At 41.5% G+C, this 103,045-nt stretch overlaps 2 protein-coding genes and 1 pseudogene across 8 annotated transcripts; 2 read left to right on the forward strand and 1 right to left on the reverse strand.

The window, feature by feature from the left end:
• The first annotated feature begins 11,296 nt into the window (after positions 1–11,296).
• Positions 11,297–56,429, forward strand: LOC100629186 (zinc finger protein 709). Of its 4 annotated transcripts, XM_070274036.1 has the most exons (6): positions 11,320–11,479; positions 11,584–11,687; positions 51,833–51,959; positions 52,165–52,225; positions 52,358–52,421; positions 52,863–56,429. In XM_070274036.1, the coding sequence occupies exons 2-6, from the start codon at positions 11,685–11,687 to the stop codon at positions 52,887–52,889; spliced, it is 282 nt and encodes a 93-aa protein (XP_070130137.1). In that variant the 5' UTR covers positions 11,320–11,479; positions 11,584–11,684; the 3' UTR covers positions 52,890–56,429. The 4 variants fall into 4 exon arrangements, with proteins under 4 accessions (XP_023502254.1, XP_070130136.1, XP_023502256.1 ...); XM_023646486.2 differs by lacking the exon at positions 52,358–52,421 and having other exon boundaries at positions 11,297–11,479; XM_070274035.1 differs by lacking the exon at positions 11,584–11,687 and having other exon boundaries at positions 11,297–11,479; positions 52,863–55,586.
• On the forward strand, positions 54,924–93,900 carry LOC100629226 (zinc finger protein 709-like). 4 transcript variants are annotated; one of them, XM_070274032.1, is made up of 6 exons: positions 54,924–55,062; positions 70,686–71,020; positions 71,990–72,092; positions 90,819–90,945; positions 91,140–91,212; positions 91,605–93,900. In XM_070274032.1, exons 4-6 carry the CDS (start codon positions 90,912–90,914, stop codon positions 93,220–93,222), a joined length of 1,725 nt encoding a protein of 574 aa, XP_070130133.1. In that variant the 5' UTR covers positions 54,924–55,062; positions 70,686–71,020; positions 71,990–72,092; positions 90,819–90,911; the 3' UTR covers positions 93,223–93,900. The 4 variants fall into 4 exon arrangements, with proteins under 4 accessions (XP_070130133.1, XP_070130132.1, XP_023502250.2 ...); XM_023646483.2 differs by lacking the exons at positions 54,924–55,062; positions 70,686–71,020; positions 71,990–72,092 and adding exons at positions 72,354–72,479; positions 72,583–72,661; XM_070274031.1 differs by lacking the exon at positions 54,924–55,062 and having other exon boundaries at positions 70,686–72,092.
• LOC138925239 (single-stranded DNA-binding protein, mitochondrial pseudogene) lies at positions 63,752–66,413 on the reverse strand (annotated as a pseudogene).
• Positions 93,901–103,045: the final 9,145 nt, after the last annotated feature.

A 103,045-nucleotide genomic window follows, 5' to 3' on the forward strand; every position in this document is an offset into this window, starting at 1 on the left:
AAGCTTTACCATTTAACCATCTCTTTTCCCACAAACATAGAAACACCATGACTGCAAGGACTTATTTGTTTCATGACCCTATATCCAAATCCTATCATGCCTTATTTCTGCTAAATAGGGTACATTGACTCTACAGTGCATGGCATACCAGGGATATTCAAATATTACCATCAAGAGCACAGTCTCTGAGAAACAAAGGCTGGATTGGCACAGTGGTCCTGTCTCTGTCCCTTGCTAGCTGTGTATTGTCTCACAATTTACCTAAACTCAAAGACCTCAGTTGAGTCATACAGGAGAGTAAATATATTATGTAGTATACTAAGAAGTGAATTTATATAATTTCACTGAGGTACTTCATGGTCAAAAGTGTTTAATACCCCATGGGAAATACATCACTATTTGATAATAAGTAAGAAAGGCAAAGCTGTTCCAGAGGACCAGGAGCTGGCTGCATCCACTGCAAGGCCAAGTCTTACCCTGCTGAAAAGAAAAGGGTCACATACCTCTTTCATCAAAAGTATAGTTGCCAAGACAAAACTAAAGTATTTTGTAACCATACTAGTAAAATGGTAAAAGATAAAACTCCAAATCATAAAAATGACTAATATTCCCTTCTTCTTACTAAAATGACTGACTGGAACTTCTTACAAAGTAAGTTTAGCTCCATTACATTTTTATTGCCTTCTGGAAAACAGTGATTACCGATGAGAGGGTAAAGTTTATATCCTCACAGCATTTAATAAAGAACAATGTCCTGCTTCCTTGAATAGCAATCAAATCATCTAAACAAATCATCTAAAACAAGCCAAATCATCTAAGGACTCTCGAGCACCCTGTTGCTGATATGCTTCACACCCCTCTATGGTCTGTGGCCATTCTTATTAGAATTCATTACACTCACGTCATTGACTACAGGTGCAAGCATGCAGGTCACTGGCAAGAGGGCATGATTTAAGTTTTTGGTATTAAGAATGAATGAAATAAGTCCTATGCACCCCGATGTTCATTGCAGCATTATTTACAATAGCCAAGACATGGAAGCAACCTAAGTGCCCATCAACAGACAAATGGATAAAGAAGTTGTGGTACATATACACAATGGAATACTACTCAGCTGCAAAACAGAACAAAATCATCCCATTTGCAATAACATGGATGGACCTTGAGGGAATTATGTTAAGTGAAATAAGCCAGATAGAGAGGGATAATCTCTGTATGACTCCACTCATATGAGGAATTTAAAAATGTGGACAAAGAGAACAGATTAGTGGCTACCAGGGGAAAGGTGGGGTGGGGGGTGGGCACAAAGGGTGAAGGGGTGCACCTACAACACGAATGACAAACATTAATGTACAACTGAAATCACACAAGATTGTAACCTATCATTAACTCAATAAAAAAAAAGAATGAATGAAATAGTCTCATGACATAAATTATATGTATAAAAGAATAAAAAGTAAAATTCCCCTGAGGAAAATATATCTGAACTTGCATGCACATGATAATTCTGACTCATAATGTAAAATGATTAAATAAAGAAAACTGCAAAGTTTATCTGAAAATCCATAATTATAATGGGCTATTTTAATATATCCTCTGAGGAAATAAAAAAACAGTATTAGCATATGAGGGCTTAAAAAACAGTCAATAAAGTATTTCTATGAAACAACTACAGAATTGTTACTTTCACACACAAAAAAAATGCCCCTACTTTTAAACACACACAATCAATGATAATTAAAAACATATTGAAAGATCATGTTCAGCTACAAGTTACATTTAACACTCAGTCATCCCGACAGGAGGAAGGAGATTCTTCTCCCATGGAAGAAACAGGTCAAGGCAGCCACTGCAGAATGCAGCAGAGACACAAACTCCCATGTCCTTCTTTAAGAATTCACCACTGTGGGGGATGGCCCCATGGCCGAGTGGTTGAGTTCGTGTGCTCCACTTTGGTGGCTCAGGGTTTCGCCGGTTCGGATCCTGGGCATGGACATGGCACTGCTCGTCAAGCCATGCTGAGGCAGTGTCCCATGTGCCACAACTAGAAGGACTCACAACTAAAAATACACAACTATGTACTGGGGGGCTTTGGGAAAAAAGAGGAAAAATAAAATCTTTTAAAAATAAAACAAAATAATACACCACTGTGGATGTCATGGTGAATCAGGAAAACACAGTCAGTAGCAGGTCAACAGCATAAGGTGTTTCCTATACACCTTAGACCTTAAATGGATATAATCTAGGGAAGAGGGGAATCAGAGAATATGCCTAGTTATGCAAGTTTGAATTAATTTTCTGGTGGATAGAAGCGGCCTTACAGAAAAATCCAAACCCTGATGGATCTTTGACGTAAAGACACCTGTGGAGGTCTACGCCCTGAATGAAATGGAATTCAGAGTTGGTGGTGGTTTTGAGTATACTTGGACTGGAAGGGCAAAGAATCCAGAAAATTGGCTGGAAGATGGTGTCCTCAAAGCTCCTGTGTATCTGCCTCTCTCCCTGGATGGTGGCTCCAAAATGTCACTAATGTCTTCTTCTCTTCTGCCTTCCAAATATCATGCAAGTGAGGCTACTGGTGAATTCTAACTGGGAAATATACAGGGGATGGATTCTGGAAAATCTAATTCCTAACATTGCTCACAGGAAGGATATCTCCAATTCTAGCTTTTTTGTCCTATCACAGGTCTGTCTTATTAATCAAAGTCTATTCACCAAATACCAGTCAGAAGAAAGAACAATGAGCAAAGGCCTAAATGTGAAAATAATAATTCACATGAAACTATACCGTTTGATAATCTTGCCATATATAAATATTTATTCCAACTGTTAAATGTATGAAAAATGGAATAAAGCTCCTATACCCACCACCATAAAAAAGGAGCTTTTTCAGTAAAAAAAACCTCCACAATATATAATTGAGGAGGGATATCCAGGAACTGCCACAGAAGGCCATGAGGAAAATCCCAACAAATATCAAACTGTCACTTTCCAGTGGTCCCTCAACACAGAATAAAACATTATTTAAAAAAATTAAACCCAATTGCATGTGAGAAATACATGTCAATTCATGCATGCATCCAATAGGCTTCAAAATGGAAAGAGAAAATATTAACGGATTTAAGGAAAAATCACTATTAACTTTATGTACTACAGTAGAAAGATGACCTGTAGAATTCTCTCACCTCGATATTCATTTCTGAAAGGAATTAGTAGAAATCCACAGTCTAATGATGTACCTTAAGAAAGACGCTTAGTGAAAACAGTATCTTTACAACTTTGGTAAGAACTCTTTCATATTGAAAAGTTTTCTGGAACATTATGCATGTATTAATTCCCACCAAGCTTTCCCATATTACTTACATTTATACTTCTTTTTGTTGGGAGTTTTCACATTGTAGAATGTGGGCCAATTGAAATCTTTCTCATGCTGTTTATATTCAAGAGGTTTCATTCAGTGAAACCTTATATGGTTTCTCTCCAGCATGCATTCTCATTTGTCTCTGAAACTTTGTATGACAAATGAAGGCTTTCCCACATTCCTTACATTCATAGGCTTTCTCTCCAGTATGAGTTCTTTCATACACTTGAAGATAATTAGAACAAAGGCTTAGCCACATATTTTACATTCATAGGGCTTCTGTCTCGGGTGAGTTCTTTCATGTATTGAAAATAAACTGGGACAAATGAAAGCTTTCCCACATTCTTTACTTTCCTAGGGTTTCTCTCCAGTATGAGTTCTTTTGTGTTTTCAAAGAGAACTGGTACAACTGAATGCTGTAGTACATGTTTTACATTCATAGGGTTTCTCTCCAGTGTGATTTCTTACATGTACTTGGAAGGAACTGTAATAACTGAAGGCTTTACCACATTGCTTACACTCATAGAGTTTCTCTCCTTTGTGACTCCCTTCACGTCTTTGAAAATTGTGATGATATCTAAAGGCTTTTCCACATTGTTTACATTGATAAGGTTTCTCTATAGTGTGAGTTTTTTCATGTATTCTAAGTGAAGTTGCGAGACTAAAAGCTTTCCCACATTCTTTACATTTATGGGATTTCTCTCCTTGTGAGTTCTTTTGTGTATTTGGAAGGAAGTGACATAACTGAAGGTTTTACCACATTCTTTCTTTCTCTCCAGTGGGAATCCTTTGATATACTTGAAATGAACTGGGAGAAATGAATGATTTCTCACATTCCTTACATTTATAAGGTCCATCTCCAACGTGAGAGATCACGTGTCCCCGAAGTCTTGAGAGAGCAGTAAAGGCTTTCTGACATTCTTTACATTCATAGGGTTTCTCTCCAGTGTGATTTCTCTCATGAATTTGGAAACCTAGATGAGAAATGAAAGCTTTACCACATTGCTTACATTCATAGGGTTTCCCTCATAGTGTTTCTTATGTGAATCCTAACATGTGTTTGTAAGGAATTACAACACCTGCAGGCTTTCCTATGTTCCTTACATTCATATGGTTTATCTCCAGTGTGGGTTCTTTCACGTGTTTAAAGTGAACCAGAAGAACTGAAGTCTTTCTCATATCCTTACATTATAAGAAGCATCTCCAGTGTGCATTCTCATGTCTTTGTAGAGTTTTGAGCCACATAAAGGCTTTCCTACATTCCTTACATTTATATGTTTTCTCTCCATTGTGATTTCTTTCATGTTTTTCAAAAATGTGCAAATGAATAAGGGCTTTCCTACATACCTTACATTTATATGGCTTCTCTCCATATTTTTGATTCTCAGACGATTTGTGTCCAGTGTGACATCTGTTGTGCCCCTTAAGGGATGAATGATGCATCGAGACTTTTCCACATGCACTGCATTCACGTGGTTTCACTCCAGTAGTTTTCTTGTTCAGATGGAGAAGTGGAATAAGGCTGAAGTTTTCTCCACAATCACTACCCTCTTTGCTTTCGTAGAGTCTCTGGACCATATCACTTCTATAAACAACAAAAAGCACATTATTAATGATTTTATATTTATTTTGATTTATAGAAACAGTGTAGGTTTTTCTGCCTTATCTGAATCATTTGAAATTGAATATATGGAATGCACTGCAAGAGGACTTCACTCCTGGGGCCTGCCCCGTGGCCGAGTGGTTAAGTTCGTGTCCTCCGCATTGGTGGCCCAGGGTTTCACCAGTTCAGATCCTGGGCATGGACACAGCACCGCTCATCAGGCCATGCTGAGGCGGCGTCCCACATGCCACAACTAGAAGGACCCACAACTAAGAATAACAACTAGGTACTGCGGGGCTTGGGGGAGAAGGAAAAATAAAAACTAAATAAAATCTTAGAATTCTAATTAGATTTCTGTTTTTTCTTGATTCACTTTTGGTAGTTTGTGTATTTCTAGGAATTTGTCCATTTCATCCAAGTTATCTAATTTGTTTGCATGCAATTGTTAATTGAATTTCCTTATAATCTTTTTTATTTCCATAATCTCAGTAGTAATATCCCCTCTCTCATTCTGATTCTAGGAATTGAGTTGACTCATTTTCTTCAGGTCAATCTAGCTAAATTGTTAATCTTGAGCTTTTTCATAGAACCCATTTTCAGTGATTTTCTTTGTAGATTTTCTATCCTCTGTTTTCTTAATTTCTGCTCTAATTTTTATTATTTTCTTTTCTCCTTAATTTTGGCTTGGTATCTCATCATTTCAAATGAGTTAGTTAAAAGATGGTTATTGATTTGAGAACTTCTTTGTTAGTTTAGGCATTTATGGGTATAATTTTTATCTGTATAGTGTTTCAATATAGTGCATAAACTTTCGCATATTGGGTCCTTGTTTTCATTCATTAAAAGTGATTTCTAATTTCCTTATTGATTTCTTTCACCTATTGGTTATTTAGGAGTGTCTTGTTTAATTTCCTTATATTTGTGAGTTTCCCCAAGTTTTCCCAACATACTGATTTCTAATTTCATTCCATTGTGGTCAGAGACCTCATTTTGTATTTTAAATTGTAAAATTTTTTAGCATTTTAAACTTACGAGATTTTTTTTTATGGCAAAGATTTGATCTACCCTAGAGAAAGGTCGATGTCTGGTTGAGAAGAATATGTATTGTGTTGTGTAAGAAGTTGCACACCAGATGCCACAAGCCTTGTTCATATGCCCCAGTAATGATTCCACATTTGGAAAACAGCTTTAATTAACATCCCAACCACTTTTTTTTTAAGATTTTATTTTTCCTTTTTCTCCCAAAGCCCCGCAGTACATAGTTGTGCATTTTTAGTTGTGGGTCCTTCTAGTTGTGGCATGTGGGACACCGCCTCAGCATGGCCTGATGAGCGGTGCCATGTCCATGCCCAGGATTCAAACTGGCGAAACCCTGGGCCACCGCAGCAGAGCACGCGTTGTTAACCACTTGGCCATGGGGCCGGCCCCCCATCTTTAAATTTGTAATATTCTAAACCCACTCTCCATAGTTTTGTAAGAAACAAACATGCAAATTAAAGAAGGTAATAAAAAATGCCTCCAAATATCTCGTCTTTTTTCTTTTTCTTTTTTGAGGAAGATTAGCTCTGAGCAAACATCTGCTGCCAATTGTCCTCTTTTTGCTGAGGAAGACTGGCCCTGAGCTAACATCTGTGCCCATCTTTCTCTACTTTGTATGTAGGACACCTACCATAGCATGGCTTGCCAAGCGGTGCCATGTCCACACCCGGGATCAGAACCGGCAAACCCCGGGCTGCTAAAGCAGAACGTGTGCACTTAACTGCTGCACCACTGGGCCAGCCCAACCCAACTCTTTGATGATAGAACTCATCTCTGCAGCTCCTCCATGGATAAGGTGTTACTTCTGGATTACAGTCTTTTTTGGGGAACAGATCAAGAAGCACCCACTTGGCCTTTCCCACGAGGATATGCCTCACTGTTAGGAAACAAACATATATATTTTGCACATTAATAAGTACATCTAGTTTCATTATATATCCTGAACCTAATGAACTAGTCTATTTATAACTTTGTTAGGCATTTATAATTTATAATTTTTGTAAGATTTGTGCATGGCCTTTGAAAATCTTTATTGGTACATTCATATTTGTTTTTGATTCCTAAGAGCTATTTAAGCTGTTAATGATATTATCTTTTCCTCTATATTATTATTGAAAACATTTTCCCTGATGATGTTTCTATGTTTTTTATTATTATCATGATATATTTACATATTTTCATTTATCGAATCTATTAAAGTTTTCTTCACATTTTCCCTGGGATATCATAACTTCCACTGCCTAAGTATGCAGAAGTACTTTCTTTTTTTTTTCTTCTCCTCAAAGTCCCCAGTACATAGTTGTATATCCTAGTTGTGGGTCCTTCCAGTTGTGCTATGTGGGATGCCACCTCAGCGTGGCCTAATGAGTGATGCCCTGTCCATGCCCAGGATCCGAACCAGTGAACCCTGGGCCACCAAAGCAGAGTACATGAACTTAACCACTCGGCCGTGGGGCCAGCCCCCAGAAATACTTTCTGATGTTTACTTTCAGTGTTTTCATTTTATCTTTTTAATTGTTTAACACTTTACTCTGTAGGGAATTTATTTTGATGTAGTAGGCAGGAGAGTTACAGATTACTACAATTCATCATCTATTTTGTTACATCCTGGTGTCTGTTTATAGACCATCAAGGGTTCATCTGACTAGTCCGGTTTCTCAACAATGTTACTACTGACATTTTCGACAAGATAATATACTCTTTGTCAAGGGGATGATTCCGTGCATCACAGGATGCCTAGATGTCTGTAGCAGTGCTCCCCACCTCCCACAGTCATGACAGCCAGAAATGCCTCCAGATATTGCCAAATGTTCCCTGAGAGGGAAAATCACCCCGTGATAGAACTTACCTCTGCAGTTTCAACTGGTCAGTTCTTATGATAGCAACAGACCATTAAATTATCACTTCTCACTAATTTTTGTAACGGGTTCATCTGCTGAAACTTGTTCTTCATCATTATTTACTTGCAATAATATCCTGAATAGCCTTTGGACTCATTTTCAGAGATTTACTTTAGAATTACTGTATGAAGGCAGAAACAAAGATCCTGATGCAAATTCGAGTGGAAATATCTCCAAGGATGTGGCTGTGTGTGGAGAAAGCTGCATCTTTGACTTCAGGAGTCTTCCATAAGCCAAAGTCGATTATACATCCATGGAGTTGATGCCTCTGTCACCTCATCAAGAAACACTCAGGGGCCAGCCCTATTGCTGAGTGGTTAAGTTTGCACACTCTGCTTCGGCAGCCCAGGGTTTCCCTGGTTCAGATCCTGGGTGCGGACATGGCACCGCTCATCAGGCCATGCTGAGGTGGCATCCCACACAGCACAACTAGAAGGACCCACAACTAAAATATACAACTATGTACTGGGGGGATTTGGGGAGAAAAAGCAGAAAGAAAAAAAAGATTGGCAACAGTTGTTAGCTCAGGTGCCAATCTTTAAAAAGAAAAATTAAACAAATAAAAAAAAGGAAACAGACTTGTTTGCATATAGATCTAAATATAGCGTTTGCCCTAAACCTCCAGATTTCATCTATATTTTGCAGGACATGTGATTTAAATTCAATAATATGTGTATGTATAATGTATATATTTACACAATGTTCAAAAAATTGACTCCTTCATCCTTGTAGTAATTTTCCAGCTATTTTTTCTTTTGCTTGTCAAATAAATAATGCTATCATCTCCAATAACAATATTTGCTTCTTCCATCTTATTTGTCATATTGATCATTGTGTTTTCTGACATGAAGTTATAGATGAAAGTGAAGGGGAGAAAGACGGTTCCTCTACCCGCTCTGGGTCCTTCTGGCTGAACAATGAATTAAATTCACATGAGACAGAATAATAGGAGAAAATCAAACAAAGCTGTATAACATGTATACATGGGGAGGCTCAGGCAAACTGAGCAACTTGCCAAAATGGCTGAAGTCACCAGTTTAAATATCATCTTCAGCTAAAGACAAAGGAGGATGTTGGGGGTGGAGGGGGGGAGTCAGTTACAGGAGGTTATCAGACAAGTACAGTAAACAAGAGTAAGATTATTTTGCAGATTTAAGTCCTTGCCTTCCACATTAATTAAGAGTTTCTAGAGATAAGGTCATCCGCCCTTCTTCCTGGTACAGAGAGGGAGACACCTTTACAGATGGATATTTCCCTTACAAATGTAAATGTCTCTTAACAAAGGGTAAGTAAATTCTACTTTTCAGAGTTTCTTTCCTGTCTGCAGTTTTTAAAAGTAACCAGCCCAAAATAATCCTCAGGCCAAAGAGACATATCTTGGTGTGGTCAGTTCCAGTCCCCCACAAAAGCAATGATAAATACTAGGAGGGAAAAGAAGCATCTTTGGTTGTTGTCTGGATTGGCTCCTCCTTTCGATGGGCTGCCTCTCCCACAGCAGGTCCTCTTTGTGCTCTGTTCCCAAACATCTTCTATGCCTACTAGGCTGGCCTAGCAGTCACTATGCCTGACAGTGACCAGGGGATGTTAGCACCAAAAAGTGAGTATAAATACTGTGGCACCATCTCCAGGTTTCAACCAAGAGCAAGAACAATCTATTCCATAGTGGAGATTTTAGTAGGGCTAGTGTGGAAGAACAAAGTTGTATCTGATTGCCACAGAGGATCTGTCCTGGTTAATGAACTATCATTACTAATTTCATAATGAGAGATGAAGTGTGCTCAGTGGCTAAGCTTGGTCTGAGTCGGGCAGCCTGGTGATGAATCGAGCCCCCTCCTGACTGCCTGTGTAAAGTCAGACACGTCACTCAGCTCCCCTAAGTCTCAGTTTCCTCTCTTATCAAATAGGATCATGCTGGTGCTTCCCTGTTAGAAGTCTGTGCGGATGAAAAGGAATGAGCCAGTCCACCTAAGGTGCTGAGCGCAGTGCCCCACACTCAGTAAGCCTCCCTAAAGTGCCTTTATTGTGAGTGTCAGCCTTCCTGTTAGTATTCTCACCGTCATTGTCATCATCATCTTTATAAGCACTTAGAAAGCAGAATTTCTCTCAGCGGAATCTACAACATTTCACAACGCAGGTGACTCAACCGTTCCTTGACATGTATGGTTGAAAGAGGCAAGTGATTCCTACATTGTCAGAGTGAATGTTCCTCTTTAGCATCATAGACTCACCAATCAGTGAGATGATTATTTAGACGAAACTCGGTTTTCTGATAAATCTCATTATAGGTGGATTAAATAGTGTAACCATAAGTAAGGGACGGATCATGACCACAAAGAGTGGCTTGACCACCAGTGAGAAAGACTCCCTTCTTATATTTTCCATGTACTAAAAATATTTTAATGGCAGAAACATTTCCTAAAGTTAACCACTCTGAATACCCAGAAGTCAGTTTTCTTCTGAAATGATGACTTGATTTGGCTGCCAATGCCCTTATTCTGAATCTGACTGAAGTGTTGATAGGATGCCCATCTAATATATCCCTGGTGTCGTAACTGAACACAAGGGGTCATGTCTTGGTGAGTGCAGAGCTGAAAACATGACCAAGGCAGGAGTAGGTGAAGAAAGTTTTAGTACTCGCACAAGCAATGGAGAACACTGGGGATCTCTGCCAAAGTAGCGTCTCCCCAAACAAGGGTTTGAAGGGTCCTTTCATTGTGAGATCACAGTACAGTTCATGAATATTCAGTTGAGGAAAAGGCAGGAGACCAGAGTTTATTGCTTAACAGTCATGTTCCTTTAAGGCTCATGGGTAGATGCACACATGCTATTACATACATCGCATGATCTAGAAATGGCTGCTTGGTCCCTCCCAGAGGAGAAGAATTTAAAATGTTAATGAGATTATAATGGGGACACTTCTCTTCTGTTCACTGAAGAGCAGTTTGAGGCGGCTAGAAATGGCTTCAGCCAGCTTGCTTGTGGGAACCTTCTGTGGTTAGGCTCTTCCTGTAACTTTCCATCTGCAAACAGGCAACAGATAATGTTGGTTTTTATCAGATCCTCGGTACCCCTTTCTTTGCCTAGTTCCCTGGTCACAATATCTGTGCCTGTGTACCTATTTGGCCAAACTATGTCATGATCCAGTTATCAACAAAGATCAATACAGAGTGAAACTAATTATTGCAGATGGTGAGGTGGCTTTCAATTGCGTGCATCTGTAAAGAGGGATCACAGTTCAACAAGTCACCTCCTACCACTAGGTTTCAACACAAACATCCCCGCAGAGGACGAGTTCTGACTGGCTTTCGGCTCAGACACCTAAACTCAGGGGCTGTCACTCAGACACAAAGTCGCGAGTGTTTCGAACTGTCCAATCAGAGACGGCGCCGGGGCAGGTGGGTGGGGCGAAGCTCCCCGACCCCCCGGAAGTTGCTGCTGCTCCGGCTGCGCTGGGGACCGCGTCTCCCCGCCATTAAAGGCTCCACGTGACTCTGTCGCCTGTCTTGTCGAGTTGCGACCTGTACCGACGTTGAGAGTCGTAGGAAGGACTCCGGGGACCCAGGAAACCTAGAAATGGTGAGAGTTTGGGGCCCGGAGTCAGGATTTGGGGGAGGCGTGTCTGGCCCAAAGTGGACGTCTCTTCCCGCTCCTTCCATGCTTGGAATCCATTGTCCCTGCAGGGAATGGTCCCTGGTGGCCCTGCCTCAGCCTCTGTCCCGCTGTGACCTGCCCTGGCCGTGGGGGTCGTAGGAAGGACTCAGGGGACCCAGGAGCCCTAGAAATGGTGAGTGTGCGGCCCCAGGGGTAGGACGCGGGAGGAGGGGCTGGTGGGAAGCGGCGGGGCGGGCCTGGCCTCCTGCGGTCCCCTCCGGGCTCTGCAGCCCCGAGTCCGCAGTGGCGCCGCTCGGCCCCCGGGCCCCTCCGGCCGCAGCGTGGGGGCGGGGCCGGCAGCCGGGCCCCGGGCGTCCTGTGGTCCCTGCGCGCGGCGACTTGGGCGGGAGCATCTCTGGGCCGCTGTGTGCCCGCAGCCCCGCGTGTCCCAGATGGTGCGGGGCCCGCGGGATGGTCCGCAGGACAGTCGGGCCTCGGTCTCCGGGGTCCGTGCGCGGAGGGGCTGCGGTCTGTGGGGTCCCCAGTCCTTTCTGTCTCCCCAGGAGGCCTCCGTTTTCTCCTGAGTTTTCCAAATGTCTGGGGAGAAGGGTTTCAAATCCACAACCGTGTCTGCCCAGTCTCCGTCTTTCTAGGACTGCCAACAGTTGCCTAAATGTCCAATCTCTCACCCAATTCCCAAATTCCAAATTCCTGCCTTTGATTAACAGCATTATTATCAAGTCTTTGTTCTCCTTGGTGGCTTTGAAACAGATCCAATATTTTAATTGTTTATCATTTTCTCACGGCCAGTGATGGCTGTTCTTAAAAGATTTGTTTTGTGTGCGTGGATATTTTACCTGGCTGAAAAGCAGCCTATAACCACCTGGAACTATGTTGTGTGAAATCCCTGTGCCTGTCCCTCAGGATCTTTCCTGGGCGCAGACATGCTATGGGAAGTCCTTTGGGTGGAGGCTCCTCTTGAGAAATTTTTGGATGATGTGTCCAGACAGCGCTGTCCCTGAGTCAGTCACCTTTAAAAGATGTATTCATTTTATTTTAGTGTCAGTTTTTCAATGAATAAAACCTTATTTAATCAATAGAACTTAAAACACAAAATATTCCCAAAGGAAGAAGAAAGAGGTGAATTTGAGAAAAAATAAAATATTCCGGTTTTACATTGCATGTACTTAATTCTTCTTTCCTTTTTTCCCTTCCATTGCGGGTAGTAATATTCTGAGGTCTGTTTTTTTTTTTTTTTTATTTTGTGTGAGTTCAAATGGATTTCCAGTGTTTAGATTTGCAGAGTTTAAGTGTTCAAGTCTGATTAACAGTTTATAAATAGTTTTCTTGTCATGGAGGTAGGGGTATATTAACATCATTTTTTCCAGAATGCAATACATTTTTATGAAGTTTCTTGTTGAGCCAGCAATGTGCCATACAATTTTCTTTCCTCATTTCCACATAAAGACTGGTTTGAGTGTTTTAGCTGGATTGTTCAAACACTGGGTTTGTGTCATTTAAAATATCAGTGGTGCTCCAAATAACTCCAGTGTGGGCAGAGGCCTGAGGCCAGTGAATCTAAGGCCCCTCTTGAAACTGCAAAGGAAAGGACTTGAAGGCCCACTTGTGCTTCCTGGGGAGCCTCCCCTGCAGGTGTCTTGCTGCTCACACCCCCATGGAAGGAGCCTTTATCCTGAGAGGAGCTGCAGAGCCCTGGAAAGCTGGGGGTGCACGTGCTCATGGGGTGGGGAGTGATGCCCTTTCTGAGGTTGTAGCTGTGGTTCCCTTGGGCCTGTTTCTAGGCATAATTCCAGTTTTGCATCCACAGTGTAGGTGCACTCAGAGAGTAATTTGTTTACACTGAGAAAGTCTGTGAGAGTCAGGAGCTCTGTGTCCCGGATTAGGGCCCGTTAATCTGGGGTCCATTTGGGTCAGAACCTTAAACTGAATGCAGCTGAGTTTCCTCACTGTGAGAATGGAGCCTGAGAGAGGGAGCATGTGCACTGTTCCCTGGGGAGAGGAGGGTGTGTGGGGCTCCCAGAGCTCCTTCCTGTGGCTGCTCAGGTGCCCTCCCCCCTCCTTCTCCAGGGACTGACCCCCTCCAGGGCTCTGTCTCCACCAGGAGAGTCAGGAACACGGGACCTTCTGAGTGTGGCTTTCCTTCTGTCCTGTGGGAAGCAGGCTGCTCATCTGAGCTGATTCCAGTGTTTGTGTTTCTTTCCTTTGGATTCCTTTATTGATGGAATAATGCAGCCCTTTGGCTCTAGTTTCCCGTAGTGCTTGGGTCCTTAAGTTGATTGAGAGAGACAATGTGAAGAAAGCAAGAAATTTTTTTCATTTTTAGATAGGTTTTTCGCTGTGCATCTCTCTACAGAACATAGAAATTTAAAAGTCTAAAGCAATTGAATTTCTATTTTAATTGATGTCAGGGAGACTGAAAGCTTATGTAAACCTTTGGAAATCCAATGCATTTAAGGGGTTAAACACAAACCCTGATTGCATTATAATATGCCACTTGTTACTGAAAATACTCTCAGATTGAGATATAGCGGAAGGACAAACTAGGATGCTGCATGTCCTTTTAGTCAGAAAGAGGAGATTTGAAAATTTTATTTTGTATGGTTTACATTTTTGTAACTTGTAGTGTTTAAAGGAATTAAATCTTAGAATGGTTTCCTACATACCAGAGTTAAAATTAAAAAATATAAAATTCCTTGTTTGATTGAACTAACTGAACAAGACTTCTGGCCAACATATCCTGGTCCCCTCCTGCACTAGTGCTCAAGTCACCCCCAAATACACAGTCTTGATCATTTCTGAGCCTCCTGTTCATGTTTCTTTATATAAATCAATGAGACTGCATATTTTTCTTACCCACTTTGTCCTCATAATGAGCAGTCAGACTCCACATTTTTGGGTGACGGCTCACAGCTTAAGCCCCACCCCACCCTACTCCCCTTGTGCCCCAACCTGGACAAGCTGAGGAGGAAGCCTGGGTGCTCTCTCCTCTAGAGCAGGCAGGAGATTTCCACCACCCCAGCCCCTGCCTGTGTGCAGAGCTCTTGCCCCGGCCCCACCCCCAGGCCCAGTGAAGCCCCAGGCCAGGCTCCATTCCTCGCTTTCTGAGCCCTCTCAGAGCTGCTTGAGAGCCCGGCCCTGCCCTCCCCTCAGACCTCTATTATGTGAGTCCTAAGCCTTTTCCTACCCTGTGTGTGTCCCTGGCGTCAGTCTCATCACGGAACCACCCCTCTGCAGGGACCATAACAGTTGGCACCCTAAGCAGCATGTCCAGACATGACCTCACCCGTGGGTCTGTCTTCTCTTGCTCTGACTTGCTCCCCCTCTCTGCTGCCTGGTGGCGGCATGCTCTGTGGACTGCTGCTTGCTGGGGAGCTTGTGCTGTGAGCTGTGCTGCCCCGTGTTGCATTGTTGACCCTACCTAGCCTCAGTTCTATGTACAGATGAACAGGGTTGGCAGTTTCAAGAATGTATAGGCATTTCAGAGCAGGACTGCGGGATTGGGGCCTCCTTAAATGAGTCCTGGTTCAATGTCTTTGTCAGGCTTTATCTGTGTGTTAGAGTGAAGCTGTGACAGAAGCTGGGTTGGCCTCACATAACCCAGGGAAGGGGGTGGTGGACAGGGACTATACCCTGTGCAAGAGGTGGGTCCATCAGATGGTCACTCCTGAAAGAGCAGTCAAGAGAAGAGATGGGGAAAGGCAGGCAGTGGGTGGCAGGGTGAGTCCACGCTCCTAACACCAGAGGGCTCCCCAGGCCCCTTCAGTACCTCTGCTGCTGTCCCTGCCTCTACTGCTACAAAGACCCTGACCTTCAGGGTTAGAGGGGACAACACCCATGGCACCCCTCTGTCACAAGGGATTAGTTCAAACCTGACTTAAGCCCAGGGTTTAACCCTATAAAGCAGCCAGTTGTTATGGGGGAGGCTCCCAGCCCTGGTGGCACTGTTTTGAGGCTCTGGGGTGGGAAAAAATTTGTAAATACCAGGGAAGAGAAGTACTCCCTCCCCTGAAGTGTATCCCATGATGAAAACAAAACAGGAAAGATCAAGAGGAAGGACACAATAGATAAAATACTGAGACAAAGGTCCTTAATTTGACCCACTTGGACTTCCAGAATAAACTGAAACAGTTTACCTAACAAATCACAAAGGTACACGGCTTTACTTGTGGGCCTCTACAACACAGGGTCTGAATTAATTTTGCTCTCTGGTGTAATGCACTAATTCAGGAAACTTCCAGCAGTTAATCAATACCAGGTGTCAAATTACAGTTATACCTGGGATCCCACTAAATTTAAGGAAGCTGCCCCTGATGATCTTAGGGGTGTTGAGGAATATAATATAGAGGAAAAATAGGACAAATGTTTCATCTTTAGCCCTCAGAACTGCAGTCTTGCCTAGATTCTCCATGGTTATAACACCCGTTGTCCTAAAATATCCCATAGTGACCTGGGAAGCTCTGATCCAATGAGCAAGAGTTAAAATTAAGTCAAGTCTTTGACACTTACAAACTGGCTTGACAAATTGGGACACCAGGGACCTTATTCCACAAAGAAAGGAGTTAATATGGCCCATCATAAATTACCCAGGGCCTTGAAGGATTACAGTGTGTACAGAAAACCTAGTTAATGAAGGATTGATTATTCCCAGTGCTTCTTTTAACAGCCTGATTTGTCCTGTTATTAAACCTGGAAAGAAGGACTGACACCTCAGAGTGGTTTACCTCAACTTGAGGCTGTGTTTGCACCACACAGACCTCTATAGCACCTCCCCATATTATGGAAATTACTGACCACAGCCAATCAGCAATTGATAAGTATCCTGCTCTCACAGGTTTGGCTAAGTCTGTTCTGTCCAGTCCTGTGTCCACAGCCTCTCAGCTGCACTTGGCCTTCCCCTCTGAAGGGACATGATGCCCCTTTACTGGGTTATTCTCATGGATCTTCCACAGCTGTGCCCTCCCACAGTCACTGCAGGTGGGGTCTGAACTCATCCTGGTTTCTCCAAGAACACAGGTAGGATGTTAATTAATGACATCTCCTCTGAGGACATTTAGGATATAGAAATATTGAAAAAAGGAGCTCACAAAAAGTGGAGTTGACTTTACTACTCATATAATATGAGGCCCTGACAATTTTGTTAAATTTCTGAAAGTTATTTGATAATCTGAGATCTGCTCCTTCTCTGAGACCATGAAGAAATAGCTTTTCTTCCTCTTAGCACCCACAATATTTATTAGGTTCTTTTGTTGTTCCAGAGGTAACATATTTCTTTCTTTCTTTTTTTTAAAAGACTTTATTTTTCCTTTTTTTCCCCAAAGCCCCCCCTCCCCCCCCCCGCCCCAGTACATAGTTGTGGGTCCTTCTAGTTGTGGCATGTGGGACGCCGCCTCAGCATGGCTTGATGAGCAGTGCCATGTACACACCCAGGATCTGAACTGTTGAAACCCTGGGCCGCTGAAGCGGAGTCCACTTGGCCATGGGGTTGGCCCCATAACATGTTTCTTGTATACAAATCTTACTTGAGCTTATTTTTGCTGCTAATTTACTTGCAAATTTGCCGCCTTGAATGGGCACTCCAACTGCAAAAGTCTGGAGACTTTCTTCAAATTGTCATATAACCATAACCCCTGTTAGTGCCCTCAGAGACTCCTTCACTATAGAGGCCTCAGTGACCTTTTCTCACTCCTCCTGGGGTACCCATAATGGCCTTAAGTTGTCCGTAGGCTTCTGGTGCAAGAACCTGCCCTAGGCCCCATACCAGGTGCCATTAGAGCTGCAATGACCTCTACTTAGAATGCTACCCTGACAGTAGATGGCCCTGAGCATGGGACCTTCTATCCAGCAGTCCATTTTGACTTGGGACCTGGAAATAGCACTCCAGGAACTCAGCATGACTACTGAGATCCCCAGGAGACATGATGGAGCCAAACCTGGGCCCTCTGGGATATCCTACCTGCTTGAGGGGGTGGTCTTCCCTGACCTCAGTCTCTTGCCAGGCATCATGGTTTAGAAGGAGGTCACTCCTTTCTGACACCCCCTGGCTCCCTGGGGAGCTCCTTAGGACTCCTTGAGTGAAAAGCAATGCAAGCTCACAAAATTTAGGGACAACAGCACCACATTTGTACATGATGGTGCCTAGGCAGAGTTGTTGACTTTCATGTCTTTATTGGGACATCTGTGATGAAGGACCAGACCCAAGGGTCATCACAACTGACTGTACATTAAGCAGTTATCTTAGCACGGGACAACTGGCTCCAGCTGCAGACATTATAGACTATGGATGATTCCCTGAGAGTTGCCCTTTTGTGGAAAAAGAACTCCAGGGGTCTCTTGCTTCACAGTTACCTTCAATATAAGTCAAAGTAACACTTGCCTCTACACATATGAAGGTCACACACAAACTCTCACCAGGACACTCTTTATCCACTTGGGAGTTGCCGACACTACTGATAGTAACGAAGGCACTCATTTCACTTCTCGGAATATACTGGGCTCTTAACAAGGCGTTCAGTGGAAGTTTCTCCTCTCTTCCATGTCTCAGGGTGCTAGCCTCATAGAGCACCATCATGGCTTATTGAAATAAGTTCAAATTAATTGAATGAGAGGTGGTCTGTTTCTGTCATGAGTCAGTCATCAGTGGTAAATATTAATGTCTCTGTGTTTATTTTATTCCTATTAGACTGTATGTTCTTTTAAGAGCAGTTAATAGGTTTACAGAAAACTTGCTCAGAAAGCACAGAGATCTCCTACATAAACCTTCTGCCTCCACAGTTTGTGGTTTATTGTATATTTTATATTGCTGTTGTACATTTGTTACATTTGATGAGCCAATGAGCAAAATGTTTGAACAGACAAAGGGGCTTGCTCTTATAGAGGACAGGAGGAAGCTGGGAGGGGCTGTTCACAACAGAAGTCCATGGAAGGAGAATGAGAGATCAGGATGGTGACAGTGGCTGAGTGTGGTGGATTCTCATTGGCTGGGCTGTTGCTGGGCAAGGAGAAATTCTTCCTTCCTCCTACTGGGGTCTGTGAAGTAAATTTCTTCCTGTTGTGGAATGGGAGGGACACTCCTTCCTGTTTGGGCTCTGCAAGGTTTGGTGAGTAGTAGTTCATGAGCTCCCTGACTCCATTTAAAATGAGATTTCCTGTATTTGTTTTCACATTTGCAACCCTAGGTGACTGTGAGGTGTGGCAGCGGCAGAACACAGAATCCATGTCATGAGGCACAGGCCCCTGGAACACAGTACTCCCCACTGTCACAGGAACATCATCTCTGCACCAACAAGCACAGTTCCACAATAGTCTCAATACCACCAATAATGTCAAAGAGATGCCCTCCCTTGTCTGAGCTCTGTGAGTCCCTCAGGTGCCCGGCTGTACCTAAATCACTCTCCCTGAGATCTCTGGCACATTCCACCCGATGGTGTCAGTGGCTCATGTGCTGACCACGCCCAGTTCCCCCACCTCAGAACCCCCCTCCAGAGTGAGTTTGGAGCCCACCCACCAAGGCCAGTGCTTACTTTCTCTGGATCAGGACTCACCCTGCAGAGTTCCAGCCGCAAGGCCTGTGGGGAATGGTGATCTCAGGCAGACCCTCCACAGTCCCAGGGCCCCCTCCCTAATCATGGCTCCCAGAATGCAGTGGGCACCACGGCAAGGGAAGTGGTGAGAAACTGCAAGGATTCCCACCTTTTGTGAAGTGCGCAGGCACAGGTGACACCCCGTCTTTTGTTGCAGGCCAGGCCCGCTGTTTCTTGAAGGGAAGAGGCAGAAGTGAACCAAGCTAGGTCCCAATGTGTTCTTGCAATAACTTCCAGTGTTTTCCTAGGTTCCCAAGGTGATGGCTCTGTGGCTGGAGTCCTGGTGTCTGAGGTCCTGAGGCCTCCACCTGCAATCAGTGAACATTCCAGAGCAGGGCAGTGATGAGGACCTCACTGAGGACAGTCTTGAGTGGACCTGCTCGAGGTGTGCATGCAGGTGAAACCTCACGGGGTGATCCCAGATTGTGGAGACCCCTGTGGAGGACACGGTGGCTGGGTGAGGACACAGACCTTTGTTGTCCGCACTGAGCTTCCACTGGGAAAGCAAAGTGAGGAAGGAGCACGTGGTGAGGGGCGTGTTTCTGGAAGTGATCATAGCAGGGTGAGGGGCTGGGACTCGGTGATCACTGCAGCCATCGTGGGCCCTGACTCTCCCTCTTCAGGGCCTGGGCTGTGTGTCTCTGGGCCATTATCTCTGAGGGTCTGTGACTTCAAGTGCCAGTGTGTGGGTGTGTGCACATGTGTGTCCAGTGAGAAAGCCTGTGGATTTTGTCTGTCTTTGTGGGGGGCTGTGTGTGTATGTCCTTAAAACCTGGAATACTGTTATGTCATTTGGTGCCTGACTGCCCTGGTAGCACCTCCGTCGCCATGTTGAATTGAACTGACGTGAGCAGACAAATCCTCGTCTTCTTTCTGATTGTATTAATCATGTGTTTTATTTTCTGTCACTTAAGATGTTTTGATATCTTGGGGGCCTCTCAGACATAGGGAGACCCTGCCCCTCTAGGGGCATCTCATTCCACGTTGGCGGTGGACAGCTTGACTGGAGCAGGCCTCTCATGTGCATGCTGCCTGATCCAGTGCCCTGTCCCTACAGACCTCCTATCTGCCTCTCACACACCAGACAGTATTCCCTGCCCTAAACCCACGCAGGGCCAGGAACCAGATGACAGGACTGTCCCTAGGCCCCAGAGGCTGCTGGGATTGTTCAAAGCAGCCAGTCCTGAGCTGCTCACTCTGCCCTGACTCACATTTCCTGTGGGACCCAAATGAACGCTGTGGCCTAGGTTTGTGTCCCACTCCTGATTCTGCCTCCTGAGCAAACCTGATGCAGCCCCTGGGACCCTGCCTGGCATGGCGTGCCCCCTTGTCTTGGTAAATGTAAGTAATAATAATCTTTAAATGACATTGGCCTGTCCATGTTGTCACTTACTCACATCTATAAATTAAAATCTCAAATTAGCTGCTGATTCTCAGGAGAAAGTGTTCAGTGAAGATGGTGGCGCCACCGTGGGAGGACGGAGTGAGGTCTGTGGGAATGTGAGTCCACAGCAGAGCTGATGTTTCCCAAGGAGCCTGCAGCAGGGGACATGGGGGCTGAGCGAGGAGATGCTCACCTTGGTCCCCTCACTGAGCTCACAATAGAAAAGCAAAGGGACAAAGGGACAGTTCATGATGAGGGAGTTTCTGGACGCTTTTATAGCAGTGAGTGGGGCTGGAACATCATGACTGCAGCCATTTTGGACCCTGACTGCCATCCAGTCTCCCATTTTGTGTTTTTTGTAGCGTGTCCTGTTTGTACTGTGTAGTGTCAGGAAGGGTGAAATCCCTTCCCCATCTGGAGGGGCTGAGACCCCCTCTTTGGGGATTGGTTTGGGAGCCAGGAGACACCCCTCTACCAGGAGGGTTGGGAATGAGAACAACACAGTTTGTGAAGATCTGGGCCTGTGATGAGGTTTGTTTAAAGCTTCCATATGAGTGTGTGTGTGTGTGTGTGTGTGTGTGTGTGTGTGTGTGTCTGTCCATCTGTCTGTCTCTCTGTGAGCCCCGATATGCAAGAAGTATTGGTGTGATAGGTCTTGTGGTAGGGTGCTTTGGTGAACAAAGCAGAGCAATTATCCTGTTCACATTAAAGCTGGCATTTTTAGGAGATAAGATAGAAGATATATACGTAAAATTATACCAAGCGCCTGATGGTGACTGGCCCTAAAGAGTAAAGAAAACTGGGAAGGAGTGTAGAGGGCCTGGGCTCTGTGTGTCTGTGGAAGAAACATCTGTGTGTCTCTGAGTCATCAACTCTGAGGGAGTGTTGCGTTTGCCCATTAAAACCAGAAGTCATTTTTCTCCTACCTTGAAATAAAATGGTCTCGATTCCAGAGGTTACACCTCTTAGCAATGGCCTGGAACATAGAACTGATGGTGTTATCTCTCCAGGCCAATGCCAGGCTAAAGGAAAGAAAGAAAATGAGGGTTTTATAAGTAAGAATTTAGCCAGTCAGAATCCTCGATCAGACATCTTGGAAGGAAGCAGTCTTTTCTTTTCTTTTCCATGTCAGCTGCTTTTCTTCCTTTTCAGTTTGTTTCGGAGGTCACCAGGATATATATGCACAGGACCAGAAGACAGCTGGAACCTGCTTGAGCTGGGAGGGCCATGTCCAAGGTTCGAGCCCCCCAAGCTTTGTTGTCTTCTGGGTAGTGATGACATCTTGGTACAGTTTCTTCCAAGGAGATTTAAGAGCAGTCTTTATTCTTAGCAATTCATTTTTACAATCTTAATGTTACTAGAAAGTTAGACTTGTCAGAAAGTCCTTTCCTTGTATCTCCTTGAAGATGAAGCATTTTTGCTGGGACACTTTTGTAAAAGCATCAGAGTAAAACAATAACTCTCTGCAAATGATAAAGACTTAAAAATGCCCATTTTTAAAGATCCGATGAGTGTTTATTATAATGGAATTAACAAGGAAAATTGGTTATTTTTGTAACATACATTTTAAGATAATAACTGGAATTTTGACTGATAACATAATAGCAGGACATATCAGATTTCCAGAACTCTCAGACAATTTCTGGAACACTTAGAACATTTACCTATGCAGACACAATATAAAGAGGCTTAGTGTTACTTCTTATTTGCCAATGCTTCCCATCTAATTACACATTATCAAATAAGCCTAATTAGTTTAACATGTCCCTTTTTATAAAGAGGGAGAACAAATCTATTCCAGGGGATTTCTAGGAAAACTCACAGTTATTTCAAAGTTGGAAAGACTTCATTTAGAATTGGATTTTGGAGAATTTTGTCAAAATATCAAAAAGTTTGAGATACTTGCCTAAATAAGATCACAGAGCATTATGAATCAACACTTAATTATCTGTTTGACCAAAGTGACAATAAAGATTTCCAAGTTTACATAGTTGTGAGGAAAATTTAGCTCTTTTAATATGGAGAGTACTGAGTTCAAGTAATCAAAGACCTGATGAAGACAACATGGGGCATAGGTGATTATTTTGGCAAAACACAAGATCTTTGTTTTTTTTTTCTCTAGGCAGATTACTTTAAAAAGGGAAAGAAACAAACTTTTTATAATCTCTGATTAGCAAGAGCACACCAATCATTCAAGAAAACTTTGTCCTTTAAATAGAGAGAAAACCAGATACTAATTTTGCAGCAGCAACTTTTGATGTTAAAACTCATTTGCCTAATTAAATTTATTCCAATCTTAGGCACCTCTGAGCACAAATAAAATTCCATTTCCTTATTATCTTTAGTAGTTTTAAGTACATGTAGTAGGAATTTTAACTCAGAAATTTTTAATTTCTATTGAAAACCAAGAAGGAAACAAGTTTGAACTGTCTTTACATTAGCATTGTGTGGATTGGCAGACTTACAAATATTTTTTTTTTTAATGTTATTTTTTTTTTAAAGATTTTATTTTTTCCTTTTTCTCCCCAAAGCCCCCTGGTACATAGTTGTATATTCTTCATTGTGGGTCCTTCTAGTTGTGGCATGTGCGACGCTGCCTCAGCGTGGTTTGATGAGCAGTGCCATGTCCGCGCCCAGGATTCGAACCAACGAAACACTGGGCCGCCTGCAGCGGAACGCGCAAACTTAACCACTCGGCCACGGGGCCAGCCCCACAAATATTTTTTCTAGTTTCTAGAAACATGTGTTTCCTCTTGGTACATTTTTCAGCATGACGCAAGACATATTTACTAATAGATACAAAGATCTTTAATTCCTCTGTAGAAGAAAGCCAAAGTGGATAAACCCGTGTTCAGTAATTAATGTTTCAGTATTTTCTTTTATTTGGAAATGATCTGGATAGTCAATGAATTTAACGTAACTCATCATGTAACTTAACTCAGCAGAACTTTAAGGTTACAGGTTACCAAAAAGATTTGGGGAGACTATTTAAGAAGTACACTTAGAACTTTTTATCTTACTTACACCTATTATTTTCCTTGTTCTTAACAACTAAGTTTAGATTACCCACAAAAACTTCATTAGACAGTAGAAAAAGTCAGCCATCATTCCAAACTAATTTTTCTTGCTGAAAAATTTTGTAACAGATAACATGGACTCATGAGTAATAAACCGAGGTAGAATAAAGAATTGTGTGCCTGCATTACATTGAATGCTCATAACTCTAAACACGTCTATTTTAATTAAATCAACACACTTCAACTAGCTTTAATACTGAATATTTTCCAAGATCATGTCAACCTGAAAAGCATTTGTGTTAGTTTCTGTTATATTTTTGAGAATTTTTTGAATACTAAGTGCTTGTTTATTTAAGCCAAATAAATAGAACTATTTACAAATTAATTTTTGTAATACCATCCACAGGTGGAAAAATACCTAATATCTATAATACATTCAGAAGAATGCAAATAGAGACTTTATAGTTTTCATTTAAAAATTTTAGCCATGAGACAGGTATGATAATTTAAAACCCACTAGTTTTTAGAAAGTTGAATCTAATTTGTTTTTCTGGTAGATGGAATAAGTTAAGTTTACCTACTCAGATGGCTAAAGTGTTTGACTGATATCTGTGGAGAGACACTAAAAAAGGTTTTTTCATTTGCCCAAGTTTCAAGCGACCTTTCCCTATTTCGTTTTTCTCCTGATAAGAATGACCTCCCTGAAGTTCATACTTTAACATTTACATCTCAGAGGCACAGGGAAGGGATGCAAATCTGTCCAAGAAGGACTTTGATTTCCTAAGAGCAAAAATTTATAAGCCTTTTGAGATGAATAGGGCAGGTTTTGGGATTGGTAAAGGACTTTTAACTTCCTCTAGAGCTGTATTTCTAGTTCTGTAAGGATTTGTGAGACCAGGACAGTTGCTCTCAATTCCTCAAAGAATTGAGTTGTTGGGGGCTGGCCCCGTGGCTGAGTGGTTAAGTTTGCGCGCTCCGCTGCAGGCGGCCCAGTGTTTCGTTGGTTCGAATCCTGGGCGCGGACATGGCACTGCTCATCAAACCATGCTGAGGCAGTGTCCCACATGCCACAACTAGAAGGACCCACAACGAAGAATATACAACTATGTACTGGGGGGCTTTGGGGAGAAAAAGGAAAAAATTAAAAAAAAAAAAAAAGAATTGGGTTGTTGCCTAGATGCTAGAGGACTGACACACCCATCCACCTGTGTTGGAATGTTTTCCTTTCTCTCTGGGTAAATTTAGCTTAGAGAAAAAGGAAAAGAAAAAAATTCCATCAGACTTTGAGTACAAATGCAATTTGGCCAAATTTCTGGTTATAAAGTTGTTAACTCCTTGGAACATCTTGTCAGGTTTCAGCCAGGACAGGCCAGGACAAGCAGTGAATCCTTCTGGCAATATCGAACAACCTCTTGGACTGAAGAGTCATCCCCAAGGAGGGTGCAAAAGATACTGTCTTCACAAGTTCTAGAGTCCCTCTTAAAGATAGCCAAAAGAAGTAAGTGACAACTTGCATGAATGAGGCAGGCAGAACGCCAAACCAGGTTCTGAGGACAGAAGCCAGAAGGCAGTAGCCGTCCTCGGGAAAGAAAGGGTCAGTAACCAATTAGTTTGGATTTGGAAAGGAAGGGACAATGTGGAATTTTATTTCCCTCTCAACTTGGCTACAGACAGTGATCTGGGAGAAGCAGGTTTTTGCCAGTTCTCCCAGGATCCCATCTGCAGGCTCCAAGAGGTGTTTAAAATAGAGCATGCAGCTCTGGTATTTAGCAGAATTTGGCAAGGTTTTTCAGTAATTTTAATTGTAGTTTCTCTTGACTCTTTAAAGAAACAATGTAGTAGTTTACCAAAAAATCCCTCAGATTCCAGTTAACTTTGAGAGGAGCATATATGGTGGCCCACCTTTGAAGGTAGATATGGGGAGTCTGTAAGGCCATTAACTTGGTGAACTTTTGCTTATGGTCATGTAGTCTTATTTTCGGTATATCTTATATCTTTAATTTTTCATTAGCTTTTTGCAGTGAAAGTTTTAGTGAAGCTATTTATGGAATGTTGCATATGTGTTTTTAAGTGCCTTTCTTAGATGATCTTACTGATCATCTTACATTCCTCATAATAGCCATTGATATTTCCCTGAGATGGATAGCAGTTTGGCAGGACTCGTAGCTGCAAATGCAGCATCATTCACATTTCTGTCCAGCCTGATCTAGCTGCAAATGGGGGGCAGCTCACACTTCTACCCAACCTTGTTTTGGGGGTCACAACTTGATAGTTACCAAGCCAAGCTCTCAGGATACAAAAAAAATCTTAGTACAATTTTGCCATTTTTGTACAGGTTTATAGCTTCTGGCACCATAGTTCTTAGATATAAAATAAGCATGTGTGCCTGAAGGTGGCACACTTAGCTCTTTAGATTTTTAAGGACTCTGTTTCTTTTAGCTAAACTTTCAGGCTTCTCAGAGACAAACTTATACTCAATGGGATGGTCCGCTGGGTTGGAGATTGTGTGATTTCACAGTGGACCTCATTGCATGGAAATTTTCTTGAGGTTGGTGGGTGACCTAGAGTCATTCTAACCCAATCCATGACCAACTTATCCTAACATGGGAGCCTTTTATTTAGGTGGTGAGCACTCTAACAGGTTTTAATTGCCCCACCTCTACCTACCAATTTTTGCAACTTTTTGATCTCTCAGATCCTTTTTAGCAATAGCCTTTATTTACATAAAACAAGAAAAATAAACATGTGCACCTTAACATACCAGCAATAACCAAAAGATGTTACTGCAGACTGACCATGGAAAGGCCCTATGCACAGCATCAATTCCCAAGGTGGAACCTGGGAGTGGGGAATTGAACCAGCAGACCTCAACAAATAGGGACTGCAGACTGATGCCAAATAGTAGATGGGAAACTGCAGCTGCCACGGGCAGTACCCAGCATGGTATCTGGGGACAGAATCAAGAGCTGGGGCTTCCAATCAAATGGGGAATTGTGGTCTGAGCTACCAGCAGTTCCCAATGTGGCACTGGTGTATCCAGAAAAATGGGGAACTGACTGGAAAGCCAATTAGATTGCGGGCTTTAAGTGAGAATGTGGACCTCAGAACCCAGAAAGAATTTATCCACAGCCTTTGGAAGTGGTGAGAAAGAGAACTCAAAAGAGGTTTATGGGTCCCACTCCTGTGTTCATCGTTGTCCCAAATGCTTTCCAAAGTTTGCTTTGAATCCTGTTACTGCCATCAAACCTGTTAAATAACAAAAATTCAACTGAGTAAACTTTAAAGATCTAATTGGCTTTATTGAGCTGTTCAAGAATCGGGCAGCATCCCATCTAGCAAGTAGAGAGGAGTTCTAAAGGGCTACAGACAGGGAAAGGATTTTAAAGGCAGGAGGGGAAGTCATAAACAGGCAAAAAGGATTATTTCAGACAAGGTTATCACCCTTGGGAACAAAAATGTCTTATTATGTGGACCACCTCATCTTCCTTTGGGGGATGGAGGGAGCCCATGTGGCAGATTACGTCGTTGGTGCTGATCAGAAAATCACAGAATGACCATGTAAGACTACTTTCCTGGGGAAGTTTGAAGCTGCAGTTAGGTTAGGTATTGAGCCCCAGTTTGGTGATGTGGGACTAGCAAAAGTGACTCCATGTTGGGCCTGTGGTTTTCTTTTTAACAATAGTTTCTAATCAAATGACTAAGGTATTTTTAATGGGAAGCCACACTTGTGTTTGTTAATACTCTAAACAATTTTTTGAAGCAGGCAATACATTTTTAAAACCATTCAAAGTTAATTTTGTCAATTCTGTTTCTCTATAAAATGAGAAATGATATTACAGCCTGTAGTGCCACTGATAGTCTGGAGAGGGTTTGCTGACGTGGGCATTGTATTCAATGCGCTAGGGGGTATAAAACAATATGAGGAGCTCCGCTGACCCACTCCCCAGTGAAACTGGTGGGAATTCTTTTAAAACAACCATTTGAAGCTTCTGGAAATTGTCCTAAAGGCAAACAGCAAATGAGGAACATCTATTCACGAAAATCGGTGGAAATTCTGTGAGAAAGGGGAGACTGGTGGCATTTGAATTGTGTCCACCTCCTCTCTGATCCCAGCTCAGCAAGTGATCACTTCTCTCCAGAGCGCTTAACCGAGAAGCAGAAGGCAAGTTTCCTTCTCCCTAAGCTTCCAGAAGGGGGGCTTTTTACTGATGAGCAGGACTTCAGCATTACCTCTCCTGCCCTCAGCTACCTATTGCTGAATTTCGGCCAATTGTCGGTTCATGTGAAAAGTGGGGACACCCTTCTTGCAACAGCCCCTCCTCATGGTACAAAGGCTCTGCTGTGCTCCTGCTGTGCTGAGAATGCTGGGCACTGACCACTCTTTCCCCAGCTCATGAGGTGGCTGTAACATGAGACAATCAAGAAGACTCTGGCTGCTGTCTCTCCACTGCACTGATCACTCAGCCCCTAGAATGGGATTGTCACCCAGAGAGAGGCTTCCTGTTGTCCCCACCACAGCTCCAGAGTCTGGGCACAGAGAATTTTGCCTGAACACAAGGGAGAAGGCAGCCGTAAAACACAGCTTTTAATTCCTTCCCAAAGGGATTAACTTGGCCAGCAAAAAACATGAAAAGTTCAACTCTAAGGACACTCTCAAGAAAGTGGAGAATGAAGTGAAAGGAAAGTAGTAGATTTGTGTATTTAATGAACATATAGCTTACACTGTAGCCTGACTGGCTTTCTGGAAAGAACCAGGAAATTAGACTGCTGGGAGGAGGCTTCCAAGGGTCAGAACAAATATCCAACAGTGACTTCAGAAACCATTTCTACACAGGAGCAGGAATTTCACTGGAGTATTTGGTAGAGCAAGTTATGCCCCATGACATTGGTGAAAACAGTAGAGCAATCAGCCACCAATTAATCATGTTTAACCATAGGGTGTGTCCATGAAAGAGGAGTAGAGTCCCACCATTACCACTGTCTCATGACAGTAGACATACACAAAACTATACCCGATTCTAGGAGCTACATCAGAGTTTTCACTCCATGGAGGACATAGACTTAAAATAATCCACCCAGTCACTGAACAAATAAATAAGCTAATAACAATAAGTAATCTCAATAGGAAGAGGATCAGTAGCCACAGTTGCTACGGTATATTACCTAACCATCTGATTTGCATGAAAATATGAGATATGCAAAGATACAGGAAAGTAGGAACTATACACTGGGGAAAAAACAGCAATTGAAAAAAATTCCCCAACTTGCACAGGAAACCCCAGTAAAAGTAATATGTATGTGATGTCTCAGCAGACACAAGGGAGGTTAGAAGGCAGAAGGATAACATATTCAAAGTGCACAAAAAAACCTGTCAAGCAAAAATTCTCTATTTGCCAAAACTACCTTGTAAAATATAAAGATGAAATAATAACTTCCCCAGATTAACAAAAACTGAGAAAGTACATTAATAGCCAACTGTCTTAGGAGATTACTGAAGGAGTTCTTCAGGTTGAAAGCAAGATGACCCAGGATGGTAATTGATATCAACATAAAGAAACAAAAACACCAGTGTAAGTAATTATGTAAATATGAAAGGCAGAATAAATACCTATTTTCTCCTTTCTTCTCTTAGATGATATCAAAGAAATTCTATAAAATACTATATTTAATGTTCTGTTTTGCTTATTCTGTCTAGAAATGTAATATATGTGTAATTTATTTCTTATTAAAAGCATAAAGGTCATGGGTGGGAGCAAATCTGTGTGGGGCTAAGGAAGTGACTACAGATAGTAAAGAAATAACTGTAACAATATATTATTGGTTAAATCATTAATAGATTTAATCTGCATGACAATAACGCCACAAAATGGGCAAGAGAGAATAGAGCTATATATGAGTAAAGATTCCATTTATCACTAGAATTAACTTAGTATGAATCTGAAACAACTCCTTATAAATTAGGAGTATATGTTAAATAGTAGAGCGATCCCTAAAAACAATAACTTCAAAAATGTAGTGTAGAAGTCATTTAAAAATTAAAGTGCTACATTAGAAGATAGTCAGTTAATGTAGTGGAAGGCCAAAAAGAAGGAGCGGAGAAAGTAAAAAGATCATGAGAATTGTATAAAAAAAGTAAAATGGCAGGTGTAATTGCAACTATGTCAGTAATGCTGAATGTGAATGGATTACAATATCCAAACAGGAGGAATAGATTGTTCCCTAAGATTAAAAAAAGAAACCATGACCCAAATATATGCTATATACAGGGAGCACACTGTAGATTCAGAGACACAAACAGATTGAAAGTAAAAGCATGGGAAAATATACATCTGGAAATATTCCCCAGAGGAAAGCTGGAGAGATGATACAATTAACTAGCAAAGTAGACTTTAAAACAAAAAACATTACTACAGATAATGAGGAAGATTATTTCATAATTGAAGGGTGAAATTTTATGGCCTGCAGCTACAACAGTACAAAGAAATTTATAGCCATGAATACCTATACTAACAAAATAGAGACATCTCAAATCAAGAACCTATCCTTTTACTTTAACAGATTTGAAATGATGAGATCTGAAACCCAAAGCAAGGAGAAAAGGAAATAATAAATTTAGAGCAGAAATTAATGAAATGAGGACTAGAGAAGCCACAGTAAAGATCAGTGAAACCAAAAGTGGGTTCAATGGAGAGATTAACAAAACTGACAAATCTTTAGCTAGACTGATCTACAGCAAAAGGGAGAATATTCAAATTCATAGAATCAGAAAGAAAGAGGGAATCCTAATAAGAGAATTCAGTGAACAACTGTATGGCAACAAATTCGATAACTGAGATGAAATGGACAAATTCCTTAAAAAACACAAACTACTGAACATAAATCAAGAATCAGTGGAAAATCTGAATATAAGAAGGGAAGGGGTTGAATTAGTAAACAACCACCCACAAAGTAAAGTTAGGCCCAGATAGCTTCAACACAGAAGTCTCTGAAACATTCAAAGATTCCTTAATAGCAATTATTCACACATTCATTTAAAAATTAGAACGGAGAGAAAACTTGGCACTCATTTTGTGAGTCCAGTAAAACAAATACCGGCAAACACAATCCAGCAGTATATAAAAGAATTATACACTATGACCAAGTGGGATTTATTCCAGGGATGAAAGGTTGAGGTAACATCCCAAAATCCATTTATGTAATAAAGAATGTCAATGGAATAAAAAGGAAAATGGGAGATCATTTCAACAGACTCAGGGAAAATGACTGAGAAAATCCCGTACCCTTTCATGATTAAAGTGCTCAGATTACCAGGAACAGAAGGAAATTTCCTAATGTCATAATTAGCATCTATGGAAAAGCCACAGCTAATATTATATTTAATTGTAAAGGACTGGATGCTTTTCCCTAAACATAAAGATCCAAAGAAGTTGGCCACTTCTAGAATCTACTGGAGATTTTAGCCAGAGCCGTTATGTAAGAGGAATAAAATGCATAAAGATTGGTTAGAAGGATGTAAAAGTATCGCTCCTTCCAGCTGAGATAACTTCATTTTAGAAAACTCTAAGGAATCCACTAAAAAATACTAGTAGAACTGGTAATTATGATCAAAACATAAAAATCAATTCTATTTTCGGGGCTGGCCCCGTGGCCGAGCGAAGTTCGCGCGCTCCGCTGCAGACGACCCAGTGTTTCGTTGGTTCGAATCCTGGGCGCGGACATGGCACTGCTCATCAAACCACGCTGAGGCAGCGTCCCACATGCCACAACTGGAAGAACCCACAACGAAGAATATACAACTATGTACCTGGGGGCTTTGGGGAGAAAAAGGAAAAAAAAAAATTAAAAAAAAAAAATCAATTCTATTTTCATACACATACAATGGACAACCTGAGAATGAAATTAAGAAATGCATTGACAATAAAATCAAAAGGAATAAAGTACTTAGGAATAAATTTAGCAGAAGCAGAAAATGAATACTCAGAAATCTGCAAAATATTGTCAAAAGAAACAAAAAATGTATAAATTGGAAAACATACCAATTTTAAGAATCTGAAGACTTATTCTTAAAGTGGCACTAGTCCCCAAATGATCTGAGATTCGGCACATACCTGTCATGATCCCAGCTTACTCCTTTATAGAAACTGGCAGGCTCTTTCATAAAGTTATGTGGAACTGTGAGGGAACCAGAATAGCAAATACAATCTTGAAAAATAAGAAAGTGGTAGGATTAACATTTCCTATGTTCAAAATATGCAATATGCAATGGTAATCAAGAGTCTGTGGTACTGACACAAAGATAGACATACAGATCTGTGGAATAGATTGAGATTTGAGAAATAAACCCATATATCTGTGGTCACCTGATGTTTTAAAAAAACTGCCAAGTATGGGGCAAGAATATTCTTTCCATACATTGGTGGGGGGCAAACGGGATAGCCATATGTAAAAGGAAGAGGTTTTGTCCTTACCCTTCACCATATACAGTAATTTACCAGGAAGAGTAAATACCTAAACATAAGAGTAAACTATAACACACTTAGATAAAACATAGGAAAAAAAATACAGACCTTGGATTTGGCAAAGAATTATTAGATAAGGCAGCAAGAGCAAAAATGGGGGAAAAAAGGTAATTTTGATTTCATAGTATTAGTGACTTTTGTACTTCAAAGGACACCATCAAGAGTGAAAAAAGCCTTTGGAACCTGTGTGCACTATTGCTAGGAATATAATATTTTGTTGACAATATGAAATACAACATGATGATTCTGCCAAAAATTGTAAACTGAGTTACCATCTGAACTAGCAATTCTACTTCTGGGAATTGAAGTAGAATTGAAAGCAGGGACACAAACAGATGCATATCCACTCGTGTTTACATTAGCATTATTCGTGATAGCCAAAAGGTGAAGAAACACAAGTGCTCATCAGACAGATGAAGGGATCAAAAAAAAATCTGGCATATACATACAAGGGCTTATTATTCAGTTTTAAAAAAGCAAATTCTGACATATGCTATAACTGAACTATACACTTACATAATGGTGAAAATGTATATTTTATGGTGTGTGTATAGTACCACAATTAAAAGTAAAATTCTTAAGACGAGTGAAAACAACTGACAGAATGAAAAATTTTTGCAAATCATATATCTGATAAGGACTTTTTATCAAATAAATCTAAAGAAGTCTTAAAACTTAATTATGAAAAGTTAACTCAATTTAAACATGGCAAGAGTGTGAATACACTATATTGCAAGCAAGATAGACAAAGGGTCAAGAGCATATGAAAAGATGTCGGACATCATTAGTCATCAAGGAAATGCACATCAAAACCACTGTGAGATACCACTTCCCAACCACTAGGATGGCTAGAATCAAAAAGTGAGACAATAAGTTCTGTTGCTGATATATTTAGAAATTTGAACTCATACATGGGTGGTGAGAATATAAAATGTTGTAGTTACTGTGGAAAAATGGGAGTTCCTCAAATATAAAACCTTAAATTACCATATGACCCATCAATTCCACTCCTAGGTACTTCGATACTTTGTGTGTGGGGGGGGTGAGAAATCTCAATCCACCGACTTAGCGAATTTCAAGTATACAAATTGTATGTGTATATTAAATCATCACGTTGTAAGCTTTAAACATACAGAATTATATATAACACATCCCATCCTGAGATTAGACTGAGAAGAGTCCTTGTGCCCATGCTAGGGGTGTGGGATGCAAACTTCCCACCAGAGCCAAGAGCTCTGGGAATTTTTTATCTTGAGTACCACATGAGTGGGGGTGGGGAAAGGATGGGTAGAAGGCTCATCCCTAGTAAGAGTCAAAGGTTAAAATGGAGCCTGACTCAAACATTTAAGTGTCTGCATTTCTAAACAAGGGTCACATTTCCCTGATTGACCTCAGAGCCTTCTACCAAGCCCTTGACCCCTAGAGGACTGAAGACCCTGTTTCGGTGTGTTCTGGCCTGGGCCACCCACATGGTCTGTACTTACTTGCTCCATTTGGAAGGTTAATTGGGAATTCCCTTTGCAGACTGGTGCCCACGTGTTCACAAAGAGTCGGTGAAAACAATAGAGGCAGTTCCAGGTACAGAAAAGTTCTGTTTAAATGCAAATACGCCAGGTGACGCAGGTTCCGGTCTTCCAGCCTCGGCGGGTTCTGCTGAGCCAGCCGACTACCGCCCGCTGTCAGTCAGGCGTGAGGGGTGGGGCCTACTGCTAGTGTCCAATCGGGAGGCGCTAGGTCAAGTGGGTGAGGCAATGCGCCACGTCAAAGTGATGGATTGCTCCTGGCCTGCTCTTGGTGGACTGTTCCCTGCCCTTAACATTACCTGGTGGCTGTGCTGCAGCCTCTCTTGCACTGTGATGCGTGCTGGCCGTGGATGTTATAGGAAGGACCCAAGGGGACCCAGGAGACCTACAAATGGTGCGTGTGCGGCCCCAGGATGAGGAGAGGAGCAGGAGGTGGGGCCGGGCAGAAATGGCCGTGGCGGGGGGAACCTGTCCTCCCCATGATCACCTCCTGAGTCCACCCATAGCCCCATTTAAACCTCAGTCCTCTCTGGCCCACAGTGTAGGCGCTGGGCCAGTAGCCAGGATCCCGGGCGTCATGCATGTCAATGTGCGCGGCAACTTCGGCCTAAGAACCTCTCTGGGCAGCTCTGCGCCCGCAGCCCCGTGTCTGCCCAGATTGTGCGGTGACCACTGGGAGGGTTATCAGGGACAGTCGTGACTCAGTGTCCATAGTTCGTGCGCGGGAGGAGCTGTGTGTATGTTTCTCGGTGCCTTCTTTCTTCCCAGGGGGCATCTGTTTTTTCCTAGTTTTTCCAACACTTTGAAGAGCATGGTCTGAAATACACAACCCTGTTCTCCCAGCCCAGGTCTGCCAATAAGTCTCTAAGTTTTCAGATCCCTCTCTGCGTTCCCAACGCCAACTCTGATTCACAGCAACTCATATCGACTGTTCATCCCCCATGGGGCATTTCAGACGCAATATTTTAACTATTTATCATTATTCCCCAGAGGAATGGATGGCTCTTTTTTAAAGATTATATTTGTCTGTGGATATTTTACATGAGTGGAAAGCAGAGAATAAACACTTGGAATTACATTGCATGAAACTCTTGTGCGTCTCCCCCAGGGATCATTCTAGGAACAGACATCCTATGGGAAGTCCTTTGGGTGAAGGTTCTTCTAGAGAAACTTTCCTGGGTGAACTGCCCGGTCAGTATTGCCCTTCTCCAGGTTTGTGACCTGAAAAGGTTTATTCACTTACTTAAGTCTCACTTTTTCATTAAGGGTAAATATATTTGTCAGTGGAGCTTGGAAGACCATATAGAATAGTTGAAAACAGACAACGAAGAGGTGAATTTCAGAAAAAATAAAATATTCCTGTATTACCTGCAGTTTGTTAAGAATACTTGTTTCACTCTCTGTTCCCTTTAATGTGTGTAGTAAGTTTCTGAGGCCTGTCCTTTACTTTTGGATGTCATTAAATGAAATTCTAATGATTAGACGTGCAGACCACACGTGTTCGAGTGTGATTTCTTGCCATGGATATAAAAATTAGCTGACAATTTTTTTCTGAAAGGAATAGAAATTTGGGGTTTTGTAGTTGAACTAGTAAAAGTGCCTTATAATTTTCTTCCCTATTTTCCACGGAAACACTGGGTTTAAATGATTTTCTTGGATTATTGGATATAGTGGGTTTGTGTCATTTAGAATAATTATGTTCCAAAGCATCTCCAGTGGGTGGCAGAGGCCTGAAGTCAGAGACCCAAGCTAAGGCCCCCTTGGGCCTGCAAAGGGAAGGCCTTGAAGGCCCAGTTGTCCTTCCTGGGGAGCCTCCCCTGCAGGTGTCCTACTGCTCACACCCCCATGGAAGGAGCCTTTGTCCTGAGAGGAGCTGCAGAGCCCTGGAAAGCTGGGAGTGCACGTGCTCATGGGGTGGGGAGTGATGCCCTTTCTGAGGCTGTGGTTGTGGTTCCTTAGGCCTGGACATTTTTAGATGTTATGTGTGAGTTTTGCGTCTACGCTGTAGGTATACCAAGAGCAATTTGTGCACATTGAGAAAGTCTGTGAAGATCAAAGTTTCTGTCCTGTGGACAAAGGGTTCCTGAATTTGGAGTTCATGTGGGTCAGAAGCTTAAACTGAATGCGGCTGAGAGTTTCCTCACTTGTGAGGATGGGAGCCTGGGGGAGGCAGTGCCTCCATGCTCACAGGAGAGGGAGTGTGTGTGGGGCTCCCAGAGTGCATTCCCGTGGCTGCCCAGGGGTCCCCTCCCTCCTTCGTGAGGCACAAGGCCACTCTAGGGGTTACATCTCAACTGGGAGTGTTTAGACCCTCTATTTGGGAATACGATCACATTCTGAACGTGGGTTTTCCTCCTGAACTGTAGACAAGCAGGCTGCTTCTATGGGTTGATTTGAATGTTCCTGTTTGTGTCCTTGGATTCCTTTATCAGTTGAAGATTGCAGTCCTCTGATTCTAGTCTCCGTTCACACTTGAGGTTTTACGATGTAGGTTGATTGAGAGATATGATGTGAATAAAGCAAGAAAATAGCAGAACCGAATAGAATTTTTGTTGCATTTAGGTGTTAGAAACTAAAGATGTGAGATGAGTGTATTTAAGTTGTCAGGTGCTTTTTCCACGTGTAGGTCAGTTTTTCAGTGTCCCTGTCCTTAGAGAACTTTGACATTTAAAAGAGTATACTATTCCTAAGGTAAATGAATTCTTACTTTTATGGATGTGAGGAGAAAGCACTTGAATTTCTATCTTCATTTGATAGGAAGAAACAGGTCAAAGCTTGTGTAAATCTTTGGAATTCCGAGTTTATTTCAGGGCTTAATTGCAAACCCCTAATGTATTATAATATGCTACTTCTTCCTGAAAATATCCCCGGTGTAAATATAGTTAAGGGACAAACAATACTGCCTTTTGTCCTTTTGTTAGAAAGGGATTGTAACCTTTTTTTCTTTTTTTATTAATGTTATGATAGATTACAACCTTGTGAGATTTCAGTTGTACATTTTTGTTAGTCATGTTGTGGGTACACCACTTCCCCCTCTGTGCCCTCCCCCCACCCCCCCTTTTCCCTGGTAACCACCGATCAGATCTCCTTCTCAATATACTAATTTCCACCTATGAGTGGAGTCATATAGAGTTCGTCTTTCTCTTACTGGCTTATTTCGCTTAACATAATACCCTCGAGGTCCATCCACGTTGTTGTGAATGGGCCAATTTTGTCTTTTTTTATGGCTGAGTAGTATTCCATTGTGTATATATACCACATCTTCTTTATCCAATCATCAGTTTCTGGGCATGTAGGCTGGTTCCACGTCTTGGCTATTGTAAATAATGCTGTGATGAACATAGGGGTACAACGGACTCTTGAGATTTCTGATATCAGGTTCTTAGGATAGATACCCAGTAATGGGATGGCTGGGTCATAGGGTATTTCTATTTTTAACTTTTTGAGAAATCTCCATACTGTTTTCCATAGAGGCTGTACCAGTTTGCATTCCCACCAACAGTGTATGAGGGTTCCTTTTTCTCCACATCCTCTCCAACATTTGTCACTCTTGGTTTTGGATGTTTTTGCCAATCTAACGGGTGTAAGGTGATATCTTAGTGTAGTTTTGATTTGCATTTCCCTGATGATTAGCGATGATGAACATCTTTTCATGTGTCTATTGGCCATATTCATATCTTCTTTTGAGAAATGTCTGTTCATGTCCTCTGCCCATTTTTTGATCGGGTTATTTGTTTTTTTTGTTGCTAATCAGTGTGAGTTCTTTGTATATTATGGAGATTAACCCTTTGTCAGATAAGTGGCTTGTAAATATTTTTTCCCAATTAGTGAGCTGTTTTTTTGTTTCAATCCTGTTTTCCTTTGCCTTGAAGAAGCTCTTTAGTCTGATGAAGTCCCATTTGTTTATTCTTTCTATTGTTTCCCTCAACTGAGGAGTTACAGTGTCCGAAAAGATTCTTTTGAAACTGATGTCAAAGAGTGTACTGCCTATATTCTCTTCCAAAAGACTTATTGTCTCAGGCCTAATCTTTAGGTCTTTGATCCATTTTGAGTTTATTTTGGTGTGTGGTGAAAAAGAATGGTCAATTTTCAATCTTTTGCATGTGGCTGTCCAGTTTTCCCAGCACCATTTGTTGAAGAGACTTTCTTTTCTCCATTGTAGGCCCTCTGCTCCTTTGTCGAAGATTAGCTGTCCATAGATGTGTGGTTTTATCTCTGGGCTTTCAATTCTGTTCCATTGATCTGTGGACCTGTTTTTGTACCAGTACCATGCTGTTTTGATCACTGTAGCTTTGTAGTATGTTTTGAAATCGGGGATTGTGATTCCGCCGGCTTTGTTTTTGCTCAGGATTGCTTTAGCAATTCGCGGTCTTTTGTTGCCCCATATGAATTTGGATTGTAACCTTTTTATGGTTTACAGTTTTATATCCATTAGTGTTTAAAGGATTAAATCTTGGAGTGGTTTCCTATATAGAAATGTTTAAATTAAGTTAACTTTTAAAAGCTAAAGATGATTAAAAATAATGATCAAGCATAGAAAAATAAGATGTATATAAATTTCTCTCCTTATTTTAAGTAAATAACACATGTGAAAGTTACAAATATTCTTGAAACGAAACTCACTTCAGAAGATTCCTTGCCTTCATATTTTATTCAGGTCCTCTGCTCTGACTCCAGCCACCTTCAAGTGACCAGTTTTGGTTACTGCTCATCATCCGTTTAGTGTTTCTTTATGTAAAAACAAGCCAGTGTGAAATTTTATTTTTCTTACCCATACTTGTTCTTGTAATGAGTGGCCAGGGTGCACATATTTGCTGTTTGACTTCTGAAAACTTAAGCCTCACCCTCCCTTTTCCCCTGGGCCTTCCGACCTGGACAGGCTGATGAGAAAGCCTGGAGGCTCCTGCACTGTGGGCTGCTGCTTGCTGGGCAGCTCCTCCTGGGCGCTGTGCTGGCCTGTGCTGCACTGTTGACCCCACCAAGCCTGGGTTCAAAGGCCTCATAGTTGGTACGTTTGATAATTGTTTATCCTTTGGAAGCAGGATTATGAGAATGGAGCCCTTCTTAATGTGGTCCTGGGTCAGTGTCTTGAGTGAAATCTATCTGTGTGTTTAGAGTGAAGGCAAGACTGAGGCTGTGGTTGCCTTGACATTGGGAGAGGTCTTGGGTTATGAGGATGACTATGTGAATGAGGTGAGCCCATCAGATGGTCACTCCTTAAAGAGCAGTTATTTCAGAGAGAGAGAGAGAAGAAAGGGAAATGCAGCCAGTAGGTGGTGAGGTTACAGTGGGCTCACCGGGATTGCTAAATAACGCTGCTGCTGTTGCCACTCCTGCATCTGTTGCAACAAAGATCCTGACCCTCTGGCTTATAGTGGACAACATCCATAGTGTGAGTTTGTCACAGCAAAGGGATTAGTTCATACCCGACCAAAGCCTGAATTCCTTAAACTCTACAAAGCAACCACTTGTCATGGGGCAGTCCTCTGACCCAGATGGCAGTGAGGTGAGGCTCACTGGAGGAGGACCTTAAGTTGTCCATAGGCTTCTGAAGCAAGAAGCTGCCCCACGTCCCACACTATATGCCGTTAGAGCTGCTGCTGTCATCAGGTAGTGAGATCTCTTTTTTTAAAAAAAAGATTTTATTTTTCCTTCTTCTCCCCAAAGGCCCATGGCACATAGTTCTATATATTTTAGTTGTTGGCCCTTCTAGTTGTGGCATGTGCAATGCCGCCTCAACGTGGCCTGACGTGTGGTGCCATGTCCGCACCCAGGATCCGAACCAGTGAAACCCTGGGCCGCCGTAGCGGGGCGCATGAACTTAACCACTCAGCCACGGGGCCAGCCCCTGAGATCTCTTGCAAATAGAGGCTCTCACAAGCACTGAGCATGTGACCCTCTACCGAGGTGCCTCTTATGTCTTTGGCCCTGGAAACAGCACCCTGCTGGCTCAGCCCAGCTACTGACACCTACTAGCTTATGTCACCTGCAGGCGGGGCATGGCCTGTCTTCAGTTCATTGAAAGAAGCCATTGTGATGAAGGAGGTCACCCCTCTCCCAGACACCTTGGTTCCCTGTGTAGTTCCTTGGGCCTAGCTGAATGCACAGCCCTGGAGAGTGCATAGACTTTACAAACAATACCCATTTGTACATGATGTAGCTCAGTGGAGAGTTGCTGCTCTTCATCCCTGATTGGGGTGTCCCTGAGGAGGAACCCAACACAGGGATCACCAGAGCTAAGCAAACTTGAGGCGGTCATGTTACTACTGTCTCAAAATTGGCTTCATCTGCATATGTTCACAAACTCTTGGACAGTTGTCTAAGAGACACCCCTTTGTGGTAAAAGAACTCTGGGAATCTCTTTAATCAGAGATACTCAAAACAGAAGTTGAGGTAATCCTTGTCTGTACATGGCTATGTCTGCAGTACAGGACTCACCAGGACGCTCTTTATCCACCTTGGCGATATGACACTTCTGAAGTATCCATGACATTTCCCAGAGTATACGGTGTCGTGCTCCCCAACAAGGCATTTGGTGAAAGTTTCACCTCCTTTACGGGTCTCTGGCTCATAGAGCACCATAAGGCTTATTGAAATCGAATGAGTGATGTCTTGTTTCAGTCATCAGGGGTGAATTATAATGAGTTTGTCTTCATCTTTTTTTGAAAGAATTCAGGTTTTTTAAGAGTAGTTTTAGAGTTACAGAAAAATTGATCAGAATTTACATAGTTTCCACATAACCCTTCTCTCTGCATCCACACAGTTTGCACTGTTTTTCACATTTTGTATTCCTGTGGCCCATTTGTTACAATTTGCAAACCCACGTTGATGCATTACACTGCACAGTGCACATTAGCATTGACTCTTTGTGTTACACAATGTATGGATTTTGCCAAGTGTCTAATGACATGTGTCCATCATTTCTGTGTCATAGAGTGTAGTTTCACTTCCCTAAAACTCCTCTGTGCTCCATCTATTGACTCATCCTTCCCCCAAGCCCCAAATCCTTCACAACCAAAGATCTTTCTACTGGCTCATGCTTTTTTCTTTTCCAGAATGTCATCTACTTGAAATCATACACTGCATAGCTTTGTCACATTGGCTTCTTTCCCTTAGCAATATTCTTTTAAGTTTCCTCCATGTGTTTTCATGGCTTGATACCTCATTTCTTTTTACCGCTGAACATGTTTCTTCGTATGGATACACCACTGATTGTTTTAGTCTATTCGACTCTTGGACAGCTTGTGCAAAACTCTAATTCTTGCCAGTTATGAATACAGTACCTATAAACATTCGTGTGTAGGGTTTTTGTGAACATAGGTTTCAGTTCATTTGGAAAAATACCAAGGAATGTGATTGCTGGATCTTACTTTATGTAACAATAGTGTGTTTTGTGTTGAAAGAAAATTTCTGTCTTCCATTGCAGGCATTTCATATTCCATTTCCACCATGAATGAATGAGGCTTACCTGTAGCTTTGCATCTTCACCAACATTTGGTGTTCTGAGTGTTTTGAGGTCTAACCATTTAATAAGTGTTTAGTGATACCTCATTATTGTTTTATATGCAATTTCCCAATAACATTTGATGTGGAGCGTGTTTTATATCGCTTATTTCACATCTGTGTATCTTCTTTGGTGAGGTGTCTATTTGGATCTTTTGCCATTTTTTAATTGGATTTTTTTTATCTTCTGACTGTTGTGTTTCAAGAGTTCTTTGGATATTTCAGATACATCATTCATCCGATAAGTGTCTTACAAAGATTTTCTCTTACTCTGTGAATTGTGTTCTGATTCTCTTAACACTGTGTTTCTCTGAGCAGGAGTTTTTCATTTTAATGAAGTAAAATTTTTGCTTTTTTTCTTTTGTTTACCTTGCTTTTTGGTTTTGTATCTAAAACTTCATCTCAAAATCCAAGCTCATCTAGATTTTCTGCTATGTTTTCTTCTAGGAGTTCATTCCTTTTGCATTTTACATTTAAATCTGTGATGTGGTTTGACTTAATTTTTGTAGAAGGTGTAAGGTCTACATTCATTCTGTATTTGTGTGTTTTTGCATGTGGATATCCATTATTTCTACCACTACTTGTTCAAAAGACTTTCTTTTTCATTTGAATTGCCTTTCCTTCCTTGTCAATACTTGTGTGTAACTATAAGGAAAGCATTGACTCACATATCTTTCAACCTTGCTATATTCTGTAATTAATTCCAGGAGTTCTTTCTGTTGCTGTGAATTCTTTCAGAGGTTTCACAGAGACAATCATGTCATATGGAATAAATGTTATATATTTAGCTACAGGTTTTATGAAGATATTCTTTATCAAGGAGTAGAAGTTCCTATCTAGTACTAGTTTCTTATCATAAATAGATACTATATTTTATCAAATCTCTTTATTTTTATTTCCCCTTTCTTTCCTTTTTGATATTAGTAATGTTTGTCTTCCATCTTTTCTTTGTTATCTTGATAGATGTTTATCAATTTTATTGGTTTGTCACAGAACCAGATTTTTTGTTTTAATTTTCTCCATTGATTTCCCACAGACATTGATTTCTTTTCTAATTTTTATTATTTCTTTTTTCTTTCTTTCTTTCTTTTTTTTGAGGAAGATTTACCCTGAGGTAACATCTGCTGCCAATCCTCCTCTTTTTGCTGAGGAAGACTGGCCCCAAGCTAACATCCATGCCCCATCTTCCTCTACTTTGTATATGGGATGCCTGCCACAGCATGGCTTGCCAAGCAGTGCCATGTCTGCACCTGGGATCTGAACCGGCGAACCCTGGGCCACCAAAGCAGAAAGTGTACACTTAACTGCTGTGCCACCAGGCCAGCCCCTATTATTTCTCTTATTGTGCTTATATTGGGTTTAATTTGCTTTTCTTTTTATTGTTTCCTCAGGTAGATGCTTACATTATTGATTATAGATCTTTGGTTTTTCCAGTATATTTGTTCAATGGCATAAATTTCCCTCTAGGTACTGTTTTTGCAGCATCCAAGAACCTTTCTTATGTCATGTTTTTACTTTATTTACTTTATTTTACTTTATTTAGTTCAAAATAGTTTTTTATTTCTCTTGAGACTTCTTCATTGATCCTATCTATGTGATATTGAGTCTCCATGTATTTGAACATTTTCTAACTATCTTGCTGTTATTGACTTCTGGATGAATGCCTATGTAATTTTAGAACAAATTCAGTACGAATTCTGTTTTTTCAAATTTGTTAAAGAGTGCTTTATGGTGCAGAATGTGGGTTGTCTCAGTGAATGTTCCGTATGAATTCAGAAGAATGTATATTCTGCTCTTCTTGTGTGAAATATTCCATAGATTACAGTGAAATCCAGTTGTTCCACAGTGGTGTTCAGTTCACCTGTGTTCTTGCTGTTTTCCTGACTACTGAAATTTATAATTTATGATAAAAAGTGTTCAATTCTACAGCTATAACACTAAATTCATCTGCTTCTCCTTGTATTCTTTCAATTCTTGCCTCATGTATTTTGTTCCTCTCTTGTTATGCAGGTACCGATAAAGGACTGCTGTGCCTTCTTGGAGAGTAGACCTCTTTATCAGTATCTACTGCCCCTGTCTGTATCTGAATTTCCCTTGGTTTGGAATCTGCACTGTCTATAACTCATATACCTATGGCAGCTTTCTTTCGATTAGTGTTCACATGGTCTATTTTTTCTATCCCTTTACCCTTCATCTATATGTGTCTTAATACTTAAAGTGGGTTTCTTTTGGACAACATATAATTGTTTCTTGAAATATGGTATTACTGTGTCTTTCAGTTGTAGTGAGACCACTGATGATTAAAGTGGTTATTGATATTGTTGAATTAATATTTTCCAAAGCGTTTACTGTTTTCCATTTTTACCTTTGTTTTTTTTTCTTTTTATCTTCCACCTTTTTCCTGCATTCTCTTGCTGAAATTTAGCAATTATTTTGATTCTTGTTTGTCTCCTCTTTTAGTGTATCAGTCACACATTCTCTAGAAAAACATTTTTTAGTGGTCGCCCTTGAGTTTGCTGTGTACATTTACAACTAACCCACCTTCTCTGCCAAATAGCAGTATACCACTTCACTGTGTGCAAGTACCTCTTAACACAGTATTCCCAGTTTCCCCTGTCCCTTGTCACACTAATGCCATTTATTTCTCTTGTCCATAAACTTCTCGTTACCAAATACATTGTTGTGAATAGTATTTTAAAGAAAGTGTCACCTGTTATGTTAATTATAAGAAATACAAAAGATATTCCACCTTCATTTTTTTCTTTTCTAATCCTGTACCTTTATCATTTACATTCTTTCTGATAAACTTTTGAACAGTGCATTCACAGTAGGTATTTTCATGTCAAATTTCCTCAATTTTTGTCCTTATTTCTCTTTTATTTTTAAAGGATAATTTTGCTTCACAGGAAATTCTAGAATGTGTCCACCAACTCAGAAGGTGCTCTGCCCACAGTTCACAGCAGCCCATGAGACCCACTGAGTGGTGGCTCAGTGCTCACATAGGTGCCCCTTCCACCTCGTGCTGTAGCACAGCCAGTCCCCTGCTGAGTATAGTGGTCCCCCCCATGCAAGAGCAAGCACAGATGCCCCTCCTACAGTGTGTGACCTGGCCACCCAGTGCAGGGGCTCTTCCCATGTGAGCACAACCTGCTGAATGGCTGTGGCCTGCCCACACAAACAAATGAAGTGCAGCCCTACCCACACAACTTCCAGCAGACAGGGTGGGATCAGAAAACAGCACTTGCTCCCCCCAGCAGTGGCTGGTACAATCTGTGACCTGATACTACCACAAATGTACTAGTACAGCATCAATCCATCAAACCGTGAAGAACTACAGTAACACTTCAGAGCAGAAGGAAAATGACAAGGCTCCAGAAACCAAACAAGTTTGCAATTCTAAAATGAGAGAATTCAAAATAGTTGTAGTAAAGATACTCAGAGTTATAAGAAAAATCAGAAAAAGAGTTCAGCGATCTCAGGAATAAAATTAATCGACAGAAAGAATACGTCAACAAAGAGACTGAAGCCCTCAAAAAAAGCTGTACAGAAATTCTATATATGAAGAACACAATTTATGACATAAAAAAATCCTAAAAACCATAGAATATACAGCTGACCTTATGGAGGAGAAAATGGGTGACGTAAAAGATAGAAATCTAGAAATGCTTTACATGGAGGAAGAGAGAGAACTAAGATTTTTAAAACATGATGAAACAGTTTGGGAAATATCTGACTCAATTGTGAAAGGCAACATAAGGATTATAGTTATTCCAGTGGGAGAAGAGAAGGAGAAAGGAGCAGAGAGCTTGTCAAAGAAATGGTAGCTGAGAACTTCCCAAACATGGGGAAGGAACTGTACTTACAAGTACAGGAATCCAATAGAACTGTAACAAAGAAAAAATACTAAGGACAGCAAGGCAGAAGAAAATAATCTACAAAGGAACACCTATCAGGCTTTCAATGGATTTCTCAGCACAAACCTTACAGGCTAGGAAAGAATGGTATGATATATTCAAAATACTAAAGACAAAAACTTTCAGCCAAGGTTCCTCTTTCAAGTATCCTTCAGATATGATGGGGAAATAAAAACTTCCCCAGATAAACAAAAGCTGAGGAGTTTATCACCACTAGAACTCCCTTTCAAGAAACAATTAAGGAAGCCCTCCTACCTGTAACAAAAAGGCGAAGCTTAACAAAGCTTTGAGCAAGAAAATAGACAAAATCAGAAAATCACAGCTTTCTATCAGAACAGGTTAGCAAATAATTGTAACATAAATCATAAAGGAAAGAAAAGCATCAAAAATAACCATAAATACCTCACTTTAATCACAAACTCTCAAAAAAAATTTTTTAAATTAATGAGGAAAACAAACAATAATTTGTGATGATAACTCAGAAGGGGAAGAGGCAAAGGGATGGAACCTACTTACGGTAACGGAGATAAGAGACTGTCAGAAATTTGTCTGTCTCATCTATGAGATCTTTATACAGTCCTCATGGTAACCACTAAACAAAAAATCAGAGCAGAGCCACAAATCATAAACAAAGAGGAAACTGAGAAAACCATCACAGAAAACTACCAGACCGAAATGGCAGCCAGAAATACAAGAGAAGAGAAACAATAGAAATACAGAACAGCCAGAAAACAAGAGATAAAATGGCAGTATTAAGTACTCATATATCTGTAATCACTCTAGGTGTAAATGGACTGAATTCACCAACAAAAAGGCAAAGTGTCTGGATGGATTAACACATGAGACCCAGCAATATGCTGCCTCCAGGAAAGACATCTCAGCTAAAAGACAAACATTGGCTTAGAGTGAAGGGATGGAAGACAATACAACAAGCAAATGGCAAGCAAAAAAAAAGCAGGTCTCCCCATGTCTGTATGGGACAAAGCATACTTAAAGATAAAAATACAAGAGACAAAGAAGGGCAATATATAATGATAAAAGGGACATTCCACCAAGAGGACATAACACTTACGAATATACACACACCTAACACAGTAGCATCAAAGTATTTAAAGTAACTATTGACAGACTTAAAGGGAGAAATTGACAGCAATACAATAATAGTAGGGGACCTCAACACCCCACTTACATCAATGGATAGATTAACCAGACAGAAAGTCAACAAGGAAACAGTAGTCTTAAATGAAATACTAGACCAGATGGAATAGATATTTGTGGACTATTCCATCCAAAAACAGCAGAATACACATTCTTCTCAAGTTCACATGGTACATTCTCAAAGACAGACATTATGTTGGGAAACAAGATAAGTCTCAATAAATTTAAGAAGATTAAAATCATATCAGTCATCTTTTCCAATCACAATGCTATGAAACTAGAAATCAACTACAAAGAAAAAATTGGGAAAGTCAATAATTTGTCGAGACTGAACTTCATGCAACTGTTCAACCATTGGATTAATTAAGAAATGAGAGCAGAAACTTTTAAAACCTAGAGACAGATGAAATTGAAGACACAACATACCAACTCTTATGGAATGCAGCAAAAGCAGAACTAAGAGACTAATTTATAGCTATCCATGCCCACCTCAACAAAGAAGGAAAGTCTCAAATAAGTAATATTAAACTACACCTAACAGAACTAGGAGAAGAGAAAAGAAAGAGTAAATTCAGCCAAAGGAGGGAAATAATAAAAATTAGAGCATAAAAAAATGAAATACAGACCAAAAAAAAAAAAACAGTGAAAAGGATCAATGAAACTAGTAACTGGTTCCTTGAGAAGATAAACAAAATTCACAAACCCTTGACCAGACTCACTAAGAAAAAAAGAGAGGGCTCAAATAAACAGAATTAAAAATGAAGGAGGAAAAATTAAAACAGGAAGCACAGAAAGATAAAGGATTATAAGAGAATACAATGAAAAACTAGATACCAACAAATTGGGTAAACTAGAAGAAATGGATAAGTTCTTAGACTCATGCATGCTCCCAAAACTGGATCAAGAAGAAATAGAGAATATGAATACACCAGTCACAAGTAAAGCGATTAAAATAGTAGTCAAAAACCTCCCACAAAACAAAAGTCCAGGACCAGATAGTTTCTCTGAAGACTTCTAACAAACATTCAAAAAAGATTTAATACCTGTCCTTCTCAAACTATTAGAAAAAATTGAAGAAGATAGAATGCTTCCTAACTCATTCTATGAGGCCAACATTACACTGATCCTGAAACCAGACAAGGAGAACAAAAAGAAAGTTACATGCCAATATTGCTGATGAATGTAGATGCCAAAATCCTCAACAAAATATTTGCAAACCAAATAAAGCAATACGTTAAAAGGATCATATCACGTGATCAAGTAGGATTTATATCAGGGAGTCAGGGATGGTTCAACATCCACAAATCAATCAATGTGATGCACCACATTAACAAAATGAGATGTTATATCACATGATTATCTTAATAGATGCAGAGAAAGCATTTTACAACATCCAACATCCATTTTTGATAAAAAAAAAAACTCTCAATAAAATGTGTATAAAGGGAAAGCACCTCAACAAAGCAAAGGCCATATATGAGAAGCCTACAGCCGACATTATACTAAACTGTGAAAAGTTGAAACCCATATGTCAGGGGACAGAAACAAGATAAGCGTGCCCACTCTCGTCATTCCTATTCAACATAGTACTGGCGGTTTTGGCCAGAGCCATTATGCAAGAAAAAACATAAAATGTATCCAAATTGGAAAGGAAGAAGTAAAACTCCCACTGTTTGTGAACGACATGATTCAATATAGAGAAAACCCTAAGAATCTCCCAGAAAACTGTTAGAAATAATTGCAGCACCATTGCAGGGTACCAAATCAACTTAGAAAAATCAGTTGCATTTCTATACACTAATAGTGAACTAGCAGAAAGAGAAGTCAAGAATGCAATCCCGTTTACAATTGCAACAAAAGAAACAAAGTATCTAGGAATAAATTTAACCAAGGAGGTGAAAGACATATGCACTGAAAACTAGAAGACATTAATTATTGAAAGAAATTGAAGACAACATAAAGAAATGGAAAGATTCCATGCTCATGGATTTGAAGAATAAGCATAGTTAAAATGTCCATATTACCTAAAGCCATCTACAGATTCAGTGCAATCCCAGTCAGAAACCCAATGACATTCTTCATGGAAATAGAAAACAAAGAATCCTAAACTTAATGTGAAACCCAAAAGACCTTGAATAGCCAAAGCAATCTTTAGGAAAAAGGACAAAGCCGGAGGCATCTGAATCCTTGACTTCAAAATATACTAAAAAGCTATAGTAATCAAACCAGCATGTTATTGACACAAAAACATACACACGGATCAATGGAGCAGAAGTGAAAGCTCAGGGGGCTGGCCCCCTGGCTGAGTGGTTAAGTTCACGTGCTCCACTTCCATGGCCCGGGGTTTTGCTGGTTCGGATCCTGGACACAGACATGGCATCACTCGTCAGGCCACACTGAGGTGGCATCCCATATGCCAGCACTAGAAGGACCCAAAACTAAAATACACAACTATGTACCGGGGGACTTGGGGAGAAAAAGCAGAAAAAGAAAAGAAGATTGGCAACAGTTGTTAGCTCAGGTGCCAATCTTTAAAAAAAAAAAAAAAATGACAGAGGGTAATGAGATCACCATGTATCAAGTGCTTTCTAAAAAAAAAAAAAAAGAAGTGAAAGCCAAGAAATAAAACCACATGTCTAAGGACAGGTAATCTTTGAGAGAGGAGGCAAGAACATACAATGGAGAAAGGAAACACTCTTCAATGTATGATATTGGGAAAACTGGACAGCCACAGGCAAAGAATGAAAGAGAGCATTGTCAGACACCATACACAAAAATTAACTCAAAATGTATTAAGGACTTGAACATAAGATCTGAAACCATGACTCCTGGAAGACAATATAGGCAATTTACCCTTTGATGTCAGTCTTAGCAGCTCTTTTTCTTTTTCTTTTTCTTTTTCTTTTTTTTTTTTTGAGGAAGATCAGGCCTGAGCTAACTACTGCCAGTCCTCCTCTTTTTGCTGAGGAAGCCTGGCCCTGAGCTAACATCCATGCCCATCTTCCTCCACTTTATATGTGGGACGCCTACCACAGCATAGCTTGCAAAGTGGTGCCGTGTCCGCACCCAGGATCCGAACCGGTGAAACCCAGGCCACCAAAGCGGAACATGCACACTTAACTGCTGCGCCACCGGGCTGGCCCCTAGCAGCTATTTTTCAAATAGCATGTCTACTCAGGCAAGAGAAACAAACAAACAAAATAAACAAATGGGACTACATCAGACTAACGAGCTTCTGCAAGAGAAAGGAAACCAAGAACAAAATGAAAAGACAACCCACCAACAGTGAGAAAATATTTGCAAATCATATATCAGAAAAGTGGTTAGTTTCCCAAATAGATAAAGAACTCACACAACTCAACAAGAAAAACACAAACAACTTGATCAAGAAATGGGCAAAGGGGGCAAATGGGGCCATCGCTGAGTGATTAAGTTCACACACTCTGCTTTGGTAGCCCAGGGTTTTGCCAATTGGGATCCTGCGTGCAGACATGGCACTGCTCATCAGGCCCCGCAGAGGCAGTGTCCCACATAGTACAACTAGAGGACCTACAATTAGAATATACAACTATGTACTGGTGGGGCTTTGGGGAGAAAAAGAAGAAAAAACTAAACAAAAGAAGATTGGAAACATGTTAGCTCAGGTGCCAATCTTTAAAAAGAAAAAAAAAAAAAAGGAGCAAAGGATATGAACATTTTTCCAAAGAAGATATACAGATGGCTAACAGGCACGTGAAAAGATGTTCTCTGTCACTAATTATTAGGAAATGCAAATAAAAACTACAGTGAGATACCACATCAAGCCTGTCAGAATGGCTATAATTAACAAGACAAGAAATAACAAGGGTTGGAGAGGATGTGGAGAAAAGAGAAACCTCATATGCTGCTGGTGGGAATGCAAACAGGTGCAGTCACCATGGAAAACAGTATGGAAATTTCTCAGAAAAATAAAAATAGAAATAACAGAATCCAGCTAATCCATTACTATTTATCCAAAGAACATGAAATCAACAATACGAGGAGACTTATGCACCCCTAGGTTCATTGCAGTATTATTCGCAGTAGCCAAGACGTGGAAGCAACCACGTATCCATTGACTGAGGCATGGATAAAGAAGACATGGTGTATGTATACAATAGAATACTACTCAGCCATTAAAAAAGACAAAATCATCCTATTTGCAAGAACATGGATGGACCTTGAGCATATTATGTTGAGTGAAATAAGCCAGAGAAAGACAAACACTGTATGTTTTCACTCATATGGGGAAGATAAACCAACACATGGAGAGAGAGCAAGGATTAGTGGTTATTGCAGGGGAAGGAGAGGGGAGTGGCCGAAAGGGGTAAAGTGGCACATATACATGGCAACGGATTAAAACTAGACTATTGGTGGGGAGCATAATGTAGTCTGTACAGAAACTGATATATAATAATTACACCTGAAATTACAAGTTATAAACCATTTGACCTCAATAAAGTAATTTAAAAAACAAAAAGGAAAAACAATACTGTGTTTGTTTTCTCTTTCTCACTTTTGGAGAGACTCATTTGTCGTGTGACCTCCAGGCACTCATGGATCTAAGAAGAGTCTTTCATTTCAAGTTTGTTCATTTTTCTCTTGTGAGATCAAGAATGATATTTTCTAAGTTCCTTAAGTGTCATATCAGAATTTGGCAGGGCATCATCTAAACTGGCTGGTGAGGAAACACTTCCTCTTGAAGTTGGAGAATGGAAATTTTATGTTCTGTTGTATGAAAGCACTGTTGAATCCTTTATGTATTCTATAATCTTGGCCAATTTGACCATCAAACCTTTGTGGACTCCAGTGAACTCCCTTGCAATCTGCAGCTCTTAACTTACCCCTCAAGGCCAGCCAGGCCCAGGATACAGTGTTGGCAGTTGACTGGAGAGGGCTGTGATGGCACATTATTATCTCACTCTGTTCTGAAACTGATGTGAAGTAGCCTTGAGGCATATGAGTTTAGGGATTTTGTGGTCTAAGTTGTCATGCCTTTTTCCTTGTGTCTGAGCTCTTAAGTTCCAAATAACTTTCTAGCCTCATCTAATTGTACAGAGAGAGAAGGGAAGAACTGAGCCTATGATAAATATTACACAAGTTAAAAAGCAATGCTTCACCACAAGAACATTACATTCAGCCAGCTGCATCTCGTAATAAGCTGGAATACTTTAGGACAATGTGGCTCGCTGGGCTTTGTTAGAAGTTTGACTTCTACAGCCTCCTGGACTCTGTATGGTGATGGAATAGACAAAAAAACTTCCAGTTCTTCTCTTTGTTTTTCTTCATTGAAACCTTATGAAGATTTGTCCCTCTGCCTCATGGAGTGCTGTTAACTGGTGGGTAATAAAGATGAAGATGAAGGAATTTTTCTCACAAGTAATAATCATTCTTAAAATGACAATATTTGTTTACTTTGTATGCATTTCTGTCATTTCCCAGTATACCCTGGACTCTGCCATTAGAGAGAAACATGATGTAATGTAATCACAATAAAACATGTAAATAATTTTCATGTGTTCATGATGCTGTTAAATTGAAGAGAAACTGTATAGAAAAACAATGAGTTTTTGATGATCAAATCATACAAAACATGTTTGGGTCTGAGGGATTTGTACATAACCTTCCTACAAATGGAGTGTGGACGTCCAGTGTTTTCACTCTTATGCATCCTGCTCTTCGCATATTTGTGGTGTTTTAGGACTCAGTGACCATTGAGGATGTGGCTGTGAACTTCACCCCAGAGGAGTGGGCTTTACTGGATTCTTCACAGAAGAGACTCTACAGAGATGTGATGTGGGAAACATTCAGGATCCTGGCCTCGATAGGTAAGAATGCGGACATTCCTTCCCTTCACCAATGAGAGAACAAGTGTTCCTTGCCCTTCAACGTTGTTCTAAAATGTAGAATGTGGATGGGGGAGGTGTTGGTATATGAGGTAGAAATGGTCATAGCTCATCATGAGCTTAGAATCTAAAAATTTTTTTATCATTTCTCATACCTTGAAATCAACTTTATGAGTCTGCATTTCAGGAAGAACATGGAAAGATCATGGTGTTGAAGATCAGTACAAAAACCAGGGGCAAAAACTAAGGTGAGTTGCACGCACAATAGAAAGCAGTGTCTCATGTGAGAATCCTGGTATGTTATAAAATTTTAAAAAGAAGCAAACAAGAGGCCAAGCCTGATGGCAAAGCAGTTAAGTTCGCACTTTCTACTTTGGCAGCCCAGGGTTTGCTGCTTTGGATCCTGGGTACGGACCTGTGCACCACTTGTCAAGCCATGCTGTGGTAGGCGTCCCACATAAAGTAGAGGAAGATGGGCACAGATGTTAGCTCAGGGTCAGTCTTCCCTCAGAAAAAAAAAAAAAAGGGAGAATTGGTGGCAAATGTTAGCTTAGGGCTAGTTTTCCTCAAAAAAAAAAACAAGCAAACAAGACAAGTGACTCTTGCTTTATATTTAGCTATTTTTAGAAAATTTTTACCAAATGTATTTTCTGAACTTTGATGTAGAGATTCAGTTTTTGCAAAATAGTCACTTGGAAATAGTATTAATAAGCCCTGTATCTGAATACTACTGTTTGGATAATAGCAAGGGTGAATTCCTATTGCAGAGCATTCAGTATATTCTGTTTCAGACAGTGTAGAAAACCTAAACTTCTTCAGTAAATCATGAAAATATAAGAAAATAAAATCATTAATAAACATTAATAATGTTCTCATTTTTTACAGAAGTCATATTGTAGACAGACTCTGTGAAAGTGAAGAGGGTAGTCGATGTGGAGAAAACTTCAGCCTTATTCCAAATCTCAGTCTGTACAAGGAAATTACTGGAGCTAAACCATGGGAATGCAGTGCATGTGAAAAAGTCTCCATGCACGATTCATCCCTTACAAGATACATTGGATGTCATACAGAACACAAACCATATGAGTATCAAAAACATGGGCAGAAGCCATACAAATGTAAGGAATGTGAAAAAGCCTTCCCTTTTCCCAGTTTTCTTCAAATACATGAAAGAACTCATACTGGAATGAAACCCTATGAATGTCAAAGATGCAGTAAAGCCTTCACTTCTTCCAGCTCTCTTCGGGTACATGAAAGAATTCATAGTGGGGTGAAACCCTATGTATGTAACATATGTGGTAAAGCCTTCATTTTTTCCAGTAAGGTTAAAGAACATGAAAGAACTCATACTGGAGAGAAACCCTATAAATGTAAAAAATGCAGTAAAGCATTCACTTATTCCAGTTCTCTTCAAAGACATGAAAGATTTCACACTGGAGAGAAGCTCTATGAATGTAAGGAATGTGGCAAAGCCTTTATGCATCCCTCGAGCCTTCGATCACACATGGTCTATCACACTGGAGATGGACCCCATAAGTGTAAGGAATGTGAGAAAATATTCATTTCTTCCACTGCAGTTCAAATACATGAAAGGACTCATACTGGAGAGAAACCCTATGAATGTAAAGAATGCAGTAGAACCTTCAGTTGTACCAGTTCTCTTAGAAAACATGAAAGAACTCATACTGGAGAGAAACCCTACAAATGTAAAATATGTGGTAAAGCCTTCAGGTTTTCCAGTAATGTTCATGTACATGAAAGAGCTCATACTGGAGAGAAATCCTATGAATGTAAAAAATGCAGTAAAGCATTCACTTCTTCCAGTTCTCTTCAAATACATGAAATAATTCATACTGGAAAGAAACCATATGAATGTGAAAAATGCAGTAAATCATACGTTTATTCCAGTTCTCTTCGAGTACATGAAAGAATTCATACTGGGGGGAAACCCTATGAACGTAAGGAATGTGGGAAAGCCTTTACAGATCCCTCAAGCCTTCAGTCACACACAATCTTTCACACCAGTGATGGACCTTATAAATGGAAGGAATGTGAGAAAGTAATCTTTTCTCCCCTTGCATTACAAATACATGAAAGGAGTCACACTGGAGAGAATCCATATGAATGTAAAGAATGCAGTAAAGCCTCCAGTTGCAGCAGTTCTCTTCAACAACATGAAAGAACTCATGCTGGAGAGAATCCCTATGAATATAAAATATGTGGTCAAGCCTTCAGGTCTTTCAGTCATGTTCATGTACATGAAAGGACTCACACTGGAGAGAAACCATATGAATGGGAAAAATGCGGTAAAGCATTCACTTCTCTCGGATCACTTCAAAGACATCATAATTCTCACCAGAGGGAAACACTATATCAGGAAAATGGGAAAACCTTTATTTCTCATGAAAACTTTCAAGGATATTGAAGAGTGTTGACTAGAAGAAAAAACACATAAATGTGAAGAATGTGGGAAAGCCTTCAGTTCACATCTAGTTTTCCAAATACATAAAGGAAATCTTACCGGACAGAAAATGTATTAATGGAAAAATTACAGTAAACCGTTTAGTTTGCCAGTTCTCTTCAAAGGTATGAGAGAACTCACACTGGAGATAAATCCTATGAATGTCAAAACTGGGAAAGCCTTTCTTTGTCAGGCAAACTTTGAGGGTATGGGAGAATGCACACTAGTGGAAAAGTCATGTAACTCTAAATGTGGGAAAGCCTTTTTTTTTTTTGTTTTCTGCTTTTTCTCCCCAAGATCCCCCCAGTATGTGGTTGTATATTTTAGTTGTGGGTCCTTCTAGTTGTGGCATTTGGGACACTGCCTCAACATGGCCTAATGAGTGGTGCCATGTCCGCACCCAGGATGCGAACCAGCGAAACCCTGGGCTGCCACAGTGGAGCGCGTGAACTTAACTACTCGACCACTGGGCCGGCCCCAGGAAAGTATTTTTTAATCTCAATTCTTCTGAAGGCATGAAAGGACACACTTGATAAAAAAACCTCTGGAGTGTAAACAGTGTGAGAAAGACTTTAATTCCCCACATCCATTTAGGTGAAACTTCCACCAAAAAGAAATATAAATGTAAGTAATATGAGAAGGATTGATGGGAATTTGTGTATTATGTTCTACAAAAATTTCTACTTGAAAGGCTTGTCCTAAATGTTGTAAATATATTGTGTTTACCAAGTGTCTGTCTTAGAGTGAGACTTTGGAGTGTGAATTTCTATTAATTACTTTCAGAAATGAATATTGAGGTAAGATAATTGTGCAAGTCATCCTTATTCAATAGTACATAAAAATTAATTGGTATTGCTTTTCACTCGAATCACTTAATGTTTTCTCATTAATTTCTCTTATAAGGTTTAATTTTCTCTGTGTTAAGGGACCATTGAAAAATGGCTGTTTGTATTTCTCAGCATTTTCTTCCTGGCCTTGTATTGCAGTTCCTGAATATACCTAATCCACTGTATGTATTGTTCCTTTCTTTGAGAAAGCTCCTTTTTTGGAGCCTGTTTCTATTTTCTATACTATTAAACAGTTGGAATAAGTTTTTATGTATGATGTTTATCAATGGGTATACTTCCCTATAAATCCTTATTTTCAAATTTGTGCCTTTGTTCTTTGTCTTTCCTTCTGACTGATATTTGGTGAGTAGACTGAATTCAGTAGAGACCTCTAATAGGGCAACAAAATCTATTGCTGGACATACCAACTCTGTATTGTGTTATGTAAATGAGGATAATATTAAGAGCTAGATCTTTAAGAATCCATCCCCTTTATGGTTCCATGTTGGAATTCCCCAATAGCCTCACTTGCATGAGGTTTGGAAGGCAGAAGCACACAAGGCCTTAGGCAGATTCTGGAGCCACCACACAGGGAGAGGGACAGTTGCATAGGAGCTTTGAGGACACCATCTTCCATCCCATTTTCTGAATTCTTTGACCTTCTAGTCAAGTTGAAAACCACCATCAACTGTTTGATTTTCATTTTCTTAGACATGTATTTTTCCCTGATGTTTATACAAGGTTAACATGAAAAATCCATTACAGTTCGGGGTTTTCTCTGAGGTCTCTTGTGTCCACTATGAAACTAATTCAGACCTTTGTGGTGGAGAAGATTCTCTGATTCCCCTCTTTAAATGATACCTGAATCAGGTCTAATGTGTATAGGAAACACTTTATGCTGTTCATAGTGCCAATGAGCTTGTTTTCCTGATTCACCATGACACATACAATGGGGCATAAACAGGACATAGGAGTCTGTTTCTCTGCTGCCTTGTGCAGCGGCTGCCTGGACCCAGTTCTTCCATGTGAGAACAATCACCTTTCTCACGTAAGGAAAAGGACATGTATTTCCTCTTACTTGTAGCTGAATGTATTCCCTCAATCTGTTTTCAATAATGTTTGATTGTATGTCATTAAACTAGGTACATTTCCTTGAAAAATAAACAGTTCTGTAGTTGTTTCATTGATACATTTCATCAACTGTTCTAATCTATCATATGCTACTAAATATTGTGGTTTTCATTTTCTCAGAATATATTAAAATCATCTTAATTATGGATTTTTTGCAATCTTCTTCATGTAACTGTTATACATTATGAGTCTGTTTTAGTACACGCAGACAAATTCAAATGTTTTTTCCTCAGGCTAACTTTATTTTTTATTCTTTTATAGTTACAATTTCTGTCATGAAACTAATTTGTCATTTATTCTTAACCCAAAACTTAACAGTCACTGTGTTTTCAGTACTTTCTTGCTTGTGACCTGCAGGATTGCACCTGTATTCAAAGAGGGGGTTGTAACAGATTCTAGCAGGAATGACCACAGGCCATAGAGGATGGTGAGGTGTAACAGCAGCAGGGTGCTCAGAAGGACTGCTTACAAGAGTGTGGCCTGTGTTTGTGGATGTGATTGCTATTCAAGGAGGCAGGCCACTTTCTGTATCAAGTGTGTGAGGAGGTTTACTTTTGTTTCTGGTGAGCATTTTATCTTTGGTAAATCTAATCATTGTGTTCTAGTAGGCAAAAGCAACATAGTGGAGTTAACGTTAAATTGTAAGAAGTTCCAGTCAGTCATTTTAGTAAAAAGGCACTATTAGTCATCTTTATGATTTAGAATTTTATCTTTTACCATTTTTACTGGTATGGTTACAAAATACCCTTAGTTTAGTCTTAGTGAACATGTACCTTTGATGAAAAGGTGTGGGACATTTTTCTCTTCAGCAGGGTAATACTGGGCCTTGCAGTGGATGCAGCCAGCTCCTGGCCCTCTGGAACAGCTTTGCCTTTCCTACTTATTATCAAAGCACTGATGTATTTCCTAGAGTGTGTTAGACAGTGTTGACCGTGAAGTACCTCAGTGACATTATATAAATTCAGTTCTTAGTATACCACATTATATCTTTAGTATCTTCTTTATGACTCACCCGAGGGCTTTGGGTTTAGGTAAATCGTAAGACAATACAAACCCAGCAAGGGAGAGAGACAGGACCATGGTGCCAATCCAGCCTTTCTTGCTCAGAGACTGTGCTCTTGATGCTAGTGTTTCAGCATCCGTCATCTGCCATGCACTTGAGAGGCAATGTAGCCAATGTGTCAGAAATAAGGCCCAGTGGGATTTGGATATAACAGCAGGAAACAAACAAGTTTTTGCAGTCCTTGTGCTTATATGTTGTGGGGAAAGAGAGGTGATTAATAAATCATAAAGCTTTATCTGATAAGATGGAATTAACGGCTTTGAAGGAAAGTAAAAAGCTATATGAGCTAATGGGGAGGCTGAGGTGTGTATGTATCTTTTCTATGAGGGTAGGAGTGAGTGAGGATGTCATTATTATTGGTGTCTGGGACCTGAAACTTCCTACTGATTTAAGCCACAGATACTTGTGGTGTCTTTGTTTTAAATGTCATTTGAGAGGAGTTTTATTTTACCTTTAAATACTTAAAATATTACAGTCTTTGGCATTTTCATTTTGCTGCTCTACAGACTGGAGTGTGCAGCATACACCCCAGTAAACCATGGAGTTCCTCCCACTTAGAGAGACAGTTGCCTTCACCTGCACTATTCTAGCTCATCCTGAGTGAGTTCTATGAGTAGAGTGACATCTCTGTGAGTCCACTGTGATCTCCCCGTGGAAACAGCACAAAGAGCTCTGGATGGTTAGAGGCAACCATCCCAGGAATAATTGAGTGAGCTGGAGAGAGAGGGTGTCACTTTGAGTAATATCCTACTTGAATATAAAAAGAGAAATAGAAAATAGGGTCTTTTTATCCCAGGAGTAGCTGGAAGTTGTTAGTTTCAATGTTCCGCAAAGCCCCTCCAAGCCATTTTGCTGTTCATACATTTTATTTCCATATGCTTAGACGCACATGTTGTGGAGAAGAGGCAAACAACAGTAACAGCTACAAGGTTTAATAAAGAGCAAAAGAAACCAGTAAGCTCAACTTTTTTTAGTGTTAACCTCCGTATTGGTGGGGTTTCATTCAAATGGGCACGATGAGAGTGTTCTTCTTGGAGATGGCATGTTTTCCATCTTTTGACAGCTGTATTAGTATGCATTTGTGGAAATTCATAAGTATACCTAAAATATCATAAATGTATATAATTAATGGAAAATGAAAAACAGAATCAATTTCCTGTGTTAGGAGAATGTTCAACTCTCCTGAACCTTGGTTTTTATGCATTCAACAGTTCTTTTTAGCACTATGGGATCCTTCTTAGGAAGAATGAAGGACTGGGCAAGAAGGACTCAGTGCTCAACAGGCCTTTCTTGCAACCCTGTCTTAACTGAGAAAACACCCCCTAGGGTTGCGCCTGCCCTCATTTCGGACTCATAACAGGAGTGAAATGACAGGGCTCCTAGAAACTGTCCTTGAGTTTAAATCAGGTTCTGTGGACAGATCCGTAGAAATACTGTGGTTCTGAAACATAAAGTGTATCCCAAGAGGGACGTAACCGTGGACATCCTCATTCATGGGCATCAGCCTCATTTCTTCTCAGTGCCGTCCGTAGGCCATTTCCAGCTGTTTACTGCCCAAGTCGAGCCTACTCTGTGCCTGCTGACTTGGAAACATCTTTAGAAATCCACACAAGTCCCCTCTGGACAATTTCTCTGAGGCAACAGGAGGGGTCTGTGAGCTGAGAGGGTGACAGAAGCAGTGGTAGAAACCATGTCATGGGCACATTCTGTCGGTCACAGTGACCACAGACATCACATAATTACCAGATCTGTATGCTTACTTATTCATACAACACTTACAAGTTGACTGAGTTTGAATTGGGTGACAAATGATTCTAGAAGTTTTTGAAATCACTGTCCCTCCATTAGTCTCTTCCTCCACACACCCCTCTCCCGTAGAGGCTGTAGCAGCCTCCCATTCTGCATCCAGAGTCTCTAAACCTCTCCCTGTGGACATAAATTGCCCCAGGCATTCTTGTACCAGAAACTTCTCTTCATTCAGTGCTGCACACAGAGAAGCCACTGCTGTCAACCCACAGACTATTTTTGTAAATGGAGGCCCTCTTAGGGCCTGAGTTGATGGTCTTTCACAGCCAGCACCTATTTTGCCTTTGGGCCTGAATGCAGCACCCCTCAGGCTTGCCAAATAGAGAACTCCTTTTGAGGAGATATGGGAACTTACAGGATAAAGCAATAAACGGCGCTTCTGGCATATCACCTACAGGAGGAGGTGTGTTCCCCTCTTCTCTAATTGACGTAATTCATTCTGGAGGAGGTCCCCTCCTTTTCAGACACGTTGGCACTTAAGGAGTGACTTGGGGACCCATGACCATGGAGTTCTTATGCACCGTGTGCACCAGCACACCTGATGGGTCCACTGCAGAGTCACTTTGTCCTTTCCCCAGATCACACAGGCCAGCCCTGATCACACATTGCATCAGACTGATTAGTAAATTCCAGATAATTGTGCCAGCAATAGAGAATTCCCTGGCCAAGAGTCAACCTCACCTGCACATTGTTACAGATCCTTTGGCCACTGCCAGTGATCTAGCTGTCCCATCCCACCAACTGCAACACCTTCTTACCCAAGGTTGCCCCTCTGCCTAAAAGAACTCTGGGATACCTTGCCTCACACACCCAAGTACAAGTCAGGTCACTCCTTACTCTGCGCATATTAAACCTCAGTCTGCAGAGGCTCATTTCATTGCTCAGGGTGATACATGCACTCAAATTTCTGAGACACATACTGCCACCTCAGACCTGATGGCATTAAGCTTGGCCCATGGGCCCTTGTGATATGGAACCAGTAAGAGGCCTCTAACCTAAAGGTCTAGGCAGAATTCCAGGGATTTCCCTCCACTACCCTGGATAACTCAGTGACTAACACACCAGATGTGAAAAATGTGTCACAGGTAATACAATCTATGCACATTAAGTGCAGGTCGGGGAGGGGACCCTACAGTTCATGGCAGATAAACTTTGTCAGGCTGCTCACCCCCTCTGCTGGGCTGCTTGCTGTGCTCAGACCACGGTAGAACCTTTTATAGACAAATTACTCCTCCTGTCATACATGATCCTCCTGCAGCCAGAATCAATGACTCATGAAGACACTGTAGAAATTATTAATATTATCAACCAATGTCTCAAAATATAAAACACTAGGCTCTTAAAAATGGTATTCAATGGGGCCTGGCCCCGTGGCCAAGTGGTTAAGTTCGTGCACTCTGCTGTAGGCAGCCCAGTGTTTCGTTGGTTTGAATCCTGGGCACGGACATGGCACTGCTCATCAAACCACGCTGAGGCAGCGTCCCACATGCCACAACTAGAAGGACCCACAACGAAGAATATACAACTATGTACTGGGGGGCTTTGGGGAGAAAAAGGAAAAAATAAAATCTTTTTTTAAAAAATGGTATTCAATGGATCTTATACCTCTTATAACGCAGGCTGCAACCTTATTAGGATTAATGCCTTACTTAGATAAAACTTGCTTTCTTCTAAATGGATGTTCCTCCTGTTTGAGTGATGAGATTCAATCCACAGTCTTCGAGGCTTGTTATTTTGTTTTGATCATCAGGCTTACTGGCAACAGATAAGTAGAGACTTTCTACACTAGACATGTCTGTCTGATGGGTGAGTCCTTCAGGTCTTTGGTTTACTGTAATCGTGCCCCCTTGGCCACCACTCATTCCACTCCAGGGTCTTCCTCCTAACATCGCCTTTAGTCTGTGCCCTGTGTGGTAATATTTCATTTTGGACACCCTCCAAGCCCCTCCTGTCCATCCAACACAAATGTGCTCTTTTCCTGCCACTTCCACACATGTGCTCATTGTCACTGGAGTGACTGGTACTGACCTGGGTGCACGTGTCATTCAACATCATCATTACTGCCAATCAGGAAATGTCCCAAACACTCAAAATACGTGTAGCAGACAGCTAGTGTTTGAGATGTTTTCCATGAAGGAAAACTCCCTGGCAGCCGTGGTAGCTGCTGACTACTTGAGTTTGGACTTTTTATTAACCAGCCAGGGAGAGTTCTGTTCCCTTAAAAGGGCTATGTGATGCTGTGTGTGACCCTAATTATAATTTCTCTTGCTTTTCACATGGCTTTTCAATTAATGTTCAAAATCAGATTCATTTAATGAGATGTGCCATTTGCTGAAGCCTCAGGAGAGAACTTTAATAAAGACACTGACTGCATGTTTAATATCTGAGTCTTCATGGGCTTTACATACCTGCACGTCCTGTCTGGCTCACAGTGGGTAAATAAGTCAGGAGGAATTGACCCTTGCCCATTTTATGCTAGCAGGAGGGTCAAATTTTGAAAACCTCTACTCCTATACACCTTAAAGGATAAAGCCATTCTCCTTTGCAGAGGCCACCCCAACCCACTTACCCTCACCCTACTCTCCTTAGAAAGTACCTTTGATTAATAAATATTGTTCCATTAATTTGATGTATATGGTGACATAGTCTTGACATCCAATCCCATTTTAGGTAGTGTGTTAACTCTTCCCCCAAAATGGGAATGATAAAACAGAAGGTAACCAATGGAAAGTGACATTCCAGTGACAAACAGGTATTCAGGTTAGGGAATTTTTATGAGATGAGGAAACTCCAAATACAGCAATTTCAGTGTGATAATGTTTTTAGATGCGTTAGTCACAAAAGAGAAACTTTGAAATCACCCACATGAGCTCCAGCAGTAGAATTAACAAGTGAAAATGGCATAGTCTCACAAGGGAAAATACAGCCACAGAAGTGAATGGATGGTTTGTGTTCCAATGTGTAAGGAGCTCTGAGTGAGCATCTCATCTTCACAGCAAGGGGGAGGCAGCGTTTCCATGTTCACAGGAGAGGGAGAGTGTGTGGGGCTCCCAGAGCTCATTCCTGTGGCTGCTCAGGTGCCCTCCCCTCCTTCTCCAGGGACTGACCCCCTCCAGGGGTTACCTCACATCTGAAAATGTCTAGACCCCACGTCTGGGAATATGGTGACTTTCTGAATGTGGGTTTTCTTTCTGAACTGTAGGCAAGCAGGCTGCTTCTATGAGCTAATTGGAATATTCATGTTTCTGTCCTTGGATTCCTTTATTCATTGAAGATTGCAGCCCTTCGATTCTAGTTTCCATTAGCGCTTGAATTTTTAAAATACAGGGTAATTGAGAGATATGATGTAAGGCAAGAAAATTGTAGAACCAAATAGAATTTTTCTTTTATTATGTAAGAGAACCTCAAGATGTGAGATGGGTGCATTTGAGTTTTCAGGTGATTTTTCCATTTTTAAGTCAGTTTTTGTATGTGTCTGTCCCTAGAGAACTTTGACATTTGAAAGGCTATAGTATTTCTAAGGCAAATGAATTGCTATTTTAATGAATGTCAGGAAAAGCAATTGAATTTCTACATTCATTGATATGAGCAAAACACTGCAAAGCTTATGGAAATCTTTGAAATTTTCAGTCCAGTTCAGGGTTGAATTTGAAACCCCTAATGTATTATAATATGCTACCACTTCCTGAAAATCTCCCCAGTGTGAAATATAGTGGAGGGACAAACGATAATGCCCCTGTCCTTTTAGTTATAAAGGATTTGTAAATTTTTTATTGTCTGCAGTTCCATATACATTAGTGTTTAAAGGAATAAATCTTTGAGTGGTTTCCTATGTAGAAAAGTTACTATGAAATTAATTTTAAAATGCAAAAGTTAATTAAAAATAATCGAGCATAGGAAAATATGGTATATATAAATTTATCTCCTTATTTAAAATTAATAATGCATGGGAAGGATTAAAATATTCCTAAGAGAGGAAACTCGCTTAAGGAGACTCCCTGCCTGCACGTCCTGCCCCACTCCTCTGCTCTGACTCCAGCCTCCCTACGTGACCAGTGTTGATCACTGCTTCACCATCCTGTTCGTGTTTCTTTATGTAAAAACAAGCCAGTGCGAACTTCTATTTTTCTTACCCCTGTTTGTTGTAATTGTTACCACACCAGGTTTGTTTTGACCACCACACAATTTTGTCAATCACTGTGACAGTGAGTTTGCAAAGAGAAAGGATTTAATCACAAGGCAGCCAAGTGAGGAGGTGGGAGAATAAATCTTGGATCTGGCTCCCTGAAAATGGAAACTCACTGATATTTATGGGGTAGGTGGCAAGGTGGTCTGAAGTCTGGGAATAGGTGATTGGAGGTGAGGAGAAGTGAGGTAGTTGATGATCTGGGCAAGGGTATTCAAGCTCCATGCCTCTTCATAGGACCCATGTTCACAAAATGGCAGCATTGCTATGTGAGGTTTATAGGTCTTTGACATCAGAAAGTTACTTGTCCCACATTTGCGCAAACCCAGGTGGTGGGCTGGTGGTCTCAACCAGCCTGGACAAGACAAGGGATCTCAGTTCCTGAAAAACCACTCTTAATTACTCTGTTGATAAGATAGGGTCAGTTGAAGTGGTCCTGGGAAGCCTATGGTCACCTAATGAGTGGCCAAGGTCCACATATTTGATGTTTGAGTACTAAAAACTGAAGCCTCCCCCTCCCTTTTCCCCTGGGCCTTCTCACCTGGACAGGCTGATGAGAAAGCCTGGAGGCTCCTGCACTGTGGGCTGCTGCTTGCTGGGCAGCTCCTCCTGGGCGCTGTGCTGCCCTGTGTTGCGTTGTTGACCCACCAAGCCTGGGTTCTGTGTACAGAGGACTCAGAGTTGGCAGTTTCTGTAACTCCTTATCCTTTGGAAGCAGGAGTATGAGAATGGGCCCTCAGCACAGTGGTCCTGGGTCGATGTCTTGGCTGGAATCTCTCTGTGTCTAGAGTGAAGCTGTGACTGAGGCTGAGTTTACCCCAACACTAGGGGCATGTCTTAGGGGAGTAGGAGGATGATTATACCCTGTGAGTGAGGTGAGCCCATCAGACGGTCACTCCTCAAAGAGCAGTTATTTCAGAGAGAAAGTGAGGAAGAAGAGAGACAGGAAAGGAGCCAGTAGATGGAGGGTGGCGTCCACACTCCTGATAGCAGAGGGCTCCCCAGGCCCCTTCAGTGCCTCTGCTGCTGCCCCTGCCTCTACTGTGACAAAGACCCTGACCTTTGGGGTTATAGGGAACAACAGCCATGGCACCTGTGCGGCACAGCCAAGGGATTAGTCAAACTTGATTTAACACTGGAGTCCTTAAACTCTATGAACCAACTGGTTGTTATGCTGGAGGCTCCTAACTGATGGCACTGATGTGAGGCCCTCTGGAAGAACAATGTAGAAATACCAGGGTACAGAGGACACCCCATCCCCCAAAGTATATCCAGCGACCTGAAATACAGGACAGGGAAGGACAGCAGAGAGGGAGCAAGAGGAAAAAGCTACTGAAAGAAGGTCCACAATGTGACCCAATTGGAAATCCAAAACATACTAAAAGAATTTGCACAACAACCAAGATAAAAGGGTGCTCTTTGCCTTCTGAGCCTCTAAAACATAGGTTTTGAGTTCGTTGTACCATCTCCCGTGATGCAATAATTCACGGCCCTTCACGCAATTTCTCAATGCTGGGTCTCAAGTTACGGCTACACCTGGCTGGGGTCTCAGTAAATTTAAGCAAAGGACCCCCGATCTTAGGGAAGTTACTGAGTATAACGCAGAAGCCGGATTGCTATACTTCACCTTAACCAGCAGAACTCTTTGCCAGGCCTCCCAGCCAGGACCTATTGTCCCAAAATATCCCACAGTGAGCAGGAAAGCTCTGGATCCATAATTCACAAATTAAAATTCAGTTAAATTGTCTTCACCCCTTTCAAATTAGCTTTCCAAAATGGGGCTCCATGGTCCCTACCCCTTAGTTCAATTAGATAACGTGGCCCAGTGCGAACTGAACAGAGCCTTCAAGGACTGAACACTGTTGTAAGAAACCTATTTAGGGAGAAGTGATTATCCCCAGGGTTTCTACTTTGAACAGCTGAATTTGGCTTGTTCTTCAGTCTGGAAAGAATGAATGACACCTCACAGTGCATTACTGTAACCTGGAGGCTGTGGTCACACCAAACACAGCCCTGTACCCAGTCCCCAACATCATGGAAATCACTGACTCCATCCAGTCAGCAACTGGTAAACACTCTGCTCTCATAGACTCGGCTAAGTCTGTTCCGTCCAGTCCTGTGTCCACAGCCTCTCAGCTGCACTTGGCCTTCCCTCTGAGGGGACGGGACTCACCTTCACAGGCGTGCCCTGTCTTACTGCACTTCATCTTATTGCACTTTGCTTTGTTGTACTTTGCAGATATTTCATTTTTACAAGACCCTCCACCAGCAAAAAGATTCTGACTTACTGAACGCTCAGATGATGGTTATCCTTTTTTAACAATAATGTAGTTTTTAATTAAGGAATGTACATTGGTTTTTTAGAGATAATGTTATTGCACACATAATAGACTACAGGATAGTGTAAAAATAACTTCTTTATATATAAAAGTATATTTTAATTCTTGTCCTTAGAAACTATAAAGATTACACATGATTTGCATATGAGACTGCACAAAACAAGGGCCAAAGAAGATCGTGCACTCCTTGCCTTCTCTTTTGTCTGGTCTCTCAGAAATAGAATGTTCTCAGCTCTGGTTGTTGTTGCTTGTCACCTCACATTGCTTTTATCCTTGTATCCTCCATAGTCTACTCTCCCTTCCACATCAATTCAACACCGTTTTTCACATATGCCACGTCTCCGAGGCCTGGCTGGAATACTGAAATTCTGTGCCATGTTGTCTTGACCGACATCACCCATTTGCTGTGCTTCACTTTCCCCTGATCGCCACATCTCATTTGTTCCTAGAGAAGATATTGTCACTGGGTCTTTTCCTTCCACCTGTCTCGTGACAGGGTCCTGATCCACTTGTCCAAGTGACTGCACAGGATTCAGAGATCCTCTGAGAATCGAGCTGCTAGCTGTTTCAGACTCATGTCTTACCAACTGGTGAAGAACCTGCAATACAGGTCTTTGAAACATGGATTCCATTTTCTCCTCTTACAATCTAATCTTTAGTCTTTCCTGACACTCTAGTCCCTAAACATAGATTTCATTTGCACTAGGAAACCAAAAACTTTGTGTGACTTGCTTTATTGTAATATCTGCTTTATTGTGGTGGACTGGAACTCAACCCACAGTATCTCCGAGGTGTGCCTGTACCTGGTTACCCTCAGAGAGCCTCAGCACCATAACCACTGCACAGTCCCGGTGGGCAAAACCTGAACTGCATCTGCCTTGCACCAAAGCCCCACGTATGATGTTACATTAACCACATTCTCCTTTGTGGACATTCATTTGACATTCAGGGTACACATATTTTGAATAAACATGTTCACAATCAGTTGATGGGCCATTGCCCATCATACTCATAGTATGAGGTCCAGACACATTGGTTACATTTAAAAAAATTATTCAAGAAACAGAAGGCCACTCCCTTCCTGCCATCATTGTTTATTTCAATCATCCATAAGCTTATCATTACCAAATACCTTGTTGCTAATATTACTATTATTATTTTTTTAAAGATTGGCCCTGAGCTAACATCTGTTGCCAATCATTTGTTTTTTCTTCTTCTCCCCAAAGCCCCCCAGTACATAGTTGTATATTCCAGTTGTAGGTCATTCTAGTTCTGCTATGTGGGACGCCGCCTCAGCTTGGCTTGATGAGCGGTGCTAGGTCTGCCCCTGGGATCTGAACCCATGAAACCCTGGGCTGCCAAAGTGGAATGAGTGAACTCAACCACTCAGCCACATGGCCAGCCCCAGTAATATTATTTTCTTAAGAGTTTTGTTATGTTAATTATGATAAGAAATATGAAAGATATTTTACCTTCATTTGTTCCTTTTCTAATCCTCCACCTTTATCATTTACATTCTTTCTGATCAATTTTTGAATGTTCTAGTCATAGCAGGTGTACTAAAGACAAATTCCCTACATTTTTGTCACAGGAAGTTCTTATTTTTCCTTCACTTTTGAAGGATAATTTTTCTTGACACAGAATTCTATGAGTCTTTGTTTTAACTTAAAAACTTCAGCTATTTTGGGCCAGCCCCAGTGGCCTCGTAGTTGAGTTTGGTGTGCTCTCTGTTGGCAGCCCAGGTCTGGTTCCGAGGCGTGAATCTTCCTGTCAGTCTTTCCTGTGAAAAGAAGTCCAATTTCATTTTAATCTGTGTTTTTCTATACCTGAGGTCTGATTTCCCCTCTGACTTCTTTCAGTATATTCACTTTTCCTTAGATTTTTCTCCAGTTTCAATAGGATGTACTAGGGTGCACATTTTTAGCTTTTTTTTTTATGTTTGGTGTTTTCTAGCTTCCTAGATCTACAGTTGTCATCTATTATTAATTTTAGGAAATTTCAGTGCTTATTGCTTACTTCTTCTGTTTCTTTCTGTCTTTCTTTTCCTTCCGGTATTCCCAGTATGTGTATTTTAAACCTTCTGTTAAAGAAGGTTGTTCTAGAATTCATGGATATTGGGTTCTGTTTTGTTCTTTCTGTCTTTGCTTTAGACTCTGGTGAAATAGATTTATTTGAGGGCAGGCCTTGTCAAGAACAGAATATTTGGGACTTAATGCAAAATGCCATCTTTCTTTTCTCTTTCCCAATTTTGGAGACACTGGTTTGCCCTATGACCTATGGGCTCTCATGGATGTAAGAAGAGTTGTTCATTTCAAGTTTGTTCATTTTCTTCTCATGAGATCAAGAATGACAGCTTCTAAGTTCCTAAGGTGCAGGATCAGAAGTTGGCAGGGCATCATCTAGAGTGGCTGGTTGGGAAACACTTCCTCTTGAAGTTGGGGAATGGAGATTTCATGTTCTCTTGGAGGAAAGCACTGTTGAATCCTTTACTTATTCTATAATCAAGGCTAAATGGACCATCAGACTTTTGTGGACTTCAGTGAACTCCCATGCAATCTGCAGCTCTTAACCTGTCCCTCAGGCACAGCAAGGCCCAGGGTACACTGTTAGTATTAGACCAGAAAGAGCTCTTATGGCACATTATCATCTCACTGTGTGTCTTAAAATTTGGCTGGAAGCCATCCTGTGGCACATGAGTATAGCAATTTTTTAGTCTGACGTTGCTATGCTTTCCTCCTCTTGTGTGAGCTCTAAGTTCCAAACAACCTTCTTGCTGGATCAAATCATACAGAAAGGAAGAGCTGAATCTGTGATAAATATTACACACATTAAAAGCAATGCTTCTTGACAAAAATATTTATATTTAACCAGTGGCATTTGATTACTTCTAATGGCTTGGAATACTTTAAATATGGTCACCTGCCTTTGATGAAAGCTTCATTTCCCCAGGCCTTTTGGACTCTCATGTTTGGTGATGGGAATAGAAGGAAATGACTAAAGGGGCTGGTCCCGTGGCGGAGTGGTTAGGTTCGCATGTTCTGCTTCAGTGGCCTGGGGTTCACAGATTCAGATCCCAGGTGCAGACCTAGTACCGCTCATCACTAGTACCACTGTGGCAGCATCCGCTATAAAATCGAGGGAGATTGGCACAGATGTTAGCTGAGTGACAATCTTCCTCAAGCAAAAAGAGGTAGGTTGGCAACAGGTGTTAACTCAGGGCCAATCTCCCTAACAAAAAAGTGACTAAAAATACTGTGGCATCCTTCAGATTTCAAACAAGGGCAAGGGCCATCTATTCCATAGTGGTGATTTTAATATGGCTAGCAGGGAAGAATAAAATTTTTTTCTGATTTGCACAAAGAAGTCCATCCTTGTCAATGAACATTTATCCCTAATTTCATAAGATGAGGTAAAGAATGCTCAGAGGCAAAGCTTGGTCTGAGTCAGGCAGCCTGGTGATGAATCCGAGCCCCCTCCTGACTGCCTGTGTAAAGTCACACAAGTCACTCAGCTCCCCTAAGTCTCAGTTTCCTCTCTTATCAAATAGGATCATGCTAGTGCTTCCCTGTTAGAAGTCTGTGCAGATGAAAAGGAATGAGCCCATCCATCTGTGGTGCTGAGTGCCGTCCCTCACACTCAGTAAGCCTCCCTAAAGTGCCTTTATTATCTGTGTCAGCACTCCTGCTACTATTCTCACTGTCATTGTCATCATCATCTTCATAACGACTTAGAAAGCAGAATTCTCTCTGTGGAATCTACAACATTTTACACTGCAGATGACCCAATGGTTCCTTGACATGTAAGGTTGCACCTGGCCTGTAAATCCACTGAGAACCAATGCTTTTAATAAAGTTCTGTGATGACTATTTTCATTTCTTCTGTGGGTGGTTACTTTCCCATACTTTGAAATCTTCACTAAATAAATGCTGTGCTGATTAGTTTTTGGTAATTTATGCCTTCCCCACTAGATAGAACAATTTGGTTGATTCTTCCTCCCAGTACTCCCTCCAAAACCATGTCAACATTTCAATCAGACCATGAAGAGAAAATATTTTTTTAAAGAGGAAACATATATCTTGATGTTCTGCCATTTAAAGATTCTTCATGATTCCCAGCAGAAGAAAGATTATTGCTTCCTTGTTTTTATTCAGAGCTAAGAGCTGCTTGCTGAACCTTGGGTAACTCATTCCATTAGAAGCATATTGTAAGGTCATGGGAAAAATATCCTTCTTCATATGTACAAAGAATTCACTGAACTTCTTAAGTGGAGCTGTTTGTTTGGCTTAGAAGACCATGTCGTAGCCTGAGTTGAGCTCTCATGGGCTTCCCTCAGTGCAGGTGGATGCTCCAACACTCTAAGTATATTCTGACCCTCATGTTTGCCATGATGGAGATTAACAGGAAACACGAGATCTTACCTACCACAGCCTTAAGATATCATGTCTACGGTGCCAAACACAGTGACTAAAGGACCCTTGAGAGCACCACGATGTGACTGCACATAGAGGTAGACTGTCCCTATTGCTAACTGTGAGAAGCAGAACAATTTAGCAATTCATCAGCGCAGGAAGCACATCCCTATTTTCTGCCCAGATGTGGCCTTCTACTGTAACTGTACAATTCCCACCGGTGCAAATGAAAGTAGCATGGGGAAGGGCAGTGATGAAATGTAGTTTCCTCAGTACCATGTTTCTGAGGCTCCACAGTGTGAGAGGAGAGCCAGACTTAAGCATCTTCCCATTTGAAAGCACGTTGTTTGTATGGTGTGTCCTTTATTTGAGGTGGAGATGAGGAATTAGGAGTTAAAACCAATAAAACAGGACTTCCTAACTTAGGAAATGAGAGTGATTTCCAGGAAACTTGCTTCTTGACTGTTTTCCAACTCATTCTTACAGGGAAGATGAAAAACAGATAACAAAATGGAAATATCTTCTCCATCTCTCAATGCTTGAGGCTGAATACCCACAGAACTTTTCTTCCTACATTGGATGGGAGACTGACGGATGATGCTACTGCCCAGCAGTGTTCCCCCTTGTATCATGACCACTGGTTGTAAACTGGGTGCTTCTTTCCTGTTTTCACTGAGATCACTCATGGTTCTTTGGCTCTGTCCCTCAGTTTCCCTCTGTCAGATGGCCTCCCGGGATGCTTCTGTTCCTGGGTGTGGTGGAGTAATTGCTGAAGTTCAGATGGACTTGGGTGGGGCTGTTTGACTCAGATGACATCAAAGGTGGGTACTTCCTCAGGGAATAGGGACAGGAAATGGTCAGAAATAGTATCTGTGCAGACTATATGGAGAGGATGCATGTCACGGAGTGATTCCAACATTGTCAGCATGAACGTTATTCTCTGGTATCATAGACTCACCTATCAGGGAGATGATTAGCCAGAGAAAACCCAGACTTCTGATAAGTGTCTTTATAGGTGGATTAAATAGCGTAACCACAGGTAGGGGGTAGATCACGACCATGGAGAGTGGTTTAACCATGAGTGAGAAAGAGTCTTTGCTTATATTTTCCATGGGATACAAGTATTTTCGTGTGAGAAACACTTTCTAAAGTTAACCATTCTGAGTACCCAGAAGTCACTTTTCTTCTGAAATGAGGGATTGTTTTGGCTCTCAATGCTCTTATGCTGAATCTGACTGAAGAGCTGTAAGGATGCCCACCTAATGCACCCCTGGTATTTTACCAAAACTAATGGGTTTGCCTCTTGACCAGAGCAGAGCAGAAAAGCACAACCAAGGCAGAAGTAGGTGAAGAAAGGTTTATTACTTGCACAAGCAATGCAGAACACCAGGGATGTCTGCCAAAGCAGTGTCTCCCCAAACAAGGGTTTAAGCGGGTCCCTTTATTAAGTCTTAGTGCAGTTCATGAATATTCAGTTAAGGAAAAGGCAGGAGATCAGGGTTTATTGCCTAACAGTCATGTTCCTTTAAGCCTCATGCATAGATGTACACACGGTACTATGTATATTGCATAATCTAGAAATGGTCGCTTGGTCCCTCTCAGAGGAGAAGAATTTAAAATGTTATTGACATTATAATAGGGACAGTGCAGTTTGAGGCGGCTAGAACTGGCTTCAGCTAGCTTGCTTGTGGGAACCTTCTGTGGTTAGGCTCTTCCTGAAACTTTCTGTCTGCAAAACACTCAACGGATAATAGTTTTGATGAGATCCTCTGTACTCTTTCTTTGCCTAGTTCCCTGGTCACAGTGTCTGTGCCTGTGTGCGTATCTGGCAAAACTGTCAGACTCCAGCTGTCAACAAAGATCAACATGGAGAGAGACTAATTATTGCATACGGTGAGATAAGTTTCTGTTGTGTGTGTTTATAAAGAAAGATCTCAGTTGCACAAGTCACCTCCCAACAATACCTTTCAAAGCAAATGTCCCTGCATAGCATAACTTCTGGTTGGCTTTCTGCTCAGACACCTAACCTCAGGGGGCTGTCACGGACACACAAGGGGGCGAGTCTCGCGAACTGTCCAATCAGAGGCGGCGCCAGAGCAGGTGGGTGGGGCGAAGCTCCAACCACCCGGAAGTTGCTGACGCTCCAGCCACGCTGGGCACCGAGTCTCCCCGCCATTAAAGGCTCTACCTGGCTGTGTCGCCTGTTGTGTTGAGTTGTGACCTGCACCGACTGCGGGAGTCATAGGAGGGACGCCAGGGGACCCAGGAAACCTAGAAATGGTGAGAGTTCGGGCCCAGAGTCAGGATTTGGGGGAGGCGTGTCTGGTGCAACGTGGACTTCCCTTCCCGCTCCTGCCGTTAACGGTCCCTGGTGGCTCTGCAGCAGCCCCTGTCACCCTGTGACCTGCACTGGCCGTGGGGGTCGTAGGAAGGACTCAGGGGACCCAGGAGCCCTAGAAATGGTGAGTGTGCGGCCCCGGGGTGAGGACGCGGGAGGAGGGGCTGGTGGGAAGCGGCCGGGCGGGCCCGGCCTCCCGCGGTCCCCTCCGGGGTCTGCGGCCCCGAGTCCGCGGTGGCGCCGCTCGGCCCTCGGGCCCCTCCGGCCGCAGCGTGGGGGCGGGGTCGGCAGCCGGGCCCCGGGCGTCCTGTGGTCCCTGAGAGCGGCCACCGGGGCCGGAGCGTCTCTGGGCCGCTGTGCGCCCGCAGCCCCGCGTGTCCCAGACGGTGGGGGGCCCGCGGGAGGGCCCGCAGGACAGTCGGGCCTCGGTCTCCGGGGTCCGTGCGCGGAGGGGCTGCGGTCTGTGGGTCCCCAGTGCTTCCTTTCTCCCAAGGGGCAACCGTTTTCTTCTGAATTTTCCATATATTTGGGGAGCAGAGTCTCAATCCATGACCCTGTCCCCCCAGTCTAGGTCTTCCCAGGGCTGACAACAAATGCCTGAATTCTCAGTCTCTCCCTACATTCCTAAATGCCACGTTTCTGCCTCCGATTCACAGCATTATTATCAACTGTTAGTCCTCGGCAGATTTGAAACAGATCCAACATTTAATTGTTTATCATTTTGTCACGGTCAAGGGATGGCTGTTTTTAAGAGATTTATTTCGTGTGTGTGGATACTTTACATGAGAGAAAAGCAGCCTATAACCGCCTGGAAGTACGTTGCATGAAATCCTCGTGCGTCTCCCCCAGGATCTTCCTGGGCACAGACATCCTGTGGGAGGTCCTCTGGGTGCAGGTTCCTCTTGAGAAAGTTTCCTGGATGATCTGTCCTGTCAGCACTGTCCCTACCTGAGTTGGTCTCCTTTAAATGACAATGAATTTATTTTCGTCTCAATTTTTCAATGAATAAAAATTTATGTAATCAATATGGTTTGAAAAACTGTAAAATATTTCCAAAGAGGCAAGAAAGAGGTGAATTTGGGAAAAAATAAAATATTCCAGTTTTACATTGCATGTACTAAATTCTTCTTTCCTTTTTTTCCTCCCATTGTGGGTAGTAATATTCTGACTTCTGTTTCTTTTTTTTTAATCAGCATCAGCAATTCTTTATTTTTTTTTTTAAATTGGCTCCTGAGCTAACATCTGTTGCCAGTATTCTCTTTTTTTCTGCTGCTTCTCCCCAAAGCCCCCCAGTACATAGTTGTATATTCTAGTTGTGAGTGCCTCTGGTTGTGCTGTGCTTTCATTTCGGGTGAGTTCAAATGGATTTCCAGGGCTTAGACTTGCAGACCTAAAGTGTTCAAGTAGGATTAATCTTTTATTAAAAATTTCTTGTCATAGAAATAATACTATATTAACATCTTTTTTCCGCAAAATGCAGCATGTTCTTGTGGGGTTTCCTGTTGAGTTAGCAAAGTGCCATATAATTTTGTTCCCTTATTTCCACATAAAGACTGCTTTGAGTGTTTTAGCTGGATTGTTCAAACACTGGGTTTGTGCATTTAAAATATCAGTGATGGTCCAAAAAATTCCAGTGGGGGCAGAGGCCTGAGGGCAGTGTCTCTAAGCTGAGGCCCCCTTGAGCCTGCAGAGGGAAGGCCCTGAAGGCCCAGTTGTCCTTCCTGGGGAGCCTCCCCCTGCAGGTGTCCTACTGCTCACACCCCCATGGAAGGAGCCTTGATCCTGAGAGGAGCTGCAGAGCCCTGGAAAGCTGGGGGTGCACGTGCTCATGAGGTGGGGAGTGACGCCATTTCTGAGGTTGTCACTGTGGTCCTCTTGGGCCTGTTTCTAGACATAATTGGAGTTTTGCATCCACAGTGTAGGTGCACTCAGAGAGTAATTTGTTTACACTGAGAAAGTCTGTGAGAGTCAGGAGCTCTGGGTCCTGGATTAGGGCCCATTAATCTGGGGTCCATCTGAGTCAGAACCTTAAACTGGATCCAGCTGAGTTTCCTCACTGTGAGAATGGAGCCTGAGAGAGGGAGCATGTGCACTGTTCCCTGGGGAGAGGAGGGTGTGTGGGGCTCCCAGAGCTCCTTCCTGTGGCTGCTCAGGTGCCCTCCCCTCCTTCTCCAGGGACTGACCCCCTCCAGGGCTCTGTCTCCACCAGGAGAGTCAGGAACACGGGACCTTCTGAGTGTGGCTTTCCTTCTGTCCTGTGGGAAGCAGGCTGCTCATCTGAGCTGATTCCAGTATTTGTGTTTCTTCCCTTTGGATTCCTTTATCAATGGACTAGGGCAGCCCTGTGGCTCTAGTTTCCCTTAGCACATGGGCCCTGAGACTGCGAATTGATGAGAGAGAGGATGTGAGGAAAGCAAGAATATTTTCCAGTTTTAGGTCAGCTTTTCTATGTGCATGCCTCTACAGACTCTAGAAATTTAAAAGGCTAAAATAATTGAAATTCTATTTAAATTGATGTGAGGAAAGCTTATGTAAATCTTCGAAAATCGAATATATTTAAGACTTTAAACTCAATCCCTGATTGTATTATAACATGCTACTTAGTCCTGAAAATACTCCCGGTGTGAGATATAGGAGAAGGACAAACTAGGATGTTACATATCCTTTTAGTAAAAAGAGGTCCAAAAATTTTGTTTTCTATGGTTTACACTTTTGTAACTGGTAGTGTGTAAAGGAGTTAAATCTTAGAATGGTTTCTTAGGTATGAGTTAAAATTAAAGACTATAAATATCTTTGTTTATTTGAAATAAATCTGTAAGACAGCAAAGTCTAACTTAAGAAGACTCACTGCCATATCCTGGTCCCCTCCAGCTCTGTTACTCCAGCCACCCCCAAATACACAGTTTTGATCATTTCTTGAGATCCTGTTAGTGCTTATATAATCCAATTGAGAATGCATGTTCTTCTTACACACTTTGTCCTCATAATGAGCAGTCAGACTCCACATTTTGGGTGACTGCTCACAGCTTAAGCCTCACCCACCCTGTTCCCCTCGTGCCCCCACCTGGACAAGCTGAGGAGAAGCCTGGGTGCTCTCTCCTCTAGAGCAGGCAGGAGATTCCCACCACCCCAGCCCCTGCCTGTGTGCAGAGCTCTTGCCCCGGCCCCACCCCCAGGCCAGGCTCCATTCCTTGCTTTCTGAGCCCTGTCGGAGCTGCGTGAGAGGCCGGCCCTGCCCTCTCCTCAGACCTCTATTATGTGAGTCCTAAGCCTCTTCCTACCCTGTGTGTGGGGGGCTGTGTGTTCCACGCTGGCATCAGTCTCAACAAGGGAACCACCACTCTGCAGGTGACCATAACAGCTGGCGCCCTGAGCAGCTTTTTCAAACTTGACTTCCACCTGTGGGTCTGTCTTCTCTTGCTCTGACTTGCTCCCCTGGTCTGCTGCCTGGTGGCGGCATGCACTGTGGGCTGCTGCTTGCTGGGGAGTTGGTGCTGTGAGCTGTGCTGCCCCTTGTTGCATTGTTGACCCACCAAGCTCAGTTCTAGGTTCAGCTGAACAGAGTTGGCAGTTTCAAGACTTTATAAGCATTTGGGAGCAGAGCTATGGGATTGGGGCCTCCTTTAATGAGTCCTGGGTCAGTGTCTTTGCTGGGATTTACCTGTGTGTTAGGGTGAGTCTGTGACAGATGCTTGTGGGCCTGACATACCCAGGAATGGGGGTAGCAGACAGGGACTATACCCTGTGCAGGAGATGGGTCACTTCTGAGAGGGCTGTCATTTAAAAAAAGAGAAGAGAGGGGAAAAGGCAGGCAGCAGGTGGCAGGCTGAGTCCACACTCCTAACACCAGAGGGCTCCCCAGGCCCCTTCAGTACCTCTGCTGCTGCCCCTGCCTCTACTGCCGCAAAGATCCTGACCTTCAGGGTTAGAGGGGACACACTCATGGCACCTCTCTGGCACAAGGTATTAGTTCGAACCTGACTTAAGCCCAGAGTTTAAACCTTATAAAGCAACCGGTTGTCACGGGGGATGCTCCTAACCCTGATGGCACTGCTTTGAGGCTCTTGGGTGGGAAAAAATTTATATATACCCGGGTAGAGAGACAATCCTTCCCCTGGTTTTTCTCATGATGAAGGAAACAAAACAGGAAAGATTAGGAGGAAGGAAACAAGAGATAAAATACTGAAACAGGGTCCACAATTTGACCTAGTTGGAAATCCAGAATAAACTGAAAGAATTTACATAGCAAAACAGATAAGTGTACACTGAGTGGCTTTTGGGCCTCTACACCCTAGGTTCTGAATGAATTTTGCTCTCTGATGTGATGCACCAATTCAGAAACCTTCAAGCAGTTAATCAACACTAGGTGTCAAATGACAGTTATACCTGGGATCCCACTAAATTTAAGGAAGGGGCCCCTGATGATCTTAGGGGTATTAATGAATATGATATAGAGGACAAATAGAAATATTTCATCTTTAGCCATCAGAACTATGGTCTCACCTGAATTCTCCATGGTCTTAAGACCCATTGTCCTAAAATATCCCATAGTGAGCTGGGAAGCTCTGAATGAATGATCAAGAATTACAATGAAATGAAGTCTTTGCCACTTATAAGTTGGCTTGACAAATTGGGACTCCAGTGACCTTACCCCCAAAAGAAAGTAGTTAATATGGCCCAATATAAATTACACAGGGCCTTGAAGGATTGAAAACTGTATAGAAAACCTAGTTAGTAGGGGCCAGCCCCATGCCGAGTGGTTAAGTTCACACGTTCCACCTCAGGGGCCCAGGGTTTCATTGGTTTGGATCCTGGGCATGGACCTACCATTGCTCATCAGGCCATGCTGAGGTGGCATCCCACATAGCACAACTAGAAGGACCTACAACTAGAATATACAACTATATTCTGGGGGGCTTTGAGGAAAAGAAGAAAAAAAATAGATTGGCGACAGATGTTAGCGGAGGACCAATCTTTAAGAAAAAGAAAATCTAGTTAGTGAAGGGTTAGTGCTTATTTTACAGCCCAGTTTGTCCTATTATTAAACCTGGAAAGAATGGATGACCCCTCAGAGTGGTTCACCTCAACTCGAGGCTGTGGCTGCACCACACAGACCTCTGTCCCCAGTCCCCACAGTGTGGAAATTACTGACCACAGCCAATCAGCAATTGATAAATATCCTGCTCTCACAGGTCTGGCTAAGTCTGCTCTGTCCAGTCCTGTGTCCACAGCCTCTCAGCTGCACTTGGCCTTCCCCTCTGAAGGGACATGATGCCCCTTTACTGGGTTATCCTCATGGATCTTCCACACCTGTGCCCTCCCACAGTCATTGCAGGAGGGATCTGAACTGCATCCTGCTTTCTGCAAGAACACAGGTATGACATTACATTAATGACATCTCCTCTGAGGACATTCAGAACATACAAATATTGAAAAAGGGAGGTCACGAAAACTGGATGGCATGTTGCCATTCATATAATGTGAGGCCCTGACAACTTGGTTAAATTTCTGGAAATCATTTGATGATGTGAGACTCAGTCCTTCTCTGACACCATGAAGAAATAGGTATTGTTCCTCTAAGCAACCACAACATCTACTAGGTTCTTTTGTTCCAGAGGTAACATACTTATTATATACAAATTTTACTTGAGCCCATTTGTGCTGTTACTTGCAAATTTCCCACCTAGAATGGGCACCCTACCATGAAAGTGTGGAGACTCTCTCCAAATTGTCATACAACCAACACTCCTGTTAGTTCTCTCAGAGACTCCTTCACTATGAAGGCCTCAGTGACCCTCTGTCATGCCTCCTGGGGTCCCTATGGTGGCCTTAAGTTGTCCATAAGCTTCTGGTGCAAGAACCTGCCCTAGGCCCTACACTGTATGCCATTAGAGCCGCAGTGACCTCTACTTATGAAGTTATTCTGAAAGTAGATGGCCCTGAGCTGTGACCTTCTATCCAGCAACCCACTTTGCCTTGGGACTTAGAAGCAGCACTCTAAGAGCTCAGCATGGCTACTGAGACCCCCTGGAGAAAGGATGGAGCCAAACCTGGGCCCTCTGGGATATCCTACCTACAGGAGGGGGTGGTCTTCCCTGTGCTCATTCTCCTGCCAGGTCGTTTTGAAGGAGGCCACCCATTTAATCATTGATCATTGTTTTCCTACCATCCAATACATTTTAAACACTGTTAGAGGAACTGCTCAGGTGTAGATGTAAACAATGGACAGCAATACCGGAAGTCCTGCATTCCTGGGATTAAAAGCAATGGTTCCCCATAAAGATAAAGAGATAGACATAGTTCATCATCATTTTAGCCATAGTTAAACGTTTTCCTACATGTGCTATTTGATCATGATCCAGACACATGGTCATCTGCAAATTGACACTTCCATTGCTTTGGCCCATGGATATTTGTGATATTTATGTTTCTGTTTAACATAACCTATGGATTGAATTGCCTTTTGATACAGCATATCATTTTGCTTCAATTCATACTGGGTGACACAATTTGAACCCCATGAAACCTTTGAGTTTCTCTTGTTTTCAGGAAGGGTTCTGGTCATCTGCACAGTGGTAGCCCATCCTACGTTTTCCTATGAGTAGAGTGACATATATGCAAGTTCAATGTGATTTCTGGTCACAGTGCTAAAAAGAGCTATGAGTGTTTAGAGGGTAATGATCCAAGCAATAACTGAGGCGAGCTGTAGAGAGACACACAGTGTCATTTTGAGTAATGTCCTATGTGCTGGGAAAGGAGGTGAATTTGTCATCCTCAAACTGGGAAATTTTCTATGCCTTTCTATAAGAGGAGTAGCTGGGAGGTTTTTGTTTCAATGATTCACAAAGCCCCCAAAGCCCATTTTTGCTATTTTCAGGGATCATTTCCATATGTTTACATTTCTAGGAGATATTTTGGAAGACAGGGTAAAACGTGCCAGCTTTTGTTTTATTAAGCAACAACAAAAATCCAAAATTGTTCCTTTTTTAGTGTTCATTTGTGTTTTCTTAGCAGTGTAGTATTTTTATAACTATGTATCTCATTTGACCCCTGTCCCCATCCTTTCTCCCCTGATGCAAACGAAGAATGTTAAGCATGGGGTCTTGCCCAAATTCGCATAGCTCATAATAGTGGAATCTCTTAGTTTTGAAGGCATAATGTGTGCCCCGTCCTGGGCAATGTAAAAAACTTCAAACTCACAACAGTGCAAGGTTATATAATTATACCGTTTTCCAAATATGGCATCAGAGTTTCCAAGTAGGACTCATAAGACAACATGGTGTTCTACTTATATGACATTCTGGAAAAAGCAAAGGTATAGGAACCTAAACAGATCAATTCTTAAACATGAGAGGGTTCAGTACAAATGGGCACCACGAGACTATTCCTTTGTGGTGATGGAGTGTTCTCCATCCTGATGGTGGTATAAGTATACATGTGTGAAATCTCACAACTACTCTTAAAATAGTATGTGTATATATGAAAACAATTAATAGAAAACAACACAAAAATGTTTTCACATGCTAGGAGAATGTTAAACTCTCCTGAGCTTTGCTTGCTATGTGTGCCACACTTCCTTGCACCACCTTGGGTTCCTTCTTAAGAAAAAGAGGAAGGACTGGGGAAGAAGGACATAGGCCACTATAGACTGTTCCTGATGCCCAGTCTGAAGTTAGAAAGCTCCCTCTAGGGCTACATCTGCCCTGGTGTCATTCACATAACTGGTGAGAAAGTGATAGGGCTCCTGGCCTCCATCTTTGAGTTGACACCCGGTTTCTCAGGTCATATCCTGGGAATGCGGTGGTCTGAAACATAAAGGTGCATCTGTCACATCTCCACACATAGGATCTGCCTGGGTACATCCTCATCTAACCCTTGGGCATCAACCTCATGTCTTCCCAGAGCGGGTCTTGAGGCCGTTTCCAGCTCTTGAGTTTCCCATCTCAAGCCTACTCTGTGCCTCCTTGCTGGGAACATGTTTAAATGCAACACCTGTCCCACTCCGCAAATGTTCTCTGCCGTGTTGACCTTAAAGCTGAAAGAGCCAGTTATTCTACAAGTAAAATGAGTTTATTCGGGAATAGCAGAGGAGGTGCAATTCAGGACATGCAAACTGGTGAATCATAGGCAGGTAGGGAGAACAGAACAGATGGGCTTGTTTTCATAGAGGACAGGAGGAAGCTGGGAGGGGCTGTTTGGAACAGCAGTCCATTGAAGGAGAATGAGAGTTCAGCATGGTGAGAGTGGCTGAGTGTGGTGGCTTCTCATTGGCTGGGCTGTTGCTGGGCAAGGAGAAATTCTGCATCCTCCTGCTGAGGTCTATAAAGTAAGCTTCCTCTTGCTGGGGAAAGGGAGGTTCACTTCTTTCTTTGAGGCCTGCAAGGTGTGGTGAATATCAGTGCATAAGATCTCCCCCTTCAGGGCTTCCTGACTCCATTTTAAATGAGATTTCCTGTATTTGTTTTCACATTTGGAACCCCAGGTGACTGTGAAGTGAGGCAATGGCAGAACCCAGAACCCATGTCATGAGGCACAGGCCCCTGGAACAGTACTCCCCACTGTCACATACACATCCCCTCTGCACCAACAAGCACAGTTTCACTCTTGTATAGTCTCAATACCACCAATAATGTCAAAGTGATGTCCTGCCTTGTCCGAGCTCTGGGAGTCCCTCAGGTGCCCAGCTGTACCTAAATCACTCTCCTGAGATCTCTGGCACGTTCCACCCTGTGGTTTCAGTGGCTCATGTGCTGACCATGCCCGGCTCCCTCACCTCAGAACCTGCCCCCAGAGTTTGGAGCCCACCCACCAAGGCTGGTGCTTTCTGTTTTTGGGAACAGGACTCATCCTCATTAGTTCTAGCCCTGAGGCCTGTGGGGAATGGTGATCTCAGCCAGACTTTCTGCAGTTGGGGGCTCCCCTCCCTTCACTTGGATCCCACGCCGAAAGATGTGGCAACAAATGGTGGGGATTTACATCTTTCCTGAAGTGCGCAGGTGTTGCCCCCTCCTTTGTTGGAGGCCATGCCCACTGTTTCTTGAAGGGAAGAGGCAGAAATGAGCCAGGCCACATCTCAATGTGCTCTTGCAACAACTTCCAGTACTTTCCTGAATCCACAAGGTGATGTCTCTGTGGCTGAGAGAACTGGGGTCTGAGGTCCCAAGGCCTGCACCCCAACGAGTGAACATTCCAGGGAGGGCAGTGATCAAGGCCTTGGTAAGGACCCTTGTGAGGTTTTTGAGCAGGTGAGACCTCACGGAGTGTTGGGTCTCAGACCTCAGAGACTGCAGTGGAGGATACAGTGGCTGGGTGAGGACACACAGACCTTTGTTGTCCGCACTGAACTTCCACTGGGAAAGCAAAGTGAGGAAGGGGCAGGTGGTGAGGGCACATTTCTGGAAGGGATCATAGCAGCGTGAGGGTCTGGAACACGGTGATCACTGCAGCCATCGCGGGCCCTGACTCTCCCTCTCAGGGCCTGGGCTGTGTGTCTCTGGGCTTTTATCTCTGAGGATCTGTGACTTTGGGTGTCTGTGTGTGGGTGTGTGCACATGTGTGTCCAGTGAGGAAGCCTGTGTGATTTTGTCTGTCCGGGGGGCTGTGTGTGTATGTCCTTAAAATCCGGAATGCTTTTATGTCATTTGGTGCCTAACTGCCCTGGTAGCTCCTCCCTCACCATGTTGAAATGAACTGACGTGAGCAGAGAAATCCTTGTCTTCTTTCTGATTGTATCAGTCATGTGTTTTATTTTCTGTCTCTTAAGATGTTTTAACATCTTGGGGGGCCTCTCAGACATAGGGAGACCCTGCCCCTCCCAGGGGCATCTCATTCCACATTGGCGGTGGACAGCTTGTCTGGAGCAGGCCTCTCGTGCATACCGCCCGATCCAGTGCCCTGTCCCTACAGACCTCCTGTCTGCCTCTCACACGCCAGACAGTATTCCCTGCCCTAAACCCACCCAGGGCCAGGTGCCAGATGACTGAGGACCATCCCTAGGCCCCAGAGGCTGCTGGGATTGTTCAAAGCAGCCAGTCCTGAGCTGCTCACTCTGCCCTGACTCACATTTCCTGTGGGACCCAAATGAAGGCTGTGGCCTAGGTTTGTGTCCCTCTCCTGATTCTGCCTCCTGAGCAACCCTGATGCAGCCCCTCTCACCTGCCTGGCACGGTGTGCTCCTTATCTAGAGAAGTGTAACTAACAAAATCTTTCAATGTCATTGGACAGTCTATGTTGTCACTTAGTCACTTCCATAAATTAAAATCTCAAGGGCACAAATTGGACACTGATCCTGAGGAGAAAGTGTTCAGGGAAGATGGTGGAGCCACCGTGGGAGGACGGAGTGAGGTCTGTGGGAATGTGAGTCCACAGCAGAGCTGATGTTTCCCGGGGAGCCTGCAGCAGGGGACATGGGGGCTGAGCGAGGAGATGCTCACCTTTGGTCCCCTCACTGAGCCCACGATAGAAAAGCAAAGGGACAATTCATGATAAGTAGGTTTTTTGGGTGCATTTATAGCAATGAGGATGTCTCCAGCCATTTTAGGAACTGACAAAATTGTGCCACTTGAGACTTCACGGATGGACCTTGAGATATATTAAGTGAAATAAGTGAAAGACAAACACTACATGATTTCACTCATGTGGAAGATAAACAAACACATGGACAATGGGCACAAATATATGGTGATGGATAAAAATTAGATTATTGGTGGTTAGCACAGTGCAGTCTGTACAGCAACTGATAAATAATAACTTACACTTGAAATTTCACAGTTATAAACCACTATGACTTCAATAAAATAATTAAAAGAAATAAAAAGAATAAAAGGCTGTATTATTCCTAAGGAAAATGAATTCCTGTTTTAATGGATGTGAGGAAAAGTACTTAGATTTCTCTTTTCATTGATATGAAGAAAACAGGTAAAAGCTTATGTAAATCTTTGGAATTCCTAGTTTATTTCAGTGCTTAATTGCAAGCCCCTGCTGTAATATAATATGCTGCTCCTTCCTGAAAATATCCCCAGTGTGAATATAGTGGAGGGACAAACTATCATGCCCCTTGTCCTATAAGTTAGAAAGGGGTTGTAATGTTTCTATTTTCTGCAGTTTTATATTAGTTTTTAAAGGATTATATCTTGGAGTGGTTTCTTATGTAGAAAAGTTAATTTTAAAAAGCAGAAGTTAATTAAAAATAATAATCAACCATAGGAAGATATGTGTATATAAATTTCTCTCTTTATTTTAAATAAATAATGCATGAGGTTAAAGAAATTCCTAATTGAGGAACTAACTCCCCGCCTGCGGGTCCTGCCCCGCTCCTCTGCTCTTGCTCCAGCCTCCCTCCCGTGACCAGTGTTGCTCACTGCTTCACCATCCTGTTAGTGTTTCTTTATATAAAAACAAGCCAGTATGAATGCCTATTTTTCTTAGCCATTTTTTCTTGTAATGAGTAGCCAGGGTTCACAGATTTGCTATTTGACCACGGAAAATGTAAGCCTCGCCCTCCCTTTCCTCCTGGGCCTTCTTCCCTGGACAGGCTGATGAGAAAGCCTGGAGGCTCCTGCACTGTGGGCTGCTGCTTGCTGGGCAGCTCCTCCTGGGCGCTGTGCTGCCCTGTGTGGCATTGTTGACCCCACCAAGCCTGTGTTCTATATACAGAGGACTCTGAGCTGGCAGTTTTAGTTCCCTTGGGAGCAGGAGTCTGGGGATGGAGCCCTCCTTAACGTGGTCCTGGGTTATGTCTTTGCTGGAAAGTATCTATGTGTTTAGAATGAAGGTGAGACTGAGGCTGGAGTCACTTTGTCAGTACAAGGAGTCTGGGGCTTCAAGGATGATCATACCCTGTGAATGAGCTGAGCCCATCAGGTGGTCACTGGTTAAAGAGCAATTGTTTTAGAGAGAAAGAAGAGACAGGAAAATGCAGCCAGTAGGTGGCAAGATTGCAGAGGGCTCACCAGTTCCCCTAAATAACTCCGCTGCTGCCCCCACATCTATTACCAGAAAGATCCTGACCCTCTGGGTGAGAATGGAGGACACCCAGAGTCTGAGTTTGGCACAACAAAGGGATTAGTTCAAAACCAACTTAGGCCTGGGTTCCTTACACTCTGTAAAGCAACCACTTGTCATGGAGGAGCCCTCTGACCCTGACGGCAGTGATGTGAGTCTCTCAGAGGAGGACCTTAAGTTGTCCATAGGCTTCTGATGCAAATAACTGCCCCACATCCCACACTATATGTCATTAGAGCTGCTATTATCACCAGGTACTGAGATCTCTTGAAAATAGAGGCTCTCATAAGCACTGAGCATGTGACCCTCTACCGAGGTGCCTATTATGTCTTTGGCCCTGGGGACAGCCTCATAATATGATAGAGGCTAACCTTGGCCCTGCAGATTATGCCACCTGCAGGAGGGGCAGGGCCTTTCTTCAGTTGTTAAAAGCCGTGAGGGTGATGGAGGAGGTCAGCCATCTCCCAGACACCTTGGTTCCTGGGGTAGTTCCGTGGGATTACCTGAATGCACAGCACTGGGGAGTGCATGGACTTTGAGGACAACAATACACCTTCGTACGTGATGGAGCTCAGTGGAGAGTTGCTGCTCTTTAACCCATAATTGGGACATCCCTGATGAAGAACTAAACCCAGGTGTCGCAAGAGCTAACCAAACATCAGGCAGTCATCTAACTACTGGCCAAAAATTGGCCTCATCTGCATATGTTCATAACCTCTTGGTTGGTTGTCTGAGAGATGCCTGTTTGTGGTAAAAGAACTATAGGAATCTCTTGACTCAGAGATACCCAATATAGAAATCCAGGAAACACTTTTCTGTACATTACTAGGTCTACAATACAAGGACTCACCAGGACACTCATTATCCATCTTGGAGTTCTGACACTACTGATAGTGACCATGGTGCTTCTCAGAGGATACAGTGCTGTGCTCCCCAACAAGGCATTCGATGGAAGTTTCCCCTCCCTCATGGGTCTCAGGCTCATAGAGCACCAGACTGGCTTGTTGAGATCAGTTGAATGACAGATGTCCTGTTTCACTTATCAGGGGTGAATTGTAATGCATCTGTCTTCATCTTGTTTTGGAAAGACTTCAGTTCTTTTAGAGCAGTTGTTTACAGAAAAAATTGATCAGAATTTACAGAGAGTTCCCACAATAACCCTTCTCTCTGCCTCCACACAGTTTGCACTATTTTTCACATTTTGTATTACTGTGGTACATTAGTTACAATTTCCAAACCATATTGATGCGTTACAGTGCACAGTGCACATTAGCATTGATTCTGTGTTGTACAACATGTGGGTTTTGGCAAATGTATAATAACGTGGACCCATCTTTTCTGTATCATGGAGTGTAGTTTCGCTTCCCTGAAACTCCCATGTGCTCCGCCTGTTGAGTCATCCCTCCCTCCAACCTCCAAACCCTTCACAACCAAAGGTCTTTCTACTGGCTCATGCTTTTGTCTTTTCCAGAATGTCATATACTTGGAATCATACACTGCATAGCCTTGTCACATTGGCTTCTTTCCCTTAGCAGTATGCTTTTAAGGTGCCTCCATGTGTTTTCATGGCTTGATACCTCATTTCTTTTATCACTGAACAGTATTTCATTGTATGGAGGCACCACTCATTCTCTATTCAACACTTGAAGGACATCTTGTTTAAAATTCTCTCTCTTGCCAATTATGAATAAAGTACCTATAAACACTCATATGTCAGTTTTGTGTGAACATAAAGTTTCAACTTATTTGGAAGAATACCAAGGAACCATACTGCTGGATCTTACTCTCTGTACCAGCAATGTATTTTGTTTTGAGAGAAACCCCCCGTTTTCCGCTGTGGCATACGAAATTCCATTTCCATTTCCACCAGCAATGAATGAGGATTACCTGTAGCTTTGCATCTTTACCAATATTTGGTGTTGTGAGTGTTTTGAGTTTTAACCCATTTAATAAGATTTTAATGATACCTCGTTGTTTTATTTGCAATTTCCCAATGACATTTGAAGAGGAGCATGTTTTCATATTGCTTTCTTCCCATCTATGTATGGTCTTCGGTGAGCTGTCTGATCAGATTTTTTTCCCTGTTTTTAAATTGGGTTGTTTGTCTTCTGAGTGTTGAATTTTAAGAGTTCTTTGGACATTTCAAATACCACTCATTTTTCTGATGTTTTACGAAGATTTTCTCTTATTCTGTAAATTATGTTTTTATTCTCTTAACACTCTTTCTCAGAGCAGGAGTTTTTCATTTTAATGAAGTAAATTTTTTGTTTTTTTCTTTTGTGGACCTTCCTTTTTGATTTTGTATCTAAAAAGTCATCTCCAAACCCAGTGTCATCTAGATTTTCTCCGCTGTTATCTTCCAGGAGTGTATTCCTTTGGCATTTTACATTTAGATCTGTGATGAGTTTTGACTTAATTTTTGTGAAAGATGTAAGGCCTGTGTCTACATTTGTTGTGTGTGTTTGTATGTGGATATCCATTTCCACCACCGTCTGTTTAGAAGACTTTCTTTTCCATTTGAATTGCCTTCCCTTCTTTGTCAAAGATCGGTTGACTCTATTTGTGTGTGTCTCTAAGGAAATGAATTCACTCACATATCCTTCAACCTTGCTATACGCTCATTAATTCCAGGATGTGTTGTAAATTCTTTCAGAGGTTTCACAGAGACAATCATGCCATATGGATCAGATGTTATACATTTAGCTACAGGGTTCATAAAGATGTTGTTTCTTAAGTAGAAGTTCCCTGCTATTAGTTGTTTTTTTATCATAAGTGGATGTTGTATTTTATCAAATCCTTTTTTTATTTTCATTTTCCCCTCCTTTCCTTTCTGATATTAGTGATTTCCATCTTCCCTTTTTTCTTTATCTTGACTAGAGGCTTATCAATTTTATTAGTCTGTCAAAAAAACAGGCTTTTTTTGTTTTAATTTTCTCTGGTGATTTCCACAATGATATTAATTTATTTTCTAATTTTTATTATTTCTTTTTTGTGGTTACTTTGGGTTTAATTTGCTGTTGATTTTCTTGTTTCCTAAGGTAGATGTTTACATTATTGTTTATGGATCTTTGGTTTTCCAGTATATTTGTTCCATGACATAAATTTCCCCCTAGGCACTGTTTTTGCTGCATCCAGGAACCTTTGGTATGTTGTGTTTTGATTTCATTTTGTTCAAAATGAGGTTTTATTTTTCTTGAGACTTCTTTGTTGATCCTATGTATTATTTAGTAGTGTGCTGTTGAATCTCCACATATATGGGGTTTTTCCAGCTATCGTGTTGTTATTGAGTTCTAGATGAATGTCTAGGTGGTGTGAGAGCATATTTTGTATGATTTCTGTTCTTTCTGATTTGTTAAGGTGTGCTTTATATCCCACAGTGTGGTTTATCTTGCTGAATCTTCCACATGAACTTGAGAAAAGTGTATATTCTGCTGTTGTGTGTGAGTATTCCATAGATTACAATGAAATTCAGTTGTTCCACAGTGCTGTTCAGGTCACCTCTGTCTTCCTCTTTTCCTGCCTCCTGGAATTTATAATCCGTGATCAGAAGGTGTTGAGTTCTACATCTATACTACTGGATTCATCTATTTCTCCTTGTATTCTATCAGTTCTTGCCTCATGTGTTTTGCCCCTCTCTTGTTATGCATGTACACACTAAGGGTTGCTGTGCCTTCCGGGAGAATAGACCCCTCTATCTACTGATAGATGCCTCTCTCCATCTCTGAATTTTCCTTGGTTTGGAATCCACATCGTCTATAATTTGTATACCCAGGGCAGATTTCTTTTGATCAGCATTGGTATGGTATAATTTTCTCCATCCCTTTACCTTTCATCTATCTATGTCTTTATTTTTAAGTGGGGTTTCTTGTAGACAAGATATGATTGTGGTTTTTGAAATCTGATGTTACTGTATGTTTCAGTTGTATTGAGACTATTGATGACTAAAATTGTTATTGATATAGCTGGATTAATATTTACCCAATTTTTTAGTGTTTTCTATTTTTTGCCCTTGATTTTTGTTTCTTTTTGTCTTCCATCTTTTTTCTACCTTCTCCTGTTGAAATTGAGCATTTTCTCTGATTGTTTTTTTCTCCTCTTTTAACATATCACTTACACATTTTAGAAAGGAATTTTTTGATGATTGCCCTTGAGTATTCAGCATACATTTATAAGTAACCCACCTTCTCTCCCAAATAACAGTATACCACTTCTCTGTGTGCAAGTACCTCATAACACATTCTTCCCAATTTCCCCATCCATGTCCCTTGTCACATTGCTATCATTTATATCACTTGTACATAAGGTTCGCATTACCAAATATATTGTTGCTAATATTATTTTAAAGTCATCTGTTACATTAATTATAAGAAATATAAATGATATTTTACTTTAATTTTTTCTTTTTCTAATCCTCTACCTTTATTATTTACATTCTTTCTAAGTTTTTGAAAATTTCATTCAATGTAGGTGTACTCATGACAAATTTCCTCAATTTTTGTCTCAGAAAATCCTTATTTCTCCTTTGTTTTTGAAGGATAATTTTGCTTGACAGAGAATTCTAGGAGACTTTTTTTTATTTTCAAAACTTTAAATATTTCACTCTACCCTGTTCTTGCCTGCATGGTTTTTGAAGAACTCCAATTTATTTCAAATCTGTTTCTTAATACGTAAAGTGTGTTTCTTCTCTGGTGTTTCTCAATACATTCTCGGTCTTTAATTTTTCTCTATTTTGAATATGATATTCTTGGTCATGCCCTTTTGTAATTTATCATGTTTAGTGTCCTCTGAGCTTCCTGGATGTGCAGTTACCAGCTCTCATTAATTTTAGGATATTTTGGTGATTAATACTTCACTTCTTTCTTCTGTTTCTTTCTGTCTTCCTTTTACTTCAGATATTCGCATTATGTATATTTGAAACTTTCTGTTAAAGAGAGTTGTCATAAATTTCATGGAAATTGTCTTCTTTTTGTTCTTGCATTGGACTCTCGTTGAAATAGGTTTTATGTTTAGTACAGGCCTTGATGAAAACAGAATATCTGAGACATATTCCAAAATGCCATTTTTTTCCTTTTCCCTAATTTTGGAGACACTGGTTTGCCCTAGGACCTGAAGCCTCTCATGCATCTAAGAAGAGTTGTTTATTTCTAGTTTGTTCATTTTTCTTCTCGTGAGATCAAGAATGAGAGCTTCTAAGTTCCTTAAGTGCAGGATCAGAAGTTGGCAGGGCGTCATCTAGAGTGGCTGGATGGGAAACACTTCCTCTTGAAGTTCAGGAATGGAGATTCTTTTTTTGGAGGAAAACACTAATCAATCCTTCACATTTTTTATAATCATGGGCAAATTGACCATCAAAGCTTTGTGGACGTCAGTGAACTCCCATGCAATCTGCAGCTCTTAACCTGTTCCTCAAGGGCAGCAAGGCCCAGGGTACATTGTTAGCAACTGACTGGAAAGAGCTCTTATGGCACATTATTATCTCACTATGTGTTCTAAAAATTGGTTCGAAGTAGCCTTGAGGCACATGAGTATAGAGATCTTATGGTCTAAGTTGTCATGCCTTCTTCCTTGTTTCTGAGCTCTAAGTTCCAAATAATGTTCTAGCCCCGTCTAATCATGTAGAGAAAAGAACTGAGTCTATGATAAATTTTACTCAAATTAAAAGTGATACTTCCCCACAAGAATATTTACATTCAGCCAGCTGCATCTGCTTACTTACTTGTAATGATTTCCTGGAGTACTTAAAACAATGTGGCCAGCTGTGCTTTGTTAAAAGTTTGATTTCTACAGGTCTCCTGGACTTTCCGTTTGGTGATGGGAGTAGACAAAAAAGCTTCCACTTCTTCACTATGTCATTATCCATTGAAATCTCATGCACATTTTATCCTCTGCCTTATGAAGTGCTGTAACTTGTGGGTAAGAAGGAAGAAGATGAAGGAATTTTTCTCATAAGGAATCATTAGTCTTAAAATGATACTTGTTTCATCTGTATGACATTTCTGTCATTTCCCAAGATACTCTGGACCCTGCTGTTACAGAGAAATATGATGTAATGTGATAACAGTAAAAATGTGTAAATAATTTCCATTTTGTGGTGTTGAGGATGCTGTTAAATTGATAAGGAAGTATGTACAGAAAAGCAGTGAGTTTTTGATGATCACAAAATAGAATAAATATTTAGCGATGACAGAATCATACGTAACCTTCCTACAAATGGAATATAGATCTCCAGTGCTGTCAGTCTTATTCATCCTGCTCTGCACGTATTTCTGATATTTTAGGACTCAGTAGCCATTGAGGATGTGGCTGTGAGCTTCACCCCAGAGGAGTGGGCTTTACTGGATTCTTCACAGAAGAAACTCTACAGAGAAGTGATGTGGGAAACCTTCAAGAACCTTGAATCAATAGGTAAGAATGAGGATATTTCTTCACTTTGTCAATTAGAAAACAAGTGTTTCTCACCCATCAACATTGTTTGAAGATGTAGAATGTGGAAAGGAGGGGATGTTGGTAAATAAATTAGAAATGGTCATGGCTCATTATGGACTTAGAATCTGAGAATTTTTCTATCATTACTAATATCTTTGGTGTCACCTTTTCAGTCTGCATTTCAGGACGAACAAGGGAAATTCTTCGTATTGAAGATCAGTACAAAAACCAGGAGAGAAAGCTAAGGTAAGTCACACTCACAATAGAAAGCAGTGTCTCAGGTGAGAATCCTGGTAAGTATGAAATTTTAGAAAGAAAGAAAGAAAACAAATAACCTTTGCTTCAGGTTTAGCTATTCTTAGAAAATGTTCATAAAACATACCTTCTGAAATGTAATATAGAGGTTCAGCTTTTAGAAAATAATTCACTTGGACAAAGTATTAATAAACCCTATATAGGAATATCACTGTTTGGATAATAGGAAGGGTGAAGGCCTCTTGCAAAGCATTCAGTGTATTCAATTTCAAAGAATTCAGATAAGACGGAAAACCTAAACTTTTCCTATAAATCATAATAAATATAACAAATATAATAACATTATAAAGAAATCATTAATAATTTGCTCCTCATTTTTACAGAAATCACATGGTAGAGAGAGACTGTGAAAGTGAAGAGGGCGGTGAATGTGGAGAAAACTTCAGCCGTATTCCAAATCTCAATCTGAACAAGAAAACTACTGCAGCAAAACCATGCAAATGCAGTGCATGTGGAAAAGTCTTCGGGCATCATTCATCCCTTAGTAGGCATGTTAGATGTCACACTGAACACACACATGACTATCAAAAATATGGAGAGAAGCCATATAAATGTAAGGAATGTGGGAAAGCCTTCACTTTTCCCAGTGTTCTTCAAAGACATGAAAGAACTCATACTGGAGAGAAACCTTATGAATGTAAAAAATGCAGTAAAGCCTTCAGTAGATTCAGTTCTCTTCAAAGACATGAAGGAACTCATACTGGAGAGAAACACTATGAATGTAAAAAATGCAGTAAAGCCTTCAGGTCTTCCAGTTATCTTCAAATACATGAAAGAATTCATACTGGAGAGAAACCCTACGTATGTAAAGAATGTGGGAAAGCCTTTACATCTCTTTCAAGTCTTCAGTCACACATGATCTTTCACACTGGAGATGGACCTTATAAATGTAAGGAATGTGAGAAAGTATTCATTTCTCCCAGTGCGTTGCAAAAACATGAAAAGAGGCACACTGGAGAGAAACCCTATGAATGTAAAGAATGTAGGAAAGCCTTCAGTTCTGTTAAAGGTTTCCAAATACATGAAAGAAATCATACTGGAGAGAAACCATATGAATGTAAAAAATGTAGTAAAGCATTTAGTTGTCTTAGTACTCTTCAAACACATGAGAGACACCACACTGGAGAGAAACCCTTTGAATGTAAGGAATGTGGGAAAGCCTTTATTGCTCTCACAAACCTTCGATTACACATGGTCACTCACACTGGAGATGGACCTTATAAATGCAAGAAATGTGAGAAAGTATTCATTTATCCCAGTTCATTCCGAATACATGAAAGAAGTCACACTGGAGAGAAACCCTATGAATGTAAAGAATGTGGGAAAGCCTTCAGTTTGTACACTAACTTAAAAATACACCAAAGAACTCACACAGAGAGAACATCCCATGTATGTAAGGAATGTGGTAAGGCTTTTATTTCTCTTCAAGCTCTCCAAATACATGAAAGAAATCACACTGGGGAGAAACCCTATGAATGCAAACAATGCAGTAAGGCGTTCAGTAGACTCAGTTCTCTTCGAAGACATGAAGGAACTCATCCTGGAGACAAACCCTATGAATGTAAAAAATGCAGTAAAGCCTTCACTTCCTCCAGGTCTCTTCAAATACATGAAAGAATTCATACTGGAGAGAAACCCTATAAATGTAAGGAATGTGGGAGAATCTTTACTGCTCCCTCAAGTCTTCAATCACACATGATCTTTCACACTGGAGATGGACCTTATAATTGTAAGGAATGTGAGAAAGCATTCATTTCTCCCAGATCATTTCAAAGACATGAAAGAACTCACTCTGGAGAGAAACCCTATAAATGTAAAAAATGCAATAAAGCATTCACTTCTTCCAGTTCTCTTCAACTACATGAAAGAACTCATACTGGAGAGAAACCCTGTGAATGTCAGGAAAATCTGAAAGCCTTTATTTCTCATGAAAACTTTTGAGGATATGCAAGAATGACACTAGAGGAAAAACCATATAAATGTAAAGAATGTAGGAAAGCCTTTTGTCATCTGAGTTCTTTCTGAGGGATGGAAGGGTTCACTTGACAAAAACCTCTTGAATGTAGATACCATGGGAAAGATTTCAGTTGGCCGACATCCTTCTATGTGAAATCCCCACCAAAAAGAAATATAAATGTAAGTCATGTGAGAAAGCTTGATGGAAATTAATTTGTATAATATTCTAGAAAACTTTCAACATGAAAGAGTTGTTATAAAAGTTGTAAATATATTGTGCTTAGCAAGCCTCTTAAACTGCAACAATGGATTCTAGATTTCTACTAATTACTTTCAGAAATGAATATTGAGGTGAGATAATTTTGCAAGTCATCTTTCATCTTAGAGTACTTTTTCCTTAAATCAGTTAATAATATTTTCTCTTTAATTTTTTTAATAATGTTTTAATTGTTCTGTGTTAAGGGACCATTGAAAAATGATAGTTTCTGTTTGTTGGAATTTTCTTACTGGCTTTGCATTGCCATCCTGGAAATGCCTAATCCATTGTATATATTGTTCCTTTCTTAGAGAAAGGTCCTGTTTTGGGGTGGTGGGTATAGCTGCCTTCTTTTGTTTTCTGTACTGTTCAACAGTTGGAATAAATTTTTATGTATGGCAAGTTTATCAGAGCATACTTTCCTGTGAAGTATTATTTTCATATTTGGGTTCAGTAAAACCATGGAGTTGTTCCCATTTAGAGAAGTACGTGCCTTCATCTGCACTGTTCTAGCTCATCCTGAGTGTATTCTGTAGGTAGAGTGACATCTATGTGAGTGCACTGTGATCTCCCAGTGGAAACACCACAAAGAGCTATGGGTGTTTAGAGGGAATTTTCTAAGGAATAATTGAGGTGAGCTCCAGAAAGAGGGTATCAATTTGAGTAACATCCTGATTGAGTACAAAAGGAAAAATAGGAAACTCCAAACATCTTTTCATCACAGGAGTCCCTGGAAGTCTCTTGTGTCAATGATCCACAAAGCCCTGGAGCCCCTTTAGCTGTTCGCAGGTTTCATTTCCATATGCTTAGACATCCAGCACATGTTATGGAAAAGTGGGAAACAGCAGTAACAGATTCCAGGTTTAAAACTGCAAAGGAAATGGAATGTATTCCATTTTTTTAGTGTTAACTTACGTATTGGAGGGGTGCCATTCAAATGGGCACCACAGGAGTGTTCTTTTGGAGTGAAGGTATGGTTTTCATCTTTTGATGGTAGTATACATTTGTGAAAGCTCATGAGAGCTCTTCCACTATTTTATATGTTTAAATATATGTTAAATACATAATTATTAGAAAACGAATAACATACTTGCTTTCATATGCTAGAAGATTGTTAAGCTCTTTTGAGCCTTGGTTTTTATATGTTCAACTCTTCTTTCTACTACTGTGGGATCCTTCTTAGGAAGAATTGAAGGACTGGGCAAGAAGGAGTCAGTCCTCAACAGGCCTTTCTTGCAACCCTGTCTTAATTGAAAAAACAACCTCTAGGGTTGCACCTGCCCTCAGCTCATACTCATAACCAAGAACGAAGTGACAAGGCTCCCAGAATCTGTCCTTGAGTTCAAAACAGCTTCTGTGGACAGATCTTGAGAAATACTATGGTTGTAAAACATGAAAGTGTATCTGAAGCGGGATCTGCCTGGGGACATCCCTATTCTTGTGCATCAGCATCATTTCATTGCCATCCAAAAACTCTTTCCAGCTGTTCGTTTCCCAACTCAAACCTACTCTCTGCCCGTTGACTTGGAAACATCTTTCGAAATCAACACATGACCCCCTGGAAGATTTCTCTAAGGCAACTCAAGGGGGCTCTGTGCTGAGTGGGTGACAGAAGCAGTGGTAGAACCCATGATGTGAGCACATTCTGTCAGCCACAATGACCACAGACATCCCATATTTATCAGAGATCTTGCTTACTTATTCATACAACACTTAGAAATTGACTGTCTTTGAACTGGGCAACAAACAGCTGTAGAAGTTTTCAAAATGACAGTCCCTATGTCAGCACCGCCCTTGACACATCCCTTTACCGTAAAGGTTTTAGCAGCCTTCCAGTGTGCATTAAAGAGGCTCTAAACCTCTCACAGTGGACATAAATTGCCCAAGGCATTCTTGTGCCAGAGGTATTCTCATCCATTGCTGCACACAATTAGGGAAACCACTAATGGCAACTGACATAGTCTCTTGTAAATGGAGGCTGTCCCAGGGCCTGAGCTGATGGTCTTCCACAGGCCACTTCTCATTGTGCCTTGGATCAGGAATGCAGAAGCCCTCAGGCTTCTTAATCAGAGGCTTTTTCATTGAAGAGAGTTGGATACCTACAGGATAGAGCCAAAGATGGTGCTTCTGGAATATCCTACTTAGAAAAGTAGAAAGTGCGTACTGCTCTTTATTTGACATAATCCGTGTGAAGGAGGTCACTCCCTTTTCAGGCACAATGGCCACTCAGATAGTCACTTGGGGGCACAGGAGTAACCAGGGTGTTCATTTCCTTTATAGACAGTGTGCTGCCACCACACGTGATGGCATCCAGTGTAGAGATGCTGCATTCTTCTCCTAGATCAAACAGGCCATCTTTGATCAAAGATTGGACCCAAGCATCAGGTAAATTAGTCAAACTCCAGACAGTCATGCTAAAAATAGAAAAGTCCTTGGCCGAGAATTGAACTTATGTGCACATTTTTACAGATCCTTTGGAAATTGCCAATAATCTAGCTGTCTCGTCCCATCACTAACAACATCTTATTTATGGTCACATAAAGGATTCTGGGAATATCTTGCCTCATGATAGCCAAGTACAAATCATTCACTCTACTCTGCACATTTAAACCTCAATCTGCAGAGGCTCATGTCATTGCTCAGGGTGATAAATTGACCCAAATTTCTGAGACACAGACTGACACCTCAGACCTGATGGTATTGACGTTGACCCTCTGATCCCACAGAATATGAAACCACTTGGACGTTTCTAAGCTAAAAGCTTAGGCAGAATTCAAGGGACTTCCCTCCTTTGCCATAGCTACCTTCGTGACTGACCAAAGCAGCTAATGTGAAAAAACAAGTCACTGGTAATACAATCAAGTGACATACCTTGCAGGCCAAGGAGGGGATCCCTACAACTGATGGTGAATAGACATTGTAGGGACCCTTACCCTCTGTGCTGGCGCACTCGTTATGCAGAGACCATGGTAGAAACTTATATAGAAAAATTACTCATGCTATCATATAGAAACTCCTGAAACCAAAATGCACAGACTGATCAAGAGAGTCTAGAAGTTATCGATCATATCAACTCATTTATCAACATACAAAACACTGGGCTCCTGAAAAAGGTATTCAATGAACCTCATACCTCTCTTACAACCCTGGGCCCCTCTCATAAGCTGGCCTAATAGGTCACTTAGGCGGCCTTGCTTTCTTCTAAATAGATCTTCCTGCTGTTTGAGTCATTAGTTAGATTAATCCCCAGTCTTTAGGATCTATTACTTGGTCCTGATCATCAGACTTACTGGCACCTGTAAGTACAGCCTTTCTATATTAGACATCTCTGTCAGAATGGTCACTCCTACGGGTCTTTGGTTTACTGTAATAGTGCCCCCTAGCCACCACTCTTATATTCCACTCCTGGGTCTTCCTCCTAACATCACCTGTAGTCTGTGTGCCCTGCGTGTCAGTATTTCATTTTGGTCATGCTCCCTCCAAACTCCTCAAGCCCATTGAACAGAAAGCTGCTGGTTTCCTAACATTTACACGCATGTGCACATTGTCCTGGGAGTCACTGGTACGGACCTGGGCACACCTGATGTCATTCAACATCATCATTACTACCAACAAAGAAATGTCCAGAACACTTAAAATACATGAAGCAGACAGCCAATGTTTGACATGTTTTCCCTGAAGGAAAACCCCCTGGCAGCCATGGTAGCTGCCGACTCCTTGGGTTTGGATTATTTATCAACCAGCCAGGGAGAGCTCTGTTCCCTAAAAGGGCTGCTCGCTGCATGTGGGCAGGCTATACCGGCAAGGTGCCACCAATAACACAACAAATGAGACACTACCTTAAAATAAACAATAACATTACCAGTATATTTGAACAGAGTTCTGAAGCAATATTGACACACTTTTCTGGGTCTCTCCAATACTTTGAAATGACTGGATTCAAATGTTTTTCTGAGGCTTTTTCATCTTGTTTACTTTCTTGTGTTTTTCACATGGCTTTTTAATTAATATTCAAATCAAATTCATTTAAATGAGTTGTGTCATTATTCAGTCAACAAACCTCAGGAGTCTAATAAAGACACTGACATCATCTTTGATATTTGCCTCTCAATCAGCCTTAGACACCTGCTCACCCTGCCTGGTCCACAATGGTGAACAAGTCAGGAAGGTTCACATGCCACTTTTCTTTGTGTCAGTGTGTAGGAGGGTAAAAACTCAAAGACCTGCAGCCTGTTCTCCTGCCTTAACGAACCAACCCAGTGTTTTTGTGCGAGCCACCTCAATCCACTTACTTTTGCAATATTTGCCTTTAAAAGTACCTGTGAATAATAAACATATTTCTATTCACTTGCTATATGCGGTGACTTAGTCTTGCCATCCAGTCCTATTTTAGGCGAGGTGTCAATCCTGCCCCCCAAAGGGCAATGATACAACAGAATGTAACCCATTGAAAATCTTTTGGTTGATACACAAGTATTCAGTGTAGGGAATTTTTATAAGATGAGGAAAAGGAATCCAAATGCAGAGATCCCTGTGTGATAATATTTTTACATGTATTGGACACAAAAGAAAAACTCTGAGGGGCCGGCTCCATGGCCGGGTGGTTGAGTTCACGTGCTCCGCTGCAGCGGCCCAGGGTTTGGATCCTGGGCGCGGACATGGCACCGCTCGTCAGGCCACGTTGAGGCGGCGTCCCACATCCCACAGCTGGAGGGACGTGCAACTAAGATATACAACTGTGTACAGGGGGTTTGGGGAGATAAAGCAGAAAAAAAAAAGAAAAACTCTGAAACTGCCCACATGGCTCTAGCAGTGGAATTAATACATGAAAATGGTGTAGTCTCACAAGGGAAAATACAGGGCAACAGATGTGAATCGATAGTTTCTGTTCTGTTCTGCTGAGTGATGACGCTCATCTTCACAAAAATAAAAATACTAAACTCTGAAAAGGAACAACTCTTCTTAGATATACGAGACATTTGAGGTTACATGGCAAGCAATGCCTCCAAAATGAGAGGCAAACATAGAGAATCACTGGGTACTGGGAGGAGAAATAGCTGGAGTCAGCCACTCTCTATGGACACATAAACTAACAGATGAACTGCTGGAGACACAGTATGGATAATCTTAAGAGTGAAAAACTCTAGGAGGAGCCAGTCTTAGGGGGCCCTCAAAATTCATGAATGTTCCCTTCAGCAGCCCAACCCAGTTCTCATGGTGAAGATCAGGAGAAATTGCCTCCTGCTTCGTGCAGGACATGGAGGAAAACATCTTGATGTATACAAAAAGCTTTTTGTTGTCTGTAACATAGACCATCCCTCAGAGGAAACTAATGTGCAAAGTCTTCTCTGATTGGGAAAGTGCAAACAGACACCTACAGTCACTTCAGGTTCCTCTCTGAGCAAAGTGGAGGAAATATAAGTGCTAAGAACCTGTTCTGAAGTTCACAGTCCAGGGATTCTTTACCGCCAACATTGCAGGTTTCATCGTAACAGAAGAGGACATTTCCCTTTCAGATACCTGACACCATATCGCAGGTCCCAAGATAAAAACAGTGGATGAAAACAGAGCTGCAAGACAGACTCTACTTAAGAATGAGTTTGTAGGGAAACCCAACACACCAGGGAGATAAGTGCAAGGACACTGCAGACCATGAAGCCCCTGACCCCTCCAGCTGCAGCAAACACGAAACATAGTCTGACATCTGTTCAAGAAGTAATAACACATTACACTAAAGGCCTATTTATCTCAAAAATTATTGTGAAATTTCACAATTATGTGGAAATTAAATAACACACTCTTGGACAAACCACTGAGTCAAAGACAAAATCAGAAGGGAATTTAATATATCTGCTGCCAAAGCAAGCAAAAGGAAATTTAAAAAATATCTTGAGACACAAAGATGAAAGACTTGTGGGATGCAGCATAAGGAGTATTAAAAGGAACATTTGTAGTGAAAAACGCCTATATTAAGAAAAGAGTTCTAAAATTAACAACCTAAATTTACACCTTAAGGAACTAGAAAAGAGAGCCAGCCCAGTCATGAAGTGGTTAAGTTCATGCATTCTGCTTCAGCAGCCTGTGGTTCACAGGTTTGGATGGTGAGCACAGACCTAGCACCGCTCATCAAGCCATGCTGTGGCAGCATCCCACATAAAATAGAGGGAGATTGGCACAGATGTTAGTTCAGTGACAATCTTCCTCAAGCAAAAAGAGGAAGATTTGGCAACAGATGTTAGCTCAGGGCCAATCTTCCTCACACACACACACAAAGGAACTAGAAAAGGAAGCACAAAATAAACCCAACATTAGCTTAAAGTTAGGAAATAATAAATATATATATTTTTTGGTGAGCAAGATTCACAGATGAGGAAACATCTGTTGCCAGTCTTCCCCTTTTTCTCCTTTTATGTGGGCCACTGCCACAGCATGGCTGCTAACAGATGAGTGGTGCAGGTCTGTGCCTGGGAACTGAACCCAGGCCACCTAGCGGAACACGCCAAACTTAACTACTAGGCAACCGGGGCTGGCCCTAGGATATAATACATCTTAAAGGAGAAATACAGAATAGAAAAACAGCAGTTTTGATTTTTTGAAAAGGTAAACAAAATCAACAAACCCTTAAATAGACTAACAATGCAGAGCGAAGACTCAAGGACCTAAAATCGGAAAGGAAGGACATATTACAACAGATTCCTCAAAAAAATAAAAAGGATCAAAAGAGACCATTATGAAAATTTATATGCAACCAAATTGGATAATTTAGAAGAAATGGATAAGTTCCTAGAAAAATGTGACCTACCAAGAAAGAATTAAACATTAGGAAGCCTGAGCATATGAACACCAAATAACAACAAATTCAAAGAATTAATAGCGATCCTTGTTAAAGTCTTCCAGAAACTGGAAGTAGAAGCAATACTTCCAAACTCATTTTAGAGGCCAGCATCTCCCTGATTATCAAAGTCAGACAAAGACACTAGAAGAAAAGGAAACTACAAGCCAATATCTCTGTGTCAACTTGGTTCGATCATAGCGCCAAGATATTAGTTCAAACATTCTACTGGATGTTTCTGTGCAAGGTTTTTTTTTTTTCAAGAGATTACCATTTCAACGGATAGAGGCTGAGTAAATCAGCCCCCTCCCACTGTGGATGTGCCTCATCCAGTCAACTCCAGTGCTTAATACAACACAGACTGACCTTCCCACAACAGGAAGGAATTCTGCCAGTAAACTGCATTTGTACTTGAGCTGCAGGTCTTCCCCTGGGTTCCCAGCTTGCTCATCTAGACTACAGATTTTTCACTTTACCAAGTCTTTATATTCATATGAATCACTTCCTTAAAAGAAAAGAAAAAATGACATATATGTATGATCACACAGGCACTTACATACACATGTCATGTTGGTTCTGTTTCCCTGGTGAACCCTGACTAACACTATGTTTTATTTTTAGTATTTTATAAGTTGAAAGAGTCATTAATTTTAAAAGGGAAGCCATTTTGTTTAATTCTCTAAACAATAATTTTTATGAAGTGTTCAATACATTTTTGCAAACCATAAAAAATAAGTTTTCTGTTTTGTTCACATATAAAATGACAAGTGATATTGGAGCTTCTTCCATCCTATTTCACACTTGTAAATATTGAGAGGAATGGGCTCCACTCTAAAGGTATTAGGGTGGCATAACTGTTAGAGGAGCTCTGCTGACTTACTCCCCAATAAAACTGGTGAAAATTATTTTAATAAACATTTAAAGCCACTGGAAATGGTCCTAAAGGCAAACAGGAAATGATGAACACTTATTCAAGAAAAGCTATGAAGTTTTGTAAGAAACATGAGAGTCTGTGCTATTGGAACCAAGAGCACTGCCTCCCTAACCCCTCCCAGCTCACATTGGTGGAGACTCCACTCCAGACCCCTGCAGTCTAGTACATGGGGCACCCTGTCACCACAGCTCCCACTGACAGGGTTATCTTCCTGGAAAGAACAGGACATCAACATTTCAAACCTTGTGCCCAGGTACCTGTTGCTGAGAGTAAATAAGTGCTGGGGGAGTGTGCTTGAGAAGTGGGGACACCATTGTTTCAGTCCCTACCGTGGAAGTGAGGTGATGCCTTTGGAGTGGTGAGCTGACAATACTTAGGCGCTGATCGCCCTCGTTCCATCTCAAGATTGGGTGGCAGATGTAACTGTAAGTATGTCAATAGTACTAAATGTGAATGGATTACATTATCCAAACAGGAGAAGGAGATTGTCACCTCAGATTTAAAAAAGAAATGAAATCATGATCTAAGTATATGCTGTGTACAGTAAGCACTTTTCAGATTCAAAGATACAAAGAGATTGAAGGTAAAAGCATGGGAAATATACATTGGAAAACAGCACCCACAAGGTAGCTGGAGATAATACATATATCCAGTCAAAGAGACTTGAAAACAAAAAAATGTCACTAGTGATACTGAGGAACATTATATCATACTGAAAGGGTCAACGTTTATGGGTGGCCTCTCAAAACCAATATAGAAAATGATCTATAGGCATCAATGCCTGTACCAGCAAAGAAGAGAGATCTCAAATCAATGATGTAACTTCTCACCTAAACAGACTTGAAAAGACAAAGCACCAAACCCACAGCAAGGGGAAAAGGAGATGATAAAAGCAGAGCAGGAATTAATGAAATGAAGAAGAGAAAAATCAATGAAACCAAAAGTGGGTTCTATGGAAAGATTAACAAAATCCACAAATCTTCACCTAAATTGAACCAGAGAAAATGAAGGAAGATTCAAATCAATACAATCAAGAGAAAAGAGAATACTATGGCTGATATTTCAGAAATAAAAAGAATTATAAAGGAATTCAAAGAACAATCGTATGGTCACAAATTAGGTAACTCAGATGAAATGGATAAGTTCCTCAAAAGACAGAAAGTACTGAAATTAATTCAAGAAGGAATGGAAAATTTGAACAGAACTTGAAAAGTGAAGTAGTTAAATCAGTAAAGAAAAAACCCTCTAAGTAAGTGTAGGCTCAGATGGGTTCAACTCAGAATTCTCCAAAAACACTAAGTGAAGATTTATTACAGATTCCTCACATGCTCTTCTAAATAATAGCATGGAGACAACACTTCACACTCATTTCGTGAAGACAGTACTACTCCGATACCAAAACCAAGTGTATTGCCAAAAAAACTACACTTCTCTTTTCTGAATATGAATGCAAAAAATCTCAACAAATACTAGTGAGACCAATCAGCAACGTATAAAAAGAATTATATACCATGACCAAGTGGGGTTATTCCAAGGATGAAAGGTTGGGTTAACATCTCAAAATCTATTAATGTACCAAAGGATATCAATAGAGTAAAAATCAAAAATGGCAAGATCATTTCAATAGACTCAAGGAAAATAATTGACAAAATCAGTACACTTTCAGGATTAAAACACTCAGCATACCAGGAATGGAAGGGAATTTCCTTACTTCATAGTGAGCATCTATGCAAAACCCCCAGCTATTATTATATTTAATAGTGAAAGACTGGAATGCTTTTTGCTG

Source organism: Equus caballus, chromosome 7, assembly GCF_041296265.1.
Source record: "Equus caballus isolate H_3958 breed thoroughbred chromosome 7, TB-T2T, whole genome shotgun sequence".
Taxonomy (NCBI): domain Eukaryota; kingdom Metazoa; phylum Chordata; class Mammalia; order Perissodactyla; family Equidae; genus Equus; species Equus caballus.

What these genes read in the sequence shown, in the direction of transcription:
- LOC100629186 (XM_023646486.2), top strand. An exon ending in CAGGATCCTGGCCTCGATAG is followed by an intron (nt 51,960 to 52,164) that starts GTAAGAATGCGG and finishes TCTGCATTTCAG; the next exon opens with GAAGAACATGGAAAGATCAT. An exon ending in AACCAGGGGCAAAAACTAAG is followed by an intron (nt 52,226 to 52,862) that starts GTGAGTTGCACG and finishes CATTTTTTACAG; the next exon opens with AAGTCATATTGTAGACAGAC.
- LOC100629226 (XM_023646482.2), top strand. An exon ending in CAAGAACCTTGAATCAATAG is followed by an intron (nt 90,946 to 91,139) that starts GTAAGAATGAGG and finishes TCACCTTTTCAG; the next exon opens with TCTGCATTTCAGGACGAACA. An exon ending in AACCAGGAGAGAAAGCTAAG is followed by an intron (nt 91,213 to 91,604) that starts GTAAGTCACACT and finishes TCATTTTTACAG; the next exon opens with AAATCACATGGTAGAGAGAG.